Genomic DNA, 144,179 nt, shown 5'->3' on the forward strand with positions numbered 1-144,179 from the left:
TCAAGGATTACAGGAAAAACACCGGACTATTCCTAAAATGAATTCTTAAGCTTTTTGAATGCGGTCTACAATATATAAACGCATATGGTTCGATCCGCGAGCATTCAATTTTGGCTTTGCACTGCATTATTCTTGTTAAATTATTTATGCATTGCTTTGCTATATTATTGGTTACTGCCTAATAAACAGGTAATATTCTGAATATGTATTACCAATTACCGGGAAACTCCCTAAAACCGAGTAGAACCTATAAGGAAGTTTGTGAAATTAACATCGAGACCTGATTTTTCTAAACTGAAGCTCTAGATTCTTTGTGCCGCCCAAATTATTTTTGGGTCGATGTCAATGATCAAAATGGAATATGCTGAGTTCTACCTACATGATCTGACTTATCTAAATTCTATAGCAGCTTTAAAGCACGCGAGGATCTCGACTCTATGATCGCGCGCCAGTCAGTGCTGCTACCTATAGGATCTGAAGTGCTGACGTACTTTTTAGGAAATCTGCTTATTATCGATTGTTATTCAAGAAAAGATTCGTAAACATTGTGTTGGAGAACGAAACTGGGTACCCAAATACCCTTTAAAATGATTTTAAAGCTGCGCCTTTATTACACAGTTTTTCTCGTCTATGTGGCCGATATGTCCCGCGTGTAAAACTTGCCGATTATTTATTATACAGCTGACAGTTTGTTTTATTCATCCGAATTACGTAACTTACAGTTTTGCAGTTGACCCATTTTCTGCAGCTTGATGTTTCACTAAACGCAAATGCGAAACTTTGGCCAGATTCTAGTTCCTTAACCACTGCGCCCAGGGGAGGTATTTGTAGTTGTTTGTGTGTTTTGTGTAGAAAGAGCCTGCGAACATTGCGTAAATTAAAGTCTAAAGCGTAAGGAAACCCGAAATGGTCTCTCTTGAAAAACAATTTGTATAACCACGGTGACAAATTAGTGAACTATACCTAACGGGATGAGCTACGCTTCTCTACAGACATCTGTCGATAACACCGTCCGATTTTTTTGTTTTTACCTATTCAGGAGTTTTGTGGTATTTTATTGAAATGTTAAGCTGAAATATCCCAGTAATATATACATATTTATCTCCATACAGGGAATGGTTGTATATATATGATTGTTGCCTCATTTTTATTTACAAATACAAAAGTATGAAAAAATAGAATGATCTATCTTCCGTTTATTATGTAGTTTTGCCTTAAAATGCAAGTTATGTGACCTAAAACTGGAATTGAAACTTGGTTTCGGCTCCACATGTGAAGAGCAACATTTAACTTGATTTTGTATGTATACAAAATTTTAAATATCCTTATAAATATGTTTGCAACACGCAAAAAAAACTTTGCCGTAATACATGCACTCTTTAAAATGTAATCGCTATTTACATACATATTTGTGTAACGAACACTGCTCAACTTATAATTTTCTTATGCATGAACTCTGCAAAAAAAAAAAAAAAGCAATTAAATCAATTACGCATTGTATTTTTCCCGTGCATTTTAAATATACAGTTGCGTATTTGTTACAGGAAGTCAGAATTTAAAAATGCACTATAATAGATCTCCAAACGATTTCCACGATGACCGTCTCCCTTTTGATGCAAAAGGTGTTACCGTAGATCGCCTACTCGACGGGAATGCAGACTACAGCATCACGTCTAAGTTGAGGTAATGTATCAGTAATGGGTCTAATGAATTGTAGTATAGTGCTGCCCATGCTGTGACAATACTATACGCCAGGTGTGCGGCTATTTCTGACATCTGGCGTAAGGAAATATGTTTCGGCTGCTGTCTGACTTTTTTTTTTTTTTTTTTACAATGACGCTGCATGTTTAATGAAAGAGGGCGGACAGAAATATGTAATGAGCCGACTGAAGCCGCGGTTGGCGTACGGAGAGCAGTATTCAAGGCCGGCCACTGTTCAGGGTTGGCCTCTCTTGCGTGGTTACTCCCCTCGCCTTTGGGGCTGGTGTGCTTGTGTTTAGCTCTCAGAACAGTCAAATCGGATTCCTTAGGGAAGGGGGCACAAATCACTCCAGTTTTAACAAGGGGATCGAGACGGGATACGCGTCCACAAGGGTCCATCTCGTCTTCATTTCAGATTTCTCAATCAATTTGCTTTGAACAGAGGAAGTCGAGGCGGAAAAAGGGGAAGAAATAAGAAAATAACTTGTCTGAAGATGATGACACTTGATACCGCCCAGTCCGAATGATCGACTTGATTTTTGTTATTTCTTACATCGATATGAAAGGTTTTATTCTTCACCGCTTGTAATACAGAAGGGAAATCCGCAAAGTGAAGTGACACGTTGCTTGTTTTCGTTTGTCCGCAATATTTTTATTTTTTTTTTCTTCTGCTCCAAAGTGCTTTTGCGAAACCTGGATTCTTTCGGCGTGTTTTTCCTCCAGTCCGTTTTTCTTGCATGCATATGTGTGCTTTTTTAATTAAGCAAGGTCGAACAGGCGCATTTTCGCACATTCGCGATCGCAGCCCCGCGCTATAACCCACTTTACTTGTGATCCAGAGAAACGGGGCTGGTAGAATTAAAGGTATAGGGGATCTGGAAGAGTCCGTTTTCATGTTTGGGCTTCAGGATAGCATTCAAAGGAGTGGAAGTAGCATGAAAGAGGAGCCGGTCGTGTCCGGGATGAACGCGGTTCGGACATGGATGCAGGGGGCCGGGGTCCTGGATGCTAACACGGCCGCTCAGAGGTAAGAACCGACGGGCAGCATCCGTAAGTGCGCGCCAGTGACTCCCGCGCAACATTCAATCTGTTCAAGTTTAATTCCTTTTTATCGAGGTGATATTTCCCCCCCGGATGACACGGTGATTATCCAGAGAGTACTTCAGAGACCATGTGCTCTCATAATTCTCATAAGTATTCAGTCAAAGCGGCGTTTCGATGCTTAACGATGCGCGTCCTGTCTTCGGCGGAGCGCACGGGGTGACGGCTGCTTGTAGTCCGGACTGCTTAAAGGAGCGAACTGGACCAAATTATGGCTAAAACATAAGAGCCCCCAGACTATTTTTAGGAACAACAACTATAATAACAATGGTGTTATTATGAACTACTAATACTGGCATATGTTATTAGTGATATCATTGTAGCGCCATTAATAATAATATGAATTATTATAATAAGAAAACTAATGCTGAGCAATACATATTAAATGTTAGTTTTCAACAGAAAAATGTTTAAGTAAAATTTAGGAAAGTATCTGGACTTTACCCGCCGGGTAAAACTTAGGCTACTTGCCGTTGTAGTTATAAGCACGTTGTGTTTGGAATATAGCTTTGCTTACTTTCCCCCTTTTATGTTCCTTTCCTTACAAAGCTACTTTATAACAACTAAAGAAAAGAATAAAACCGGCTAAATTTGTTTAGGTGATTTATTATTATTATTATTATTATTATTATTATTATTATTATTATTGAGAAATTTAAACAGGCTATCACAATTTAACGATAAATTAAACAACCTCTTAGCAAAAGATTCGATATTTGTTGGCGAAGTAAATACTGTTTAACTAAACAGCATGATTATTTTAAATGTCCTGCTATTGTAACGCCTAAGCCTTTCCCCTGTCTCCCCGCAGCGGAGTGGGACTCGCCCGCGCTCACTTCGAGAAACAGCCGCCGTCCAACCTTCGGAAATCAAACTTTTTTCACTTCGTCTTGGCTCTATACGACAGACAAGGGCAGCCGGTGGAAATTGAACGGACATCTTTTGTCGGGTTCGTCGAGAAGGAAAAGGTGAGCTGGATCATTCAAAACGTTTAAATGTTTATTTGGTGAGGTATTTGGAACAGTCTTTCAAGATACACCCGTTTCTTTACTTTAAATAAGACCTTCTGCGATTGCATGAAACATTATCAAACATCTGGTAATATATGATGTCAATACATTTTCAATCTAAAGACCGCCTGTATTAAACCACCTGTTTTTGCGTTCGAACATTTTATTATTATTATCACATTTGAACATACGTATAGTGCTAATAGGAATCCCTTCGCTTATATAAGATTGCTTTATAAGTATTTTAAACAATTAAATTATCTTTGATTATTACAACCAATGTTTTACTTATTTAATACACCCCAGAATATAAACACAAGTAACAGCAGTATGAGCAGGAACTGTTTCTAACGCATCTTGTATGCCTAAAAAATCCTCGTGTTTCTGATTTCCATGTAACTATCTCGCAATGCTGAAATAATATTTCGTAGAACCAATATAGTTAAATATAATTTTAACCACGACTGAACATATGGCGTACTGGAATCTTAAATATTATTCCCCCAGTACCCTTATAATTTAATTATGACAATGACTATAGTCAGTGATGTTTAAATGACCGAGTTTGGTCGTCTTTACATTTTAGTTTAGCTTTATTTTATTTCGAATTCTTGGCTGGGTTTGTGTAAAATGCGAGCTGAAAATGCCTATCGCACAGTATTATAAATCATGCAGTGAAAGCATATGATGGTTGAACACCTGAAGAAAACTGACGTACCGAATCGTTGCTTTGACACTTTTAAAGTAACTAATTGACAACGTCACTTGATAATCACGGAGACGATAACCTACGCCCATTTCCCAGGAAAAAATTAACTACAACTCAAGGTCATTTTTGGGTGGGGAATCCCGCTTATATTATTACATATATTTCATGTACTGTATGATTAATTATTTTCCTGTTTAATCTAGATAATGCCGAATTGTTCTTAATGTATTTCTGTCGTCAACATTCTGGCCGTCCGCCCGTCTTTCTCCCTGTGACTTTCCAGCAAGTCAAAGCCCAGGCGAATCCTAGTGAGCAGATGACACAATTGTAACAACCATGTTTATCTGTGCAGGAGCTGAACGGGGAGAAGACGAATAACGGAATACATTACAGATTACAGCTTTTGTACAGCAATGGTAGGTGGTGTGTGGTTTATTTTGTGCGTGACTCCTTTCCTTATCGTTTCCAAAAGCTACGGTAAAACGGCCACGTCAAAATAGTCACGAATTTATGTTTGTAGTGTCTAAAAGCTCTAAACATTTAATATTCTAGGGGGCAACAGCAATTTTGGTTTAATTAATTATCGGTATTCCAGTGCTCAGTAACGGTTTTGTTAATATTTTCAGTGTTAGCTATTTTTCATTAATTATTCATAACTTTTCAGGAAAAACCTTCTTAACAGTAATATAGATTTTTCCTTTTCCCCTAATTTTCCTTATTGCGATTTATTATGAATTTTATGTTATTATATTTAGCGTGCTTATTTTGGTAAATAATTATTTAAAATGTGGCACTGGGTAACCGAACAAAATGCTTGGAAATTATTAAACAAAAACAAAACCAAGCGATAATATGAAACGCACGATTTTTTTTTGTTAATTCCGAGGTCAATGGAGCTGTTAATATATTCATAATCTAGTCATATTCAGAATTTCAAACATAGTATTATTTTAAAATCTTTTCGAAGGTCACCCCATATATCAATATATAAGTAGTCAATTGCCTGTGATGAGCTGTTTTACTGCTTTTTATTAAAACGATATTAACTTAATATAAAATGGCTTTAAGAAATATAAAAAAAATATTTTAAAGACGAATCAGATCCCATTTCTTGAGTAATCAGCTAGATGAGTCTTTTTGTAGAGCGCACGCCCTGCAACAAAGGACTGGTTTGAAAAAATATAACAATGTTTTTTTTATGAATGTGTTTTGAAATTATTTGTGTATAATAATAGCTGCCAAACGCAAACCCCGAGAATAGCGTAAATGCGCTTGACAACGCGATAAGTGAAAGTACTTACAAATCACAGAAAAACAACGTTAATATTAGTTAATTGTTATTTGTAACAAAAATAACCAGAAACAAACAATAATTACAATTGTGCTACCTTACATTAATATGAGCAGTTTTAAGTTATTGAAATTGTTTTGTTTTTATATTCTATATATAGAACTTGAAGAATTGAAGTAAAATATTATGTCATGCTATGTCTGATTAGAATGCATTTACACATGTGTCATATGAAAGGTATGTCATTTACAAATGTACCTGAATAACAAAGACGGCGTTGAGTGCCGCACCTTGTTGTCACCTGGGCCTGCTTTGTGTGCACACGCAGCTGCGTGAAGCGTGGCATTTTGTTTTGTCGCATGGTGCCAGGTTCCTGTTTTTAACACTACGAATCTCTTCCCTCCCCGAAAGGCATCCGCACGGAGCAGGACTTCTACGTCAGACTCATCGACTCCATGACCAAGCAGGTACGCTCCCTGCCCCTCCAGGTTCCCCCCCACCCACCCCCACCCACTGGGACCCCTCCCAGATAGAAAAGGGGTAAATAGTTTTGTAAAGATAGCGGCCATGTGCATGACTGGCGTGTGCGTGCGGATCTCTGGGTGCCGCTGAAGCTTTTGCCCCTGGGGTAGGTTGTCAGGCCTCTTCACTGCGGCGATGACACGTGGCAGTGGGTCCTGACCACCTTCCCCATAACACAGAACCGTCTTCTCCATCGAGAGTGTCGAGAGGGGCTGACCGGGACGGTGCCTGATGGCCACTTCCTGTTACTTCAACAGGGCCGTGCAGGAAGTCAGTTAGAACCTCATTTCATATTTCATAATAATCATAATAATAATAATAATAGTAATAGTAGTAATGTTGTCATTTCATTCAGTCAAAATTAGATTTAGTGAGCTAATATATATTTAGATATTTAGTGAGCCATTAACAAACATGATTTGTTCTTGAAAGTTCCAATCCAGGAAATGCATTTCTGGCATTGTGTAAAAGCATTTTATATATAAAATAAATTTGCTGTAAGCGGGGCGGTATAGAGGTGCAGTGTTGCTTCACACCCCCGGGATCAGGGTTCGAGGTTTGCATGCTCTCCTTGATTGTCGTGGGGTTTCCTCCAGGTATTCCGGTTTGCCCCCCACAGTCCAAAAACATGCTGAGGGTAATTAGAGCTACCAAACTACCCCTAGGTGTGCGTGTGTGTGACTGAATGGCGTGTGAGTTTGCCCTATGATGGGTTGGCACCCCATCCTGGATTGTTCCCTGCCTCGCACCCGTAGCCTCTGGCATAGGCTCCAGACCCCCTGTGACCATGAATAGGACAAATGGTCACAGAAAATGGATGGATAGAATTTACTGTAATATGTGATCTTGGGTGTCTGGACAATATCACACTTTTCGTGATGTCTTTTGTCGCACGATGCACTGAGCAGGCAGCATCACTAATTGCTGTTTATTTTGTATCGACTACTTCTGGTGTTATTGCCCCTGGGACTTTAGAAACTGGGCATTTTTGTGCCTTAAGCAGGTGCGTCGCAAAAATCACGGGCCAAGGAGAGATCAGCAGGGACCCTTATATTAAAAGCAGCCGGCTCATTGGCTAATGAAGATGTTAGCCTGTAATGTGGAGATGCTGCTTCGCTGACATTTCGCAATAAGGCGCCTGGGCTTTCGGACGATTAAGGGGCACTGAGCGACGTCAGCGTGCCGTCACGGATGCGTGACGCGTGACACGTCCCGTGTCCTCAGCGTGACTGCCGCACGCCTCTCGCAGCGTTATTGCCGGGAAAATATCAAAGAGCCTCTCATAGATTTTAACCAACAAACAGCCCATCTGACAGGCAGGAACACTGCATTCTGTAAGACACTTTTTTTTTTTTGCTAATGGCTGTGATGATAAACTGCTCTCTTCCAGTACTTGGGCTTCCGTCTACAGTGTGCAGGACTCTAAGAATTAGAGCATAAGTGGAAAATTACCTCACTTCAAATGAAAATCTGTTTCTTGCTAATTAAGCCTCCGACAACATCATTTCCTAAACGAAATCAGTCAAACCCTATTTAGGCCGGACTGTCAGATTGTCTTGCTTTAACTCTGTCGGTCCTGGGGGGCTGGGTTTTCCTTTTGGGCGTTGCTTCGGCAAGTCGTGAGTGGCGCGGATAGGCAGGAGGACGGGGGCCACACTCAGGGCCCCCGGAGATCTTGTTAATGCGGCAGTGAATCTGGAAGCAGGGAGTGAGACGCTTTGGTGTTGCGCTCCACGCTTTGGGGCTGAGGAATCAAATTTAGTAGGACGCAGGGAGGTCTGTGCCGTTTGGCGGAGGGGGGGGGGGGTGAGGATGCATTTTTGCAGACGCGAGGGGAGGTCTTCTCGCTGTGTCCTGCGTTGTGTCAAGCTGCAGCGTTGGGTCGACATTATCGGTCTGTTAGCTGGTAAAACTTCTGACGGCCTGTCAGGCGATCGGAGCACTTTCGTAATGTTTCTAGCGGCCACCAGCACGGACGGCAGCTCCCCGGTTCCGAGATTTCTGTGGGCAAAACGGCTGCTCAGATGCTCGTGTTTATGTTCGTGGTTTCCTGCAAACTTTCTATTAAATAGCAAAGAAGTACCGCAATTCTAACAGCAGCAAATTAGGTGATTATTATTATTAATATTAAGCTATTCTGTAAGCCTACCTTTAATGAGGGCTTGCTGAAAAATTAATGTAAGAATGATTGTAATAGTAGAAATAATAATAATAATAATAATGGTAGTACCTGTTATTATTCATGCTTTCTGAATAACTTATCGTCGTCGTCGTTGTTGGCCGTTCCCTTATTAAGACCTCCACGCAGAACGGTTTTGATTGACAGATCCGTGCACGGGGCGGGTACAGCGTCACCGTAGTAACAGGGCCCTGGGCGTAAAGAGCTGACAGCCGTAACCGGGATCGGTGACAGTGACGGCGACAGATCAGATGAGGCGGGCGAGTGAGAGCACGCAGCCGGGGCGGGGGGTGGTGGGGGAGGCTGGGGATCGCAGCGCAATCACAGCACCTTACAAAAGCGGTGACACGCGCGGAGACGGTGACGGGGAGCGGGCGGCGCGGTATTAATAGTAGCGTGTTTACGGGCTCGCCGAGCCGGAGGTCGCAGAAGCGAGGCTGCAGGTGACTGCGTGACTCAGGGCCCCTGTTTGGAAAAATAAAAAGTGCCTGAAAGACTCCAGTTTGGGTCTTTGGCCTGTGTGAATTGGGGGGGGGGGGGCTGTGTCACGTTCTAAGGAGGTTCCTTGGGGTTCCGGATCTAACTATCTAGGGACTGTTATCTAGGCAGCTTTTAATATTCTGGATTTATGGTGATTTGAATGTTTGTCACGTGTAAAGTATAAATGCACGTAAAGGTAGAAGCGCGCATATTGTGCCGATTTGCGTTTCTTAAGGTGTCATCGGTTGCCTTGAAAGGCGCCTTTGAATGAAATGTAATATAACTTTTGTTATAATTTCTGGGAATGGCCGGCCCCCCTCCCCACTGCGCAGATTTGGATCGCTCTTCCGGATGGACTCCTAAAGAACGGGAAGGACCAGTAGGGCTGCTCTCAAACCAAACCCCCTGCCGGTAAACAGAGGCGCCTTCCTAGGTCGCGCTCTCCGTGGCGTCAGGACTGTCGTATAATCATTTTCCCATCATTAATCGCGCGGCCGGATTCAAGAGCTTGTTTACTTAACATTCGCACGCCGGCTCCAGACAGAATGCGCGCGAACGGCTAAATCTCTTACGCTTGCAGTGGTCCGTTTATAAACGCTGGCGGCGGGAGAATGCGGAGCGATGGCAAAGCGTTTCCCTCAGACGCGTGACGCTTGACCCCTTAATGAGGCGAAACAGCGGCGTCGCCTGGCAACCTGGGCAGCCATTCCGATGCTCTCTCCTCCCGTAATGAGTGCCTTGTTTTCATTCCGTGTTCTGCTCCTTTACCGCACCATTATCCCCGTAGCTACATTTTCAGCCGTTTTTAAGTTTTGCATCCGACAGACCCGCTTAGATACAGTTGCCGTGCTAAAAGCGTTGTTTCTAAAGTGCTTTGGCCTCCAGTAGCTACAGATCTTTCAAAGCCAGCACCGAGAATTATGGGAGCTGCTGGGTTTGTCGCACAGCGGTTTTGTGGTTAACTAGCAGTCCGTAATACTGCCGTCTAGTTAATGTCTGTGTTTTAAGTGCCATGGGAGGTATCTCCTGAGCGTACATGTGGCTGCGCTGCTGACAGCCTTGAGAGGACTTCCGGAAGGTTCTCAGAGTCGTGATATGGTTTTTGTAGCTGTTGAAATCTGAACTTTATTCTGATGGATCCTTGAGTTCTTGGGTCTGATGTGTGTTTGAATCAATGCATCTTGGTGGATTTTCTCTTTGTATAAGTTAAGAGGTAATTAATTCGTTAATCTTTCTGCTGGAGGGGGGCTAGGGACATTTTGGATGGGATATTAGTCCATTGCAGGGCTCATACACACTACAGACAGTTTAGTGTGACCAGTTACCCTAACTGTACTGGATGTCTTTGAACTGTGGGAGGAAACTGGAAAGCAGAGAGAAATGGGATTGAAACCCAAACCATTGTGTGCTGAACCCCAAGAATGTATTTTCTAGCACGTTTTAAAAAATAATTTATGCATTCTGTCACTGACATGAAAATGGAGGGAGATCAGAGCAGGATAGAAAGGTGTCCCCGTCTACAGGCTTGTTCTGAAACCTCCTGAGGTCAGACCCTCCCGGGATAATGGGAGAGGTAGCCGCGGAAGCGATGTGGGCTCGGGCGCTCGGGGAAGCGATGTGGGCTCGGGCGCTCGGGGAAGCGATGTGGGCTCAGGGGCACTCGGGGAAGCGATGTGGGCTCGGGCGCTCGGGGAAGCGATGTGGGCTCGGGCGTGCTCGGGGAAGCGATGTGGGCTCGGGTGTGCTCGGGGAAGCGATGTGGGCTCGGGCGCTCGGGGAAGCGATGTGGGCTCGGGCGTTCGGGGAAGCGATGTGGGCTCGGGCGTGCTCGGGGAAGCGATGTGGGCTCGGGGAAGCGATGTGGGCTCGGGCGCTAGGGGAAGCGATGTGGGCTCGGGCGCTCGGGGAACGCTGCAGCTTGGCAGCGGTGGGCGATGAACAGGGGTGAAGTTTCTGGAAGGAGCGGGAGCTGAGGCCAGATGGTGCGGCAAGCTTCGCGTCTGGCAGCCCAACTGCTCCGGCGCACACACACACACACACACACACACACACACAGCTCACACTGTGTGTTGGGCTGGGTGTGCTGAAAATATGTCTGCAATGATGATGATGATGATGATGATGATATGAAAACACTTAAAAACATATGAAGTGCAGAGTCTCCCTGCCACATGAGTCATGCGTGTTTAAGCCGAGAGAGGAGGACGGGGCCACGCCCGCGTGTTTCACACCACACGCCTGGTGTCCTCACACCACACGCCTTTCTGGCTGCGTTCTCATGACGCCGCCTGCCGGTTATACAAAGTGCACACTGCCGTGGTCCCAAACAAACTGCCACTAATATAAATATTTAAATCTCTGGGGACCTGACCCTAATTTGTTTAATTCAAAGGAGGACCTCGTTGACAGGGTCACTGCCGTCAGACGAGGACCTCGGTGACTGTCACTACCGTTAGAGGAGGACCTCAGTGACAGGGTCACTGCCGTTAGAGGAGGACCTCAGTGACAGGGTCACTGCCGTTAGAGGAGGACCTCGCTGACAGCGGTCACTGCCCTTAGAGGAGGACCTCGGTGACAGTGTCACTGCCGTTAGAGGAGGACCTCGGTGACAGGGTCACTGCCGTTAGAGGAGGACCTCGGTGACTGTCACTGCCGTTAGAGGAGGACCTCCCTGACAGTGTCACTGCCGTTAGAGGAGGACCTCGGTGACAGGGTCACTGCCGTTAGAGGAGGACCTCGGTGACAGTGTCACTGCCGTTAGAGGAGGACCTCGGTGACAGGGTCACTGCCGTTAGAGGAGGACCTCGGTGACAGTGTCACTGCCGTTAGAGGAGGACCTCGGTGACAGGGTCACTGCCGTTAGAGGAGGACCTCGCTGACAGGGTCACTGCCGTTAGAGGAGGACCTCGGTGACAGTGTCACTGCCGTTAGAGGAGGACCTCCTTGACAGTGTCACTGCCGTTAGAGGAGGACCTCGGTGACAGTGTCACTGCCGTTAGAGGAGGACCTCGCTGACAGGGTCACTACCGTTAGAGGAGGACCTCGGTGACAGTGTCACTGCCGTTAGAGGAGGACCTCGGTAACAGTGTCACTGCCGTTAGAGGAGGACCTCGCTGACAGTGTCACTGCCGTTAGAGGAGGACCTCGGTGACAGGGTCACTGCCGTTCGAGGAGGACCTCGGTGACGGTCACTGCCGTTAGAGGAGGACCTCGCTGACAGTGTCACTGCCGTTAGAGGAGGACCTCGATGACAGGGTCACTGCCGTTAGAGGAGGACCTCGGTGACAGGGTCACTGCCGTTAGAGGAGGACCTCGGTGACTGTCACTGCCGTTAGAGGAGGACCTCGGTGACAGGGTCACTGCCGTTAGAGGAGGACCTCGATGACAGGGTCACTGCCGTTAGAGGAGGACCTCGATGACAGGGTCACTGCCGTTAGAGGAGGACCTCGGTGACAGGGTCACTGCCATTAGAGGAGGACCTCGGTGACTGTCACTGCCGTTTGAGGAGGACCTCGGTGACAGGGTCACTGCCGTTAGAGGACGACCTCGGTGACTGTCACTGCCATTAGAGGAGGACCTCGGTGACAGTGTCACTGCCGTTAGAGGAGGACCTCGGTGACAGGGTCACTGCCGTTAGAGGAGGACCTCCCTGACAGGGTCACTGCCGTTTGAGGAGGACCTCGGTGACGGTCACTGCCGTTAGAGGAGGACCTCGGTGACAGGGTCACTGCCGTTAGAGGAGGACCTCGGTGACAGGGTCACTGCCGTTAGAGGAGGACCTGGGTGAACATGTAACTGCATTTCTGCTGTTCATCTGACATGCGACGTCTCAGTGACTCTGAAGGCAGGTCCGCATGGTGACGCCACCCTCCGCTGGCAGCTGCTGCAGTGACTCAGTGTTCCTCTTGTCTGCCACACAGCTGGATCTCTGATGTAACCATTGGCAGCTAAGAATGACATATAGTTGTGTTTTTTTAATTATCTCTTTCCAGATGTAACAGACACCTCGTTAAGATCTCTCAAAGATTTTTACTAGAATATGTAGTCATGTATTTAAGCGTTAAATGGTGAAATTATTTGCTGTGATTCCTTTTCTTTAACCAATAAATTAAGGTTGTTCAGAAGCGTGTGCTGACTGAGTCTGACTGCACCCGTGTGAAGCCATATGCTGTCACTGCTGAGAGCCTCAGTAATTATCCTCTTGCTCGTTAAGTGTCACCCCTCGCACAGCGACGAACTCGAGCACACAGACCCTCGGTGCGTATTGGGCTCCGCAGGCAGATGGAGGTCTTAACTAATGGTTCCTTCTCTCCGCAGCCGATCATATATGAAGGCCAAGACAAGAATCCTGAAATGTGCCGGGTGTTACTTACGCACGAGATCATGTGCAGGTAAGACAAACTGCAATGTGCTGCCCCCACCGCCGTGATGAGCGACTGCGCAGCTCTGCATGACCCCATCTGTACACCCATTGCCCTGATGAATGGCTGCGCAGCTCTGCATCACTCCATCTGTACACGCTTTGCCCTGATTAGCGGCTGCGCAGCTCTGCGTCACTCCATCTGTACACGCATTGCCCTGATTAGCGGCTGTGCAGCTCTGCGTCACTCCATCTATACCCGCATTGCCCTGATTAGCGGCTGCGCAGCTCTGCGTCACTCCATCTGTACACGCATTGCCCTGATTAGCGGCTGCGCAGCTCTGCGCCACTCCATCTGTTCACGCGTTGCCCTGATTAGCGGCTGCGCAGCTCTGCGTCACTCCATCTGTACACGCATTGCCCTGATTAGCGGCTGCGCAGCTCTGTGTCACCCCATCCATACAGCCATCGCCCTGACATGCGGCTGCGCAGCTCTGTTCTGCCAGAATGCTCGCTCTTCATTTCGCCGTGTGCCTCTCCCATAATTCCCCGTGATAAACTAGAGCTTGGGACTCCGGGCGAGACGTGCCAGGCAAAAGCGGCATCTGTGGCCGTGTTTGTACTTCGTTCCTGTCCTCGTCTTCTGATCACTTCCCCCTCTGAGGTCCAGGCTTGCAGGCTCCCTGGATTCAAGACTTTTCCGGATGTTCTTAGGTTCTATATGTTTTTTTTTTTTTTTGCACTGGAATGTCTTGCCAGACCCGTATCCGTGGATACCGATTCCCTACATCCCTCCTCACCTGCACCATCAGCCCCCCCTTCCTCCTCAGTGTAAACCAGGTCAGATCTACAGCCTTCTGTGAAAAGACATAAGCCGCCCCCCCCCCCCCCCCGAAGATAAAAGCGACACTCGAGAAGATGAGTTGCCATCAAACCCTGCACTTTTAATTAAAACCCACAAGATAAAATTCTTCTGCTCAAATCTAGGTTGCAAGGATAGGTGCTTGTCTATTTTTAGGAGTACTTGGGAATCGTGTTCACAGTTTTTTTTTGTCTAAAAATACCTCACTTGTGCCCGGCTAATTAGGTTGAGCAGAAACTCATTACTCAATTTGAAATTTTGCGTTATTATTTGGGGAAACGAATGCTTGTTTCTTCGCATAACGGTGATGAAATATGCAAGAAATCCCACATGCACAAACAGACACATAAATGAACATGTGATGCCCGACAAATGTAAACACAGTCGAATGCGCGCTTCTGGATCCTGAATAAATAAATACTTTTCTCGTAGGGGAGAGTTTAAAACATATAATACTCGGCCTTAGAAATACTCGGAAAAGGGTATCCTTGAAAAAGAAAGTTCAAGCCATGACTCATGCAGAATGATAGAGGGGGATAGCCAAAGTCTTCTGCATCATAAGAAGTAAAGCTGTTTCTAGGATTTTTTTAAGGTGGGGAAAGTGTGCAAGGAGCCAATCTTGTCATAATATGCTGTGAGTGACAGGAGAGGGGACCAATCAGGTTTCAGGTGGGACTAATGTCCCTCTGGCCCCGCCCCTGCTCACGCTCCTGATAAGGACATGGACCCACGCCTGTGTCTGCATCTGAAAGTCCCAACATTTACCCATAATTCCCGTCACACTCACGCTCTCGTCTTCCAAGGTCGTCTTCCCTGCCTGAACTGTGTTGCTTGGGGGTCACTGGAGTCCATAGAGGAGAGCATGAGACGTGAAGGAAGGCCAATTTGTAAAAACACGAGACCCCTACACGCCCCCCCCCACCACGCATGGCTCATGTTCCGGTGTCAGAGATGTGCTGATCTCGCAGTGTGGGGTACAAACGCAATCTGAATCCTAAGCAGAAAATTAGTCTGTTCACAATTAATCAGTACTGCTAATTGCTGCGTGGTTCAATTTGCCATCTGGTGCCAAGCCAGTTTCCAGGCGATGAGTGAGAGAGTTTTGTCCTTTCTCTTCAAACCAGGGACAAATGGAAAAAAAAAAATTACTTCACTTTTCCTCCCTAAAATTAGCATCATAGCGCCAAGGTAACCTTTCACGATACGATTTGTAAAAACGCAAATGAGGTGATTTTAACCTTTTGGCTGTGTGTTTTGTGTCCGAATGTCGGCGACGGAAAGCGTGGGCGACGTGAGTGTAGATATTTCCCAATGTTTTTTTACTTCCGGAAAAAGGGTTCAGTTGCGGTCTGTGACAACACTTATGATGGTAGCTATAATCACTGAGATCCTGGTAATTACATGGAGCAATTTAGATTAAATTTCTTCAAAAGGTTTACAAGGAAGAAAACACAGAGATTAAAGATATGACTTCCTTGGATGCCCTCTGGGAGGAAATTGAAATTAACGAGAGGGAAAAAAAAAAAAACCCTCAACGAATTTGTTTTATGCCTGTACTTATTAGCATAACATTAGCATAATATTTATTGGGGGCGGGGCTTGGGAAGATCCTGATCCCCCCCATTGATGAGGCTGAATGGTTGAATATCCCTGCCTCAAGTGCTGCCCCCTGTGGGTGGTGCCCGGTCCAGCGGGCCCACACTGGGGACAGGGTAGAGGAATGCCATGTCACCCTCTCCTAAAATAGCAAAGGTGAACAGGTAGTGTAGGCTCTTCCTTCTCCTGCAGACCTTTGAGGAGGTGAAAGGAGCTTTTCTGTAGAGAGGCGCTTCCCAGTCCGGTCCTCGGGGGCCCACAGACAGTCCACGTTTTTGCTCCCTTCCAGCCTCAGGAGCAAAAATGTGGACTCTGGCAAGGAGACATGACAGTGTCCTCCAGACCTACATGTCCAGCTCATCTGATTAAAAAATCAGTGTTAAACTAAAGGTAGGAGAAGTCAGATCAAAGCAGCGGCTCCGACAACCGTACGTAGATCAGCACGAGTGTCACTCTGCGGGCGAGGCCTGCTGTGCCTGAGAGCGGAACGTCGTCGGTTCAAATCTCAGGGTCGGCGGAGCGAGTTCACCGTCGGCCCTTGAGCGAGGCCCTTAATGTCCGATCGCTCCAGGCTGACCCCCACCCTCTTCATTTGATGGCCCATCATCCTCAGCTCCTGCACCCCCCCCACCCCCGCCCGGTCCCTCTGCCAGGGATGGGCACCATTTACTCTGCTGTAATGGAACCCCCCCCTGCATCTGGACCCCGTTGAGAGGCAAGCTGCTAAGCATAGTGCCCCCGGTAGCTAATTGAGTCTTTGCTCTCGTGACCGATAGCTTGAGAGTGAAAGAGCGTGTAAAACGCGTAATGCTGCAGCGGAACGGTCTCTCACACTTCCTGTCTCCTCCCGCCCCCCCCCCCCCCCCCCCAACACAGCCGCTGCTGCGACAAGAAGAGCTGCGGGAATCGCAACGAGACCCCCTCTGACCCTGTCATCATCGACAGGTAGGGAACCTCCTATGAGATACGAAGGGAGGGGGGAGAGGGGTCTTGTCCTGCTGAGACACGTCCTGAGGTCATCTGACGGAGCATCGGTGAAGGGGTCTCCACGACGACAGTCACCCCGGGTGACCGCACGTTTCGGTCGCCGGGCGATTCTGCCGCCGCTTCCTGCGGCGGGGTAACTGGAGACCTGAGGGCGGTTGCTGCGGTGTTTGTTGTCATCCTCTGTCTTCCGGTCCCCTTGGGGAGGACAGTGAGGGGCCAAGGGAATGCTGGGGGGGGGGGGGGGGCAGCTGTGCGCCCTGCCACCTGAGCACATGGCCTGGGGGGGGGGGGGGGGGGGAGCGAAGGACCTTCACTCTCCTCCTTGGATTCTCAAGACAGCATGTGGGAGGGGTTGCGTTTGACACAGTACAGTTTGGCCGGCCTGCTTGTGTGTTTTTGTTGCCGCCCCCCCCCCCCAGTGGGTGAATGCCCCCAAACCCCCTAGCTGGCGGCGATTCCATAGGCAGAGAAACCCTCTCCCCCCCTAGGCTGCAAACCGCTTCCTTCCCCAGGGTCCTCCATATGTGTGACGGGGGCGGGGGTCATCCCTGACGGCCCCCCATGCGGCCTGCTTGAGGTGACTTCAGCGGGGGGGGGTGGGTGTTCAAACTGTGGTTTAAGCAGCTTTTGCGGGGTGCTTAGACAAGCTTTGGGGGGGGCGGGCGTTAAGCAACACCCCTCTTCTTTGGAGGGAGAGGGACTTCCGTCTGAACGCTGCATGTGCCGTCAGGGACAGCAGGCATCGCACAAAGCCCATCTGCAACAATAAGATAGATATCTCTGTGGGGAAGCAAATGTATCTGTTTATGCTGAAGTTATTGCTCAGCTTGATTTGTGGTTTCTCTCGCAGACCCGAGAGCTGCTATGTGGGGAGAAAACCCACAAAGATGGGGGCGAGATGCAAGAATTTCAGGGTCCTGTAAACTTCGACGGCGCATTGGTGGAGCGTCCGTCGAACGATCTTGAATAATTATAAACTTATTCTGGAGGCTCTGGTTTCGATTAAGTCAAAATGCATCACGTTTTTAAACAATGGCTTCAGTTTCGACATTCTTATTTCAGTTTTTAATTTGTAATCGTAAGAAGAATGTTGTCATAGAGTATAGTTTATAAACAGCACTCTGGAGTAGAATTGTATTCTGCCATGTGCATAGTGGTGTGTGTGTGTGTGTCGGTCATCTGTATATTGCATTGTGGGGTCAATCCATTATTTTGACATTGTGGGGACCATTTTTTGGGGAAATTCAATTTCATAAAAATCTGTGAATACAAACAAAAAAAGTAAAAATGCCAGAAGTCTTGTATTTTGTTTGGTTACTTATGGTTAAGGTTAGGGATGGGTAGGGTTAAGGTCGTCATTGCCCATAGAAAAGATGTGAATAGAAATGTGTGTGTGTGTGTGTGTCACTGGCAGGCTCTTCTAGATGCTTGCAGGCAACAGGGCTTTCTGCTTGGCAGAACCCGGACCCCCCCCGGATTATAAACCCAACACTGCAAAGTCAAAACACAGCAGAGAAACAGTGGAGGATACAGGCCAATCAGTTCCCTCCCTATCAGTAACGCTCGTTGATTTGTTGATGTTTTAGGGAGATTTTAAAGCAGTAATTAACCACGCTGACGGTAAGATCTCCTAATGAGTAACGAGGGCGACGGATTAATGAGGTTTCTCTGTGACACGCGCCTCTCTGTGATCTGTTAGCGCTCGTACCGCGTACCGCTACCTCGCAGCTAAAAACAACGAGAACCACAAACAGCGAGGAGAACAGCATTCAGGAAGCACTCCATCAGGGTGATGAATGTCGAGCAACGCCGGCAGGTGGCGGCCGGCCTTTTTCTGCGAGCGTTTCCCGTTCGCGGCTCGACTCAACCAGGAGGCTCGGTAAATCAGCGTCGGCTCCGCGGGGCTGGAAACAGGCCGCGTTTTAAGATGCGTGTCTGCGTATGTGCGTGCATGCGTGGGGCTGCGTGGGGCTGCGTGGGTGTGGCTGCGTGTGCATGTCTTTGGCACCTTTATGTACCCTGGCATCGACGGAGAGCTTGGTAGCCTAATTGTTCCCATTGCCATGATCTGTACTCATAAACACAGTTATGTACATTAGCCCTCTGACATTGAGTAGGAGTGGAGGAGCCTCTTTACCTCCTGTTTCACTGATTATAATCTCCTTTTGCCCCTCCCTCTGCCCCATCCCATTCCAAGCCCCGCCTCCCACTCCAAGCCCCGCCTCTCACTCCAAGCCCCGCCTCCCACAACTTAGGCCCGGAGGAGATGCTTCTGTTATTCCAGGACTTGTCTCATTTCCTCTCCCGCTTTGTTTGTTTTCTCGTTCAGAGAAGAATAAGGTACGACCAGGCGAGAGCCGAGCTTTGAACTGGCGGGCAGCTCCGTGAGCATGGAAGTCAGTCTGGGGTAGGCGAGGGACCCGCAGGTGTGGATAGTCAACTTTGTTGTGACTGACTCCCCCAGGAGGAGCTGTCAGAGAGGGGGGGCAGTGTCGCCTCAGCCCCAGAAACGCAGCCCAAAGGACATTTTAGCCTCAGTCAAAGGAACATGAGCCGAATGTGATATTAAGTGGATCGCGAGCCTCGCCCGACTTCAGCGATTTTTAAGAGTCCCTTCGACCCTGCAGCCTTTAATCTCAGAGACTTTGGCGCGAAGCTGTCGGTGTTCCCGCTCTGTAGAGCTGCGTAATCCACCTAGAAGTGCTCCGGACGCACAGTGCCGGGGTGATATAATTACAAGAGCGACAGAAGGGCCTCTGTTACTTAAGCAGCTCTCTGTCGGACAGTCTAAGGATGAGGATGGTATGTATATCGGGGCGTCTTTGTAGCGGTTTGAGAATGAGGCCGATCCGTCGTTATCCGCTTCCTCCGCCGGACCTCGGTGCTCCCCTCATCGAGTATGTAAGGGATAAGCGGGATCAGCCAGTTACTTTTCACAGGCTCCGCGGTTCTGTGGTGCTTCCCGGAACGGGCTGATACACCTATTATTGGATCAAGCTCAGTCAGGCTGGTGGTCTGTTGCATGGGGGGGCTCACCGAAGCCCGAAAGCGAGAAGGGAGCGTAGAGGAGGCAACGCCCTCAGCCTGTCTGGGTTAATATGGGGTTAACGATTTGGAGCCTCCCTGTCAACAATCCCATCATCCGCCTGGCTGCTCCGAAGGAGCAGCGCCTGAGCTCCATGTGTCCCTCCATGGGCTCTCCCTCTCCCTCCCTCTTTCGCTCTCTCCCTCTCTCTATCTCTCTCCCTCCCTCTTTCGCTCTCTCCCTCTCCCTCTCTCTATCCCTCTTCCTCTCTCCCTCTCTTTCCCTCTCTCTCTATCCCTCTTCCTCTCTGCCTCTTTCTCTCACTCCCTCTCTCCCTCTTTCGCTCTCTCTCACTCCCCCTCTCTCTCTTTCCCTCTCTCACTCCCTTTCCCTCTCTTTCCCTCTCTCACTCCCTCTCCCTCTCTCTCTCACACCCCTCTTCTCAAATTACCCTGTGCCATCCATTGACATCTGTCCTGCTTAAATTAATCCCCCCCCCTTTTTTTTATTTTCCACTTTCCCTCTCTTTCATTGGCACCTCATTCTGCCTGTATCCCCTTCCATGCCTCTGTTTTCTCAACCTGCCCTTCTGCGCCCCCCCCCCCCCTCCCAGCTCTGTCTGAAACCAAAGCCTCCTGCTCAGCTCAAAGCATCGATACATCTGCCAGTCATGGGGGCGGGAGTGGGGGCACGGGGGCCTGATGGATGTCCGAAGGTGGCCAGGGAAATGCATGGGGGGGGTTGGGTGTCAGAGAGGTGGGGGGGGGGGGTCTTTGCTCTAGCAGCAGATAGGAAGCTGGTCTGTGCCTCAGAAGTGTAGCTCAGCAGGTACTTCAGGTACTGAGGACCGACGGTCAGGCTTCAATGCTAATCGAGATGCTAATGCTATCATGCACATTTAAGGTGCTTATATTTCACGTGCCTGAAATGCTAGGGGTGGTGATGCTCACTTCCTTGGATAGCCGAGGTGTCCAGTGAGCATCTTTTCACCCAGAGCAAAGGACACTGGACTGCACTGTCTCCCAGACTGGCACCACAGAAAGCTGGCTTATCCAGGCGCCGTAAGCTAACGCATCGTTAGCCTAGGCTCTTCAGGATGACTCCAAGGCCTTGTTTTCTAAATTTAAGCACCTGAATTCAACAAATACATATTCTTTAAATTCTTGAACTAAATAGAAATCTTTTTTGTGTGTTTTTTTTTCTCCTTTGTCTTCCATCAGCGAGGTGAATCTTCCCCAAAAATATGGCTATCAAAGTGCATCAGTCTCGCCTGTCGAAAGCGAGGTTGTTTTTCGCAGTACAGAAAACTCGCCCCCCCCCCCCCTCGACGAGCCTCTTTCTCATGCCGCTTAACTAAATCGATACTTGTGGGCGGTCCGCCTCGTCTTCCTGGCTGGGGGGGGGGGATCACTATGGCGGAGTTTCCTGTAAGTTAGCTGGGGCGTTGCATGCGGCTGTGTGCGCTGTAGGAATGGAGGGCCAAGAGAGGGTGGGGGGGGGCTGCCTCTCCTCCAGCGGGGCCCCCAGGACATGATTTGGGAAGCGGTGGGTGTCATTAGGGGGGGGGGGTCGCGATCATGATGCCCCCGGTTCTCTCCAAAATGAAACGGACAGGCTGAAGTGAAACTGCACATGCAGAGAGTGTCACAGCTCGCTAAGCACATTTTGCATATTCTCAGTATCTTTTTTTAGCCAAAACTTTGTGCATTTTATGTATAAACCTACATTTTACTCGTCAGCCTTCGTATTTTCAAACTCTGCTGCTTTTGCGGTTAAATTTAAAGAAAGCCTCATTTGTCTAGGAAACAGGATGTTAGTAAAGGTTGAGCCTCCTGCGTTCCCGCTGTAACATTTTGAAAATTCGATATTATAATCCGCTTCATAACGCCGCGACATTCTTGCAGAGACTGTAAACCAGCGGTTATCCGTTTATGGGCAGCGGTTAGACCGCTGACTTTACCAGCAGAGAGGTCTTTCTGCTTTCGGTCCGCTGGCATGTAGATTTTAAGACTTTGTCACATGTGCTGTTAAATGTGGTGGATTAGTACTTTCTCTGGCATCCTTAACTGTCTTAAACACAGGCATGTTCGCACAGTTCCAACTAAACCTTGTTTATGTCTCTCGAACATGGTGCTTATAACCTGTCTGCTTTGGCCGGACTAGAGCGACGTCACGTCAGTCTGAGCACATTGACTGTCTGCTTTACCGTGATCGGCCGTCCGGTTAGAGTAACGATGGCAACTCCTGCCGGATCTCAGGGAAAGTATGAAGGTCGTTGTTGATCTGTTACATCGTTCCCCGCGGGTCCTAATTCCTCTCACGTGCCTCCCCATCCCACCTTGACACACACACACGTTTGTATCCATGTCTTTGTGGAGACTCTCCATTCATTTCTATGGGCAAATCTCTATTCCCAGCAACCCTAACCCCTACCCAGCCCTAACCTTCACCATAAGTAACCAAACAAAATACTAGACGTTATAGTTTTTTTAGTTTTTAGTTTTTTGATTGCAGCCACAGATTATTATAAAATTGAGTTTCCCCTCGTGGGCACCGAAAACATGGTCCCCACAATGTCAAATTGACAGGTTTTATCACATTGTGGGGACTTCGCGCGTGCACACTCACACACACTCACACACGCGCACACACACACACACTCACACACACACACCCTTACCCGCAGGCAGGCAGCTAAACACCTGGGGCTCCCTAATCTCATTAACGCCCCTCAGCGGTGCAGAAGCACTGAGTCAAAGCAGAGACACCCCATCATCCCGGCGATACATTAATTGGTTTAATTACTCGACATGGTCAGTCCCCCGCGGGCGTCTTTCCGGCGTCCGTCTCCTCCTCCCCTCCCTCTTTAAATCGCAGCCAGACCCTCGCAGCTTCAGAAGCCGAGGGAAGGACACAAGCCGAGTTAAGCGAGACGCGTCTTGGAATTAAGCCGTAAAAAGTATCGCGTGGATTTATTTAATTAGTTGGCACCCAGCGTTCGTGTCTGCCGATCCCCCTCCCCCCCTCAGTGTTCGTCCCCATTGTTATGTTTTGATTCCACTTCCTGTGGGGAAAGGTCAGCAGCGCCCAGTCCTTGCTCAGGAGGGGTGGGGGGGGGGAGTTATGGGGGGGGTGTTGGTGAATTATTCATGCCATTGACTTTGTGTCAGGTTTCCCAGTTGTGCCCTGGGATGTTTTATTCATTTATCTCATTTAGGGGCTCCGGCTGCACCTGTTCTACCATTAAGGAGCCGCTCATTTGCATTCCATGCTAATTCGCCACTCTGGCCCCCAAGCCGACCGCTTGCCGCTAATTTCGCTTTTCGCGGACGAGGGGGCCGGGGACCCGCCGGCGCCCCCTGGCTGAGGGCTGCGATTCTGCGCGGTCTAGCTGCCGGCTTGGGCTCCTGAATCGAACCCGACGGGGGAGAATTGGGGGGGGGTCTGTGTGCCACAGAGACTGAGGTCAACCACCCTCCTCCCCCCTCCCCCCCCACCTGACTGCGCTTCAGGGATTATCTCTCATTTCAAAAACGTGAAACACAACAAGAGATCAGCGTGTAATCAAAACGACCAGCAACGCCTGAAATACTCCATGTTGACTCAAGGCCTTATTAAACATAAATTGGGGTGAAATAAATCTTAAAGTGATGATTGTTAACAGCCAGTGGCTTCCAGCGTGATGCTGCCGGTCTGGTCCTTCACGTTACTGCAGAGTCTGCGGCTTGGAGGGACGGCCTGCATGCATTGCCCCCCCCCCCCCCCCCCCCTGGTCCATGCCAGCACCCTTGGGCCCATATAGTAGGCAGAAGTGTGCGTTTTTTTTCATCAGGATTGTCGTTAAAAAGGAAAACGCTTCTCAGTGGGAAACCGTCAACTCTGCGCAGAAGGGCCCGAACACCAAAATAATGTCGTTTTTATAGTCAAATGTAGTGTAACTACAGAAGCTGGCTGCCGTGCCGTTAAAAATGCCAAGTCCTCTTTTTCTCCTTACGATAATTATGTACGTACGTTATTTTATTCTGGGAGTTTCATTTAAGCTGTGGGAAAAATGTGATGAAATGAGTCATTTTTCCTTTCTGTGGGGGTGTCGAGAGCTGCCCCGGGCGGGGGGGGGGGGGCACGTTACGGCCTCTGAGGGGGGCGTGTACTCCCGGCTCCTGCCACTCAAGCAGCTTCCCTCTTCTCATTGGCTGAAGCTTGGCCACGGACAACAGCAGGATCTAACGGGTTTTCGTTCATGTGTCCTGGCTGCGACTTGGTCGTTCGGACCCGCGATCCGTGGCGTTCCTGATCTCACACCAGGCCGGGGGCGACTCTCGAATTATTTAAGGCAGGGAGCATAAGAGGAGCCAATCAGCATTCAGCTGGTTTACAAGCCAGGGGTGAATTGGGCCAGCGAGTACCTGTTGCTTCCCTGTTTAGATGGGGGAGGGGGGGGCAGAGAAAGTTGGGAGAAGGTTGTTCCAGGATCGCCGAAACGAAATCGAGAGGCATGGAGCATGGATGTCGTTTACGGGGAGGACGACGTGAAAAGAACCCGCAGTGGTGGAGAGACACAGAAACAGTCACCATAGCATTCAGCCGGGGGGGGGGGGGCGCTAGAAGGTCAGTGCTGCTCGGTCGTACGCGTCAGGGGAAAGACGCAGACGGTGCCGTGTGAATGACATGTACTTAATTATTTTTAACTCCAGTCTCTGTTTGTGTTCCCCGTAGTCAGGTGACTGGCCGGGAGGGTTGGGCACCGCAGAGAAACTGCCAAACCTGAAGTGGGATTCTGTGTCTGTTTTATGTGCATTTTAGGAAGTTAAGGAACCTTTTTTTGGTACGTTTAAAGAGCTCCGGGTTTATTTCGCTCGTTTATGAGGTAAGAAAATTGATACTTTATTGATTCAGATTAAATTCAGATTAAATTCAGATTAATTCAGATTAAAGTTCCGATTCTGGGGTCTTGAGGCTTAGGCTCTTCCCATCATCACATGACCTAAAAACAGAAGAAGAATGGGGTGGGGTGGGGGGGGGGGGTTCTTTCCCCTGCAAAGGCTCATGGGATTTGAAACGGCGAGTGCTGCGGTACCGTATCGTACACGGGGAGACACGGGCCCGCGGTCACACTGAGAGGACACGCTGGTGCTGAAGCAGGAGGCATCTGCGCGTGTGTGTGTGTGTGTGTATGTGTGTGTGTGTGTTTGGGGGTACAGGCTTGCAGAAGCCATACATCACTTCATTATTAATAGCATCGCCTAAATAAAAACGCAAAGCTTGTCACGTTTAATGGATGGCTGCGTGCTCGCCGTGCGTTCGCCAGCCCGAGGGGGGGGGCAGGAGGGGGGGGGGCAGCTGAGGTGCGTTCATGCCCCGCGGCATGAGCTGCGAACTCGACGCCTCCGAATCAGGGCCACGGTGCGCTGAAGGGTGCAACCTGCCCTCTTTTCGCCCAAAATGCGATGTCCCCCCCCCCCCATCCCCTCTGCGGGCTTCCCCCCCCCCCCTCTTACTGGTTTCTGGAACGTGCCAGTGACTGCGCTGGAAATGTCAGGAGTGATTCTTCGCCGGCATATATTATGTTTGGCTTTGGCGTGGAGTGCGGAGGTCACACATGTGCATTTGCTGCAGCGTGGCCGGGTGTCCTACATTGGGGGGGGGTCACCGCAGCCCCCTACAACCCCCCCCCCCCCCAAGTTCCATTTTTCTCAGCCCCAGTAAAATGTCCCCTGACTTCCTGGTGGATCATGCAGCCTGGAGTTTAACGCGGATGTTTTCCTCTCTGCCGCACTGCTCTGGGCGTGAGAACAACCTTTCCTGGATGATTCTGGCGGATAGATTAACCCCCCCCCCCACCCCCGGACCCAAGACTGCCATAACGAGCGCCTCGAATCTGCCTGTGACACAGCGCTTGTCTTTCTGCAGGAAGGACGACACGTTTCGGTTTAACTTTCTAGGAATGGGGAAGTTTAGCATTGTGAGCAGCTATGATCAGAAGGTCACTGGTTCAAGTCCCATGCTTGGTACAGTAGCTACATCTCTGTTGGGCACTTGAACAAATGTAACTTCACGTGATGACGTAAATATCCCGAGCTCGTAACCGGCACGCGGATTGAGGCTAGTTACGACGTCGTCGTGTTCAGTTGTCATCATGTCCCTAGAAAATGGGCCACCATCCCTGGGTCTACTGGTGTTCATCAGCCAGTGATGGATTATCTAAGGAAGTAAACCAGCATTTGTTTACCCGAGACTGGAGGGCACCAGGCCTTCCTCCTCCGTTATGTTTGGCTCTGCAAACAGAATTAACATCTAAAGCTCCGGTCCTGGAGAGCTACTATCCATGGTTCTCTATCCAAGCCAGTGAATTCAGCTTAGGGTCCTCGGGGGGGGGTTAGCATTCTCCTGAGGGCAAGGGGACAATCTGAAAAGTTTGTCCCCGGACGGTTGGGCTGTGAAGATGAAGGGGTCTTCCAGAAGGACCTCAGGCTTCATTTCCTGGGCTGTAGGCCCCTGGTTCATTGCTTAGCTGGGAGTTTTTTGGCCCTGAGCTACAGGAAGTTAGACCTTTCTACTCAGGCACGGTGGAGACGTCCTAAAATGGGAGGAAGTAGACAGGCAACCACTGATGCATATATCCCAGAACATTCCTCTTCACCCCCCGCCCCATTTCAGCCCGGGTGGTTGTTTGTTTACTCGTTTTTTGTCGGGGCAGGAAGTATTTATAGAGGTTTCTGCTGGGGGAGCGACAGAGGAAGGGTTTGCCTCAGCGTCGCTCCTCTCTCGATCGCACAATAAGCGACGAGGATGGCCGGCGATTGTGCATGTGGAAGGCGCCGCGGCTCGCGAAGGGCGGGCCGGCCAGGCAGCACAGGAGTGCGGTGGGGCGGCGGTGATGTAATCCATGTTGTGGTGTCGGGTGGGATGGGGAGCCACGGACTGCGGGGTGACTCACCGGGCAAGGGGACGATCTTCAGTCCGGAACATCATCCGTATGTCACTGAGCGGGATGCAGCAGTTCCACCAGCATCAAGGCGGCAGGATATGAGGCCTGGGCTGCTCTGGAATCATGGGATGCCCATGTGACAACTTCCTTTGAATGGATGAATCTTTATTTCTCATTTGTATGAGGACAGGTACACTGGAACGTGTTAGTTTCTGCACATGCCACCTTGCACGCATTTTTAACACACACGTACGGAGGTGAGGTCTGAGTGCAGAGTCAGTCGTTGATCAAGCCTCCATAGAGCATTTCGGTTGGGGTTGAGAGCCTTGCTGAAGGGGCCAACAGAGATGTGGCCGTTGTACAAGTGACTTTCCAATCAGAGGACATAACCAACCGAGCCAATTAATATATGCCTCTAACTCGAAGCTAGAGTATGAATTAAGATCTGAAGGTTGTGTGTCTTCCTCGCAAGGGCAACCGGGGGAGCTGTTAGGGGCAGAGGTTGGCCTTCTTGTGTTTGCCCCGGTTGGTTCTGTTGGGCCCTTCTGGTCCTGCATGGTTGTCCCCACCGGTCGATCCAGGGACGGTGGCTCGTGGTCCAGAGACATGATGAGAACGAAACACGACAACGCCGTAACTTTTCACCTTGCCTCATTCCGCATCCCGGTTACGAACTCGGGGATTTACGCGTGGCTACGCGAGGCTCCATTCGTTTAAAAAAAAAATAACACGGCACGTTGAGCGGTGATTTATACCGCGGCTTGGGAGCGATGACGTCCCGGCGCGTGCCGCGGAGCGACTGCTGGCAGAAATGTGCGGCCCGTGTCCTCCTCGCCGTTTGTTTGCATTAAGGACGGTTTGGAGATGGTTTCTGTGTGAAGCATCTCCTGGGGGAATTTTTGCACGGAGTGTGACGATAGCTTGACCCCCCACCACCACACACACACACACACACGCACAACGACGCTAGACTCGCGCCACCCCCTACCCAAACTGCTATTAGACAAAGAAAGAAGCTTCTGGCTGTTCTCCTTCCCCTATTTGGAGGATAACTGTGACACAGTTTAAACAAAAAAACCCATTGAGATATTTTATAGATCCATGCAGGAACCTATGCAAACACACATTGAAGATTCCGATTTAGATATCATAAGCTATTGTAAAAAGAGAGGGATTCCCGGTGATTTCCTTGGATTTCCGAGGCCTCACACCGTTTTCAATGCTATGTCGCTCTGGTTGCTTCAGCTGGAACGTTTGAAGTTTATCGTAATTTGGCCGCAGTTCTTTTTTCCCAATTATCAGAAATTGTTCTTGCCTTTTAATTGTATGCATTGTACTTATTACAATTCAGCTGTTACGGTGACCCAGTTTACTGCCCCGTATTCAGTCCATCCTCACGCTTTGGCGTGAGCCGTGGACGCCGTTATTACGCCGTTATTACGCCGTGCTGTGACCGTCTCCCGTCTCCACGCGGCACCGAGCTTGATCCAGACGCCAACAACTCCGGTTGTGTGGCCGAGCTCGACTCCTGATTCTCGATTCCTGTATGGCGGCGAGGGACCTAGATCGATAACAGAAAGCATGGCCGTCGAGAGGATCGCCACTTCGTCTCTCGATCGCCGCGGGATTAATGTACGACGGCCACCTGTTTTTCTTCTATTTCATTCCCCTCCCCCGCATCTACTAAGCGGCGGTCCCACCTTAGGTAACCCCCCCCCCCCGTGTATGAGGATAAGAGAGGTGCCGGGGGCGGGGGCGGGTGGGGAGGGGGGGGGCGGCAGGCTGCTGTTTTATAATTCAGTCAAATAAAGCACTCCTCCTGTCAGCTGTCAGGCCAGGAGCTTAGCAGAGGTCAGAGGTCGCGGCGCTGGCTTTCATGAGAGCGCTAATCGATTAGCCGTCAAGGCACCACCGGGCCGCTCAAGTGGGAAGAGCGATGGAGGGCCACCTGGGTCCCATTTCTGTAATTGCTCAACGGCACCAAGCGGCGAGGGAGGGAGGGAGGAATGGGGGCAAGCAGCCATAATGAAAACACGGGGAAATTATGAATATGGAGACGTGTGGTTTCGGCAGTTATTGGGTGGCGGTGCGAGGCGGCGAGGCAGCGAGGCTGCGAGGCAGCGGCTGGCCACTTAGCATCATGTGCGGTGCACCTACTTAGCTGGTAATAATCAAGGCCAACGGCCATGATTCCAGAATGAATGAGAGCTCTTCATCTCCGTGACTCCTCTCCCTCCCCCAGCCCGCCCCTTTTTGAATGATTTCAATCCCATCTTAATATAATGTGTATGTTGAACTGAAGCCGAGGCAGAATTATTCTGTATATGTCACCTTCCTGTAGATGCGCTGTCAGGGATCCGCGCCTGATACATGTTTTGCATTGATTCCGGCTTGGAATCGTTTAATCTCGTTTTAGTCGGCTGTGGGCCGCGCAAAGCACAATTTCCTGTGCTCTGCATTCGCTCAAAGAACGCAGCAATGGAACTGTTAGAATCAGAATGGAGTTCTAATGGAATTTTGAATTGTTATTCGGAATTCTAATGCACTTAAAGAATGAAACAATAAAACTGTTAGAATCAGAATGGAATTCTGGTCGGGTTCTAATTTTAATGGAATTCCGATGGAATTTTGTTTTTGAGGGAATCGCTATTTTAAATTCTAACGTGGTGTCAAGTTAAAGAATGAAACTACTCTTTGGAATTCTGCTGAAATTCTAATCCTAATGGAATTCGAATTCGGAAGGAGTTGGTTATTCTAAATTGTAATGCACAGAGTAACTTTGCTGGAGGACAAAACAGCGATTCTCCCCCCTGGCCGACAAAGCGGTAATTTGTAGCTGGAGGCGTGCGGCAGCGCTGTCAGTATGTGCGACCGTCCCTGGCAGCTGACGCGTACCGTGTTTACAGTGTTAATTTTATGTTGTTACAGTGTTAATTAGCTTATCTTCATCCCGCGATGTTGGCACTGCCAGTGGATCCTGCTGGCGCTGGTGAGCGCGGGTGGGGGAGCAGAAACTTATTGAAAGTGCATTAATGCAGAACCGGAGCTGCTCTGTTTATGGTTTGTTTGCTTTGTAGTCAGGACGAGGGGTCGAAGGTCACCGCCAGCTGGGCCCTGCGGATTCTGCAATGGAAAGAGGAGAGGGGAGGGACGCGAAAACGCCAGGCTTTCCTTCTCAAGCTTTGTCCTGAATTTTCGTCGGAAGTCCTGGTCCCTACTCGGGAACGTTCGGGCAGAGATCTCCAAAACGCCACTCGAGATTCAGCTCTCGCGCCGCAACAAATGCGATCGAAAGGCTGCCGATCTGCATTTCCTGCAGGAATGCAGAAGTAAACCCAACGGGAGTGCTTACCTTCGGTGAACTCGGGGTGTTGCGGTGAACTTTTATATTGCGCCAGAGTCCATAACAATGTCCTGTCCGCCATTTTTTTTTACACTGTACAGTGCCTTGCTGTTCATTACAGTATGTTCTAAAGGCCAGTGTGGGCAGGCAGCGCAGCTAAAAACAGACGAGCCGAACGGTGCGGTTAACATCGTAGATCATTCCAAAGGCTGCCAGTCGCTAGTGGCCAAGAATCTAGTGGCATCAATTTATGTGTTAATGGTTCAGGACTGGGAGTGTAAACTGCTGGGGTGTTATGGTGGGGGTGGGGGGGGGGAGTAGGGGGTGGGGGCTCGTGTACGTTATTCGTGTCCATCTGTCATTACAGCCGATGAAAGACAAGTGTGTTTCGGAGAAGCAGACATTGATCTGGAATGCCAGCCTTTCAGAGAGCTGCTGTAATGTGAGACCGGCTGGGGAGGGGGGGCGGGTGGGTGTGAGATGAGCCCCCGGGGGGAGTGTGTGTGTGTGTGTGTGAGAGAGAGAGAGAGAGAGAGCAGGGTGGCTGGGGAGGAGGTTAATGAGAGGAAGAGGCTGTTACAGCAACACGGTAAATCAGTCCGAGAGCACAGACTGGGAGCCCCCCACTCTGAAAAAGCCGCGAATCATTACTGATATCATCGGCCCCGATTCACTCGCTGGCGGCCAAGACAGAAACAGGGTGGATTAATCCCGCGCACAGCGCCGCTGCCGAGGTTTCCGAAACACCGCCGCGAGATTACAAATGCCTTCCCGCACCCCCGTCCACCCTGGCCGCATCCGTCACCCCCCCACCATGCAGGGATGTGATATATGACCCCGAGTGGCCGGGCGCTCCAGGGGTGGATAAATCCCGATGCCCGGGAGCGCTGAGTGGGATCTCTCTGTCTCCGGTCGGGTCGGGCGTGGAAGGAGTGTGTCGAAATTCAGGCCCACAGGCTGTGCCGTGTCCCTGTTTGCGAGTCGCCCCCCCCCCCCCCCCCCCGTTTGCCATTGATCCGCTGGACGTCTGACATAATTCAGAGGGGATTTGCAGTGCCCTCCTGCCGGGCGCAGTCCTGAGTTAGGAATGCGGAGGACGAGAAGATGAGATGATCATTTGTGAAGTGAGTGCCAGGTCGGTACAGTCACTGCCTTAATGAGGCTTTGGATGGATGGATGGATGGATGGATGTATGGATGGATGAACCCCCGGATACATGGATAGATAGATGGATAGGTGAGGGCTGGGGCTTGCTGGCAGTGATGGTGGTCTGCGGGGGCCGAATGAGGGGGGGGCCCCGGATATACTGGTGCTCTTAGGGGTGTCAGGCTACCTCAGACTTACGAGCCCATTAGCGGAGCATTTCCGTCAGGGGCGTCACGCAGCCAATCACGGAAGAGGCCCCGCCCATCCCATGCCACTTTACGAGGGTCATTATGGCTCATCGCCCCCGCCCTCTCTCTCGCCGCCGCGGCCCCGCCCCGCTCGTTCTCCCGAGACAAACGCGTGTGTGGGGGGGGGGGGGGGGGGGGCGGGCGTGGTCAATAAACTCAGCCGTGGAGAGTTTTTTACGGGACGCCGGGTTAGCACCGTAACGGCGGGGCGTTCCGTGTGCTTTTGCCATGAAATATCGCTTCTCGTAATTTATTCAGTCTTTTTAGCCGGGTCTTTATCCCCTTAATTAATGTACCGGAACAGGACGCTCAGCCTCGCAGGTGTCCTCAGTGTTCTGATCACATTCTTACCTTTAAGTATATTTGATTATAGAAGAAACAGCGAGAAACTAAGATATAACCCGAAGAGAGATTGATTTTATTGCCTTTGTATTTATTTATTTAGAGACGTGTCCCAAGTTACAAGCTTTAAGGTGTATTTGTCACAGATGCAAACCTACGCTGTGTCTCCACACAGAGAAGCACCTGTACGCCTGTTTCTAGGACTGTGCTCAAAAGGAAATGTGTAAGAGAAACTAAATAATATAAAAAAGATGAGAAAACATAAGATTAAGAAAATAAAAAATAGCCCAGAGTAGAAACTCCAGCGTAAAAGGGGAGCCATCTTGGGTCTGGAACCAGCAACCCTTCCGGTTATACAGTATGTAAACGTATCCCGCCACCCGGCCTCTCGCACTCAGGCAGGGCGGCTGATTTATCCGGAGCGACGTAATAAATTCATGGAATGTAATGAGGCCGCCTCACCACCATGATGCATACCCTTCCCCCCCGACACAGGGGGGGGGGGGTAACGGGCTTCAGGACTGCCCCCGATCCTCAGAAGACATTCTCACTCGGCATGGGAGAGGGACGCGCACCAGCACCAGAGTGAGCAACAGTCTGTTTTCGCACATCGCTGATTTGTTTGGACGTCCTGCCCGCGGATCTCGCTCTAAGTGCTCCGCTGGAAATGATGTAGTCAAATCATTGCCACCACAAACAGAAACAACCCCCCCCCCCCATGCGTTACACGCCCGGCCTGTAATTTAACAGTCTGACAGTACGGGGGCAACGGAGAATCCGTCGCATTTGGAAACAGCCGCGCAGTCTGGTTCGTCTCCTAAAAGCAGCGGCCGCGCTGCAATTACCGAGACGCTTGTTTGTGTACGCGATTAAAAATAACCCGGCGCTGATGTCGGCGGCGTGAAGAAGCTCTTCACTGGCCGGGGGCTTCAAAGGCGGGGGCCTATAAATAAACCCGCAGCAAAGCGGGCGTGCGAGGAAACGTTGGGAGGCAAGCTATCCGGCCGCTATCCGGATGGAGATGATATCGGGATCCTGACTGTACACTGGGCCATGTGCTTTAACTGGGGGCGGGGGGGGGGGGGCACTTCTGCGCCTGTGAGCAGAAGGTCATTGGTTCAAATCACATCCTCACCAGAGTAGCTATTTTCTCCGGGAGCCTGAGAGAGGTCTTTAAACTCCCCGAAATGCATCATGGATGCTGTACCTATTCTCAAATTTTATTAACGGCAAATAAAGCATAATTTCAAATAAGAATATGTTAGGGGGGGGGAGGGTCAGTCAGGGTCTCCTAAGTGTGGTGGGGGGGGGTATCGGGGGCCACAAAGGCCCCGTTTAGCGCACACATCCCACAAGCAGCCGCTTTGTGACATTTGCACATTTTGGCATTAATAAAAGCCACGTTTTTTCTTTTGCCGAAATTAAAGAATAAAAATGACAGGAACTGAGGGCTCTTTATTACTGCAGCCTGTGGAGGGTGTTTAATATTGTTTCCCGGAAAATCTCCGCGGTGGTTTTCTGCGGCGCACTGCAAACGGCGGCGGGGGGGCATTGCCGATACCAGCGTTTTCAGCACCCTGTCTTTTAAGAGCAAATACATTATGGAGAGATTTACTGCTTCCCTAGGTCCTCGCAGACAGGAAAGCAGGCTCTTCCCCCCCCCCCCCCCCCCCCCCGTTACTCCTTACAGGGTGATTTAGCCATTTAACACCACACTGCAGATCGGTATAATATTACCAGACCGCTCAACTATGTGTGAATCTGTATCGTTTCATTCCTCAGCTGCACGGTAGGCAGAGATTGGGGGGTGGGCGTTTGGTCACAAATGCTTGAAATCTGAACCCCGCCCCCCCCCAACCGACCTCCCCCTCACTTATCTGCAGTTGTGTTCGGTAGGGATCGGGGGGGGTCGGGTCAATTGTCCTGTGGCGAAATATCAAAAGTGCAGCGGGGGCCGGGGTGGGGGTTGAGGGGGGGGGGAAGGGGGGGGGGTGCAAAAAAGCAGTCCCAAGTGGCCCTGGGTGGGTAGAGGTGAGAGGCGGCCCCCCGAGGCTGTCACCCGCGACTCCCCGGCATTCTGATGACTTCCTGCTGGAGGAGAAGCAGTAGGCAGGCCGTAGGTGGTGAGCTTCCCACAGGAAGCCGGCGGCCGTCAGCCTGTGGGGGGGGGGGGGGCATTGCATTTCGCACCCCGCGTGCGTCTCAAATTCGGCCAGCTTTCACGCTGCGTTTTCCGTGCTGCTACAATTGTTACAATAAAAAGCTGTAAAGGAATATCTTATTTACAGAACGTTCCGAGCAGGACGGCAACGACGACTCCTGCTTCTGCTTCTGATCCTTTTCTTTTTCCTGCTTTGTTTTGATTGGCTCTGTCAGCCGTGGTGGCGCCCTCTTCAGGTCCGTGCTGAGCTGCGCACGGGACATTTTTATCTTTCATCTTATTGTCTAACAACCTATTGGCCGGCTAAGGCCACACCCCGAGTGAGACATTGCGACAAGCGTAGCAGGAAGCTATGAGAATTAGCATAATTTGGTTCAAACACTTTAGCTAAATATTTGTTAAGCCCTTAAGGGCAACAGTGTTATAAGAGTGCTGTATAAAAATCAGCAGAACTGAATAGAATATAATTGAATCAGACTGAAGCTGAACATACATAAATGCTTAATAAGTCACATTTTCATATTTAAAAGCATACGCCTCTTGACATGTCAGTCTTGCAAACAATTATGGAAAAATGCTAATTTGATTTCTTGCCGTTTGGGTAACTGCTGAGCGTAGGAACATTCCGGAAGGCGGGCCTCGCTAGCCGGACCCACATGTGACTCCTTTACCAGGTAGCGGGATCAAAGGAGCACTTCAATGAAACAACAACAGAAATGACATGAAAAACACCATAATTCACACGTCTCCGTGGCCGTGGGGCTGGCCGCGCGCGCCGCTGGGGGACATCTGGAGCGCCGCTTTCCGCAGGAACTCATCCATCACGCCAGTCGTCGAGGATGCAGCTTTCTGCCGCGGTTTGCCTGGATCTCCGCTCCCCAGTGGCACTTGCTGGGCCTCCAGCAGCTCCGCTCTTCCTGCTTTCTGTGGGGAGGGCAGCGACTCCACAAACACGGCACCGGGAGTCCCCCTGGGAAACTGGGGGAGAGGTGCATTGTGGGTAGCTAGATGGTACCAAGGGGAGAGGTGCATTGTGGGTAGCTAGATGGTACCAAGGGGAGAGGTGCATTGTGGGTAGCTAGATGGTATCCAAAGTGAAATACATTTGAGAAAATATGGTCAGTCATTCCCTGGAGCAACTGGGTGTTATGGGCATTGCCCAAGGATCCAGCATTGAAATCACTTCTGCCAACCCTGGGATTCAAACCAGCAACCTTCTGATCAGTGGTACAGCTTCCTAACCCACGAAGCCACACACCACGTCTAGCTGGCTGCGAGTCTCCGTTTGGGAGGCGTGAGTGACAGATCAGAGGCCGGGCTGGGGAAGCAGCCGAGGAACGTTGCTCTGGTACTTTTCTAGAAAGACGCGTAGGACTGCTGACAGACACGGAGAGGGTGAGAGGGGGAAAAAAAACAAAAAAACAACAGAAAGTGGATCGAATGCATAAAAAAACTGACTGCAGGAGCATTACTCATTTTTAAGAGAGAGAGAAGAGCAAAACACGCTTAGCGCTTAGCTTTCCCCGCGCGGGTCCCTGACGCCGCCGCCCCCCCAGAGCCCGGGTCGATGTGCCCAGCTGCGGACGCCTGGGTGTGGAGGCTCTCTTTGTTTCTTTATATAATTTGTCCCGGAAAAGGCCGACAATTGGCCTGCTGTAATGAAGGGTGTTATCCAGCTTGGGATGACAATACTAGGAAGGCATGTGCTGTGTACTGCTCTGGGGGGGGGGGGGGGGCGCAGGGGTGGGGGGGTTGCTGTTTCCCCCAAACCTGCAATTGGTCTTCAGTTCAAGGGGAGGGGGGACAGAGAGGTCTGTGAGCTAATTTGAGAGCGCACCAGCGCTGTGCTGTGACTCCCATGCTGTGACTCCCATGCTGTGACTCCCACGTCGTGACTCTGGCACTATGACCTGGCCTGCCGAGCTCGTCTCGGGGTGTGCATGCCGTCGACCTGCAGCGGAGTACTCGCAGGCACGCAGGGGTCCTGCAGGTTTTACTGCTCAACGTGCGGGAAAGGATTTGCGTGGGAGTGTCTCTCTCAAGCTTATTTGTCCTGTGGTGTGTTAAGTAGCGTGTTAAGTGGCCTCGTTCTACTAGATACAACAAGCATCACGGACCATGATTCCTCCAGATCATAACAGTGTAAGGTGTTCTCTGCATCCTATAAAGGGTCACTCAGCGGACTATAAACCCACAAGTTTCCCCACGCTCCTGTCATAAGTGTTTAAATCCTAAAAATGAAACCTAAAGAATTGGGTAAATTTCCTGGGATGACCCACATAAGGAGCAGCACAGATATGAAGGAGACAGCCGCTTGTGTGAGTTCCCCTGAACGTAAGGCAGGGGTGCGAATGGGAAAGACCCCCAGCCTGATAGGTTTTCCAGACTCGAACGAGGAAGATCGTAGAGAGAATTGTTGCTTTAAGAAACCTGGATCGCTGCAAGATTAATGAAAGAGTGGTGATTTGACCCCGGTCAACAGGACTAAATAAACACATATCAGTTTCGTACAATTATACAGTACGTGTCTGAAATTATTCACACTTGGTAGGAAAACATGGCCCTGGGTGGTTCTGGGTAGGCAGAGGGAGCAGCGTATCGCCGTCAGAGACGCTCGAGTCTGTGCAGCTATTATTTGGTTTTCTGACGGCCGAAGGAAAGCGGCGCAGTCGTGGAGGCCAGACGTGTCTCTCCCTGAATGGCCTTTCACTTCCTCTGACACTCTCCCCGCTTTTTTTGCCATGAATGTGAGCTTTCTGTGGGCCGGCCGTGGCTTAGGTGTTGATGTGAGTGTGGAGTCCTGGTCCAACTGAGCGGAGTGCAGTCAACCCCCCCCCCCCCCCCCCGTCCCCAGCTGAGCTCCTTCTCCTCCCGAACTCATGGGGGTGTTTCTCCGTGTAAATCGCCTGCCCCCTGGGCCCAGCTCTCCCAGACTCTGCAGTTAATAAGAGATTATTTTATGCTTTTTAAAGGAGGGGGGGGGGAGAAAATGTTACCACATGCCGGCTTTTTACGGTTAACTTTATGTCGAGAATTAGAAAAACATTTCCCAGCGGAATGCAGATTGGAACCCGATGCCGGTGCGGCCTGCTAGCATCCAGCCCCTGGCAGGTCCGTCCTCATAGGTCAATCCACGGGCTCCACTTTCCTCGCCCAACCGCACGACAGACCGGCGAGCGGCACGACCAATCACTGCACATCTGCCAGAAAGAAAAAAAAGCTGCAGGTGTTATGAAGCTGCAGGGCTCTGATTGGTGGACGTCTTCTGAAGGCGGGAGGACGAGGCCGTCGATTGGAGACTCGCCTGCAGGAGGACGCTACCGTCTTGTGAAGGAATATGCCGAACCTCAAGCCTTAATGGGAGTCCGTTGGAGGGGTGGGGGGTGTAGCAGAAAGGATGAGGGGACCCCGGCCTGTGTCTCTCGCTTTCTCCTCTCCGTCCGCAGTTCTTTCCCCACTAAAGCAGGGGAGGGTCATGAACTGAGAGGTAGTCCGGTTATTAATGCGAAACATAAGGGGCGGGCATAAACCCAAATAGCAGCTGGATCGGGGGCAATTCTCACTTAGGCTCTACACCTAAACCCCGTGGGGGGAAAGTGCTTTTTTATTGACTACCTGGAGTTAGAAATATCGTACCATTTTACAGCTTGTTAGGGTTTTACAGGGAAGGTGAGCGCTGTGTTTTTACTGGGTTAATTTGGCAAGAAGGTTTCCTTGCTGTATTAGCACAATTTTCCCTTCGTCCACATGTTTGCCTGGTGGTGGTGGGGGGGGGTTGTTGGATTTGTTGCGGGGGGGGGGGGGGGGGTGGGTCTTCCGCGCAGCGTGCTAAGTCAAAGGTTTTTCCGTTTCTTTCTGCTGAACCGGGGGACGCGGGTACGCAGCGCTGGAGTAGGCGAGGGGAGGAGGGACGAAAGATGGAAAGAACGAGGGAACGAAAGAGGGGCTCTGTCGGCTGTTTTTTTTTTTTTTTTTAAAAAGCAGAACAAACAGGGAACGATCATCTTGCTTATATTATGGGACAAAAAAAAAATCAAACCCCCAAAAGTTCAGCCTTTGAATGCACATGTGACCGTCTTGAAGACAAAACAACAATGGTTTTATTTACTGGGTTGTTTTACGCTGACTGGTATGAATAACTGGTCTTTCTGTGTGTCCCTCCTTGCCGGCCCCCCCGCGCCCCTCCCGCCCCCCCCCCCCCGCCTCTGCTAATGGCGCACAGCTAAATCGCAGATCCAAATTGTTTGTTTTGTTGGTTTCACAGACATAGTTTTCAGATGACAAACATGTCACGCTTTCGCCATCTGTGATCTTCCCTTCGGCCCCATTCTTTTTCTTAACAGAACATCAACTTTCTCAGCAACAAAGGCTTTTTTTTTCTTGGTTTGTTTTTCTTTTTGCTCCCTTCTTTTCCCATGGTTTGGATTTCTGTGTTGAACGCGTTCGACGTGGGAAGGCAGGGCAGGTCCGAGCGCCGGCCTCCTGCTTGCCAGGGACTTGTTGTTAGCGGTGCCTGATGCTAATTAGCTAGCGCGTTCCGTCAGTGTGCGGCACAGCGGTTGAGTGGGCGGGGCCGCGGCCGCACGCTGTCGGGGTTGCAGGTTCGACTGGAATGCGGCAAGTGTGACAGGTTTTGCCGTGTTTTGTGTGAGAGCCCTTGGGGACTGCACTGGATTCCTTCCACAGGCATTTGGGGTGGACTGTTGTATCTGAGTTGTGCTTACTGTGTGTATGTGTGTGTGTGTGTGTGTGTGTGTGTGTGTGTGTGTGCGTGTGTGTGTGCGTGTGTGTTCTCTGTGGTCGTCTGGCATCCTGTCCAGGGTGTGTCCTGCACTTTCTGGGAAAGGCCCACTGTAGCCCTGGGTTAGACAAGCATTAATGGCAGATTTTCCAAACAAATTTACGTTCTGCATGGATGGATGGTTGGTTGGATGGATGGATTCAGCTCTGAAGGATAAGACCCAAGCCCGAATTCCCAGAATCTTTAGCCCTAACAGCCTGGTCGAGATCCGGATCATGACCCGCCCTGTATGTCATGCTTGTTCTTCAGGAAATAGGGCGGGGGGGGGGGATTCATCATTGAGAGACGCTGCTGAGGGGTTGCCATGGCAACTGCCAGCCCCGCCCACTTCAGGGACCGAGACCTCCCTCACCCTGATTGCTGAGGCAACCCCAGATTACCTTATCAGTATTCACAGCAAAATAAAACATATAAAAGTCTCAAAGTCTCAAAAGTGGTAAGGGGGTGAGATGGTTTAAAAAGCGATTAGTGTGGACTGGGAACTAACTGATCCGGCATTTAGGGGGGGGGGGGGTGATGCGGGGACGATTTGTGACTATGTCACGGCTTGGAAAAAGAACAACTTCTAGCCGCCGTTTTTATTAGCACCCCGGTTTACAGCAAGCTCGTAACGGAGTGTGTGACGCTGCATTTTAATACACGATTACGAGCCCCCCCTTTTTTTAAGAGCGCGAGAGCAGCGTTATCGTGCCGCGCGATGCTCGCTCCCGGGTCGCATCCCGAGAAAGAGACGCTAAGGCGGGAGGGGGGTTGGCCCCATGTGGATAATACAGCGTGTATAATATAGCGTGCATACTGCGATTCACCGCAAAATGCAGCGTGAAGGCGTACAGTGGATTTTTTTGTGCTATATTTTGCCTATACGCCAGTTAAGGATAGAATGATGTCGGCAGTTCTGTATTACCCGGCTGGATTAGGCCGACAGATGGGAATGTGTCTTTCCGTGTGTCCGTGTTTACTTCCCGCTGTGAAGCCTGTTCCCTAAGGCTGCAGCACTTAATGGCACGCAGTCAATCACTCCAATTTGTGCAGCAGGCGTCGGTCTCGAAGGGGCGTGTACGTATGCGCGCAAATCGATGGAATAAAACCAGAATGCAGCCATATTAACTAACTGGCTTCCAGTGTCATCGCCTGGGCAAATCACAGTCGCTCTCTCTCGTCTCTTAATATGCGCAGGCCTGCACCGGCAAGCTTTTGTCGTGCATTCCCGCGGCGCCGCGGCTTAATTAGTTTAGCCCTGCGGCTGGCCGGGGGCCCCTCCCCAACCGATCGATAGCACTCCGGAGTGCTTGGGAGTGCTCACTTCGGAAACGGATAGAATGACTCGGGGAAGATGCTCTGACCTCGGTGACCTGAGAAATCTGTCATCTTCTTACTTTAATATCTCTTATTAGATAAAAGGGACAGGGAACAATTTTTTTACTCGATATCGCAGCCTTTGACAGTAACCACTATGATCTTATTGCATTTTGTCAAATGTGTAGCAGAGGGTGTTGATACCTTAAATAGGTCTTAATGCACTTACTACTTACCTTTAATTTTGCCGTGATTTTGTTCTCCGCTCATTACGTCTTTCGTTTTTCCCCTTTCTTTTTTCTTGTCTTGATTGCACGGCAGAAAAGCCCCCAGCAGATCCCGAAGGCAACCTGAAACGACATTTAATTTCGTGAATAAACATTTTTCTGCAATAAGGCTGGATTAGCTCTTGTGCGAGAACGCGGATACCGAGCAGATTTAATAGTGTATGCAGATTAATAGCATTTAATAGGGAAGCGTCACTTCGCATTTTTCTTCGCTGCTGTTAGTATATGAAATGTTTCGATTACTCATATTTTATTCCCACAACAGACTGGAAGAGTCATGTGTAGATTGGGCAGTGATTAGGAGTTTTACGCTTCCCAATGCTGCACAAGTCTTCGGATATATGTGATTTATTTATTTTTTTACTAATATATGGCAAGACTTTTCCATATATCGGCCATTTTACTTGTCTTCCGACAAACATAATCTTTTCTGTGCGTGTTCTGACACTTCTGTTGGCAGCTCCCAATTTTTTCACATTTCCTGAATCTTGGTTATCTTCTGTTTCCTGTTTCCTTCACAGTGACCGATAACCTAAATGAAGACTTTAATTTGAGCCCTGTACTTAAATTCAGAGATAAAAGATACTTTCTGGGTTGATCTCATATGTGGCAATATACTATAGGCGAAATCGACGTTGTTTTAGCAGTGCGACGTTGTACGAGTCCTAATTAGCGCACTGATCACTGTTTAGATGCACCGCCTGTGCAGGGTCCTCGAGGCAAACTTTATTCCGTTTGTTCTGATCCCACCCGCTGTCCACCATTGGCTCACATAAATGTGCCGCTGCGGGATTGGTCAGTATTACATAATTATGCAGTTACCAGCATGCTTTGCTCCGCACTTTAAATATTATAAATTAATAGGTTTCCGATAGCTGTGGGTGGGCTTGGGAAGGGGTGGGGGGTGTCTCGGTGTAATGGTAATGCACCAGCTTGCAGCTCTGTACGAAGGCAATGCTTCCCTTTAACCCAGGATGGCAATGAATGCCGCATGTGAGATAAAAACACAAAACATGCATGCAGAATGCGTGCAGAGTCTGCATGTTTTCTCTAGCTGCATTAGAGTGGCTTCTCTCTGGGGGAGTCTCTGGATTCCTTCAATGCTCGATTTCTGGGGGATCAGAGACACTTGCAGTCTTGCAGCCTCTGTGCCTGTGTGCGTGTCAGGCCCCGCATATCCACAGGCCTGAATGCTCAGTGACGATGCAAAGATGACGATGCATGGACTTTTCACTCCTAAAGACGATATTCTTCAAGTTAAGCAACAGCAATAAGTCAAACTCAAAGCTTATTGAATCTTGCTTATTATATTTCATGATCAAAATCAAATTTCAATCCACCCATTTTCTATACCTGCTTAATAATTTCCAAGTGTCATATTTATCTAGACTATCAAACCTTCCCAGAAGGGGGAAATAAACTATAATTTGCATATAGACTACAGAAATCTCCCTTTTCTATACCCGCCTTGTAAGAACTCTAAGGAGGTGTATGAATGGTGTACGCAAACATGGAGAACAGGAAGTGATGTCAGCAGTCTGTTGGGGGGGGGCTGAAAGATGGAAGGTCTATGCGGGGGCGTTTGTGCTGTGTGTTCCTGTGTACCTGCTGGGAGACAGTGGAGGGAGCTGGTTTCCATACCACGTGTCTCGTGATCGGTGACCAGGCTGCACAAGACATGGCGTAAAACATACATGGGACTAAAACCCAAAGCCTTTATTGCCCCTGAACATGTAAAATTGCCGTTAAGGTCACTGTTGGGGCTTTTTGGGTTGGTCCCACTCCAATTGACTTGGCTTTTTTTCCGAAACAGACAGGTCTGGTGACCGTCCCAGCGTGCGGTGACGCGGTCTGGAACAAACAGACCGGCGTTCAGGGCACAGAGGAAGTGAGGCGTGGGGGATGAAGAGGGTTGTTTACGTAAAACGAGCGCCAATAATCATTAGGTAGACACCGCGGAGTGTTTGTGAATGCGCGGCGGCCGTGTGGGAGGGTGGAAGGAAATCCCTGACATTGTTGAACAGGCGAATGCACACGGGCCACTTCAGGGCCCTCGAGGTCTGAGAACAATGCAGGAAACATCTCAGCAGCATTGAACGCGTGTGAGAAAACAGCCACTCCTCTCGGACAATGGCACACCCTCCGGGAATGCCGTGACTGAGCGCAGCGAGCCAATGAAGACCTGAATCTCCACTGCTTTTGAAAAAATAATTTAATTAAGAACCTTGGAAGCTGTAAAATGCTGGCTAATGAGACATGGAGTCCCATTAAAGGGTCTCTCAGACCTGGCACTTATTCCCCGATTCTGTCAGGGTCTTTTGAAGAGGGCTTAAGAGAGACTAAATAAGAGGGAAACTGATGCAGGAGGAGTTTCCTAGGAGAGGCTCGTCTCCCGGGAGACGATGGGCGGAGCTCTGTGAAGCTTCCATGGTTGCCGTGCAACAGCTCCCCGCCCCGGACAATGACATCAGTTACTTGGGCTTGTCCACCAGTTCAGCTTATTGACTCTCCCCCTCACACCTCCAGGGCAGCCTGAAGTAAAGGCCAGGAGTTCATGTGCGCATGCAGGCTTTGGCCTTAAACACCCCCCCACCCACCCACTCCCAGGGTCTGCCCCGTTCACCTTCCAAACATCTGCAGAGAGTCACATGGTTCCCCTTAAAGGGAATTAGCTGAAATTAAAGGGAATGGCTTTTTTTATTTTCCCTAATTAATAGAAATGAAATTCGTTGTAGACATTACAGCTTTCCCTCCCCATTTATTTTTTGTTTCTGTTTTTCTAACGATTAGTTTAACGATAACATGATTTTTTTTTTTATAGCCAACCGACAGATACGTCAGCTGGAGACATTGCCCTCAGCAGTGGGATCTGGACAATATTTCTTGGGTCTCTTTAAATTAAAAACACTGTGAGCCGCGACCCACGATGCACAGGGAGAGAGGGCGTCCATGGGGGCGGGCCTGCCGTACAATGCTGGCAGTGTTGGCATCGCGAGTCCGGTGACGGTCTGACAGGTCTCTATTGATTTTCCCGTCCCACCCCCCACCCCCCAGGAGCCCTCATCAGTCGCTAGCCTGCAGCCTCCTTGCAGCTGAGCGTCGAGGTCAGGGTGAGGCTAGGCTCTCTCAGGCCGCGAACACGTGACGGGGCGCTGACAGCAAATCAATCGCGTCATAAACATGAGGCATCAGACGGCCCCCCCTCTCTCGCTAGCCCCCCACTGCCAGACCCATCCCATGTGCAGCCAGCTGCCCCTTTCTCTGCCTCCCCTGTCCAGTCGACCATCTCGGACTCCTCTGCAGAGCTGACACGTGTCAGAACCGGCTGCCATTCATACTTTAGAGATCCACGCGCTGTAGGATTTCGCTCCTCTTCAAAACAGCCTGTTCACGGCTGGGGTGTCACTGCAGTGGGAGTTTACACGGCTCAGGGTGTAAGCAGTGCTTAATGTGTATGTGTCTGTCTGTATACATCCCCCGCTGTTTGACAGCTCACATTTCCCTCCCTTTCTCCCACTCCGACGGCTTGAAGTGGGAACACTGGTTTATATTCTCGTATACCAGCACGCTTGGACTGCACGTTTGGGGAAAGGTGCCACAACGACCGCAGCCCGGCCACAGCTCCCAGTATTGGGCTTCTGCAGGCTGTTTACCTTGTTACCAAGCAAACCAAGGCATCCCAACCTCAGCAACAGGACTGTGGGGAGCCTGAGGGCCTGCGGGGTTAAACGGAGAAGAGTGTATCAGGTGCTAGGTAAACAAGTTATTTGTAGGAGTTCCATAGGTTTAGACAGAATCGTTCTAAAATTCCAGAATGTACCAGTACCTGCAGTTAGAACCTGAAGATAGAACCTTCACATTAAATCCCCCCCAAAAAAGTTAACGATACCTTACGTTAAAACCTGAAAATAGCTGATAATTGCCGTAGTTCAGCAACGTAATGTTCGAGGCTATACGGTTAGCATATCATAGCAGGTCGAGGCTACCACTTCTGTGGTTTAACATAACCGAGTCAGATAACGAATGATGCCCTAATTGGTACGGCTCCTCAGATGTAATCACCAAGGTGACAGTATCCCAGGCACATCCATAGTGAACCTTAAAATCAGGATAAATATGCTGAAATCTCATTTTCAAAACGGGCACACTTCATAACGCAACCACGTGTGATTGGTGTAAAGGTGTGTTGTTTTCCAAGAGTGTCCCTGGTGGGGCGGGGGGGGGGGGGGACAGGAACATCTGAGGTTTGAGCGTATTTACCTGCTTTGGCCTCCACAATCCTCAGAGAACATCATTATCTACCGGGGGAACTTGAAACTGTTACGGTCCATGAGCTGGTTTTAGGCTGGATTTCAAAGATGGCCGTCCTCGAAGAGAACTACTGGGTATGTTTTCCGCCAGACGCTAAGCCGACCCCCACATCGCTCCCGTGTTTGTGCCATCAGAATGTTCCAGAATCCCTCTTGCCCTGGGGACGAGCGATCGCCTTTGCAGGTCCCGGGCATGACGGAGGGGGGAAAAAAAAACATTTTACCGTACAGCCGTTGATTGGCTTGAGGCCGTAATTAACGCAGGTGTTTTTAATTAGCTCCCAGGAAACACGTCTTGGAGGAGGGTCTCAACACATCCATGCGGCTGAGTGGTGCTAAGAGAGCGGTGAAAGCGAGGAAGGTCACGGGAAAAAACAAAACAGTTTCGCTTATAATACCCCGATGCTTTATTGCTTTTGAAATTTAGCTATTTTAATATGCATGCAGGATTCCCATGTGATCAGGTAGGGGAATAATTTTTGAAATTACTTGATTTAGTGAACAATCGCAATGTCAGGTAGAAGTCCGTCACAGCAGGAAAAACAGCAGAATTCAGGATCTACGGTGTTTCTCAATCCAGTCCTCGGGGACGCCAGACAACCCGCATTTTTGCTCCCTCCCAGCTCCCATCGCAGCTGAACCAGGTATTCGGCGTTCTTGATTGGCTGGAAGCTGGGAGGGATGAAAAATGTGGACTGGCTGGGGTCCCCCAGGGACTGGATTGAGAAACACTACAGTAATGGGCAGAATAAGTAAAAACAAAAGGGGGGGGGGGTGTAATTCTTTAATAAATGAAAGCTTTTCATGAAATCCAGGGCAGGAATTACGCTGATAAGATGACACGACAATAACAAGCAAAATGAGCAAGAATCTTATTGACAGTTTTTTGTGGGTTATATGCAATAACGTTGAAAGATTTAAATCTATCTTTGTGTTTCTTGATTTTAAAACTGTTAGGAGGCCAAGGTGAGTATAATCTATTTGGGGGAAATGGTTAAAAAAAAAAAATTAAATCAGTGCATCAATGACATAATTTAATTACACTTTACATTATCTGCACCTTCATAACGCATTCATAGAACATTCATAAGCAGCACGGAAGTGTAACATCCTAGCATACCTTAACAGCTATAATATACATTAATAATGTTAATAATGTATATTAAAGGCGTGTTAGGATGTTATGGTGTACTTCCATGCTGCTTATGAATGTTCTATGAATGCGTTATGAATGTTCTATGAATGCATTATGAAGGTGCAGTTAATGTAAAATGGCTCCCATAATTTTTGTATACCTAAAAAGATTAAGTGATGCCAATCACGCTACACGAAATAAACAAACACCGTATTTCATCGTAACATCTGGGAATGCTGCACTCTGCCAGATAGCCCTTCACTCTAAGCCGCTCCTCCCTCCTCACTGCCGGTCATTTCTCTCCGTTCCCCGGGATCGTCCGTCTCCTTTTCTTCGACTCCCCACTTCACTTTCTCCCTGCTGGCCCGAGACGATGCAGTCTGCCGCCAGCGGGCGTGACCTTCCGCCTCTGTGCCCGCACTCGCAGATTCGGCGTGCTCTCCCCCGTCACATCCATTATCGCCCGTCCGCCCGACCTGCCGCACCCACCCGGCCTCCCACATCGGACGCTGGCCCCCGCGTGCCCATCATTTGTATTTATGACCCTCCGTTTTGCGAGTTCAGGGTCCAATTGGCTGTTGGTGACAAGCATTAAGCAGGCAGCGTTAAACAAGATAACATAAAGCTGTCAGCGCCAGCCGCCACCGTGAGTGATGCATTACCTGCTGATGGAGGTCCTTCCTGTCACTCCGCTCGCAAAACGTGACATTAGCTGCCCTCGGAAAAAGCACCCTGTGATTTCGGGGGAACGTCAGATCTCAGGTCCGATTAGCACAGCGGGATACGTTAGCTGTCTCTGATACGGGACTTGATCATGTGACACCAGTGTGGATCACGTGACCCGGGAAAGCCACCCTCATTGGTCGCCACCACCACGTTCCGGCTTGGCTCGTGATTGTGCCGTTCAGATCTCCGCACATGTGGGACTTGCCTTTGATCGCCAGGCTGACATTTCATTCAGAGCGATCTTTGCCCTCTGTGCTGCTACTAGAACCTGGAGCATTTCAGGCTCCGTATCAGTATCCGTGTCTGAGCCGCAGGCTGCTACAGCGACAGCTCTCCCCGAGCTACAGTCAGCACGTGTCATGTTACGGCCTTTGCCACGAACCGCACACACTGCAAACTATTCCATTACACTACACACTGTAAGTTTTAAGTGTCAGTCACACCAGGAAGTGTGTAAAGCAATTAAGAGCCGATTTGAGTGTATATACACATTGCAGTACGATGATACAATACCTCTGGGGCGTCATTTTCGACAATGTGTAGACTAACTAAGACAATTTTCCAGTTAGGCTCGTGGTTTTTGGGAATTCTCAACCCACGTATTGCTTTTTCTTTATTCAGACTAGCTTGAATAGCTTATCCTCAAAAAATAAATATGTAGCTGCTGTTCTTCATCCTTGTTAGTATACAAAGATTATAAGGACTGGAAACGTTTTTAGTTAGAATTATTTGTAACAGTTAAGAGGACAAATAGTTTGTTTGCATTCTCAAGGAATATAATAGTTAACTTGTGCTGATAATCCTTTAAAGAGCGATATTGTTGCATGTGGTGCATAAAAAAGGATTAACATTGAAAACTGTAAATATGTGGGAGGTCTTTTGTTGTTTGTTGATTTTTGAGCCGGGTAAGCTTGCACCTGTCGTTTAATGAGGCTGACTGTGTGAGCTACCATCGTTAGCGATCATTGTCATCCTCAGATATGACACCTTCCTGTGTTAGTCAGTCATGTCTGTCCTTGATTGGCCCAGACTGATCAGCTCAGCCTATGGGTTTACGGCTTTATGTCATGTGACTTTACTTGTTGGGTGAAGCTAGTGTGCCTGCACTTACAAGTAATATTAAGGGCCTTGCTCAAGGGCCTTGCTCAAGGGCCCAACGGTGAAGTCACTTTGCTGGCCACGGGTTTCGAACCAACAACCTTACAATCTACAGGCACAATGGGGATAGAGATAGACGATCACGCAGTCATGTGACTCAGTGAAGGGAAACATTCATCGGGGCCACAGCCAGTCAGACAGCGCCTCAGAACCACAGCCCTCCAGATCCGGCAAAACAGCAATTTCGGCGGATCAGACGCTCCCGTCCGCTCGTCTGCCTGTCTCTCCCCAAATTCTTTATTTATTTATGAGAAATGAGTCTGGGTTTTGTTGGGGGGGGGGGGGAGTAGGTGGGAGGGATCTTGACGGCTGTAAAGCCTCACGCGCCAACGTCGCCTCTGCTCACGGGAAGTGTCAAACGCACGGCAACAGCGACACCCCCCCCCCCCCCCCCTCCGTCCCACCAATCCGTCAGGCAGGGTGGCGCCAAGCCCCTCTACCGCTTAGACACGGGTACCTGTCAGCACGCCCCGCCCGCGCCCGGTCGAGATGAAACGGGAGCATTTTCAGCTCCCCTTAAAGACGCCGTCTGCGGGCGACTCTATCAAGGGCCTGAACCGGGTCGCCTGTCACTTACCATCCGAGAGACGATAAACACCCCCCCCCCCCCACCCACACACACAATGTTTACTCAGTGGCTACGCCGCTTATTTTGGGGGTTCGGTGTCTGTCAGGCTGCTGGAGGTGTCAGACGCCCGTCGCGTGTGATGAGGCTCCAGGAGGAGCCGTTATATAACTTGCATTTTAGAGATCCGGGGGCCTCGGAGACGAGCGGCTGGCCGCGCGACCTCGACGTCACTGGCGGCAGGGGGCCGTATCGCTGAGGCTGGACATTATGCAGCTTCCCGGTCATGCCAGGCTGGGAGAGCCCCCCGCCCCCACCCGATCATCACCGGTAGGGTTGTGAGAGGGCTTCCGAGAAACAGTGCTCAATTAGCAGCTCGCGGCCCCCCCCCCCCCCCTTCCTGCCGTCCGTCGGCGGAAATGAATTTATAAGGAGCAGCTCGGCGAGAAGCGCACCCAACCCCCCCGTCCCCGTCCCCCATGCCACTCCTCTAATGATGTGGACTTAGCCCTAGCAAGCTGTTGCATGCAACAGTAATGATTAGGTCTCCCCTAATGAACCAACACGAGCGAAAAGGCCCCGGTGGCCGACAGGGGAAGCGCGACCCAGCAGTGGTATAATGAAGGCAATTGGCCTGTAATTTACTTACTTACTAGAGCATAAGAAACACATATGCAAGTGGACCCCGGCTGTAATGTGGCCGGTGTGGAGGGATGAGAGGCCGGACCGACCCGCTGGACGTGAGGGGCGGGGTCTGGGCAAACCCCCCCCACCCCCGTACCACCGACGCTCTCAGAATAAATGATTACCCTTCCTGTTCACACCCAGATTCCTGTTAACGAAAACGCTCGTGCGCGTTCGTTAATTTATTTATTTATTTTTGCCTTTCTTTAATTGATTTTTTGGGGGTACCCAGCGAGCATGTAATTACAATGCAGATAGCTGAATAATATTAAAAGCCGAGTTGTTTTTAATAGTTTGGTCGATTTGTTTACAGGTGACAATTAGCGTTAATACCATTGTGGAGTGATTGTTAGTTAAATACAGGTGTGCGACTCCGGGATGAGTTTTGGGCATTAATGGGCATTGCTGTTATTATGTATACTATTAAATAACCACACTTTTGTTTTTTGAATCAGCTTTATGTTTGAATTTTTATTGGGGGAGTGTTCAGTTATTGTCCTCATGTACGGAAGAGCCAATAGTTATTCTCCTTGAGCCACCATTGCCTCCTGATTGGCCAGCAAAATAATCGCATCACCTCAATAATCTTTTGCTTGTTTTCAATCAAATCCATTGGTCTACATGTCAAAATAGTGCATTTTTAGCTTAATATGAAACCAGTTTACACTTCATTATGACGTTTTGAGAGGTATAATTTGCTTAAGTTTGTTCTGTAAAGCGAAACCATTTTAACGTTACTGACCGGTGTTAAGTTAATCTAGCATGTTCTGATTTCTATCACCAAAATAAGAGGTTTTTCTAACATTTTGGGGATATTTATATATTGTGGTCCCCATGATATATACATGACGCCCCCCACACACACACATATACACACATGTGGGTACATTGTATCTTAAAATGTATTCTCATAACTTTTCAATGTTTAAAAGACAAATTAAAATTCATACATTTTATTGCGGCTTTATTTATGATCAATTATTCATTAGCGAGATGCTAATTGATCCGCCAGTGCTGAATATTCATTGCAACGCTAAAGCAAGGAAAGACAATGAGCTAAGGAACAACATCATGAATATTCATGGCTTAAAGGTGAGAGGAGAGCGATGGGGAAGCCGGCTGGGGGGGGGGGGGGAATGTGTTCATCCGCACAGGACCCATTACCGTCGTCATCATCCACAGGAGGAAGGACCGACATCTATACTACAGATACTCTTCCACACTGAGTCTTTGGAAATACGTGAAAGCGCATTGGCTTATCGAGCCGAAGACGCACCGGTTCCTTCTGTGGGAGCGGTGGAAATGATCTCCCTGGTTCCCTGGCCTAGTTATCAGCCCCACTTCTCCCTTGTCCTCCTTTGATAACGTGACGAGGGAGCTGCCTGCCATATTCCGGGGTCTCGGGTGTTGGACGTGTGTTGGGGGGTGGGGGGGGGGCACCGGTGTTTGCGACTGTCTCTGGACTCCTGACATTTTCCTTCCCCGGATAGTTCGGCCACGGATGCGGGAATGTCCAGCTGTCGATCGAGCCACTCTTTCAAGCGGAAGGTCGAGCAACGGGCACATCCGCCGTCTTGATCACCCACCCGGAATCCAGAATCTCATTCCGAACCGCTCCTGGTCTTATATTAGCTTCCTCTGGTGGCTTCCTCGTCTTCTTGGGGCAGGTGGGGCCATTTAAAATGAGGCAGTTGGAATAAACATGTGGGACAAGTTAAGCGTCGACAACGAATTGGCCAATCGACCTGCAGGCCGGCCCACTGAGTGGATGCTTATGCTTCAGATAAAGAGCAGCGTAAGGGCGACCCGACGGGTTGGTAATTAAGAAAACAGCCAATCGTGTTCATCTCCCCTTTGATCCCCGCATTGATTTTGTCCCTTGTTACCTCGGCTTGGGAGAGCTGACACTTACCACACAAGTGTTTTCTTCCTCTGTGGTTGCGTGAGTAAGAATAAGATTTCCTTTCACTGCACCGCAGCAAGGGGGGCGCGGGGGCGATGGCTGGGTCACGTTACCTCCCACCCTCACTGGCGGGTTCCCACCACGTCTTGGTTATCTGTCGGGTAGCACCAAACCCTTCCGGACCTGTAACGGGACCCTTGCATGAGGTGCCTTTTGAATGACCCCCCACCACCAAATGCAATGGCCCAGACCATGGAGGAGTGCTTGTTAGACGTCGTTCTAGTCAATGGCGGTTGGTTGACTTGACCCTGGCGGAGGCTTGGAGTCATCCAATCACGGTTAACTGGCACCTGTTTGTAGAAATAGGATCAGCTGATCTACACGTGCTGTCCTTCTCAACATGGCTACCCTCAAGCGCTAACAGCAACCTTCAGAATTCGGGACAAAGCTAACGACGTACACAATACAGTAAAGGAAGTTGCAGTAGCGCCATCTTGAGGGTCGGAGGTTAAAATGCAGCAGATGCAGCGGAGCAGCTGGCCTTCCTGCTCCTCACAAGTCACACTCTAGGGGGCGCACAGTGTACTGCCATGACTCTTGTCCGCTCGGTGTTGCCAGGTGCCTAGGCGACGCCGCCACGTGACCGACGCCCTGGTTTTTCCGCGTGTTGCTGGGCGCCTAGGCGATACCGCTGCAAGACAAGCGCCCTCGTTTTCCACGTACTCGGCACATGCGGTTTCCCCGGAGTTGACCTAATTGGACAGCGGGCCTGGCTTCTCTTGGCGGCCGAGCCATTAGTCCCCGGAAAAGTGTGCAGGCCACGGTAAGGGAGGGGGAAGGGGAGCCCGGCACGGACAGGCTGCCGCGGGGACAACTCCGGACACGCAGGCATGGGCAAAGCACGCTAAATCTAGGGACACCAGTGCTGTGACGTATCCTGCAGCCGGGGACAGGAGGTGGAAGGTTCAAGAGAGGCACACTCTCGCACCGGTGACACTCGAGAATAAACACGTTTACTGCCGCGCCGAATTGCTGTGCTATCGCTTCCTACAACCTCATTAGTGTCACTAATTAAAACTGCAGCTCTTGACTTTGATGCTGGTGGAGGCAAAAAAGGGAGAAGCTGTTGGCGGTCACACACAGACACACATACACACACAGACACACACACACACACAGACACACACACACACAGACAAGCGCACACGATGGCACAGGGAGAAAGGGAGCAAGGAACGGAGAGAAAAACGGAGGGGAAAAAAGAGAAAGAGGACAGAGGGAGGAGGGGTTGGCCATGATGGATTGCACCGCTCAGTAACGGCCCCAAATTAAACCCGTTTCTTGCAACTTTGATAAAATATTATTAAATACACTGCAGCTTCACGTACGGGAAATTAATCAGCTACCCCGTTTGTGTCTGTTAGAAATTAGAGTTCTGTTTTGATTGTGCTTTCGTAAAAAAGCTTCTTTTTTTTTTTGGTTTTGTATTGTTATGAGAGGGACTTTCATTTTGTTTTCGTTTTCTTTTCGTCTTGTTTCGTCTTGTTTCGTTTATGAAAAGTGGAATAATAGCCAGTGTAGAACGAAAGATTCCCGGGGGGGGGAGGCTGGGGTCGGATGAGAAGAGACCAGGGAGCAAGCGACACTGAGACGCATGTTCCGATTCTTTACTAATTAAAGCACCAACTTCTGAAATGCCATAATAGCTGTTAATTAGGGGCCGGCTTTTTTCAACACAATTTGCTAATTAGATCGTGCATCGGTGCAGCGTATCTAGCTAATTACTGCAGGGCTGGAGCGACAGACACTTGTGACTTGAGTGTAAATGACACCATTACGAGGTCCAGCGGCAGTAGAGACCTGCCAGAAACGCTTAATTACTCCTGGCCTTGATCGAGACAAGGGGGGGAAGCCTTTTGTTTCTTTGCCCTGCTAGCAACAGGAAGTCTGGCTGGAAAAAAGGAAATAAAACACAAAATCTGTGGTATTTGAAAATCCCGCACCTACACGAAGCATGCTATGGACATGGAGGTCGTCCGTGGGACCACATTTTGTTGTATCTCACGAACAGCGGGCACGGTCAGACACAAGCCACGCAGCGTGAACTCGCACGTCACCCACCTGGCCGTGCTATCGGCCCATTCTCCGGCGTCTGCTAGCCCCGGCTAAGGTAATGGAGTGATTCTGGAAGCGCTTCTCACCGCTGAATGATTTGCAGGTTTCGGGTTGGTGAGTGTCGCCTCCGCAGCCAGAGTCACTTCCTGCCCTTCAGGAACGAAACCGAGCATGGACAGCATTGTGTTTTGGGTCGGCAGCTATGGAGTCGTGTAACCCCTTCATTTTTTCCCAACAATGACCCCTCCCCCCCCACGGCCTCACACTGCTGGTAGTGTAGTCTCTGGTGTGGTGTAAAATGATAGTATCTGAATTTTGATATGACTTCATTTTTGGGGAACTGTGATTACAAGATGGCAGTTTGCCCAATGTTGCAGCATAAGGACCGCAGCTTATAGAGCCGATTGCTTCCAATGGCTCTCGTTTGTTTTGGAGCAGATCAGATCTTTGCCTCGTATGAGATAAAAATAAAAGCGAGTGGATGGATCTTCCTCAAGTTTCCCTCATTTCCCAGAAGTTCCTGTCGGCCTTAAAATGCGATGGTGACTCAGCAGCGCTCAGCTGTGCGGACGGACAGCACCTTCGGGACGGCTGTCGCTCCTTACCTGGCTCTCTCCGGCTGGCGCTGGGCCTTCATTAAGCGCTGGCAGGGTGTTACCGTGGACGCGGATGAACCGCTTCAGGCTGGCTGGAGGCGCACAGGATTCTCCAGCCCCGGAGAGGACAATGGAGGGAGGGCCGTAGGCCCGATGCGGAGAATTCCAGGGTAAACACATGTTGTGGAAACAGAGTAACACGCAGTACAGATGTGGGGGGACAACAACAAAGATTCAGGGCAGGTCCCTTATTTCCAGTAACCCCCGACACTCCCTTCTGCTGGATTTATGGCGCGCTCCGCTGTGAGAGACTCTGATTGGCCAGCATCCAGCATGTGATCACCGCTATTACTTTAATGAGCCTGGCTTCAGCTACGGGGTGTGGATGTTTCTGTTTGGCGTCGTGTTGGGGTTGGATTTGCTGCTGTTGAGAACATACCAGAGAAATGTTGTCACCTCTGAAACACCAGATGAAAACAAAATATTCAGAAGCAAGAGTTATGCTGTTAGATATCTGTTTACTATAGGTTAACCTTTCACGTTAAGGAGCATAATTTCCATTATTCTCGATGTTCGCTTCTTACAAGGATCTGGTTCTCCTTACATCTCCTCTACAATCGAAGTTCTGTATGGCTAATTCAGGATCTATTTCCGGAAAACAAACAATGGTCTCCGTCCTCCCCCCGTGCTCCTTTGCGTCCCCTTTCCGACCCTCCAATGTGACAGTGAAGGCCCTTTGTGTTAACCCAAAATATCAAAATGGGCTACAATCATATCCACGTGCTAGGCCGTGACGTGAACGCCCGGCGCAGACACGGCGTGACGAGACCCTGTAACAGGGGCGGCACGCTCAAGACATGAAGGCGTCCCTCTTTACATTTGTTAATGTTTTAATTAATCCATACAAATTTCCGGAGAGACGCAGGTTAAGGGATCCTCTTCGTTTGCGATTAATTAAAACGCACCGTGAGGTTTTATCTTCGAAATAAGGTGGCCCCTCTCTGTCCCCATCACCCCAAATTCATTAGCCACCACAATCAATAATTTAGGCTCTTTTTTTGCCGTGTTGGCTAGGGGATGAGGGGGGGGGGCTTCTCGGAGCGGGCGGTCCGGCGGTCTTGACGAGTGTCCCGTCACCCCCGTTAATCAAATTACTCATGAACCGAAATTGACAGTTTTCATTAATTATAAAGGATTATTCTAATTGCAATTCAAATTTATTCATTTACAACAGACGGCATTCAGTAATATTTCAGGAAATTTGCATATTAAATGGAGGGGGCCGTCCATTAAGTATGATAATTTATGCATATTTCCTTATTTTTAGCTTCTGGGCCATATGCAGCTTTGGCACTTTCGCAGGTGAGGCATCGAGGAAGTGGTCCGTTCATGGGAAAGCATGGTGGCGGGGCTGGGGGGGGGTGGGGGGCTTCTCCGCGTCCTCTCTGCTCCGGCCGCCCACATCCTCTGTCTTTTGACTCGGGGTTGGGGGGGGGGGGGGAGGGAGGGCACCCACAGGATGGCAGGCCGGTCGAGCAGCTGTGCTGGTTTTTTTTGGCTCTTTCATTCTCTGGGTGCGGGTGCCATGGGGGGCTGGGGGCTAGGAAATAAAACAGATATTACATTTCAAAGCAAACACGCGTACGCCATTTAAGGCTGTTCTGATTTGTTTTTCCTTTTTTCTCTCTCTCTCTCTCTTTTTTTTTGAGGCCATGATCAAGTCATTAGCTGACAGAGCTGTGAAATTGGCTCTTTGAAATGCCTGAAACTGCCTGGTGTAGATTCTCAAGGTCGTCTCTCGTAGATGAAGGGGTGGGGGGGGGGGAATTACGGCTCCCATTTACTGTTACCGATTCCCCCCCCTTCGCCCCCTTCTGGTGGTTTTTGCCACACTCTGTTTCCTCCTGTTCTGTTGTTATTTCCGCCCCACCCCCCCCCTCGTAATTTTTCTCTAAATGTGCATTCTTTTGCCCGCTGATTTGCTATTTTTAAAAGGGTACAGCATAGATCATCAGTTCTGGTGTATTTTTTCTTGCTTTGCTCTCCTCCTATGACGGGTTCAGCCCGGTCTGGGAAGGACCCCTTTCTGAGTGCAGTCAGAGCCCATGGTGATCGGGGTGCTTCTCTCGCTCGCCGCTCCATTTTAAGAGCTGCTAAACGCGGGCCTTGGTCCGGCATGACTAATGGTGGCCCCCGCCTCTCTCGTGGGGCCCACCGTCGGCCATCGACAGGCCCTATTTTTCAAGCACGCCAACGGGGGGGGGGGTGGCCAGGGGCACAGGCTGCCGGTTTCAGGCTGGTGGGGGTCGCACCCAGGCCTCTGTGCACGCCGGGGGCCTGTGGACACCAGCATCACCCCCCAGCTGCGCAGGTTCCAAGCCTGTCGTTACCCCCATCCTGCCCTCCCCCCGGGCAGATTAATGAGGTGCAATTCAGAGGCAGAGGCACTTAAATCAAGCTCCCCCCACCCCCAGCCAAAGCCATACACGTCCGTCAAAGGAAACAGTTGTTTTACACTCGCTTGCTAACGTCCCGTATCGCGCGGCACGTGTAACCTGTCACCCGACCGAGTCGCACACCGTCTCAGATAAATAGCACGTGAATAGTAGATAAATACGGTTCATCGACGAGAGAAAAACAGGAGTCAGGCTCAGGGGCAAGAGCAGGAAGCACAACTTCCTCATATGACCCAAGAATACTAGAATTTGTGATTAGAAGGTTGTTGGTTCCAATCCCAGTGATGACACAGCTGGACCCCTGGGCCAGGCCCTTACCCTCCCATTGCTCCAGGGACCGTCTGACCCTGCTGGGATGAAAGCAACTCCTAGATAAATGTAATGCAATGTGAAATACCTGAGGCTGTCAGTCATATGCTTCAGGGACGCCGTGGCGTGTCATGGTGTGGAAATCACAGGGGTGGCTGTAACCCAGTGGGACCTTGTCATGTCAATGCTATTGGCCATGGACCATGCAGGGGGTGGGTGACACTCTGAACCAATCGCAAGGCAGTTGTCTCATCACATGATCCAGTCACAGCGAACATGATACCAGCCAGGGCTCCTAAATAGCTCCCTCTATAGGAAAGTGTTTGTGTTTACAAGCGAAGGTGCGAACACAAGGCAGAGGCACGTGACGTCAGTGCTGTAATCGCTACGTGTCTTCGCGGTGAGCTTCCGGAACCTTCTCCGACGCGGCCCATGTTCAGCGCTGGTCGCTTTTCATTCCAGCCGCCCTTGGAAAGACGCGGTAGAATGCAACAGGAAGCCATTGTTGATTTGCAGTACTTTTTAAGCAGGGTGTGGCGCATATGCCAGGATATGCTCAGCCAGGCGTGAATGAACGATGGGGGGGTAAAGGGGGCGGGGCCTCCAGCAGAGAAGGGCAAACACATGATGTAAATATGATCACTGCAAGTGCGCCCCACCAGAAGAAGCGATAGAGAGTAAAGGCGGTGTTTAGGCAGTTCAGTGGCCAATCGGATAGCTTCTCTCATGAATATTAATTAGCTTTCGTGTACCACCCTGAACAAGCAGGTAGCACATGTCGATGGGAGCACATTCACCGGCCAATCAGGTAGCTTCTCTCATGAATATGAATAAGCTTTTGTGTACCACTCTGAAAAAAGAAGTAGCACATGTCGATGGGAGCACATTCACCGGCCAATCAGGTAGCTTCTCTCATGAATATGAATAAGCATTCCCAAACCTCACCATAAATCGGAAATTCGTGACCAGGGGTTCATATAACAAAGTGAGATTTGTTGGTTAGCGGGATTATTTTACCAGATTTAATGTACCCCAGTTTAAATTGACCTTCATTTACATTTAGCCCAGACTACCTTAAATCCTACAAGTTATCTGGCTAAGCCAGAAATCCTGCTTTGTGATGCAGTCTCCGGGATAAGAGAATATATATATTTTTTGCCCTTTGAATCATGGGTCCCCAGATGGATGATCGGGGGGGTTTAAACATGCAGAGTGGTCACATGACAGGAAGACGTGTCCTGGGCCAATGCCTCGGTTGCCCTTAGTGTCTTGTTTTAATGAAAAAAGAGGACGAGAGCAGCAGGTCTGGGGGTGTGGGGGGGGATGTCACTGAGCTCCATTTGTTCTGAGAAATATTTAACGACAGCTGAAACGTACAGGACACAGCTGCGATTAAGCGGGGAGTGAGTGCACGCCGCGATGAATTTTTCATTGCAATGAGATGTTGCGACTAAATAAAATATAGCACTTTAAATAGACATGAGGCGATACAGCAGAGTCACGGCCTGTTGTGGGGGGGTGGGGGGATGCACCATTCATGCTGCACATGCTCAGAGGGGTCATTATGGGGGGGCCGTTCCCATTGTTACAGCATCCTTAACTACAAACAGATGCAAGTAGTTGATTTTTTATTTTTTTTTTTTGGGGGGGGGGAGGGGGTCATAGCACATGAGCGTCCCTGCACTTGTAGCCATGGCTGTCCACACATAACCTGAACGTGGGGGTGCCATGTGGTTTGGCGAGTCTCTGTGTCAGTAATCAGAAGGTCGCTGGTTCGAATCCCAGGCTCAGCAGAGCTCTTTCACTGCTAAGCAAGGCCCTTTACCCAGAAGTGCTGCAAGGACTGGCTGACCCTCCTTTGTCAAATGTGCGTCACTTTGAATAAGAGTGTCTATTAAATAAATAAATGTAACAATCCAGGTGGATCCTGAGATAGTTGTTGTTTATCGCTCTGGAGTGCCCCCTGGTGTTGTCCACGCGTAACTTTCTGCCTGGCTCCCCTTCCTCCTGTGAACGAAAACACCTCTGCTGTCATATCCAGGATCCCCTGCCTATGACGCATCCCTTCATTTGTGTTGCTTTCGTTTTTGGGAAATCCTACCTGGGGGGGCGGGGGGGGGGGCTCTCACACCATTAGTACAGGACACAGATTTGAAAATCTCAGAGGGGCCACAGAGAGTCAGGCTCTGTCTTCATGTGCTGATAGAATCGAGTAAGAGGCTGATGGAGGAAGTTTTCTGTTTTATTTCTCGTAAGTTTCTTTCAGGGTGTTCAAATCCCAGCTTCATTATTATGGCTCGGCTGCGTCCGATTGGCCGGGATCGAGTCAGAATCCCTCTAGCTTCCCAGCCCCCCCACCTCCCTGTTCCCTGCAACATAAACAGGACAAGAGACCGTGTAGTAAGCCCACCCCCAGGACACGGGGCTCCGCCCACACATCCACCCGGGGCGGAGCAAGGGCTCTGATCTGCGATGCGGATTTTCCCATGTCACTTCGGTTCACCGTTAAAAGTTCCCACGCTTTTTCGTCCTCTTGCACGTGTTCTGTCTTTATTTTTATTTTTTTTTAGGAAGGCAGTGGGGTTGGAATCTCTCCCCTGGGGGGTGACACTGCCCCCCTTCCCACTTCACAGCTTCCCCTCACAGCGCCCCCTGTCTGTGCTGCGTTCCCACCCGTCTTGCCGTTTTGTTCCATTCCTCACATCTCCGACAATCGGCAACCCTCCCCACGCACCACCCACCTCCCCAGACATCAACGATCTGATGGAAACAGGCACTTTGCATTTGCCCGATAACGCCAGGGGGGGGGGGGGGGAGGGCGTGGGCTCAGCTGGGGGGGGGGGGGCAGTCGCACAGTTTATGATCCGAATTAGCACCTCAATGTGGCTCCTTTGTTCACGGCGCCATTTGCATCGCTGGGCCCATTCTTCAGCAAGATAAATATGACAGACGCTTGGAGATAAACAATAACAGGACCTGGGGGGTTGGGGGGGGATATCTTTGTTACCCACCATCTATATGCTGAAGAAAAGGCGGGCAAAGTTGGGGGGAACCGGGGTCCAGGCGCTGTTCCACCGACGTGCCTTTTCAATGTGGCCCGAAACTAATTAACTCTTTATGTTAATCCTCTTTGTTTTTATTGTATAATGCGGATGGTATGAGCTCTCCATTCACTGCAATTAAACACACATGATTTATACTTTAAACAAAGTCAGATCCCACAGTATAATTTTCCCCATTATTGCCAGCTGTATTTATTATTTTTTAATTACATACTTCTTGCGTTATTACTTCTGGTTTTAGCGTTATTAGCGAAACGGCGCGCGGTATGTGTCGATGTCGTTAGCGTTAAGGCCCGCCCCCTGAGCGTGTGATTGATGCCACTGCGGGCCCGATGTACAGTGTAAGGATGGAGGTCATAATGTGGGTCGCCTTGCTTTTTCTGGGTCAGGATTGTGGTGCTGTGGAGGCTCTCTCTCTCCCTCTTTCTCTCTCTCTCTCCCCCTCTTCCTCTCTCCCTCTCTTTGTTCCCCACTGTCCCGTAGGGAATATCTCAGCCTTGGAGTGTGTAGATGCAGGGGGTTGTGCTGAGTCCCAGCAGGCTTCCTAATGCCCCTGACTCACAGACTTGCACCCCCCACCCCCCCCCCCCCCCCCCCCACTCTCACCCCCATTGCACACGGAGAGGTCAGACTCCACAATGCATTTGTTCGCAATGTCCATCCGTAGACTTGACTGCAAAATGTCATTTTCACATTTATTTAGGAGACGCTTTTATCTGAAGCCAGTACGAGTGGGCAGCGTTGGCCAGTGCCGGCAGCAAATGGATGTAAAGGTCGTCGCTCAAGGGCAACATCACTCTACCGGCCATGGGATTTGAATCAACAACATTCCAATTATAAGTATGGGATCCGAACCCAAAAAGCGACACACTGCCCAGGTTGTGATCAATGTGGATAGATGGTTGCTCATGGATGACTGGCTGATCAGGATCTACTTATCTGTTGATGTTCTTCACCCAGTGATGGTTACCCCCACTAAGCGATATGCTCTTTCCCTATATGGCCCTCGACTACCTGGCTGGCTTCTGCATGTGATGGGTAGCCTGATAGCTCAGTTACGATGTGGGTCTACAGTCCCCGGGATAATCGTAGAGTAGCTGAGGTCTCCGTCGGCATAAACATTAAGTCTGCAGGTTGGGTTCGGGACGATTTAGTTCAGTTTTTAATATAGCGCCGTTGCCAACATAGTTGTCCCAAAGCAAAATGAAAATCTTACAAAGATAAGGACAGATTGCCCCCCCCTTTATGAGTGAAGCTTCCTGTTCTGGCCCTTTCTCAAGCTGACAGATGAACCCTCATGTTTGGCCGAGAGACCAGCACCTTGTCGTTCCGCCAAAGAAGCTTCCTGCTGCTGGAGATGTTCGATGTTCTTTCCCTCAGGCCTTCTGTGGGACCTGAGGCATCCCGCTGATGGGCTCCCCTTCTCCTCTCTCGCCCATGTGGCCCCAGTGCATGCTGGGAATTTTGTTGGCGGTTCTCACCGGTCGCCGCGTGGTTCTTGTGTTTGATATCGCGAGAGATCCTCAGCCACCCGGTGCCACAGTGCCACGTCAACGTAGCTACACAGAAACGAAAAAGGACACAGCCGTTATATAAATGCTGTCATCTTTTTAAACACTTCACATTCAAAATAAAATGGAAATATTATCCTTCTTGAAACGCACACATATGTTTCCCATTTTCACTGCAGGAATTGTGAACGTCCACCACATATTTACTTCAAAAAAATTAATTGTTTGAGTCATTTTCTCCATATGGAACATGCTTTATTTACATTTCTCGGCAACGCGGAACAGAACGCTAATATTCAAAGCCTGCTCCGGCATCCAGTAATTGTGATTCCATCCCGTTGCGCGACCGGTAATTACCCGAGGCGCAAACGAAAAGGTGCAGGTCATGCAGGAATAATGGCGTTGCCATAATCCGAAAGAATAATGGGCGGCTTTCTTCGCCGGCCACTCGCTAATCTCCGGGTGCTAATTAAGCGCCGGGTCCAGGAGGGGCGGCTTTGGTGGCCGTCCGTGTCGAATGAGCGTCGCTCACGGTGGTCATGCGGCGCAGCTGTGCAGCTGTGCGGCGGAATGCGAGAACGGCAGGGAAGCGTCAAACATCGCGGCTGGCGCGCGGCAAGGCCCGCTAATGGATGACTTTGAACACCTGCTCGGTATTTCAGGAGGCACAGTGGAGTAGCAGTTAGCACTGTAGCCTGACCTGTCCCGGGGGCCGCGGGTTTGATTCCTGTCCTCGGTACGCAGTTCCTTCTGCCCTGTGCTGCCTGAAATGGGCTCCAGTTCTCTCCACGACCCCAGCTATACGATGGATCGATCTATCCTCTATCATTATTCGGACAATTCAGACGCATCGTCGGCTGAGGACAGATAATGGTGCATGGTTTTAGGATTGTAAGGTGAGCTGAAGCCAAACAGAGATGTACTATATGATAGACAGTGAAGTTAAGCTCCGCAGGGCTCGCTGGTGTTGGTCTGTGAGTAACGTGCTGTAGCACTATATGTTCATGCTCTACGGTTTGTGTCGCGCTCCCGTTGTCAGCGCGTGTGTCTGTGGGATCTATTTCTCGACGGTGTCAGCAGATAAGTCCTGCTGGGCCACGGTTACAGCACCCCTGTGCCATGCTCCCCCCCCCCCCCACCAGAGCGAAATCTCAATCCTAAGGAGAACCAGCCTGACTTTACCTGAAAACGCACCCATTATCCGGCACCAACCTCCTTCCGTTACCGTTAACAGCTCAAACAGCCCAGACTCCTGGTACATTAGAAAAATACATGTAGTAAATCTGCATCCCCCCCCCCCCACCCTCCCACCCCAGCACACTATTCTTCCAGAGAATGAATCAACCAAGCTGTACTGACGAGAGAAGTGAAGTCAGTGAGAGACCTCCGTGATGCATTCAAACAACAACACTTAGGGCTAATGATTTCTCTGTCTCCCAGCCTCACTAGCCTGATCTAGGCCCTGCCACCCAAAAAAAAACTAAAAAATCAATCTCTCATTCATGAATTATTGACATGTTTGCCTTTAGCTTCTAAAATATAAAAGAGGGTAGGCAAACCGCTTCATCTCTCTCTCTCTCTCTCTCTCTCTCTTTATGTTCCCCCTTGGCTTGCTTTATTTTCTCCCCGGGTCTTTAAAAGGAAAGCCCTTCCAAGAATCACTTCCCAGAATCCTTCTGGGAAAAGGAGCTGGTTTGAGAATCGCACAGATGTGTGTGTGTGTGTGTGTCCTTTAATTCTGACATTGTGGGCACCATTTTTTTGGGATCGAAACTCGAATTGATAATAATCTGTGACTAATCAAAAAACGGAAAATGCTAACAGTTTTGTATTTTGTTTGGTCACTAATGGTTAAGGTTAGGGCTGGATGGGGCTAAAGTTGTCATTGTTGGGATATGAGTGTGTGTGTGTGTGTGTGTGTGGCGCTTTAACTAGTTAGTATTTCTACCAGAGGGACATCAGTCAGTGCAGCAAACGCAGTGTGCCTGCCTTAGGGTACCAGTGGTCTCCACGCATCGCTGTTCACACTGCAGAGATCAGACTGACCCCTTCCGCAGCCCCCCCCCCTTGATTCTGGCTTGACTCAGCACACGTCAACCGTCCTGGAGAAAGGAATTTAACATTTTTTACATGTTCTTGCGGCTCCATTGAGGTCACACGTGTTGAGGTCACCAGTTTCAGGCCCAGGAACAGTTAGTACCTTAATTGTTCCAGTGGAAACCAGCTGAACAAAATGTCTTTAAATCCATTTTGGATAAAAGTTAACTATATACTACTGTTACCGTATGATTACTACCAGTGCTAATGCTAATGCTAATCAGCGAAACTGGCATCCCATCCAAGGTTGCCCCTGCCCAGACCCCTGGGAATTCTGGGAAAGGTTCTAGGCACATTCTATCCTGGTACTAGATAAGTGGTTATGGATTAAGGATGATAATAATAATAACAATAATAAAGATAATAATAGTTATTATTACTTGTATATATTATTATTATTATAGCCTGATAGTTCAGAGTGTGTCAGTGTCTCTTCCATGACGAGATCTTGATCTGGCTATGCTGACCTAGGGGGCGCTGTTGCACTGTGGCCTCTGTCCAGGCCACACCCACTCGAACCCTCTCTCTCTCTCTCTCAGCTACCCTTCCAGAGCAGCTAAGCAGAGCTGCAGCTTGAGATCATACCTGAACTTGCTGTTTAGCAATAAAATTTAAATAGTACCACATCCATCCATTCCCCATAGTGACGTATCCAGTACGGGGTCGCGGTGAGCCTGGAGCCTGTCCCAGAATGCACCAGGCTACGAGGATGGGACGAATAATCATAATGTACTATTAATTTTATATGTATATAAAATATATATCTATGAGAACTAATAGATGGAGCTGTATTTTGAGGCTGTACCAGGTGCTGCTGTTTTGCAGAAGAATGAAAATACGTTCCATTTTATTAATTATAATGTGCCATTAATTTTGGAGGTGCATGTACTTGTGTAGCCATCATCCATCCATCCGTTTATTCACCACCGGTACAGAGTAGTTGGGGACTTCACGCAGAGCAGGGCATGAGGAAGGCTAACACCTTAGACAGATGCCAGTTGTGTGCATCCATTATGCTATTTGTTTTATAGTACGCACTGGTATGGCTGCCTCAGCGCCTGGCACTAGTAAAATACTGTGGAATAATCCGGAATAATGAGTACTGACAGAACTGGTGCTGAGACCTCCATAAAGTAACCACCCTCGTTAGTAATGGAGCTAAAATGCATATAAACTTTAATAAGTATGACGGTAATGTTCTTCGCTAGTTATATTGTAATGTTACCCACAAGTCCTTTCGCAAGGGGGGTTAGTTGAACACCGGCTTGATTCCTCTGAGTCCTGACGATTTGGGTTAACGCTGCTCGTGACATCAGACCATGGGTGGGTGTGAAGAGACAGATGTGACCAAGCTGAACGCCACCTGGACGGGAAGTGCGGCAGACCCTAACGAGTCGCGCCAGCGCCGGAACGAGAGGCCCCAAAGGCTCGTCTTCCCCCCCTCCTCAAAAAGGGCTGGGGAGTGGAGGATGCGGAGCGCGGACTAGGGACAGGCGGGAGGGGAACACTGTCGATTCCCTGAGCGAGTAGGAGATCTCCTGCCTTCTAGCTTCCCCGGTGCTGTCCAGGAACCGGCCCGTCTGAGACTCGGGCAGCAGACTCGGTAGGTCAGGCCTCTGTGCCTATGATCAGAAGGTCACCGGTTTGAATCCTGGTCTCAGTAGAAGAGTCCCATGGCCATCAGTCCCTTAAGCAAGGCCCTAAACCCCCTGAAATTCTTCATGGGTGCTTGATAAACGGCCTCACCTCTATATGTGTGTGTGTGTCTGTGTGTGTTTGTGTGCATGAATGTATGTCTCAAAGGAGAGCATGATGGAATATGTGAAATGAAGCATTCTAATGTACTTGTGCATATGGCAAATAAAGTTTCTTTTGAGGCAGGTATTCAATAGAATGACCAATCCAACATGCTATTTCTCCATCCTGTCACACTGGCCGCTTTATAATTAATAATGGCAGACCGAAGCAGTGCTTCCTGAACGTTGAATATCTCTGCCGTGCTTCACTAGGCTGTTCTCTAGTGCATAATTATCATGTTTACTTCCCCCAGCTCCAAGCGGCGAGCCTTTCCTGGGTTGCCCTACATTTGCAGCCACACCTGCCCCCAGTTCACATTCGATTACCCCAACCACCACCTGAGCCCCCGCCCACCCCTCCCAAGGCGACACTCTGCTTTCACTTCCTCCCCTCACTTGCCACAACCCCCAGGGTTGGCTCCTTGAAGACCGTTCAGCAGTTCAGGATCTGAACACACTGCATAAAGGCGCTAAAGCTTCTCTCCCGACATGAAAACACGGCATGCAGTGCGTACAAACACCCCATTGAGGGGCTCTCTGTGCGCCTGTGACATTTCGGGAGGCAAAAAAAGGTGTTTTATTATTGCCTGGTCTGTACACACCTCCTAACGATCACCAGTTTTTGATTAGATGCCGGTTAATGCATAATGCAGATGAACAAATAGACAGGGAGGGTTTGGTGACAGGCAGGCGGGCGATTGCGACGGGGTCCGCGGAGTACGAGCCTATGAAAGGGAAGGGGGGGGGGGGGGGCGCAAGATGAGAGATGGGGAGGGAGCGAGAGGGGGAGGGAAACATCAAGTGCAAATGTGAGGAATGGAAAGGAGTGACAGCGGGAGAGAGGTGGGAAAAAGTAAAGATCAGCAAGATAGCTTGAAAAGTTGCACGGAGGGAAAGAGGAGGATGCCGGGAATGAGGACGGGGGAGCGATAGCGGCCTGGCAAGCGAACCACCATACCCCCGCCGCCCCCCGCCCCCCCCCCCCTCGATTCATTCTGAGGTCTGCGTTAGCCTTCATAAAATATTAATGTTGGTTGTACTCAGTGCCATAATTGCCATCTCGGTGCCTGAATAATTTATGACCTGTACTGCTCACTCCGTCTCATTTACTGATGGCTCAGGTAACACCATATGTGTGGATGGCAAAGGCAATAATGGCACTGCTTTGCATTTAGTAGCAGAATTAGATTACCCCCCCCCCCACACACACACACACACACACACCCCAGCCACCAAAAAACCAGTCCTGCACTCCCGCTTCCGTCTCCATTGACACCGCCGCTCCACTCGTTAGAAAATGTTAATTTGCGAGCCCGTGGTCGATCCGCCCCGCTGCAACAGAGTGCTGAGGAGCAGCGGGAGGGGCGTCGGTGCCGGGGGGGGGGGGGGTGGGAGTGAATATGCGTAGGACTCGCCGCGGCGGAGAGACACGTGTTGGTAAACAGGAGAGCCTGTTGCCGTGTGTAAACATGCGTTTGCTAGACTGGACTGTCAGCAGCTCCACGCTTTCGGATCACGGGTAAATCCACTCGTGGTGCCGGGGGGGGGGACAGGACGGGACTACTTCTGTGATTTTTTTTCTTTTTTTAGTCGGAGTGGGCACCCTCGTGGCAACACACTTATCTGTATGATCCATAGGTTCCGGGTTCGAGTGCTGGGCTGTGTTACCCTTGAGCAAAGCCCTGCTCTCCAAGTAGGGAAAACTGTATAAATGGCTTTGGATAAAGGACTAAATCTCCCCTCTTTTGGCAGGTTAGGCAAGTCCATGTTATTAAAAGGATAAGGGCTTGATCCCTGGCTGCTCCCGCTCTCATTACATAAGAAACTGATAACCGCTGAATCCCAGCAGCGCCGAGAGCGGCGGAACAATTATAAATGATCCTCCATGCAGGGTCATCTTGGAGCCAGTGGGGGGCGCCGCTGTGACGGCTTGCAGTCATTTTTAATTGAATTTTCTTAGGCTTTGCTGGTCGCTATGGGTTTTACCACTCGGAATTCCAGTTTAAACCGCCTATTCCGAAATCCAGCTTTCCCGCTCCTAGTCCGAGATCCAGTTCTGCAGCTCCTAGTCTTCAGTAACCCTAATCCCTCCGATTTTTATCTGTTAACAACCTTCTCTAATTGTCAGGCCCTTAACGCTTCACGCTACCATAATCTGGCTTGTTCTGGAGCCGTCAGCTCCCTGTCGACTGTGACCTCCGGAGAAGCCTTTTGTAGTAAGTGCTGCAGCCGGCAGGCGGGGCCCTAACGGCAGGCGGCCCTAACGGCAGGCGGGGCCCTAACGGCAGGCGGGGCCCTAACGGCAGGCGGGGCGCTAACGGCAGGCGGGGCCCTAACGGCAGGCGGGGCCCTAACGGCAGGCGGCGCTAACGGCAGGCGGCGCGCTAACGGCAGGCGGGGCCCTAATGGCAGGCGGGGCCCTAACGGCAGGCGGGGCGCTAACGGCAGGCGGGGCCCTAACGGCAGGCGGCGCGCTAACGGCAGGCGGGGCGCTAACGGCAGGCGGGGCCCTAACGGCAGGCGGGGCGCTAACGGCAGGCGGGGCCCTAACGGCAGGCGGGGCCCTAACGGCAGGCGGGGCGCTAACGGCAGGCGGGGCCCTAACGGCAGGCGGGGCGCTAACGGCAGGCGGGGCCCTAACGGCAGGCGGGGCCCTAATGGCAGGCGGGGCCCTAACGGCAGGCGGGGCCCTAATGGCAGGCGGCGCGCTAATGCCGCAACATCCAGCGCAGTCATGGTTCCGCTGGGTGGAGAAGCGGCAGGATTTTAATAAGAGTACCGTCAAAATTTGTACAGGCTCGTTTGCGGACCCCTCCTGCTCTGGGAGGGGGGGATGTGGCGGCTCGGTTTTGGGGAGGATTTGGAAGCTGGCAACTGTGAGGGTTAGCCTGCGTTGCGGGGGGGGGGGGGCTTCGTGCTCTGCTGTGAGGAAGGGGATGGTAGGGGAAAGGAGGAGGGGAGAAGGGGCGTGGCTAAGGAGGGGGTGGGGCAAAGGAAGGAGGGTGGGGCAAAGGGAGCAGGGGAGAAGGGTGGGGAAAGAGGGAGAAGGGCAGGGCAAATGAAGGGTGGCACAAAGGAGTGGAGGGTAGGTTAAAGGAGATGGGAAAGGGGCAGGGGGAGGAGGAAAGGCAGGGTAAAGGAGGAGTGCAAAAGGAGGGATGATGGAGCCAAGGAAGAGGGAACTGGGAGTCAGATGGTGTGATGCAGAGGAAAGATGCACAGTGCTGTGAGCTGCCTGTGGTATCTGTCTGCGCCTTCAAGCGGTCAGTGTCACAGACCCCCCCAAAGCAAAGAGCCAGTCTCCTCCATTAGCTCTGGATGTATGGAGGTGTGGGTCCTTCACCGACGTGCGTGTTTGGGCCCGTGTTCCCAGAGCGCTCCAGGATCCACTGCGGGGGAGGGGGGGGGGGCTCTCCATGGCACTCCAGGGAGCTTTACATTCCGTTCTGAAACCAGAACGATCCGTGCCGCAGTTCCACTAAATCCGTCCCGGGTCAGGAGGTGACCCCGCATATCTCCGGCGAGGAGTAATTAAGAAGACTGCTGGCGCGAACCTAGGAAACGGCCGCTAATGAAGGAGGGCTTTCCCGCGACCAGGAGCCATCGCCACGGCAACCCCGACAGCCGCGTGTCGTCACGACGATGGGAAGAGCCCACGGCTTCCGGCAGTTGCTGAGGAGACGTGGCTTGGGGGGGGATGTATCCAGACTGGCGGTAATGAAAAGCCGCAGAGGGGGAAGACCGGCGATGGCTGGGCCGGGCCAAGTGATGGCGCTGTCACCATGAACCGCCTGCTATATTAAAACACGATATTTCTTTATCCCCGTGATTCTCACCAGCAATTCCGGCTCCAACGCCCTGTGCAGAACTCCTGCTATTTATCTCTCGGTCTATTTGTATATTCCTGTTTTTCTGTGAGCCCATGTCAGTCACTGTCACTCATCAGCAGCCGTGCAGGGCGGCGGGGTTCTGGGGGTGTTCTGTGAGCTTGACGGTTTTTTTCATGTTTTACACCAAATCTGACATTTAGGACACGGTGGCAGTTTACACTTGTTGATGCTCTACTCTGATTGGCTGCGGCTGGGGTAGAATGGAGGACGGACACGTACAGACACAGACAGACGCGGGCAAGTTAGGAGGCAATTACGGATTCCGGAAGTGGAGAAGATGGGCTGGCATCCAGCTAGCGCCCCCTGTTGGTAGAGCAGTGTTCCAACCTGATGGATGAACATAGAGACCATAGCTGTGTTCTGGTTATGCTAAAACTTCCCGAAAAAGTATATATATAAAAAAAAACCCAGTTTTTTTGGCAAACTTTTGGCAGCGATGGAAAGAACAGGATGCAGACGCGTATTAATCAGGAGCACAGAAGAAAACTGCCGTTCAAATCCCGCACATCCATGGGAATAACAGGAAGAAGTGCAGCGCTGACAGACATTACTGGGGGGCTTAATCCTAAATTGCTGGATGATGGGTGCGCTGGGAGACCCGGCTCTGGTCCTGCGTGGAGACGCTTCGCCGCGTTTGGCGTGTAATCGGCAGTGATAATACTGCAGACTGAGTGTAAGACAGACGGGATGGAGAGAGAGAGAGAGAGAGAGAGAGTGCCGTCTGTGTGAGAGTTTGTCATATATGTGTAAGACAGAGGAGGATGTGTGTGTGTCCACAACGTGATTAAAAAAAAAATTATGTTGTGGGGATTACCTTTTTGGTCCCCACAAGGGGAAATTCAATTATATAAAAATCATTAGCATTAACATTTTTCCCACAGAAGTGAATGAGCGGTCCCCATAAGGATAGGTATACCCGACGTGTGTGTGTGTGTGTGTGGGTGTGTGTGTGCGTGTGCTTGCAGTGGTGGTTTATTAGGCAAGGTGACATTCGGGTCACAGACTTGGGTGTCCGGTTGCCAGTTGCCAAACACTGAGCCTTTGACAGCAGGACCTCTGTCAGTCCCGGGATGATTGACGCGTCACAGCCCTCAGAGCAAAGTGCCACTTAGTCAGCAGGAGCATCTACAGTGACATTTAACTGCTATCAGGTGGCCTATGTGAACGGCCCTTCTGTCCGCGGCAGCGAGGCTCCGACCATGGCCAATGGGTGGTCTGGTTTATGGTGACCAGTTAGATTCCACACCGGAGAAGAAACGGTCTCCAAGGCTACTGCATCCCGTTACCACCGGTTACCGGATGTGATTGAACTGCGTATCCGTGGAAACTCACTCCTCACACTCGCTTCTCTTCTCTTTGCAGGTTCTTCCTGAAATTCTTCCTGAAATGCAACCAGAATTGTCTGAAGAACGCGGGGAACCCACGGGACATGCGCCGGTTCCAGGTACAGGCATCCCCCCGCCCCCCAAAGAAAAATCAGCATGCTGACAGAGGAGGGTTTGAGAGTCGGTTGCCTTTGTCAAGTCCTGCATTTTTTAAATAACATTTCCCCAAAACCTGCTGCTTTGCACACAGAAAGATGTGGGTCTGCATGACTTACAGTTAAAAGTCCAGAAGTGCTACTTACTTACACGCCATTGCTGATGCTGTGTGAGTCTCTCTTTCTTAGCTTTCCTCTCTGGTCCCATTTCCCTGGCTTCTCTTTCCTCTATCCTCCTTTTTCCATCATCTCTTTCCTCCAGTCTTTACTGCACACTTTTGACACAATGGTTGCATAAGTGAAAGGGTTCACTTTATAAGTTAACTCAGAGCAATAACTCCGCCCACCATACACTGGCTCCGCCCACCTTACACTGGCTCCGCCCACCGTACACTGGCTCCACCCACTACACAGTGGGTCTGCCTTTTTTACAGTAACCTTGCCTCTCGTGCAGTCTCTCTGCATACCTTATCCGGACAGTTTGCCTATTGCAAACTGATTCCACGTACAACATCATAACCCAACATCCTGACCTTCCATGTAGTTACTCCGCCCATTATCCTAAACTCCGCCCATCTTACTTTGACCCCGCCCACCAAACAGTGACCCTGCCTCCTGTGCGTTGACACATTCACAGCCAACACAGTTGCTTCCATTTGTGCTCGTCTCACGGGCTGACAGGGCTGAGCCCTGGCCGGTATCGCTGATCACCCTGCCACGCCGGCCTGTGCTTCTGCATCTCTCTCTCAGCCAGCAGGAATGCGCACAGGCCAGTTTAAATAAACCATCACTTCCTGTGAAGAAACGTGAAACCTGGACCCCGATCCACCCCTAGAGCGTGACCCCTTGGGCCTCGAGACCTCTGCACAAACACGGCCCCTCTGTCTCAAAGCTCATACCATAACTTACCCCATGGGAATCACAGCCGTCCTGCCTGGACTCACCCCTTCCTATCTTTTAACAGCCTCAAAACTACCGCACACCGCCTGCCGCTGAGCTTACGGGGCTCTTAAAGGGACCAACCCCCCCTCCTGGTAGCATGTCACCGAAACGCTCTGGATGTAGGCTGCTTGCCGGCGTCGTGCTAACCATGTAATGAGAGTGTCTGCAGACAGCCGGGCTTGTTAACCGCTCTCGGGAAACCCCCACGTCATCCCCCAGCCGTCTCCTCTCCGGTGGATCTTAATTGGGCTGTGCCAGACAGGAAGTGATATGTCCAAATAGTATTTTTCCGTTCTGAATTATCCCCCCGCACCTCGCCCCAGAGTCGCACTCTGCACCATCTCTCGGGCCGCTCTAGAGCGTTCTTCTTCTTTCTGACGGAACATCCCTGCGTGCCTTGTCCCCCGTCCAGGCCCGGGATGTGCAAACAGGAAGTTAGTGATTCAGCGTCAACAGCAACCCTGACTTAGATTTTTTTTTACAATTTTCGGATTCATTACTTTGACCTGTTTATCGTGGGGGGGGGACACTCATTTACAGGTCCACTAAGATCTTTATGATCCTTAGTAAATCTTTGTTTCTTCATTATTGGGGCTATAAAGTCTCTGACAGCTTCTCTATGGTTCAGAAACTCACTAAAGTGAAATTTTAATTTAAAACTTGCTAATAACAGTCAAAGTAAAAAAAAAAGCTTTTTTAGATATTTGATGATTTTGCCTGATATACTATAAAGGCTATTCTGGCATTCAAAATTATTTAACAGCTATTATGGAGTAGATGGTCTTAACAAACATCAGTGTGTGTCTGTGTGCTGCCCAGTCCTGTGTTAAGCTGATGTATGTGACACCCATCAGAAAGGAGTAATTTTATGGAAAAAAATGTTCTGGAATAGAGCCAGAGAGAGGGAGAGAAAACCAAGAGGAAATGGAGACTTGGAGGGTGTCTGTCCCGGGCAGAGCAGAGATGCCGTTTGCTAAATCGGGTTCAAGCACATCCTCTCTTAAGGGGAGGTGACCTCTTGAGGCTCTCTAACAATTTGGACAAGAGGCTCTCAAGTCAGGGCAGATTGGGGGGCGGAGGCCTGGGGGCGGGGGGGGGGGCGGGGGAGGGGGCTGTATCACTAATCCAAACACAATAGTACTCAAGGCACCAAGGATCCTTAATGGTGCTGAATTTAGTCACGTTAAACTGTGCATGTATGCATCTGTGTGAGAGTGTTACCATATATGTATTCATGTTAGACTGGGACGCAGTGTGTATCAGAAAATATTAACTGCACTGGAAAACGCAGTGGTGGTTTATTAGAGAAGGTGACATTCGGGTGACAGACTTGGGTGACTGGAAAATATTAACTGCACTGGAAAATGCAGTGGTGGTTTATTAGAGAAGGTGACATTCGGGTGACAGACTTGGGTTACTGGAAAATATTAATTGCAGCCATATTCACAGAGACCAACTCAGACACCACACATACCAGCTTAGAATGACCTAGAACCTTCTCAGACAGGCAAACACGCACACGCACCAGCTCGGGATGGTCTGGTACCCTCTCAAACGAGTAGAAACGCACAGAGACCTCACATGTAGGTTTGACCCTGCATTGACTACATCACCCGCACGCAGCCGGAAACCTCAGACCACGATGAGGGTGAGTTATGCTGCCCTGTCCCTCCTCTCATGGGCTGTCTTCCCCGCAGGTGGTGGTCTCCACGACGGTCAGCGTCGACGGTCACGTTCTCTCCGTGTCCGACAACATGTTCGTGCACAACAACTCCAAGCACGGCCGGCGAGCCCGCAGACTGGACGCCTCGGAGGGGACGCCGTCCTTCCTGGAGCACGGTACGCATCTGATCTCCTCCCCGGATCTGCGTGATCCTGTCCCGTCTGAGGAAAGCACGTTTAAAAACGAACGTGTGCCATTGAGCTCCACTACAAAGTGCAAATAACTAATTAGCTGGTTAGTCGCTTGACCTAAGTTTGCTCAGTTGGTAGAACATTACACTGCTGACGCGATTTAATATAAAACTCCACAGTGGATTTCCTTAATCTAATCTTATTCCTACATGTGTCCTTGTGTTCCTGAGTGACTCGCGATGTTAAAATAGACCTTTGGGTTGACCTCAATTGCAATGACACTAATGACCACAACAGAGAGTATCAGGACCTCCTGACCTCAGCTAGATAGTAACGTGCTCTTCTTCTGCTCCGGCTTGGTGGTGCTGTCCCATCTCTCTGTTCTTCGGGCACGTAAGCGGGCACCTAAAATCCTGCCTTTTTTTTAGAAAGAAACCTTGTTAATGAAAGCGGCCGATTTCCACGTCACACCCGGGTATGTCTGGAAGCTTCCGACGTGGGAGATTTTTGGAAGGTCTTCAATCGTCCCCCCCGCCAGGCACGTCCGGGGCTCAGTTGGAAGCCCCCGTTCCGTGAGGCTGCTCCAGCAAACAGGGGTGGGGGGTGGGGGGAGAGGTCTGCACAGTCTACTGCATTGACAAACAGAGGTGTTACGTGGGACCGCAGTGAGAGAGAGAGGGAGAGAGAGAGAGAGAGAGAGAGATGGCCGGGCTGGTCACCACCCTGAGATAATGCCCTCTTAATTGGCTGGGTGAGTTTGGGAAAACATAGCAGCTTCATTTGTCAACCCCCACCCTGACCGCCACCTCGGCCCCAGCCCCCGGGGAAGCCCCGGTGCCGGACGCTGTTAGCCCCCACGCTGCGCTGCTCCCTTACCAGCGGCTGGTCTGGGCCGGGACCACCGAACGGGCTCTGGCAGGCTGGCGGCCGGCTGGGCGGAGACGGTGCCCATGTCTGTCTGAGCTGGTGCCCTGGCCCTGAAAGGCACAGCCCCATGCCTCTCCGCCATCTGTTACAACAAAAGACTCCATCTAATTAATGCGCTGACCTGCCTCTCTGCCCAGCCTGGGCCTCGTGGTGGGCAGGGCGGAGATGGCGGCTGATGAAGCTGTCCCCTTTGTCAACGATCGACCGTATCCGGGCCCGGCCTGAATCTCTCAGCTCCACTGTTCTCCTGACCACACCTGTCCGCCCCCCTCGGCTAGGGGAAACCCCCCCCCCCTCCCCGACAAACCTGGATGTGTGTTGTCACAGCTCTTTGCCAGAAGGTTCCAGAACAAGCCTCCCCAGAAGTGCGCTGTGCTCTCGAGTAATCCCACCTTCGATTTGGAGTGTGGTCTACGTTCACAGCGTCTGCGTTTGGTATTTGCTGGGTGTAAATTACAATGTAGTTGTAAAGCAGCCGCTGACTGGTGTCGCCCAGTAGGGGGCGCTCGAGAGGGCGTGCCTTCCATTCCCCATTCGGTGGCCTCCTCTCCTCATAGGATATGAATGACAACAACTTATTTCCCCTGTGGCTCGGTGACTTTGAATTTTCCGTGGTTTTTGTGGCTCAGGCTGCCGTTCATCGCTTTCCTCGGCGGGTGACACTGGGGACATCCATGCCAGCGCTCTTAAAGAGACGCGCGCCGGCAATTCAGAAACTGATTTTCGGAGTTAAGCAAATCCAATTAGCTTCCCATTCTCGTATCTTGGGTGTATGAAATGACAGAAGTACATCGCATTTATTTTTCATTTTGATTTAAGAGTGTCTCAGGGGAAGTTGAGGTTCTGATTGTGTTTTAAAAGAGATTAACGGGGGAATGAAGTGTCTGCGTCTTTTCCGAGAGCAGGAAATCCGTAGCAGAAGCTCGGAAAATTTAATCTCACTGATTCTTCATGTGCTCATTTCCTGTGCCTTCAAATCCGACGATCGGGCACGTTAGTTGGGCACTTAGAGGGCCGATATGGGGGCGGCGTGCGGCTCAGTGGGTTAGGATGCTGTGCGTGTGACCGGAAGGTTGCTGGTTCAAATCCCAGGGTCAGCCTGGCGGTTTCAGTGCTGAACCCCTGAACAAGACCTTTAATCCACAGTTACTATGTGACCTAGCTACCTTAAAATGCTCATTGCTTTACATCATAGCATCTGCTAAGCAGATTTGCTGTGTTAACCTCGTAACAATGACAAACAGTTTGTCCGTCATGTTTTGGTTGGGCGCCCTGAATGAAGGAGTTAACGTTGCATGGCTGCTCAGTGCTCGATATTTCCCACTATATCCATGTCGCATTTTTATAAATCAAGGTTTGAATTTGATATTGTCAATTCAAATATAATATTGTGTGCTATCACTTGAGTTGAGAAGGAGATAAATAGCCTGGGAAATAAAGGATGATGTTTAAGAGCACCTGGTCACCCGCTTCTGATATTGACTGCTTGGTCGGCTCTTCTACCTACGACCTTCATCTGAACCACAAAGCAAACGTGGGGCCATCTCTGGGCCTGTCAAACTTCCCCTACTGCCCCGCCCCCTACCCAGATAGCCGAGGCCCATTCAGAAGGTAGGCAGCTTCCTGTTGGACAATATTCAACTCAGAAGGTAGGCCGCTTCTTATTTGGCAATATTCAACCCAGAAGGTAGGCCGCTTCTTATTGGACAATATTCAACTTAGAAGGCAGGCCGCTTCTTATTGGAGGAGATTCATCATGAGCCCGCTCCGGTTTGGAGGGACACCAGAGAGGGCGCTGGTGGGAGGGGGCGTCCCGAGGCGGCACAAGATGGATGGCGAGTGCTCCCCCTCCCCCGGGAAGGCGAAGGGTCCAGCGGGAGGGGCAGAACGGCATCCGCGCGCGCGGCAGCCCGGGGAACAGATGGCGTGGAGGGAGGCACCGAAGTTTAATCCCATCAGATGGATTCACGCTGCACCATCTGGGTAATCCATAGAGAAGCCGAGCCGCGCCAAGATTACCGACACAGATTGCTCCAGTTCATCTTGCTCATCCTGCCCCGTTTCTCCTGCTGGGAAATTGCGCCGTGCTTCGCCCCTGTGGCCCCCGCCGAAGGAGGAGATCAACAAAGGAGCATGCAGACACCAGGGAGAGACGTCCCTGGTTTGCAGTAACGGTGAATCAGATTCTCTTCGTTCCACACACAAGTGTGTGACAGACGTGTCGGATATTTGTGGAAGAAACAATATTAGAGCATATTTATTTGTGTTGTGGGGGGGCTGTCTTTCAGAAGCAAAAAAAAAAAAAAATTATGAGACACAGCATTCACAGGAAGTCCAGCTGCATCAAACATAGCCTTCACAGGGAGTCATCAGATACAACCTTCGTGGGGAATATAGTTTCATCAACCGTAGCCTTCATAGAATAATCGGCATAATCGGACATAGCCTTTATAGAGAGACCAGCTTCATCAGGCACAGCCTTCACAGGGAGACCAGCTTTATCAACCACAGCCTTCACAGGGAGTCCAGCTTCATCAGAAACAGCCTTCACAGAGAGACCAGCTTCATCAGACACAGCCTTTACAGAAAGACCAGCTTCATCAGATACAGCCTTCACTGGGAGATCATTCGTTGATGTAAAATGTTATAAATAATACATTAATTAATAAAATCTGTAAAATATGCAATAACTCCGCCTGCCAAGATGATATGAATGTGCCCCCGCTGGACCCTTCGCCCCCCCTTTGCAAAGGCTACCTTTTAATAAACATCTCTAGTAATGGAGCTGCCCCATTCCTGCTCTGGGGGTGTTCCTCAAACTGCAAAATGCCACTCCCCCCCCCCCCCATTCCTGGGCACCACATCCAGCAGAGTGAGTGAGCATGTACAACGCCCCCCCCCCAGTGCGCCCGCACGCCATCTGCTGCCAGAGGCACATCCGTGTGCCAGTTGCAGACACCCACCGAGCCAGCAACCCCCCCCCCGTCTCGCCCCCCTCACCCCTCCGGATAAGCTTTGACGCTGTAGCAGTCTGACCGCTTATAAATGATATTTCCCCTTTACTTTTCATCAAAACTTTAAGCTAATTGGAACTCAAATAATTACCCCCCACCCCCCCCTACCCGAGTGCCTTTGGAACCCAGCCATCAGAATCCGGGCCGAAAGTTCAGCGCCCAGAATGAAATTTAAACCAATTAACGCGTCAGATTAATGGCTGCTTGCCGTTATCTCCTGGTCTCCCTGGACGCCTGGCCTTTGATCGAGGACCTGCGGGGGGGGTCGACCGGCTTCTGAGAGAGTGGGGGCATGGCTGACATTTACACGCCGCCCGTAAAACAATCAGTGGCCGCTGACCCTATCCTTCGGGACTGACCGTGTTTAATAACGGCGTCCGTGCATGCGCATGTGTGCGTGTGTGTCTGATCAGTCCAATTAGCATCTCTGTGAAGTCAGCGGCGTCGGGACAAAGGGCTCAAACGGCACGGTGGTCTCTGCCAGGCCCTGGGACCACCTCAGCAACCATCGCCCCCCCAGCCTGACACCCGCGTTCCTTAATTGTCTGATCCACACTGTAGGATCCGGTGGTGATTCTCCGGCTGTAACTGGCGTCCCTAGCGACAGAACACGCTCTGACTTTCTCTACAGTCTGTCTAATAACCCATGTCGTGCTGTAAATGTTGCATGCGATTATTGAGCATACGAAGGCATCCTACTGACACCAAAGTTCCCTACCTGCCCCCCCCCCCCCCCCCACCCCATGCAAGTCTTAGGCCTGGGGATCAGATTTGTTCTGCCTCTGAATCTAAAATTTAGCTTTTATGATGTGTAAGACACCTTCTGGAAAGGGTGCCCTATCCGGCGGTATCGATGAGTAAGACTAGAGGAAGTATAACGGCATCTGAAATGCGAATGTCCCGCGAATATAACTGGGTCATGTTTCGCTTAAACTGGTATATGGGGCTGTTTCCAATTCTAACCCACATCTGTGGCCAGTCGAGGCCATGGTGTCGGTTTTACAGCTCGCCTGGAATTTTTCTTTGCTCTGCAGCGCGCAAATCACATCGGAGGCTCGCGTGTCGCGTGTCGACCACCGACGTCTGAGTAATAGACACCTGCAGACACAGGACGGTGACGTGCGTGAACGCAGTGCATGACAGAGCGCGGCGTCAAGAGAAAAATGATTCGATGGTGTTTTAGCGTATGACCGGTTTATTTGCAGGTTCCGTGGCGTTTATTGGCGCTGATGCATGTTGGGATGTGTGTGTCATCGCTGTCCAACGAAAGACACGTATCTCCAAAAAATTTCAGGAACGTGAAAAAAAACACATTTTCTCAGAAACTGGTTTACAAAATAACCCTAAAACAACGTGAGACACCCTTCGCACCACAAAGAGACCGATCTTTACACAGCTGTCAGTGAACAGTTTAATGTTTTAAATGGACTTACATGGATTGTTGGTCAAGCAAGGCAAATGTGTCAGTGTGAACAAGATGCAAAGTAACATCGCTTTATATCCTCAATTAACGATGATGTTAGCTAGCTAGCTGTCTAGCCTCAAGTTAAAATCGATAACTTCATAAAACATCTTTTCATTGGTCAATCCGATGTCAAACGCTATAAGTAGAGATAGGAGAATGGACGTATTCCATCGCAGGGCATTCGTACGGGCTGCACTCATACGAGGCTCCTCCCCTTCCCCCCCCCCCCCCCCCATCTCCCCATGCGCATGCACCCGGAAGCAGCTGCACCGTGCATCAAAGCCATCAGCCCCAGCGAGGGTTGGACAACAGGGGGCGCCACCGTCATCATCATCGGTGACAATTTCTTCGACGGCCTCCAGGTCATCTTTGGGACGATGCTGGTCTGGAGCGAGGTGAGCCATCTCCTTCCAAGCTTAAACGTCTGTAACATACAGAACTGGCATAGGAATTTAGATCGGAGAACAAAGCAGTCAGACTGACGTCGAAGCGGCCATTTTTAAACTGCTTAAAAGGAAACGTGTCAGAGGTGAGATGCTTATATAGTAAAAAAAATGGACGGGGATGCTCTCATACAGGTCATTTTCCACAGACCCTATCTGTTACTTCGTCTCGAAACTGGGTTAGCCTCCCTCCCGAAAATAATTCTATTTTTAAAAAGCCTTTTCCTTGATTGGTGAGAAGCACGGCCGGCGAAAGACCAGTGCAAAGCGTGAGAGAGGAGGAGGCATTAAGAAGACAGTGGCCCTTAGTGGCCCTTGGTGGCCCTTAGTGGCCCTTGGTGGCCCTTCATGGCCCTTAGCGGCTCTTAGCGGTTTCCACCATGCCCCTCACCTCTGATCATAACACCCTTCTGGAGCATAAGACAATCATCCTATTTAATATTAAATTTGCCTCCAGTCGGCTCAGTCCGAGAGACTTTATTGGCGTGACGTACAATTTACTGCGGCAGAGCACTCTATCAAGACGTTTAATACGTTTAATGCATCACTTTGACGTTGAGAGATTAATCGCATCCTGGGGGGGGGGGGGAGCTTGTCAGCCCCCTACCTCTTGGGCTAGATGTTCGAAAGTGGGCCAGCTGGGTACCTGTTTCCCATTATTCCTGCATTTGCTTGCAGGTCCGTGGGCCGCTGTGATCTGGGAGTGCAGTGTTCTGAAGCTTTAGACCAGTGTTTCCCCAACCTAGTCCTCAGGAACTCAGAGACTTCCGACCAGGAGCTGGGCTGGAAATGGGAAAGATGGGAAAAATGTGGACGGTCGGGAAGGGAGCTGGGAGGGAGCAAAAACATGGACCGACTTTGGGTCCCCGAGGACCGGATTGGGAAACGCTGCTTTGGACAGTCTGGGGTCTAACTGACCCCCTTGTCTCACATGAGCCGGGGCTTCAGGGTCATGGGGATCCCTTAGCATTCGGTGGTCTTGGAGGACATCTCCTCAGCTCCCATTCGCGCAGGTCTGCTGAAGACCTCGCCCCATTGGACAGCTGGCCTGGCCGGGAATGATCACAGGACACTGCTATCTGTCTGCTGCCAGCTTCTCACTATCTAAGCCCCCTTCTTCTTCACCCGTCGTCCAGGCTTCGAGTAAAGATCTAGCAGGAGTGTCTGACACGTATGAAATGCTGTTATGTCTGACGGCTGTAACACTGAGCAGCAGTCAGACTATAACATGCATCTGCTACGCATCTGGGAACGATTTAGTGCTGCAGACCCCTTCCCCTGCACCCCCACTCCCAAAATGTGTGGGCAGTTTGACCCCTGACCTCAACCCCCACCCCCACCCCCTACGCCGCCTCCACCCACCTAGCTCCAAACAGGGGGGGGCCACCCATCTGCAATGTCTCCAGCATCTCCTGATGGTTAGATGCAGCAGATGTTCTGGCTAACAAGCGAGAGTTCGACACGTGGGGGGGGGGATGCTTTTGACCCCCCAGTTCCTCACCAATCCATCTGTTGGAGGTGGTGAGGATCCCCCCCCCCCCCACCATCCACGATTTTCTTTTCTTAGAACATTAGGGGCAAATAAATTTACAGGATGGGGAGCAAATAAAGAGGGCAGAGTGTGTTTCCTCCCCCCTCTCTGTCGGCCAGGGGAGCTGGGGCCTAATGAGCTGATCCAATCGCAGCCAGCCCCCCCCCCTCTCTGCCAGCGAGGTATTTTAAAACAATCACGGGTGTGTGTTTATTTTCACAGTAAATTGGGTATTATACTGGCCCAGCTCGCAGCGCCCAGTGCTCAGGCCGCGGCTCCGTTAGCACGCGCTCAACGTCACGCGTCTCCTCCTCATGTTCCGCTTCACTTTATTAGCACAGTAATTAAGGTTAATATTTAAACTTAATTAGAAGTGTTTGCTTTTTTCTCTCCGGTACCAGAATTTTCTAATACCGCCGTAGCTTCACAGATTTGCTCGCCGCGGCCGGGTTTGGACTCTGGAGTATAGGAACCTCACCCCGCACTATGGGGGTAAATTTGTCCATGGATTACAGTGTTTGAGTGCTATTTGAGTCTATATTTTTGGGTATGTGGGGACACAGGGTTTGGGGGGGGGGGTTTTGCGCCCAGGCAGCAGAGTTTGACTGACACCCTAATTCAGTGACAACAATTAAAGGCTTGATTCACTTTACAAGGATCCTCGAGAGTGAGAGTCCAGGCTGGGAGCCTGTTCCTAATTGCCTGTCATTCCTGGCTGTGCAGGCGAATTGTAGGGGGTTGGGGTGGGGGGCAGGGGGGGGCGTCCCTGTGCCCACCCCCTCTGGAGAGGTCAGTCTCCCACCCCCCAGGTCCTCCAGCCAGTTTGACCCACCCAGTGGCTTCACACTCACACTCTGTCCGCATCATGTGACCAGTCACGTGACCTATTAGCAGTAAAAAGTTAGCGTGCGACTACTGCAATATTTCCAGCCGCTACCGTGGAAACCATGCATTTGGGGGGGGGGGGGGGTGGGGGAATTGCTGGCTCCTGGTTGGAGGGGGGGAGGTGGAGCATAAAGTCTGTAAACAAGGTGATGTAATGTGCATGACATCAGCACGCTGACCTGGGAACTGTGCTAATCCAGGACTGCATTGTACGTGCATTTCCTCAGGTGGGGTTGGAGTGAGATGGGGGGTGTGGGGGGGGGGGGCACTCTGGGGGTTCCCCTACACAATAAACCCTTCCATAGGGTCACATTCCGGCTCCGGTTTCTCTCTGACCGACGCTGTTTCCCCATCTCCTGTCCCCCAGCTCATCACCCCCCATGCCATCCGCGTACAGACCCCTCCCAGACACATCCCGGGCGTGGTGGAGGTCACCCTCTCCTACAAGTCCAAGCAGTTCTGCAAAGGCACCCCCGGCAGGTTCATCTACACAGGTGAGAAAGACGCCGTTTCAGCCGGCATTTACAGCCATTTTTCCCATAATGCCTTAGGAGTATACTTAAATTAAACGATGCATCCATCCATCTATCCACTATGAGGTCACAGTCAGCCTGGAGGCTAGGCACCCTGGCTGGGGTCCCAGTCCATCGCAGGGCTCACTGACGCACACGGCCACCGAACTGTGGGCAGTTGTGACTCACTGGCTAGCACTGTGGTCTCACACCTACAGGGTTACAATCGAACCCGCAACCCTGAGGGTTTGACACCGCAGTCCTACCCACTGAGTTACAGTGTCACAAGAAAAGGCCGGCGGATCCCTGGAAAGTCTACATTAGCGAGTCTTAAAAGACTCCCGCTGAACACGGACAGATTTCCCCCACAGAATCCATCCTTATTTAATCTCCGTGGGAGTTTAATCTCAGTCACTCTGCTCTCGTGAAGTTATAACACCCGGTATGAATCATAGATAACGGTCGTGTGCTCTTTATCTCTGCAGAAAGGTGGGTAGGGTCGGGGTGAGGGGGCGGGGGGGGGGGGGTGAGTACTCAATCGACCATCCGCTATGAGTGGGGTCGTACGAGTCGGAGTTTCCTCGAGACAGTTTGAATTAAGAGCCGTTAATGGTCGAAATGCATCGCATGTGACATGTGAGCAGGCCGGCGGCCATCTTTGGCGATAGCGCGCCGCGATAGCGCCTAATGTGCCTTCAGCCTAAATACTGGTTCACGACGAGGCCAGTCTTTACTTAATTACAGTAGATGGAGGGTTGTTACGCCTAATGCCTGTAAAATGGTCACAATTACACTAGGAAAACAGTCTGTGTTTTATTGGACTCCATCTTGAAGCCATTTAAACAACGTGCCCAGGCATCCAAGCACGAGCACATTCCCTGATCTAGCGCGTAACGACACACCACCCAAAAACAAAAAAAAAAAGTGGCCCCCGTCAGCCAATCAGAGCACCAGGCTCACGGCCGGGTTTAGACCCGGCCCGAAAATGACGGGAGAGGAATTGTGGGAGAAATTTGATGAGAGGATGTTGGCACCAGACAGAGGGGTGTGGTCACATTGTGATTTACAGGCAGATTCCAATAAAAGGCATTGCAGTTTGTTGTTGTTTTTTTTGCCTACTGTAAATTTCAGAAGGGGTGAAAGACAGAACAATGGAGGTAAATGCTTTTACGGGATATTTATTTGCTTCTGAGATGCGGCCATTTAGGGGCATGGTAACCAGTAAGAGTCAAACCAGCGTGAAACAGATCCTGCAGCATGTTAGTAGTCATTTAGCATTAGCGTCGATGCTAGTTAGGTAACATCATTTTCTTTTTCAACTCGGGAAATTATAAGGCCACAATGGCTCTGGAGTGACTCCAGAAAACACTTCCCGCGCGAATGCCGATCCCATCCTCCTGGCTTCAGATGGACCATAGCTGGTGGTAAACATTCGCCCTTTTCAGTCTCTGTGTCTCTGGGGATGTTTGTGAGGAATTGCATAACTGCCTTTTCAGAAGAGAATATTTCTAACCTTATCACTTGTTAACAAGCGTTCCTTGGCTTATATTTAGAATTTGAGACTATGTAACTCTTTGGAGCTGTTTTGCTATGCCGTCGATTAGCGCTCGTTTGGTTGCCGTTCTGTGTTTTCTTGGTCACATTTTGGGGGCAGGGTCTTGACATTATTTATTATTTTTCATCAGCGCTGGTCTCAGCTCAGCCTTTGGGTTGCTTGCTTGGAGGTGACCTCGCCTGCCTGCTAATCACTCCATGTCAGAAGGGTATAAACCCTCTTTTCTGTTGTCGTCTTTTTGTTTCCCAGAATCCAGAAAACTAAATCCTGCATTAGTTACATTCCCTTGAGAGGTCAGAGGTCATCAGTGAGAAAATGAAGACATATATGGGCCATATGAATCGAAGATGAATTAAGGAAGGGAAAATTGGGATTTGTTACATTCCCATTTGGGCCTGATTTAGATTTTGATCTAGAACCTTTGCCGTCTGTGCGTTCACGTAGCGGAAGTGTACTATTCTGAAAGCTCGGCCAAGCGTCCAGAAAAAAACAGGAAAAAGCAGCTCCGCGATCCTGCTTCCTGATTGACCCCCTCCCCCGAGGGTGACCCCCCCCCCCCCCCGAGCCCAACGGCCTGTCCGCACCCTGCATGTGCACTACGCCGGAGGTCTACCCCGGGCTGTGGCGCTCGCTGGCATTCGCTAGTTGCCAAAGGGCACCAATCTTAGCCGGATGGCAGCTGAGGCAGACGGCTATGGCATGGGGCGGGGGGGGGGTCAGCTGCTGCTAGGGAGCAGGAACACAATGGGAGCCTAATGAAATCAATGGGGGCGTCCCTGGCGTCGTCCCCGATCATGGGACTCCCGTCCGGCCGCCGGGAGTCACCTGAAAGTCGGCAGGGGGGAGGCTGATGCCCCCCTCCCCCGCTGGATCCGGTAATCTCACCAGAGGGGTGAGGAGATTAGAGGAGCACGTGGCGCCACCAGCGACGGAATTATGGCCTGTTTTATGCAGACGGTCCCCGACACCGCGTTTTGGGGGGGGGGGGGGGGGTTGCAGAAGTGGGGCATGATTTATGGTGCAGGGCGGCGAGGCTGCGGCGGCCCCCCTGAGACTCACGGTGGGGCCCCTGGGAAAAAGCCCCCTCCTCGGCTGCTGAACTGGCACAGCCTGACGTCCCTGGGGCCAGAGCCTGGGGGGGGGGGGCAGTTTGATGGATGGGGGCCCTACGCCCCATCTGGAGTCCGGAGAGATCTTGGCACATGGAGGCAGTGGGTTTCCAGCGCCGCACTCGACCCTCCGCCACACGGACTCTTACCGTAATTTGACACCCTGGTGACCCGGTTAGATCAAGCTTAATCATCGGGACCAATTAAGCCAGGCACCTACAGGGCATGCCGTGTGGCGTGGTCGGACCACAGGGGGGCGCCATCTCTCCCGCCTTCGTGCCACGTCTGTTTGGGTCTCCCTACCATCATTCCGCACATCCCCCCCCCCCCCCCCCCCAGTACTTCAACGCGCCGCCGGGAGAGATCGGAGGTGCTGATAAATGGCCGTAGGATTTCAGCGGATCCTGGAACCCCCCCCCCCCCGGAGGCGCGGATATTAAAAGACCCCTGCCTGATGATCACATTATATTCTTGTTTTCCCCCCTCTGGCAGGTTACGGCCTGAAATGCCACCTGCGACACAACGGGGCTGCGCGTGGGAACCAATAAAAGAGAAAGGAAGACAGGAAAGGGGGGGAAAAAACGAAAGTCGGACATATATCACAGTTTAATCTTCTGTCCTCATCTGCAAAGTGTGGGAGGGAGAGATTTCTCAGGTGAAAAGAGGCTGTTTTGTGTCACGGATGGTCACATGACGTGAGCTCGATGCTGTTTTATACAGCATTCTGCTACCGGAGACCATAGATGTAAATATCAGTTTGAAATTAACTGTCAGGCACCCAGTCTAGGGGGAGTGCAGGATTCCAGAACAAATCTGTTCAAATTCTAAATAAAAATATGCTGCTTTTATCTGTGGTGGGGAGTTCAGGTCCAGAGAGTAAAAATCCAGGACAAGATTTTCTTTCAACCAACCTGCTGAGTATAAAGAGTCTCAGTCACAGAGTAACTCAACTGGACGGTTGAAACAAAATCTTGGTCTGGATTTTAACTCTCTGGATCTGAACTATCAACCTCCGGCTTTTATCTCCATCCATCCAGCCAGCACATTCAGCACAGGGTCAGGGTAAAATCTGTCTGCTGATCAAGAAAAATGGGTCAAAATGGTCAATAACCACGTGTAATTGGTCAGCATCTCATCAGAACTCATCCACTTACAATTTCAGTGAGAGTTGAACCTCTGTTACTGTTATATGTGCTGGTGCCCTGCGATGGATCCGTGCTCTGTCCTGGGTTATTCCCTGAGTTATGCCCATAGCTTCTGGGATAGGCTCTGGACCCCCGCAACCCTGCATGGGACAAGCGGGTATGGAAAATGGGTGAATGGATGTGGTCCTTAAATGTTTCTTACTTAACGTTTCTTTTTTTAAAAAAAAAAAAAAGTAAAGAAACATCTTTTTTTTTGCCCTGTAAACATTCTCTTGCATCAGTGTCCTTACCGGCAGTTTCCCGGATTAAGAAACACCGTCTATTTACTATAATGGCCTAGGATTTTCCAACATAAATGGCGTCAATGGGTTTATTGGAAAAAGTGGTAAGGAGCGTAACGTTCTGTGGTATCGATCCGCGGAATGGCATCGGCTGAGGAAAAAAAATAACCAAAGTGAAGTAAGCAGGAGCGTGAGGCAGTAATTCGGGCTTATTGAAAGGCATGGCTCGTCGAGCATCGATTGCTATCAGAAGCGCACGAGACCCCACCCTGGAAAAAGGGATCGGTAGGAGAAACAGTTTACTATGCGATGCGCGTACGCGGAGATGCTAAGCGCGCTCCCGGATGATGAGACCCGGATCAGCGCCGGGTGTCGGAGCCGCAATGGGCGTCTCCGGGTCCCCTGCACCCCCGTGAAGCAGCCGGCAGCCGAACGGCTTCTTCCTCTTACCCATTTGTTACTGCTGACTTTGGGGCTGAAAAGCATCCCCACTCACCCCCCACCCCCCATCCTCCCCCTCCCCCGCACTCCTGCATCTCCTCCAGGTCATTATTGTGAAATATGACGAGCCCTAGATCTGACTTCATGAAATTTCAATGAGCATTGATCCGTGTGATTGCAAGGAATCCTTCAAGTAGTGCCTGACGCCAGCCATTAAAATCCAGCTCATTTGTGTGTTTAAATCGCTAGTAGGAAGGTTTTTTTCTATTATTATTACTATTCTATTAGTGTGTGCGTGTACGTGAGTATAATAAAACTGTATCCTCTGGGATTTTAGAGATATCTATATCGCAGTATTTAGGATAGCTGATGAGGTAATTAGAACGGGTCATTTCTCCGAAAATATTTATGAAACGAGGGTAACTTGACGTCTACATGTTCCCTTTCTTGTGGAAAGTACCAGTTGGAGATATATCGTGATTTTTCCTTTATTTTCAGGCTACATTTTGCGTGGTGCATTTCATTGTCAAAAAAGCGTTATTTTTGATGCAAGCCGGAAAACCATACAGTAACAAGAATTCACCAAACCACAGCACAGGGGGAAAAAAGCCCAGTGTTTTATGCAGCTGTAATTATGTCACAAGAAGTTTTGTCAAAAACTCAAGTCAAAATAAGGCACAGCGGGATAAACTGCACGGTTCTTATTTTTTCTGAAAACATCATCGCTTGGCCGGGGGTTGGGGATTTCGAGTGACATTTTGCACTATAATTTACCAGTTTGGAATGAATGAGAAAATGACAGTGAAACGGTTAAAAGCACGTTTCTGATCTGCCTCAAATGCCGCTGTTGTGGCTTTGCGCGGCGCTATATTTAGGGCGAGCCAAGGTGACGCTGTGGAGACAAACTGAAGCAATTTCACTTCCCCTTTTTTCAGATGCTTGGGAACGATTTTTGACGAGTTTATTCGGCTCTCACGCGTGCGTATAAAAGGATTTTTTTTAATTCAAAGAAATTTCGATTCAAAGAATTGCTATGTTGTGGGACGCAATTGTCCATAAACGTGAACTGTGCCAGTTATGACGGTATTACTGTGTGAGTTCGCGAAGCTTCCCCGTCGGTCTCGTTTGGCTGATTGTTGATGCACTGTAACTCTACTGCCTTCCTTCCTGCCCGGTGCATAAATCAGCACAGGCTTGACTGCCTCCTTTGCTTTGTGTCATTTAACATGTAACTTAAAAAACTAAACGTTCCCAGCGTCGACGCCGCACTTAAGCGCAAAAAACCGACGTCCACTGATGAAATTTCACGAGACAGACTTATTTTTCATTTTTTTACTGTCCTTATTAGGTTATTTATTTATTATCGCCTGAAATCAGAGTTCTCCTCCAGCCGCACATGCAGAGGATGTATGCCTAACAACTGGGAATGTGAAGCGGGACAAATTACTCATACTGATGCATTTTAACCACAAGCATTAAAGTAAATTAATATTGATATATAACGATTACGAAATGCATGAAAAAGTTGTTCCGTGATATAAAAGGCTGAACATTTGTTTGAATATAATTTCCGGGAGGTATTTGGTTTTCACAGCATGTTAGTGTTCTTGCCTTAATTTCGATCTTTACTGTTCTGAGATCAGTCAGCACAGAACAGAGGAGAAATTGCCCCAGGCTCAGACAGCCTTTAGTAAGTATATATTATCTGCTTGGCTAGTGAGTAGATTGTACTGAATGTGGAATCGATAACAATGGACGGGTTAACAGTTCCTGACATACAAAACTGCAACACGCTGTTTATACAGGGGGAGTGGGTCCATCTATCTCCATATCATCACATTAATGGGCCTTTTACAAGTGCCCCGCCCTACCCTGCCCCCCCCCCCAACATGCACGCACAACATGCACGCCTGCCCATGATTACAGGAAGACCATTTGAATATGATGTATTGGCAGGCTCTTGGGGTTGGGGGGGAGGGGGGTCACCTCAGTGACGTTGTGCTTCTAGGGGGGCCGTCTTTACTTTGTATGTTTATACGTGTTTCATCACGCAGCCTTGGAAGCGGCCGAAGCCGTGACAGGATGAGCACGGGGGTTTCTGGGACTCGAGGTGCTTAGAGGTCTATATTCAGGCCAGTATATTTAAATATTTTCATTTTGGGGACAGTCTGCTAAATTATATATGTCCCAGGGGGCGTATTGCTATTCAGTTTAAGTCTTAATGCTGTAAGACTCCGTGGTCAGTAATATTTAGCTGGACTTCTCAGGCTCAGGGCTGTTAAATCGCCCTCCTGCTTCCCCTGCCAGCTTCGTGACCTATTGAGCTCTGATCCGGAGCAGGACCGGACCATTAGGGACCGTTCAGCACACGGCGGATGCTGAAGAAACGCGTAGGCCAGACTGAGACAGGAAGTGTGTGGCGTTTTCTGTAAGGGGAGGAGCTTCCCTGAAGACAGAGGAGAGGTAGCCAATGGCCAGCCTCCCCGGGAGGCTGTGTCCCCGCCCCCTGGCATCACGGCTGCCGGTGCCACAGAGTAGTGTGCCGACTGTCCCAGCAGGAGTTACCAGTCCATGTCTCTCATTTACCTGCTGGTTTTATCCAAAACAACTACAGTACAGAGAAGGGTTATAATTTATGCTGTCTGGGATTTGACCCCACGACCTTTGTGTTGTTAGGGCAGCACTCAATTTGTTGAGCTACCTGAGCACAGTTTCCCCTTCCCTCCCTCTAGTTTCCTCATTTTTTTTGACTCCCTCGACGGTGTTTAATGGCCGCATGACCCACGGGGTGATGAATGGACATTCAGGCCCCTCAACGGCCTCCCCAGCCAGACACGGGTCAACGGATCGGAGCCCGATTTCCGCAGGAAATGTACAGGCTGCTTGCCACCCCCCCCCCCCCCACACCCCAGGGCCAACAGAAGGAGATCGGAGTGAAAGGAAAAACATAACGGCTCACAGATTAACGCTGCATACCTGTGTCCATTTTAAAATATGCCTGTTTGGCACCGGCCAAATTTATGTTCTGAATAAAGTAAGACAGACAAACATAATGGTAGCTTCTATTGAGATAGACACACATAATGTCAGTTTATATGTTCAGGAAGTACATGCCTTAATTAATTAAACTTTAATATATCCCCTTTTTTCATTGTGGAAGTACCATTAGTAAGTAATTATGAGTAATCTGTTTTGGACAAGCATGAAAGATGAAACACAGTTACAAAGCATGTCTGTAATGTAGCGAAACAGTGAGGCTTGGCTCATTTTTAATAAAAGAGAAACAAGACATGGATAGATAGAAACTTCATTAATCCCGGTGGAAATCGCATATACTGAAGGAAATCTGGGAAAACACAGAGGGCTTTAATGCAGACGGAAAGGGAGAGATTGGGAACGTCGTCGATCCCATCGATCATTTACATTCTGATGGTTCTGACTCATTCTCTGTGTAGAATTCCAACTGATTCCCAGCTTGACCCTTTCATCCCCAGCGGCTCTCAGAGATACTGATTCAGGATATAGTGGGACTGTTGAGGTTAAGTACTTTGCTCAAGGTTACTACGAGAACTCGACCCAGGGTACCGAGTAGTCTGTCTCCGCTTAGACATCTCACCATTACATCCTGCACTTTATCCGCAGCGGGATTTATTTAAACGCTCCCAGCAGAGCTTGGAGCAAATTCCACTAATAGGGGGGACACCGATTCGTTCCTGAGGTGCCGCCGAGAATCGTTTGATTAACGGTAACTGAAACAAAAGAAAGACGGAGTAGGATTTGGGAGAACAGAAGACGCCAGCGACCTCTCGGTACAGGGCGATCTCTCGGTACAGGGCGACCTCTCGGTACAGGGCGAGCGTGTGACCCTTTGAGTTCACAGCTGGGCAGGTGTGGTATCAGTGCTGTTAAGTTAGGATGGTGTGTCCGTGATCAGAAGGTCGGCGGCTCAAATCCTAGAGTGGTTTTACCATTGGTCCCTTGAGCCCTTAACCCAGTTGTTCCAGGAACTGGCTGACCCTCCATTCTCAAGAAATGTAGATCACTTGGGATGACAGTATCTGCTAGATAACCATGCAGGCCACGCCTGTGGAAATGGGCCCTGGGGCAGTTAAACAGGATGGATGCTCCGCATTGTCACTGTCTCTGTGTTGGGGTGCAGCAGTAGACCCGTCGCTCGTCTCGCCGATTTGGCGCTCTCTCCTGGCCTGGTTTCTCCTTCCTCCCCCGTGTGGGACGTTCTCCGCCTGCCAAACTCCTCATTTCTGTTCCTGCCAGCCCGTTAATGATCCTCCGTCATGTCGCGCAAATAACACGAGCACCTTTGACGCTCACGTTTGCGTAGCTAAACCTAGTTGACGTGACAACGGGGAAGAATTGGCTCTCTGTCTTTATAGATTCCCGTAGCTCCTCCTTCCTCCGCACCTCCTGGGTTGAGGGTTCAAATTTTGCTCTCAAGTCTTTGTGTGCATGGAGAATCAATGTTTGAAATGCAGTTAAAGTGTACCGGAGTCTCCAAATTGCCTAAATTTGGAAATTTGCGGAATCCCATCCGAGAAGTCCCTTGCCCAGGTCACCCTGATATAGTCAGCAGGGGCTATGTTACAGAATCTTCCTAAGGTACGACCTTACAGATCCTAGCTTAACTGTTTGGTAACCATGGTAACTAGGGTTAGAACCTGATTTAGGGAAAAAAAAAACATTGGGCAAACAGTGCCTATGTCAATATTTCGATCCTGACGTAAGGCAGGAAACGTGTATTACACAAGCTTCCTAACTTCTGAAAATCTTAAATAAACTCTCCTAACTTTAGGATAACCGTTAAGCTGTGCTCACTTTCACTTTATCACTAAACTTATTTTATTCATGTGGCCTCTGTCTTTACCCAACCAACAAAATGTCAACAGGCGGAACCTATTCATTGAGAGGCCAATGGCAGACTAACGGTGCGTTGCGGTTTGATAACAAAACGCTCGTTAGTAGATACATGCTTCAACAGACTATCGTCCTGCAGTTAGCTGAGCAACTACGATTGTCTTTTGAGCGGCCGACCTGGCGCATTGGGGCCCTCCCGGTTGTGGTGCAACTGACAAATCCGCTTCAGGTGTTTGCTGAAGAAGATGTTCACAGTGAAGCGGATGTAAAACATGTCGGCCTGCTATGTCACGTAATTTAACGGAAATGGCGACGGTAATTAGTCATTTGGCTGCTCATTATATACAGTTTCTAAGAGGAGAAGAACCATAATCAATGAAACTTTCTATCACAACTATTAGATGCTTGGTGTAACTGGACTACTTTGTTATTAAAAATATATATATTATTATAATAGAAATTAAAAAGTCACGTCGGTTGCTAGGTAACAGATTCAAAAGTTGATGACCAAAGCTGGGTTGAGTATTTAGGATTTCATAACCTGAGATAAGAGGATTCCTAAAGTTAGTTAGGATTTGCTTCTGTAATACCAAATTGGGAGAATTCCTATCTTATATTTGGATATTTACAGGGAGCCTGCCCTGCATATGGAGTCATGGAAGTTTGAAAGTTTAGGTTTTGTTGGTAGTCTGACATTTACTACAGCACCAGATGCTGTCTGGGGCCATGCAGATCTTAGTAAGGATGTGTTTCCAACATTAGTTCAAGAAATAGATGTACAAAACAAAATTAACGCATATAGTTTAATGAATGCAATAAATTTGCCTTTTAGATTAAGGTTATTCTTGTGGCATCAGTCAAAGAGTTTCAAAGAACTGATACTTTGTGCTCTGTGATGCATTTGTGGGAACATTAAAAACATTAAAAAGCTCTCAGAAGTTGTTTTTAAAGATGATGAAGAGCTTTTGTTGCATCAGAACTTCTCTGGAGTTGAACATGAGTACCTTAATATTAAGGGCTTTCATGGCACTTTCTGAGAGTTTGTTTAAAGCTATGCACTTGCAGAAGTGGTTTCCCTTGTGACGTCCCCGTCACGGAGGTGACAGCTGTCAGCACAGACGCATAAACACGGCTCTGTCCTCTGGGGTGAAGGACGACCACTTGCGTTTCCTTTTTGACAAGATAACGCATTTACCCCAGTAATTGCAGCGCCGCATTTAAAAGGAAATGCCCCATTTTCAGCTCTCAGATTATCGTGCTGCTTTTCTGATCGGCACAAATGACTTCATTGAATGAGTGCGGTCGGCTTTCGGGGGAATGCAATGCGGTCATTAGCCTGTTTTTTAGGCTGCTGGAGCGTCAGGTTCGCCGGTTTCTCAGAGCAAAACACTCTTCAGTCCATCACTGATCTGTTATTCAAAACTAGGTGGAAAGTTCAGGTCCAGAAAGGACAAATCCAGACCAAGATTTTGTTGCAGCCAACCGGTTGAGTCCTCTGTGAATCTGTATGCTCAACTGGTTGGTTGCAACAAAAATTTGGTCTGGATTTATACTTTCTGGACCTGTACTTTTCACCTCTGGGGTGTGGATCATGTGGTTAGGCCGCTGTGCTTGTTACTCAAAGGTCGTTAGCTTGAATCCCATCCTTAGCAGGATAGTCACATCTTTGTTTGGCCCTTGAGCGAGGCCCTTAACCATCCAACATGTTCTAAAGCAGGGATGGGCAATCGTACCCGCAAAGGGCCGGTGTGTATGCAGGTTTTTTGGATAACCTTTAGCTCACCTGTTCAAACCCAGGTGTGAGGACTCTTCAGTCAATCAGTCCTCTAATTAGTAATCTAATTTGGGAGCTGTAGCGAAAACCTGCACACACAGCGGCCCTTTCTGTATAGCATGCCTACCTCTGTTCTAGAACCTTCTATTAAATGGTCTGAGCCTGTGCTTCGACCCCAGGCCTCATTTGTCTGTGTGTGTCTCAAAGGAGTGAAGGTGGCATATGTGAAAAGAAGCATTCCAATGTACCTGTGCAAGCAGAGCTTCACTTTATTGCCCACCTCACGTCTTTGTTTCTTTGTGTACCGTGAAGCCCGCTTAGCGCCCTTGCTAATGGCGATACGCTATAGCATTGTTTCACCATCGTGCTAACGTTGGTTCACTGTCATGCTAATACTGCTTCTACATCATGCTAATATTGCTTTGCCTGTCACGCTAATGTCACCGCCAAATTATGCTAACGTTGCTTCGGTATCACCCTAACTTTGCTTCAGCATCGCACTAACGTTGTTTCGGTGTCACCCTAACGTTGTTTCGGTATCACCCTAACTTTGCTTCGGCATCACGCTAACGTTTCTTCGGTATCATGCTAATGTCGTTTCGGTATCATGTTAATATCACTTCCACGCCATGCTAGCGTCAGTTTCGCTTTAAAGTACACTGTTGCTTCTCTGCCACCCAGCACTGAACGAGCCCACCATCGACTACGGCTTCCAGAGGCTGCAGAAGGTCATCCCACGACACCCCGGAGACCCAGAGCGCTTGCCAAAGGTCTGTATTTTTCTTTGAGCTCCCGCAAGTTTTAAAGCAAAGTCACCCCAAGTCCGAGCCGCTCCCCCCTATCTCCCTGGGCTCCGGCACAGTGCCATTAAATCAGAATAAGTCTTTGGTCCATCCTGACAAGACTACATAGAAACAGGGACTCAGAGAGATGAAAAGAAGAATAGCATTATTTTCTTTGGCTGTTGACTTTTATTTTTATTCATAAGCTAAATATAATACATATATGCACCAATCTCCCTGTCTTGGCTCTAGATTCAGAGCTTGTGTTGGGTACGTGTTTGTGTGGTCGTTATATACTTCTGTAAATGTCTAATAATGCTATATATATATATATATATACACACACACACACACACACATATATACTTTTATAGCCACCTTAAACGAACTTCCACAGATTTGGGGATTTCATATAGTGTTCAAAGCGGTACAGAACACAAACCGATAGCGAACACTAGGAATTCTGCTGACATTGTACAGTTGCAGCAAATACAGCGTGTACTCCTGTTTCATTTGAGTACTGCATAGTCCACGCGTTTCGGACAGCGGCAATTTTTCACCTTAGGCTACGAGCCATATTCTGTCATCAGTAATGAGAGCATCAGCGGGGTCTTTGTGTAGGAAAGTTGTATCTCGGAGTCCTCTGTCTACGTCGCGAGCCACGACCCTTCAGGAAGTGTGCGATATGAGCAACGGAGACGTCAAGCCAATGGAGACTGACAACGGACACCCAGACGCCGCACCTGCTGTTTATCTAGTTCGGTGAGGGGGCGGGTCGTTCCAACACGGTCCAGCGGGCTTCCCCGTGCCACCACAAGCGAGCCATTACTGGGAAATCTATCGTAACGATTGATAGCTGCCGGATAGGCCTGATATTGTTGGTGCGGGTGGTACCAGTTTTACCGAAAATGTCCACATTGCCAGAGGTGTCAGTAAAAACCCGCAAAATCCCCTGGGTCCTCCAGAAGAAACGAGTGACTTATTTTGTCAGTTGTTGACAGGTGTTGTTGACATGTACAGTAAAATCGACAGAAGAGACCCAGACCGCTGGCTGGGTGGAAAAGAGCCATGTCATAACTTAGTCATTTCAGACTTTACAAGACTGGTACTGACTGCCTAACCCCAGCCCTGCCCCCACTGCTGAAAATCCGTAGAGCTCAGCTGGCTTAGCTAGGTTACATTCCGCGCGCAGTTCAACACGCATCCTCATGGGGCGCTATCTTTGTTAAGTTCTAGATGAAGAACTTTGGAATAACTTAAGCTATGATTCCACGGAAAGGAAGTGATGTCAGAGGGAGAAGTCACATGGGCGGGGAGAACATTTTTCCAGGAATGGATAAGCCACATGGTGCGAAATACTCCCGGTTCTGACCGCGGTCCCGCTCGCCATCGGATCTCAGCGTGAGTGTCTGGCTCCGCTCAGCCTGCTGTCAGGGTCACACCCTGACTATGCCCTGCACCTCCTCCAGCCCGAGAACACCAGATCCGTCTCTTCCTCCACCCCCCCCTTCTCTGCCCTCCGCCGCTCTGTCAGGACCGCCGCCCCCCCCCTCGCTTGTACACTTTAGCCTCCGTGCCCGTACACAGGAGGAGCCGCTTGCTCTAATCTCGCCGTCGATGCTGGACCCAGACACCCGCGCCGTGAACCCCGCACTGCCAAATTTTACCACGTGGAAGGAGCAGGTTACGGCAAAGGGCAGGTGTGTGGAAATGGATAGGAGTCTTCTCTCCGCCGCCGATGAAAGCCATAGCGATGGGTGATGGTGACCGATGCCCCATGCAAGTGGAAGATAGTCACGATGTCCCAAACCCTGAATTGTGGCGTCTTTGTGCGGTCGTGTGTGTGTGTGACAGACCTCGTGGAGATGGGAATCCAACAAAGAGACAAAGCAAAGACACGACAGTTTCCAGCTCGCTCCTTCCTAAAGCCAAGCATCTTAAGTTGAGGGTTCGATTCAAAAGTTAAAATGACCTTTTCCCGACGTTTTCCTCTTTATTTGCTTTTTTTTTTGTCGAAACCACAAACACGGGAATATTCTTTTAAAAGAACTGGTCGTCTCTTAACCTCAGTTTATTCGAATTAATGATAAAATCTGAGATTTATGTGTGTACTAAATTTAACAAGCAGTTAGATAATATTAATATTGATATTGCCAGAATGTTTTGTTCTCTAGTCACTGGCTTGGGCGTTGATAAATCGGTCTCTCCTTTTGTGGGGGCCATTGGGAGGGGGTTGACTTGGTTAACAGCCCCCTCGGCCCCGCCCCGTTGCCCCGCCCCCCCCGTCTCCCCTCCTCCCAGTAGAATTCCGGCGCTGAGCGTGGCCTGGTGATCCATCATTGTGATGTCATCCGTCCCAGGCTGCCTCCTCACAGGTCAGCTCAATCAGAGCCTCCGCCGGCTGGACTTTGTTACCGCGGTGACGGTGTCACAGGAAGGAGGGAGATGCGGGAATGGATGGAGACAAAGAGGCATTCAGTAAAACAAAATAAATCAGCTCTTTTCACTTTTAAAGAATTGCTGCAGGTTTATAAGTCTTTTCTTTGGCCTGTTTTTTTTTTACCCAGAAATCCTTGTTTTTTTGCTTTGTTACTGTTGGCTGTTCACTCATATCATCCTCTAAACAGCATAGTACTCTTGGCCTTTAATTAAATTATGTATGAAGTGCTGTAGTTTTTTATTGATATCTTTTTCAGATGAAACAAATCAGTCTATTATGATTTTTTTTGTCTTTGCTAGCTTCTGATTTCAGGCCTGATTTCTTCTTCCTTGGTATTTTTTCAGTCTCTGGAAAAAAAAAACAGATGGGTATTTCTGCTAGGGGTAACGGATACTCGATGATAAAATTAGCTCATTTGGTGCATTTTTTTCCCCCCGGATCCCCTAAGCAGCATAAAAGCCTGTGTCCTTCCTCTGTCTCCGTCTGGACCGTGACGTGTCTGAACGCGGCCACCAGCACGTGGCAGGAGTGAGAGACGGGCCCCGAACAGACGGCATATTAATCCATGTGAGGGGATTATTTGATAGCGCGACCGTCATTGTTCAGTGAACATTCGCGCTACGGCTCTGCGGCTGAGCTCTTTGGCCGGGTTTTCCAAAGGACAATCTGTGGCCCCTTTTTGTTTCCCAATCCTAACCCCCCCCCCACCCCCCAATTTCATTTTCTTTATTTATTTATATATTTTTTGCACCTGATTCCCTGTCTGGGCTGCCGGAGCCCCGCCGTGAGTTACGATATCTGGGAACAAAGGCAGCTCGAGGCACCAAACTGAGAGATTTGGCTCCGAGCGCTGAGCGTGGATTTCGGTGCAAAAAACTAGGATGTCCATTCATAAAATAAGAAGCATGGGAATCCAGCCAAACAACCAAAGGCTCTGTCGCACGTCGGCGGTCCTCTGAACGAATTCGTTCTAACTGATAAAAGGTCGACCAATAGGTAGAGGTCTCAGGGGGTCAGAGAAACTTAAAGGATGTTGTTGGGCTGCGGGTGTTTTTTGGGGGAAAAACGTTGCAGGTGAAAGTCCCACAGTTGTTTCTGTCTAGTTGGGAGGCCGCACGTGTGCACTGCACACGCGCTCGTTTGGAAAGCGTGCCCCCCTTGAGTCCCTCACGTCTGCCCCTCGACAAGCCTCCGGCAAACTTTAAAGTGATTAATCGTTTTCTGAGAGGCCGATTAAGGCAGAAAGCGAGCTAAAGACCCGGAGATCGATCTCTGAGTATGCCGCGCATACGGCCGCGTTCCTGGGTGATACCGGGAGTTGTGGACAGAACGCCTGCTACTGTCCGTGAAATACAGCGTCCGGTGAAATATCGAGGAGATTGTTTTGCGGCTGTTCTGTTTGTTTGGACCAATATTTCGACCAATCAGATACAAGACTCAAAAACAGTTTGTCTGATTGCCCAATCAGGCCTTGAGGGACTGGGTTGTGTCAGCTTCCCCCTATAACTCAGTGTCACATTTAGCCAGGCATGCTTAGCTGCCTCCCAGCCGTACCCTACCTGCTGGTGGATGGAGCGAGGTATCGAGTCACCTGAATCCGTGTTAACGGAACACAAGGCTGCCGGGCAAGGCTGCCCCTCTCAAGGACTCGCCAAGGTGTGCTAAAAACAGACTGGAAGCTTCCACCGGATTGCCGCCGGTACCTGGGTATCCAAGCTTCTATTGTTACCAAAACATGGATCCTGTTTGCTGTACATCTTGAGCAAGGTTCAGAAACCGCAGCCAGCGCCTTTGCGTACCTAGGCGACCCTATACGCGTAACATGGCTGCCAAATGGCATGTCGAGCTCGTGGGCGACCAAGCCGCTAATTTTTAGCGCGATCCGCCTGGCCATATTGTTCATCTCTAGAGGGGCAGGCGTAGCGACACAGCTGAGTGAGACAGGTGTATTCACAGAGGAGCGACGGCCTGCAGACCGCGGGCCCATCTGTCGCGGGTCTTGCCCTCCGCTGTGAGCGCCTCACTGTGGCCGATCCCGGCAGGGCACCCCTCCCTCCCACACCCCGGTGACGTTGTGCTCTGTGAACCTTTCTCCGTGTAGCGGGAGGGAGGGTTCAAAAAAGTGTGACATCATTCTTTCAGCCTCCCTTGGGCCACACAGTGCAAACCAACAGGAGCCTCAAACCACACTGAGAGCATTACAGTCAGGCCCGTAGCTAGAAATTCAAGACTCCCTGACAAAATGTCACCTTAGGCCCCCACTGCCCAATAAAATTCATAATTTTGCATATTCAAAAACAGATGGGTATTTCTTCTAGGGGTAAATACTCGATGATAAAATTAGCTCACTTGGTGCACGTTGTTTTTTTTTTTTTTGCCCCGGATCCTCGAAGTGGCAGCGTCCTTCCTCAGTCTCCGTCTGGACCGTGACGCGTCTGAACACGGCCACCAGCACGTGGCAGGAGCAGGAGACGGGCCCCGAACAGACGGCGTATTAATCCACAACAAGAGAATCAATCAAGTTTAAAAAAAAAGAGCAGTACGATTTTATTGTAAGTCTATATTGAAGCATAGTGCGACCTCGTTTTGTTAAACATGATTGATTCTCTTATTGTGGTCCAGCACTCTGACATTTATAGTACTAGGAGTGAAGCCCGTTCCATGTTCAAGGGCCCCCGTAAAGTGTTGGGGCCCTAAAATCTACAGGGTTTCCTTGCCCCTGCAGCAGCCCTGCTTACTGCTGGATATGGGCCTCGCTGTCAGATCGGCGAATTCTTCTACATGGTGTGATGTAAATGTATACAGGGCACTGAAGACGTGTTACTGAGCGGGAAGACAGGGCAGAGGTCACGGCGAGGGGGTGTAGCACAAGGTGTTTAAATGGCGTGCGGGCGGGGCAGGGCGGGGGGGGGGGGGCGGCGACGGCGGTGTTTAACAGCACCGGGCCAGGCCCCCGGCAGAGGAAGCACTGCCGCTCCTAATGAAATCAAAGTCTGCAGTAAATGGAGTGGAGGGTCAGGGGGTGAGTGCGGGAAGGATGACATCACCATCTCTGCCTTTCCCGTCAGGATAATGACTCTCACCTCGGCCACATTATGTCTCTGACAGAGCATTAGGAGATGATGAAATTGCAGATGAACAAGTGTACGGGGTGGGGAAGTGTAATTGTGCACTGCTTTGTCCTGGGCCCACCCAGAGAAGCGTGACAGTATCCTCTCTGCTTTTGTGAAGTTTATACATTCTCGTGGTATCACTTGTCTAATACCACCAAGTCCTCGCAGTGTTTTGCGTTGAATGATTCAGCTTTTCTGATTCAGACTATGTTAATTCTGACTTGCATTTCAATCGCTTAGCAGATGCTTGTCCCCAAAAGTGATGTACGATTCCTGGATTAGGGGTTAAGGGCCCTGCTCAAGGGCCCAATAGTGAAATCACTCTGCTGAGCCTGGGATTTGACCCAGTGACCTTTTGATCACAGGCACAGCACCCTAACCCACTACTGGTCACTCACTGGCAGCCCGGCCCAGGAGCCCCAGTCGTCTCCCTGTCAGCCATATGCTTACAATGTAATGTCTGCCGCACTTTGAAACGTCTCTTTGGACGGAAGCATCTGGTAGATAAATGAATGTAAACACGAGCCACGGCAGGTCGTCCTAAGGAGGCCTGCGTGGAAAATTTGGAATATAGAGAATAATCTACCAGATACAAGGGAAGTACGACATTGAGGAGGGAAATGATCACTTGATGATGTGAAAAAAAAAAATGCACAAAGCATACATTTGCTGGCTGATGCATCTGGTTAGCAGGAAATAAGGGAAATTGTGAGGACAGAGATTAGAAAGAGGTAAACGTGTGGAGTTGGTGCCAGTTAATTAATGACGCTGGTGATCAGCGCATGAGCTGGTCTGGATCACGTTTCTTTCCTGTTTACCGATTGGCCCCTCTGGTTTACGGTAACCGTTCCTGCACTGAGGAAATGGGTTCCAGTTACAGACGTTGGGGGCACTGGACAATGTTAATGTCGTTATTTGTTTATTGGGGGGGGGGGGGACTTTCAGACTCACTTTCCTGATCACATTTGCCCTCTCAGCAGACCCCCTGTCGCCAAGGAGACGCGGAAGAGGTGCGAGTAAACATAAACGGGGTAGGGAGAATTTGGGGGGGGGGGGGATGCGGCGGGTGGCGTCCTGTCCAGAGAGGAGCGTCGTGGTCTGGACACGGCGCCGGCGTGTGCTTCCAGCATCCTCCTGATGAGGCCGGCCTTACTAAATGGATGTGTACAGACCCAACCATTCCGGGAACAGAGAAAGCCGTATCCTGAATTGACATTTACCAAAGCTTGAGCCCCCGCCCCACCTAAATGGTACAGATAACAGAAGGTTAACAACATTGCTACATGAATTTAGCACCTTGGACAGCATGCTTGTGACCGTCTCGCTTTGCCAGCCACGTTGCGGTTGCGTGTGCATTGGCTGGCGGTCGAGGGGCCGCGTGTTCGCAGCCAAGAGCGGCTCGCGGATGGCGCGGGTCGCAGCAGGACGGCCGGAGCGATCTTCTGCCTGCCCGTCAGGCCGTGACCTCAATCAGTGGTCGGGGCGCATTAACTCTTAATGACACGCGTCACAGGCGCTATATGCGTTTGGATGAATAAATATGGGGGGAAAAATGATTGTGAAAAGAGGAATTCACCAAATCAGATTACACATCTAATGCTGAACAATGTTTTTCATCATTTTGTTATTTGGAAAGAGAGATCTTTACTTTGGAAATACGTACGATTAAGCGCCCGTTCATATTACCGATCCCATAATGTTTTTCATTATTTTGCTACTTGGAAAGAGAGACTTTTACTTTGGAAATACGTACAATTAAGCGCCCGCTCATATTACCGATCCCATAAGGTTTTTTTTCCCCTTCACATCACTATTGATTTCTGCATAGCGGAGGGTCAGGTGACCCTCGGAGGGATGCACATGCAGCCGGGCGGGGCGGCGTAGCCCCGCGCACAGCAGCTCGCGGCCCCGCGCATGCATAAACACGCTAAGTGGCTCGGCGTGGTGCAGCCTGCTGCATTATTCACTATTACACTGTCAGACCTCCCCCCCCCCCCCATCCAGCCTGGCACCCCCCAGTTGTTCTGCAGTATGTTTCCCAAAAGCATATTTTCTAATAACTTGCCTAGCTGGGACCATGCAACTGAACGGTTCCACCTACGGAAGTAACTAACCAGGGCATTTGGGAAACGCACCCCTGGACGGTTCTTTAGACAGTCGCGCTGATCTGAAGAGGGATACATCATGCTGCAGCGTATATAAACAATACTATCTCTATATATACGCCTGAGCATGTCTGCATCAACCTAAAAAACTCCTGAAAAGTATATCTGTAATAAAAAAAGAGCATAGCAAAGGCTGTAATGATTCTGGAGTTCTGTGGGAGTTATTTTTTATATAAATAAAGTGTGTTGCTGTTTCTCGGAAGCAGTTTCGTTTTATTTTTCATTGTTATTATTAGTATTGGTTTGTATTTTCACTGCACGAGACTGCAAGGTATTGGGGAAAGTCTCATTTTTATCAGCGAACTGCTATTCTCTCTGGCCTCTGTTTACCGTTTAATTAAATTATTTGTGAATCGCCTTGTTTTGCTGTTGGTTGTATTATGCTGTGGAAATTGAAATGAAAGACTGGGGAGAGACAGCCAAGCTCCTGCTTAAATGTGTTGATGAAATAATCGTGATGAACAATGTAATAAGGCCTGTCTGTCTTTCCTAAAAGAGTGAGGCTTGTGTTGAAGGGACCATCCTTTCATCCATCCATCCATCCATTTTCTGCTTATCTTAGTCAAGGTCCTCGGGAAATAGAGGCATTTGTTCTGAATATTATAATTATCGTCATATGTTGGGAAGACTTTCTTGGTACCTGTATTTTTTCAGTTCTTCCTATATTTAAAAAATTTTTTCTATATAAAACAAAACTATATAACTTTAATTCTGAAATGCAGTAGTTCTGTATATGTGGTTCTATCAGTCTATCAGTGAAGGGCATTGCGTGCTTCGTGGGGAATAAATGTGGATTTTTGTGCGTCTCCCTCTGCCCCCGTGTGCAGGAGGTGATCCTGAAGCGAGCCGCTGACCTGGTGGAAGCTCTCTATGGGATGCCGCACAACAATCAGGTGAGAAGGGCACTGCAGTGCCCGTGCTCAGGCGTGGCTTTTCATATCTGTGCACAGGGTTCGAGTCCCGCCTGTTCTTTGTGCGTGTGCTGATCGCATGTCCTCCCCATATAATGCAGGTTTCCTCGCGGTAATCTGCCCCCCCCCCTCCCCCCACAGGCCAATGAGAGGCAGGATAAGCAATTGAAAGAAAAATAAAAAGTAGTAAAATTTTCACTGACGCTTTTCTGTGCACAGAAGACTGTATGAATGACGACGTGTTGATAAGCCGCTGCAGGCCGTCGCTGCTCCATACCAGTTGACTTTTATTATCAATGAGCTCATCGTTAGTAACCATGGCGCCTGTCGCCACAGGAGATAATCCTGAAGCGGGCAGCTGACATCGCCGAGGCGCTCTACAACGTCCCGCGGAACCACAATCAGCTGCCAGGCCTCAACAACCCCTCGGTGCACGCCGGCATGATGGGGGTCAACTCCTTCCCCAGTCAGCTCGCCGTCAACGTGTCGGAATCCTCGCAAGCCGCCAGCCAGGGTAAGCCCCCGCCCTCCCCCCCCACCACCACCACCACTCCACTGCTCCACTGTGTGATCATCCACTGCATTTGAGGAGGATTTCGCAGTACTCTACATGTGCGTGCTGTTTATATTCATTTATTTGTAAACACCCTTATCAGGCGTAGTTATACACTCAGAAAAAAGGGTAAAAATCTGTACCTTTGTCACTGGGGCTGTACCCTCAAGGGTCTGCCAATTGTACCCTTAGCCTGTAGGTAATTATACATTTTAAGGTACAGAAATGGACTCTGAGGAACATTTCTGTACTATTGATGGTACATTAATGCTCTTTGTACCTTTGTGATGTTCCTCAGAGTTAATTTCTGTACCTTAAGAGGTACAATTACAAGGGTACAGTCCCAATGACAAGCAAAGGTACAAATTTTTACCCTTTTTTTCTGAGTGTACATATAATTGCATCAATAAGAGTGCAAAAAAGATAACTGGATGATATGAGAGCCAGAAATAACCAGAAATTAGAGAATGAAAGAACACTTCGCCTTTTCAGGATCTTATCTGTACGACTGATATTAACCACAGTAATCAAACCATGATTAAAGATGGCGCCTACACGTGCAGGAGTGAATCACCATATAGCCGCTCCAGTCTACTGTTTCATTTCCATTTCTACCCGATCACCTTCACATCCCAAAATAATGCTGAGCTCACACCCTGCATCAGCTGCCAGCAGAGGCACCCTTTTAAGGAAACACAGCAACAGGAAGTGATGTCATCGACCGTGTAGCTCGCCGACTCCTCTGCACACAGCCATAAAGATGACACGGCTCCCCAGTTCCCCGCAGTTTGTCGCCCTGACTATGTCATCCTTCCTTCTGTTTATTTTAGGCTTTTTAGGCCTCTGTTGCAACCTGACCTCTAACACCGCAGATGACTAACAATCACACGTCCTTTTTTTTATCTGCTTATTAATAGATTTGCCAATAGGCTTGATATACTTATGATACCCGAGCAGAGGTAGATAGTTCAGGTCCAAAAAGTAAAAATGCAGACCAAGATTTGGTTTCAACCAATCAGTTGAGTATGAAGAGTCATAGTCACAAAGTACTCAACTGGTTGGCTGAAACAAAACCTTGGTCTGGATTTGTACTTTCTGAACCACTGTACACAAGTACGGGAATGAAATATGAGCCATTTTCCACTATAGACCTTCAAGCTTAGGAGGAAGTGCAATAATGCAGGCTGTTAAGGGGCTTTAAGAGCGGCAACGTGCCCATTAAGAGGCTCTGCTCTGCCGCCATGTGCTGCACTGGTCTGCGCATGCGGAACGCTCCAGAAACCCAGGTCTGCATCTTCTGCGCAAGATCCCCTTCACGCTGCACGTGCGGCCCTGCAGAATCTGTACTGGGCCGCAATGCTAGAACGGAATAAATTAAAATACATAAAAATATATATATATATATATACGTATAAATATGTATATATATATTTTATGAAGACGCTTATGATGTTTTTATTTGAGCACATGCGCTGCACACCTTCCTCGTGCTTAAAGGAGAGATAGTATTGTTTACTTCCCTGGAAGACACTTGTGAAGTTCCCCTCATGAATAATCCAGCAGGTATTCCTGCTTCCGCGCTACAGTAATGGCCCCTTTCCCCTTTGAATCGCAGAGGAAGCGTTTCTATTTGTCCAAGTGAAGTTCTTTGTGCTCCGGCACAATCCAGGAGGTGGCGTGGCGGTCAAAGCATCCGGTGGAATGAGAATGGTGAAATATTGATGACACGGGCCTGGGTCCTCAAATCCACATTCACAGCCAAGGGTTGAGCTTTCCTTGCGTACCGTTTTTTTTTTTTTTCTCGCTGAAAGAGACTGGAATCTGCAAGCAGTGCTGTTGCTGCAATGCAGGAACCAGTAAAAGTAGATGTCAGCACTTTGCAAGGCTGGGAAAGTGCTCCAGTTTCCCCAGGAAGGCTGTCAGATCCGAGAAGACCCGTTTTTTTCCATTTACATACTTTAGCGTCGCGATTTAGCATTAGCATAGGTGTTAGCATTTTAGCATTAGCGCGTGTGGTTTCCCGGCTTCTGCTCCTGCCCCTGTTACCTGCTAATCGGCTTTAGCGTTGTGCTATATTGTTTAGCATTACCTTCTGCTCGCCTGCTCCAGTTCTGCCCCTGTTACCTGCTAATCGGCTTTAGCGTCGCGCTATATTGTTTAGCATTACCTTCTGCTCACCTGCTCCTGTTCAACCCCCCGGTTATCTGCTAACGTGCTTTAACGTCATGCTATATCGTTCGGCATTAACCTCTGCTGACCCGCTCCTGTTCCGCCCCCGGCTGCAGGTTTCAGCCGGAACACGAGCAGCGTCTCGCCGCACGGCTACGTGCCCAGCTCCACGCCCCAGCAGAGCACCTACAGCTCCGTCACCACCAGTATGAACGGCTACGGCGGTGCCGGCATGTCCAACCTGGGCGGCTCGCCCAACTTCCTCAACGGCTCAGCGGCCAACTCTCCTTACGCCAGTGAGTTTCGGGTTTGTGTACCGTACCCAGTTACCCTGCCTCCCCGATCGCTGACTTTGCTTTTATTCCATAACCAGACCATCATAGGACCCCCCCCCCCATCAAAATGCATTATAATAGACTTTGATGCATGCCCACCAGGGCCTAGATTGGCATTATTTTTACTGAACAGATATGCATATTTCCTCATGTGCTTTTTTAATTTTCTCGCAAAACCCGATGCAGATCGTCGGAATAGCCATATTGGAATAATCCTTATTCCACAAGTTTTTCAGGTGTTCTGGAACATTCCTGAAGCACAGAAACGTGTCTGCAGTTCCTTGTAATCACTACACTTCTACTAATATTAGAGTGACGGGGAAGGGCTTAGAGAAAGAGAGAGAGCGGCGAGAGATTTCTCCAAGAACCATGGGTTTGGGTTTGTGTAATTATTACGGGAAGACTAGGGGTGAGAATGTCGCCAGGCTGAATGGTCACTGGCAGGAAATCTGAAAACAAACCACAGCAGTTACAGACAAACGATTTACACCACACTTCCGCATCGACCCTCGTTTGGACAGAAAAACGTAACGTGCATTACTTGCCAAGTCCTGTCACTTTAAGAGCTTCAAAGTATTTTGTGCCCCTGGACCGAAACAGGATAAATATTACTACAAACACTTGTCTATAACGCATGACAACTCGCATCACACTAACCTTGTATTCTTGCCTTTAAATTGAAGGCTGCTAATTAAATCAATAGAGTAATTGGCGGAGTAGCAATTCAATTTCTGCACTTTGATTTCACGGTGTTAACAAGTGCTCTAAGGAGCCTGTCGAGTCTGGGCACGCATCTCCAATCAATAGGGGACACGGCTCTTAGTTCTAGTTTTCATTAATTGATTAGTTCCTGCACCATAATGGATTATGGCATTATTACGAGGTTTAACTTGGACGGCCCCGGAATGTATAAATGTAAAACGATAAGGACAATAAAAAGAGCAAGAAATTGCATGGCAGCTAGAAGGTGACGACAGCAATAGATAAAATCAGTCAAGGAGAAAATGCTCTTAGCATATTAATAATTAGGGAATTCAGCTTTCCCTTTCCTTTGGGGACAGAACTGTGTGTATAAATGTAACATTTATATAGCGCCTTTCAAGACACCCATAGTGCTTTACAGAACTAGTAGGGAGCCACTTCAGCCCCCACCACTGTGCAGCCCCCACCTGGTTGATGCGACGGCAGCCATTCTGCACCAGTACGCTCACCACATAGTAGCTACGGTGGTGAAGGGGCAGGAGAGAATTCACCAGTTAGATACTGGGGATGATTAGGGGGCCAGATTTAATAGGGCCACAGGGGGCAATTTTAGCCACGATGTCTATATCGTAAAAAAAAACGATATAACCAACCAAAGAAAGTACAGCCAGTCACCTGTCAATGGTGGTGGTGTTGGTGGTCTAGCAGTTAGGACGCTTTCCTCTGGACCAGGAGATCATGGGTTTGAGTCCTACCTCTGGCGCTACCATCATTGGGTCCCTAAGCAAGACCTTTAACCCCAAATTGCTGCAGGGGAACAAGATAAGAGCGTCCTGCTGTAAATGTCAATGCTTACCCAAGAACTGTCCAAGGGATGTGAAAATCTACAATAACATTCAGATTTTCAAAACTGAATTTAATTAGATCATCCTTTATCAGTGTGCTGGCCTGCCAGTGGTGCCCAGTGGCGCCCTGCACTTCTCTGGTGAGCCTGTAGGGGGCGCCCGTGTGTCAGCCGGCAGTAACGGCGCCGTGCCCCTCTCGCCCTGTGCCCCCGCAGTCGTGCCCTCGAGCCCCACCATGGCCTCTTCCACCAGCCTGCCCTCCAACTGCAGCAGCTCCTCGGGAATCTTCTCCTTCTCGCCCGCCAACATGGTGTCTGCCGTCAAGCAGAAGAGCGCATTCGCACCCGTGGTGCGGCCCCAGGCCTCGCCGCCCCCCACCTGCACCAGCGCCAACGGCAACGGACTGCCAGGTGAGTGACTGGTGTGCCGCTCGCCGCACGGACAGCCACCGCTTTCCCTTCCCCGCCCCGCGGCGACGCCCTCTGCTCTCCGGCCGGCCTGCGATTAACACCTCCTTCTCTCTCTCCTTCCTCCTCCCGCGACCCTCCACCCCAGATCAGGCTTTTGTGGACTCTAGCAAGTACTCCACTACCAACCCGCTACAGAGCCTGGCCTTTTCCTGAAGTATGTTACACACACCTCCGCATCCCAGCATCTGTGCGCACGTCCATCCATCCGTCCATCCATCCATCCCTCCCTTTGTCCTTCATCCATCCATCCTTGTGAACTCGTATCTAGAGCTGTGGCCTTCACTTCTAGGGCTGCTCGATTATGGCAAAAGGAAATTATAAAAAAGCATAATAGCGATTATTTGCGCTAGATATTGAGATTGCGATTATTTATCTCGATTACTCATTGACTTTGAAAATATCGTGCTTTCATTGACTTTCATTGACTTTTTATTAATGGATTTCCTTGAACTCTAAATATAATTAAACTGAGAAAGAAATAAAATGGTCTGGATTGGAGTGACCTGGGTTTACAACACATGACAAAACGGGAGCATCAGCGCAAAACAAAATGCGGCACAATAACCCATTTTATCTTATTTCGTTTTGATAATCGTTGGAAGCCAAAATCACAATTGAAATTTAAATTCGATGAATCGATCACACAGCCCAAGTGCTTTCATCGTTACATTGTGCCGTTTCTTAAATTCTACATCTTACTTTAACGCTATAAAATGAAAGGCTACACATGTGCATATTGACAGCTTATCTCTCTTTTGGTCATTTTCCTCTTTTCAGTCAGTTTTTCCTCCAGTTTCCTGCCTCCAAGGGGTAAATCCAACGGCCTATAGAGTGTTAGTTAGCTGTTCCCAGCTCTCAGTAGTGATTCTGTTCCTTCTCATCTCTCTGTTTATTGTCACTCTTCATTATCTTTGAGTGTAATTTTTTCCAGCATATTTTTTGTTTCCAAATAATGATATGGGACTGTGTGTTTTGATTAATGAACTTTTTGCATTTTGTTGAATCGTGTCAGTAGGCCACAATGGAAAGCCTGTGTAGCACCTAGCAGAGGAGATCTTTTGGCTGCTGGGTTGATGTTGTTCTTTATCTTATCACCCAGACCCTTTTTAAATGGACGGGACTAGATTATTGGTTGAGGTGGCAAATCAATAAGAAATCAATAGGCTTATTGACAAATTCCTGCAATGACCGGCAGTATTCTGTATTATGGGTTTTGGGGGGGGGGGGGCTGCCTGTTGAGAGCTGTTTTGTTTCTGGTTGTTGTCCCTGGACTTTTCTTTTTTGGTTTTGCATCACTTTTGACTTCTGGCTTGATAGTCAAACATGAACTATGGTGGTTAAGTAAACGCTGGACATGCTTAGTGTGGGACAGCCAGGTAAACGCAGGACACGTTTAGGTGTGGGACGGCCGGGTAAACGCAGGACACGTTTAGGTGTGGGACGGCCGGGTAAACGCAGGACACGTTTGGATGTGGGACAGCCAGGTAAACGCAGGACACGTTTAGGTGTGGGACGGCCGGGTAAACGCAGGACACGTTTGGATGTGGGACGGCCGGGTAAACGCAGGACACGTTTGGATGTGGGACAGCCAGGTAAACGCAGGACACGTTTGGGCGTGGGACGGGCGGGTAAACACAGGACATGCTTGGCGTGGGACGGGCGGGTAAACGCAGGACACGCTTGGCATGGGACAGGCGGGTAAACACAGGACAGGCTTGGCGTGGGACGGGCGGGTAAACGCAGGACACGCTTGGCGTGGGACGGGCGGGTAAACGCAGGACACGCTTGGCGTGGGACGGGCGGGTAAACGCAGGACACGCTTGGCGTGGGACGGGCGGGTAAACGCAGGACACGCTTGGCGTGGGACGGGCGGGTAAACGCAGGACACGCTTGGCGTGTGACGGGCGGGTAAACGCAGGACACGCTTGGCGTGGGACAGGCGGGTAAACGCAGGACACGCTTGGCGTGTGACAGGCGGGTAAACGCAGGACACGCTTGGCGTGTGACGGGCGGGTAAACGCAGGACACGCTTGGCGTGGCCCGGGCGGGTAAACGCAGGACACGCTTGGCGTGGGACGGGCGGGTAAACACAGGACACGCTTGGCGTGGGACGGGCGGGTAAACACAGGACATGCTTGGCGTGGGACAGCTATGCCAGGAATCAGTTCTCTGCAGGCTCAGAAGCATGGTGGCAGAGAGATTTGAGCAAACAAACGCTCCATGTTCTCGGGGCTACTGGAAACGTTTACAAATGTTCACAAACACAGTGGCTAAAGCTCAAGGGCATTTTCCCCCCATTTGACATTCATACCACAGAACTTTCCCAGTTACATGACAGGGGAAGGATGCAGGCAGCGGGAGAAAAGCTTTAAGTGTCACTAACGTGCAAAGAGTTTCAACACTAGCGAGACAGTGTGCAAGAGTAACAGCGGAGCAGCATACTGAACGAGTTACTGAGCTTGCATGCTCTGAGAATAACGTTTGACTCAGTAAGAACAACAAAACAAGCTCATTAATTTGACCCTTATAGTCAATTACTGTGATAAAGGGCAACCCTCCCTGGAAACTGTTTTTTTCCCCCATCATATCAGAGCCAAGTGAGAACTGGGTCCAAGGCAGGAGAAGTCATTAAAATGAAGCTTCTGTGCAGTTTGTGCCTCTCGTGATTTTTTATTTTTTTTTGGATCCTACATAGTGATTTGTCTACTTTAAAGAAGTCAGCTGGTATATTTGGTCTGTTTTTGCCTGAGGAGAAAACCATGGATTCTGAGGTGGAACCTGGCGTAATGCGTACCAGCCCGCTTCAGAGAGCTTAGTGAATTCGCGTGAGCGGACAGGATGGCTACCCAAATATCAGGCGGAAATAGTTAACTGGGTGTAATGTATCCCGAGTATCGCCGAGACTTTTTTTGGTCAAGAAAACAGATTGATATCTTAGAAGAACCCATGCAGAGCAAAGAAACAGAAAACGGATATAAATTTCTGTCTATTTTGATGTCGGCCCCAAAAGTCAAGAGAATGTTCTCTGATTTGTTCATTTCAGTCTGTAAACTCTTTCTGACAGTGAAAATCACTACTCAGAGGGTTGCAGTTATTAGGACAGGAACATGGATTCAGTCGATCAAGCAATGATTAATACACTGTCTTTTTTGTTTGTCCTTGAACAGCACTTCCAGGAATGATCATCCCTCAGATGTAGAAGATTTGCAAGAGAGCAAGAAACACGTGACAACTTGGGCAGGAGTTATGAAACTCTGAAATGAGACTAAATGCAACCCTTGAAGAAATTAACCTTTAACTCAGGCCTTTTTAAGAGGATTTACATTTGAACAAAAAGAAAAATAAGGACAGTTACAACTGCTTTTTAAATTTGTAAATGCAGACTCTTTGTTTGTTGGTTTGTTTGTTTTTTGAGAATGGAAGGTGATGCCACAAATTATTCTGACGACCCCAGCCTGCCACAAAAAAAAAAAGAACTGTTTATCCGCAAACTGCTTTCTGTCATTTAGTTCTCTTTTTGTTTATATGTTCGGAATTTTACCAAAATTGTACTATACACAAGGGAACCCGCCTGCAGAGACTAACTTAGGATTTCAGTTTAAGAGGCTTGTGAAAAAGAAGATGTAACGTCAGGTGGGGGGGCCGTTAAGGGCAGCTGGCCGGTGGTTGAACTACTGGGTGTGCAGCGGAGCGTGTCCGGAGCGCAGCTCCTGCTCATAAAGGCAGCGCCTAGTCTTCGTGGGCTTATTTAAGCTATGAAGCAGAGTGCAGTTTCCCGAAGACCCTAAATGAGATTTGACGTTACACCAGTGGAGACATACAAGACATTTTGGGGGGGAGGGGGTGGGGGAAACAATAAAAACATACTTATATGTAAGCGCACCGGAATATTTACTAAGCTTACACGTACCTAAACCACGTTGAATCAACACAAAGTTTTGCCTTCTCTCTATAACAATGATATTACCTACTATAGAAATAAAAACTTGTCTAATAGCCCGTGATCCTGAACTTGATAAGCAGTTGGAAGATGAACGGATGGATGTTATTAATAATTTAGTACTAGTAATTTTCAGCTTCACTTTATTTTTATACTGTAGCGTCACGTAAATTTACGCATTTGCAGTTTTGCGAAAGATCACGGTACCGGACACTTGGAAATGTTTGCGATGCTACAGTTTTGAGTACCTGCGCCTGCTGGGATTTTTATTAATGATATTTTTAATAAGAGAACGGACAGTGTACGTTTTTTACGGAGGTGGATGTCTTGGCCCGTGATCCGCGTGAGTCTGTATCGATTTCGCTTTATATCGATTGCGCAAATGTCACGGTCCCCCCAGCCCTTCGTGCGCCTGCAAATAACATTTTTTTGGTGTGCACACTTTTGTAGATTAAAGGACAATGGCATTTTTCCAGGATTTGTTCCATTTTTACCTTTTACTAGAGGGTGAATTGCTACTTTGGGGAACTGTACATAAGACCCAAGACTAAGATTTGTACATCCGAAAATGGCACAAAAATTATTTTAATAATCAATACAGATAATGTAAATGTCTGGAACAATATATCTCGGTTGCATTTCGCTTTAAGTACCAGTAATCTAATATACATATTTAGATATGCCTATTCTTCAATTCTATACTAATTAATTAATTGATTCCTGGAGGAATTTATTAATTAATATTTGGAGGCTGTGCGTGTGTCTATTTTTAAACAATGTTCTCTGAAGGCATTAAGAGTACTCTGAAGCTATCCTTGGATCCCGGGCGTATCTCCGGATCCTGGTCGGTATCAGCCCGATCCGGTGAGAGCCCGGTGCTCTGATAAGGAGTCCGTCACGCGCGAACCGAGCCCCCGGACCTTGGGTTTCAAGCACAGGGACGTATTTCGGCGTTCAGTCTATTCCAGCACAATCACTACCTGGGACCTGGCTCTCTGTGGCTGGGGCACGATCTGCTTTTTGTACTTTTTCATTATATGTTTTTTTTTCTCCAGCACATTCCCAGGGTGAGTATAATTACCCGGCTCCCCACATACTGACCTTGTGAAGTCTTTAGCTGAGGAGAAACCGTGCTGACAGGACACGTTAAAAAAGAGAGAGGGGAAAAAATCTGCCAAGACTGATATTGGGCAAGGAAGCTGCAATCCAAGCGTGTTTGTTCACATTTCGTGAGCCGTGCCGGAGTCTTGTCCAGTGCTGCAAGTTGTTAGCCTAGATTTCTAATGAACACAAGGCGGTCCCAATTACCTAGAGCCCCGTCCCCAGGGTCCCCTCAGTTCCCATGTCTAACCGATCTCCCTGTGCGTATCGACGCCGTGGGAAGTGGAAATGAAACCTCTCGAATTAATTCTGAAATAAGAGAACAAAATGTAATAGGTTTTAGCACAGAAAGAAAGGAAAATACAGAAGCCTTCATTGTTAACCTTTTTGCTGCTAGTAGCACCAGAAAATCAGTAAATTATACGTGTAGTCGATATTGTTCTCATTTCCCTGTCGACGTATAAATGATTTTTTGCCAATAATACTTCTGTCGGTTTGTTTTGTGTTTGGTGTAGTTTTTTTCACGAACGAGACTGTGATATACCTACAGTTGGCCTTTGTTTGGACGCCAGGCATCTGTTCTTGTAATGCTAATGGGGGCAACAAATTTTGGCCGCGGGGGTATCGTTTTTTTTTTTTCCAGCAGGCGCTGCTGAAATAGCCCCCCTCCTCCTCCTCCCCCCGCGCTATTCGGATGTTCAGAGACCCAGCAAAAACGCCACATCACTTTTAACGTTTCTGTTATTGTATCTGTTGTACATAATAATGAATGTTACCTGACGTGATATGTTTTGCCAATGTCATTGTTTGAAATTGTATTTATGCATTAAAATGTCCTAGGGCAGCTTACGTTATATACTGTCACTGATGCTATGTCATGCGATTCGCCAACTTAAGGCTGCGAATGAAAGGCAAAAAAGGAAGGGGATCCCTGTAAATTACCCATAATCCTAGTGTGTGTATCTCTGGAATTTATGCATTCATTCTGTTCCATAATTTTAATTTCACTGTGTATGATTGCAATGTAAAAAAGTGCCGAACGATTTGCTTTCATCTTCTACCATTATTCATATTGTTTAAATGTTATTTTAAATGTATAATTTGTATTTTTTTTCTATTGTACAAGCCATACTTGCTTTTTATTTCCATCCCGGAAAAAGTACTTGTCTATTTTTGTATTAATTGTATGATAAGAAATGTTTGTTTTCGTTTGTTTTAAATTCTAAAACTTGTTTCAAAATGTACAGTATGACAAAAGTATTGTACCCTCATAATATTTAGTTATGTTAATTTTTTAAATATATAAATATATAAAGATATATCTCCTGTTTTACTTTTTGAGGATTACAGCTACTGTTCCTCATTTATATTTTGCTTTGGTTCTTCTGCTTTGTGAGTTAATTCACCCCCCCCCCCCCCCCCTTCCCCCCAATAACTTTTGTTTTTTTTTATTTCGTATTCCTTTTTCTTTCTCTCTTTGTCTATTTAATTATTTATAGCCTACTTGGTTTTTCCCGTAACGTCTCAGTAAAATCTTAAGCAGCTGTTCAGGAGTTGTAACCTTGTGCGTTCCCCGTGCCCACGCGACTTAATCACGGCGCATTCGCAGAGAAACGCGATGAGAAACGATGCTAAGGTATGTGAGGGACATTCACCTCTCTCGTCGTACCCCGGGCTGAGTGATGTCTTCCCAGTAATCACCGCTGGAGGTTTCTCCGCTTTTATGTTTTGGCCTTGGGTGTCAGGTGGGGATGAGGGCCTGGAACAGGACACCGCGTGGAGATTACTGCACTGGGGCGATTAATATTTAATGCACATTGCAGCTGGGTGCTCTGGAACAGGGGAAAGATGTATTATGCTGTTGAGTTCTTTGTTTTGCCCACATGTCTGTTATCACTTTTAGTTTGGGGGATGGAATAGGGAGAAGATTAACAGCCATAATCTGCAAAATTATATTTTTGTTTGGTTTTTTTTGTATAAAAGCAGTGTGCGTTCAAAACTATTTGAGCTTTATTGCAGGCACTTTGTAAAAACAAATAGTAATTATTAATAAAAAGTAAACAGTCATGATCTGAATGTGTTCTGGGCAAAATGCTATGGAATAACGCGGCAATTTGCATGCATACAGTTCAGTTAATATCATCATACCGATGCTATCATATTGGTGAATTAAGACGGGTGGTTTTGCTCCGATAGCTTATTGGTCGTTTTGTTTGTCCTGTCCTTCCTACCAAACGAATCGCCTTCCTTGGGAAATTGAGTCACTTCATCCATTGTCTGTGACGTAATTCGGCTACCTGTTTTTAAGGTTTACGGTTTTATTGAGCTTCAGTTAAGAAGGGGTCATGGGGGGGGGGGGGGGGGCTGGACTCTAATCTTTTCATTTGTATCTTTCTTTACTAAAAAGATTCATATTACTGTTCCGTGTCATAGACGGACTCGGTTTTACTATAGTTATGCCCTGAAAAGATTTAAATTTTGTTCTGAAAAAAATCTGGTTCTCTTTTTTCTGTTAAATCTTTTTCTTGGTTTGATAAACACTGATTAGTCATATCATTTGGCAAGCAGCAGAATAAGTAAATAACTATTGTACATACAGTATATATATGATTTGTAATTAAATTTGACCTGTAAAGATGTTTTCAACTTTCACATTATTTAATTAAAGCTATTTCTTGTCTGTGATTGTTTTAATGTTCCTCTGACCTTTCCTTTATTTCTAATATAGCTATTACGTAAAACTGTAGGTGCCTTTCCGAGCACGATTTCCTCTTCATACTCGCGGCAGTAATGGCCCAGATTCTGTAGTCGGAGGCCGGAGGATCTTCTCCATTTTTTTTCCGTCCTCCGCTTCAGTTTCAGCACCATCCATTCAGCAGATTATCCTTTCCGTTAGCGGACTGAGCTCAGCCACTTCCTGACAGTGTTTGCATCAATTTTTAGAATCTTTAAACAGAGATAACCACAATTATGGCACAGGAAATCACAGAGGGTCTGAGGGATAAACACTCACAATGCTGGTACTGACCGCAGGGGAAGACAACTCAGGTTCCACCTAGTTTCTAAGCGTTGCCTTGTCAGTGCGCAGGAAAGATGAGACCGCGCTCTGCTTTCGCTTGCGTGACTCACAATGTGGGACTGTTTCATTGCCCTTGGAATGTACCATTTTACCCGGTGGCGTGGGGATGTCATCATGTGTTGCTGGTGAGCTATACTTGGATATTCATTTCGAGGGAGAAGGAGAAATGTTTTCCTAAATTTGGTACACTTTTCCTCTCCCTATCAAAAGTTTCTGCTTTCAGAAATATTACACATCACAGGAGGCGTCAGGGGCCAAATGATTTGCTTACCCTACTAATTGCAACTTTTTCTGCAATATGTGAAGGTACTTAAGCTCACGTGACTAATCACTTGTAACACTAGATGCAATGATAGCTGTATGATCATTGCACAAAACATGGCTTTCACGCAAAGGAGGATGTTGGGTGAATAAAATTATTTCTATCCTAAATTATTAGTGAGGCCTCCCTGCCACATATTGTCACATTGCTTGTACGTTTGTTCGCCATTATGTGTTCGCCACAATGAAATTTTTTTCAAGAAATTGGTTTAAATGTTAAATCACATACCAAAAAGAAGCAAGTAAAAAACTGCGTTTTTACTGCGTTGCTACCAGAAGGGAGTGATTTGATTGGTTAATAAAATGAGCGTCAGAGTTTCTGCAGATGCTCTGGGCTGAGAAATACTGAGCAAAAACACATATGTGGTCTTTGCGCTGTTAAAATCACAGACACTTTGCTTCTATATGCTTATATTACCAGGACCTATGAGTTGGTTGGCTGAGCCTCACATAGTCTGCAACTGACACCGAGCAAAAAAACAGATATAAGGTCTTATTAATGCTGAAAATGTAACGAGATACGACTGTAGTGCTTAGACAGTACATACAGCCATGGGGGGTTGTTTCCCACAGACTCAAGAGGGACAGACGGCCTTCAGATCTGTGTCGAAGTCATGGGTGAAGTTAGAAATTCTGCCCCCCCCCCCCCCCCCTGGCAACATGTCACCTTAGGCCTCCTTTCAGTAGATTTTGTCAACCGGGCCCTCGACATTAGATTTTTGGGGCCCCTATAAAATTCTGCCCCCCCTGGCAATATGTCACCTTAGGCCCCTTTTCGGTAGATTTTGTCGACCGGGCCCTCGATATTAGATTTCTGGGGCCCCTATGAAATTCTGGGTCCCCTGGCAATATGTCACCTTAGGCCCCTTTTTGGTAGATTTTGTCGACCGGGCCCTCGACATTAGATTTCTGGGGCCCCTATGAAATTCTGTCCCCCCTGACAACATGTCTCCTTAGGCCCCCTTTCGGTAAATTTTGTCAACTGGGCCCTCGACATTAGATTTTTGGGGCCCCTATGAAGTGCTGGGCCCCCTGAATCTGCCTGGGTATCCATGCCCCCCCAACACCCCTGGAAGCAACCTTTAATATAGACTCTGCGTCGTGACCTGTCTTCCCCGCACGCCCTGGTACCCAGTATTGTCCACCAGCGAGTGTCTGGCAAACGGAACCCAAACCGGAATCCTCTCCAGGGTCCTTCCAGCATGCCCCCCCCCCCCCCCCCCCCAAGTCATGGCAGGTGTGTGAGTAGGGGCACCAGAAGCATCACCAGGGGGACGATAAGGCTTAAGATATCCATTAGCTAATGGACTGCTGACAGAGGCAGAGTCCTGATCACACCCCTAGTATACTTAACCCCACCCTAGTGCTTTCAGAGTTAAAGATGCTCCAGTTGCCTGTAAACCCTCCCCCTCCCCCACCCCCAACCACGATCACTCCTCACTCTGCCCCTGACAGGTCCCAGGGAAGCCCCACTGTCCAGGTGACGGCCAGATGACAGGGGCGATGAAAGGATTCAGCAGTCGTCTGGCCTGGGCTCGTGGGAACGGAAGTGAGTCCGTGCGTATGGGGTGGTTACCGAGGATTAATAGATATGGCAGCAGTTAGGTGTTAATAAAAAAATAACCAACATGCTTTAATGGCAGATTTGGTGACCACCCCCCCCCCGCCACGGCAAAGGACGTTGAAGATCTTGAAATAGTATCCCAGCCAAAGAGCTAGTGCATCGATCGCCTGACTCCCCCTCTCTGCTTTGGTTATGTGCTGGTTTTGGTTTTGCAGCACTGCTTTGCACATCTGAGCTATTTGCACCATCTCTAATACACTGCACATACTGCCATACTGCCATGTACTGTGTGCACTGTTTACACTGTACATACTGCCATACTGCCATGTACTGTGTGCACTGTTTACACTGTACATACTGCCATATACTGTGTGCACTGTTTACACTGCACATACTGCCATATACTGTGTGCACTGTTTACACTGCACATACTGCCATATACTGTGTGCACTGTTTACACTGTACATACTGCCATACTGCCATGTACTGTGTGCACTGTTTACACTGTACATACTGCCATGTACTGTGTGCACTGTTTACACTGTACATACTGCCATACTGCCATGCACTGTGTGCACTGTTTACACTGCACATACTGCCATACTGCCATATACTGTGTGCACTGTTTACACTGCACATACTGCCATGTACTGTGTGCACTGTTTACACTGCACATACTGCCATATACTGTGTGCACTGTTTACACTGCACATACTGCCATGTACTGTGTGCACTGTTTACACTGCACATACTGCCATACTGCCATGTACTGTGTGCACTGTTTACACTGTACATACTGCCATACTGCCATGTACTGTGTGCACTGTTTACACTGTACATACTGCCATATACTGTGTGCACTGTTTACACTGTACATACTGCCATACTGCCATATACTGTGTGCACTGTTTACACTGTACATACTGTCATATACTATGTATACTGTTTACACTGTACATACTGCCATGTACTGTGTGTACTGTTTACACTGTACATACTGCCATATTCTGTGTGTACTGTTTACACTGTACATACTGCCATATACTATGTATACTGTTTACACTGTACATACTGCCATATACTGTGTGCACTGTTTACACTGCACATACTGCCATACTGCCATGTACTGTGTGCACTGTTTACACTCTACATACTGCCATATTCTGTGTGTACTGTTTACACTGTACATACTGCCATATACTGTGTGCACTGTTTACACTGCACATACTGCCATACTGCCATGTACTGTGTGTACTGTTTACACTCTACATACTGCCATATACTGTGTGTACTGTTTACACTCTACATACTGCCATATTCTGTGTGTACTGTTTACACTGTACATACTGCCATATACTGTGTGTACTGTTTACACTCTACATACTGCCATATTCTGTGTGTACTGTTTACACTGTACATACTGCCATATACTGTGTGTACTGTTTACACGCTACATACTGCCATATTCTGTGTGTACTGTTTACACTGTACATACTGCCATATACTGTGTGTACTGTTTACACTCTACATACTGCCATATTCTGTGTGTACTGTTTACACTGTACATACTGCCATACTGCCATGTACTGTGTGCACTGTTTACACTGTACATACTGCCATATACTGTGTGCACTGTTTACACTGTACATACTGCCATATACTGTGTGCACTGTTTACACTGCACATACTGCCATACTGCCATACTGCCATGTACTGTGTGTACTGTTTACACTGTACATACTGCCATATACTGTGTGCACTGTTTACACTGCACATACTGCCATACTGCCATGTACTGTGTGTACTGTTTACACTGTACATACTGCCATATACTGTGTGCACTGTTTACACTGCACATACTGCCATACTGCCATGTACTGTGTGTACTGTTTACACTGTACATACTGCCATATACTATGTATACTGTTTACACTGTACATACTGCCATATACTGTGTGCACTGTTTACACTGCACATACTGCCATACTGCCATGTACTGTGTGCACTGTTTACACTCTACATACTGCCATATTCTGTGTGTACTGTTTACACTGTACATACTGCCATATACTGTGTGCACTGTTTACACTGCACATACTGCCATACTGCCATGTACTGTGTGTACTGTTTACACTCTACATACTGCCATATACTGTGTGTACTGTTTACACTCTACATACTGCCATATTCTGTGTGTACTGTTTACACTGTACATACTGCCATATACTGTGTGTACTGTTTACACTCTACATACTGCCATATTCTGTGTGTACTGTTTACACTGTACATACTGCCATATACTGTGTGTACTGTTTACACGCTACATACTGCCATATTCTGTGTGTACTGTTTACACTGTACATACTGCCATATACTGTGTGTACTGTTTACACTCTACATACTGCCATATTCTGTGTGTACTGTTTACACTGTACATACTGCCATACTGCCATGTACTGTGTGCACTGTTTACACTGTACATACTGCCATATACTGTGTGCACTGTTTACACTGTACATACTGCCATATACTGTGTGCACTGTTTACACTGCACATACTGCCATACTGCCATGTACTGTGTGTACTGTTTACACTGTACATACTGCCATATACTGTGTGCACTGTTTACACTGCACATACTGCCATACTGCCATGTACTGTGTGTACTGTTTACACTGTACATACTGCCATATACTGTGTGCACTGTTTACACTGCACATACTGCCATACTGCCATGTACTGTGTGTACTGTTTACACTGTACATACTGCCATATACTGTGTGTACTGTTTACACTCTACATACTGTCATATTCTGTGTGCACTGTTTACACTGTACATACTGCCATATACTGTGTGTACTGTTTACACGCTACATACTGCCATATTCTGTGTGCACTGTTTACACTGTACATACTGCCATATACTCTGTGTACTGTTTACACGCTACATAATGCCATATTCTGTGTGCACTGTTTACACTGTACATACTGCCATATACTCTGTGTACTGTTTACACTCTACATACTGCCATATACGGTGGTTATTTAATTAATTAAGTAATTAATTACTTAATTACTATTTTGTAAAATTGTTTTGGTTCTGGTGCTGCTACTTTACTACTTTTTTGATGTAGTACTTTATTGTTCTATTTCATTTAACTTATTGTGTTTTATATCGTCGTGTAAGAAAGTTGCAAGCTTTATCTAACCATCAATGTTACGTGTGCAATGACAATAAAGATATTCATCACCATCATCACCATGTCTTTAGAACTGCAGAAGTTTCAGGAGGAGTCCACACACAAAGACACACACACACACACAGTCACAAGGGCAACCACAGGAATAATGCAACAGTCCTGCTTCTCCCTCATTGTTTGCTCCGCACCCAGGAAAGGATGTGGCTTGTGCCAAGGGCAGTGCACCAGGTAAGACGGAGCAATTATTCAGAGCTCAGGAAGGAGTCTGACGCCTCAGAGACTGTTCCAGAGGCCGAGGCCCAAATATACACGGGGCTAAAATTTCTCTCGGAGAGTTACAGGCATGGTGAGCAGGCTGGGATCTTCCCGATGCCGGCTTGGCGCTCAGCTAAAGAGACCGCCGACTTTTTTTGCCCCCGACACTCATTATAAAATATGCATCTGTTGGAAAGTGGCTGCCGTCTTTTATTTCATTTCGGGCTCACCCGCTTTCTCGCTGCGTTGCGTTAAATTCAGGGCTGCCTCACCGATAAAGGATCCCATCCGACCGCATCCAGGATGCAACAGGCATCCACTGAGCTAGAAGAGACATTCCGGGGAGATTAAAAAAAAATAAAAAGCGATCGGACCAGCCCTGTGACAAACCCTGCGCTCACTGCAGGCGACAACCTTCCAGGTAAATCCCCGAGATCTGAAATGTTAAATGCAGGGACCCCCCCCCACCCCACAAAAAAAAAAAAACAAATATGAGAATGCTATTCTGTCTTCCTCGGAAAGGTATACACAGAAAGGAATCCTTGAAACCGAGAGTCTAGGTTCCCCGTGGAGATCTCAAAAGCATTGGGGGGGTGGATTGAGGGGGGGGGGGCTTCAAGGCAACAACAAAGAGTCGGAAACAAAGGCCAAGTGCAAGGGTGGGGGGGGGGGGGGGACAAGAGATAGGGAAGTGAGAGGGAGCCTTTGCAGATGGCACAGAAAATAGAGAGACTGACACAGAAGATCAGAGGGAGCTGGTGGGGGCTCTATGCGGTGGGGGTGGTACCAAGGGGGGGGGAGGGGGGATGAGGGCCAGGGGACCCAGAGAGCGCAGGTGGAGGGTGGCTGTCAGGGGAGAGCTGCTCGTCAAAAATAAAACGGGGGGTGTGGCCACTTCGGCAGGTGGGTGTGTCTCAGCCTCGGGCAGGTTGGCGTTATCACTACTTGAATTATGCTTATTTTTTTGTTTATTTCTTTATTTTACTTTTTCCTTCCTCCCAACAGATTCCAAATAACACCAGAAAGTGGAGGCTGCTTCTACCGCTCGGTCTGCAACTTCAGCAAAAGCCAGGATCTGCCAGGTAGCAAAAAAAAAAACCAAAAAAAAACCAAACCCTCCTAAGGCTGTTTACGCGTAAAGATTCCGGAATGAGGAATATGAAGTTATTGTCATTCACTCTGGCAAGTCGGCGCTCTTAGAATCGTACAGAATGTTATCAGATTGTTATTAAACTGTTATCTGGTGTATCATTGAGTGATAATTACCCGAGATTGTTCCCTGCTATTAAAGTAAGGAGTACCAATCTCTAGTCGGTGACATTTGGAATGAAGTCTTTTTGAGTTCCTTTACTTAAGTTTGTTTTTACAAATGTATTATTTAGATGGAGTGGGGCTGCACAGGATTCTGCTCTGCATTCTGCAGCTTCAGAGTCGCCCGTGTAATCAGTGAGTCTGTCTGATTTCTGCCAGGTGTCCACACTACAAACCCCCAGAGCGCGGGCGTACATCAAACAGCAGGCATACGGCAAAAGGGCCGCTCTGCTTTCATCAGCTATCAAAATCCACCTCAGTGGTTCGTTGTTTTATTTGATTGCTGATTTGCTTAATATGGTCTGTATGTTTTTCCCAGTAACTCCAGTGTGTCGGAAACAAATTGGCACTGCAAAAGAATTTGACTGATTTTCCATTGGGAGATGCAGGTTCAGATCCTGAATAGAAGCACTGCTGTTTGACCATTGAGAAGATCTGGCAAATTGTTGGAAATACGGTGATGTGGTGGATAGACTTTACTCTGGCTGAGTTGCCCTAAAAGAGTCCAACGAACAATAAACAGGCAATTTGAGCCCTGAGAGATTGATGTTTACGGCACAGAGATCACAAAATCACGAATCCACCATTCTAATCTCCCTTTGGCCTGGAGTTTATATTTGTATCCGCCGCTCAACACCAGGCCTAAATGCCCAAGCCACTGCACAAGACTGGCATAGCAGAGAGGAGACGCTCACCCATAATGCACCTGTTGGTACGACCTCATCTCAGGAATGACATGAAATCAGACTGTAGGCCGCACCAAGTGTGTCCACCATCCCAGGGGATGATACTGTCACCCCTGCTTTCCAAATAATTGACATAATTACAATCCCATGATGTCATGCCAAGCCTTTTAAATATTTGACGAAGCACCTTGTGCAGACCGGAGTTGGACTTTAAAATGTGTGTAAAATGTGCATTAGGGGTCTTCAGTCCCCACATTAACCATAATAAATCTTCTTCTTTCTCCCTCATCTTTGTGGTTAATCTCTCTCTCTCGCTCTCTCTCTCGCTCTCTCTCTCTCTCTCCCTCTCTCTCCCACTCCCTCTCTCTCCAGACCAGGGCCTATACACTTCAAAGCTGACAGCATCTTGCCCTTCACAGGCAGAGAAAACATACTTTTTCTTAGTGCTGTCATGTTTTTTAGATGCAAGACATTGTACAGTGACTTTTTTTTATTGTGTTTCACTGTGTTCCATATAAACCAGTCTCTGCTCACCACACCTTGGTATCTCGATTCCTAACGACATCCTTAGAGTGTACACCGATATTTATTATAATTGCGGGGCTAATTTTACTGAGAGTGACGCTATCGGAAGGGCAGGCAGTTTTAAAAGGTGGTTATAATCAGTAGGGGGCGCTGTGGCTCATAAGGTTAGGCCTCTGTGCCTGTGAATGGTTGGTGAAGGTTCCTGGTTCAAATCTCGTTTCACCATTGGGCCCTTGAGTAAGGACATCAGCCACACGAAAAGCCTCTGGGATGCTGGATTAATGGGTGAAGCAGCATTCAGACTAATCGCCTTTGTGTGTTTCAAATGAAAGCATGAGGGGAAATAAATTCCTATGTGTTTTAAGCCACCCGTCTGTTTTCTGAAACTACTTGTCCAATTCAGGGTCACGGGGTCTGGATACTATCCCGGATGTTACGGGCACAAGGCAGGGAACAACCCAGAATGGGACGCCAACCCATCACAGGGCACACTCACACACCACTTACTCACACACGCACACCTATGAGTAATTTGGTAACTCGAATCAGCCTTGGCATGTTTTTGGACTGTGGGGGGGGGAAACCAGAGTACCTGGAGGAAACCCCACGACGACACGGGGAGAACATGCAAACTCGACAATCATGGAACCATGACAGAGACTCCAACCTTGGTCATAGAGATGTGAGGCAACAGTGCTAACCACTGCACCACCGTGCCACCCCAAGTTCTTTTACAAATAGCATATAAAGTACCTTTTCCATTTCAAGATATTCTCTGCTATGCTACCATTGTGAATGATCTTGACTTTCCCATCCTCGCTTTTCCTGCTCCGTTGACTGCACACGGTAAAAGCAGGACAGTTAAAAGCAGAGAGGTGACGTCCGGACACTTGGGACAGCAAAGTCCCAAGGCTTTGTCTGGTTTCTCAAGCCATCTTTCTAGAAAATCTGGCCTCCTCCCCCATCCTCACTCCGGGAGATTTCAGCGAGTTCTCCCGTACTCTGCCTCGCAACTCAGCCGTGTGTTTCAAAGTTCGCCGATTGGCAGCAGAGAAGTTCGTTTTGTGCCAGGTATTAACAAATACAGTTTCACAATGAAACAAAGATGGGGGATATTGTGACATTTGGCAGAAGGGTGCTTTGGTCCTCCATCAATTCATTGTGTATAATCTAGGAGGTGGATTAATGTGATAGTCAGGGATACATACTGTGCTCCAATGAAATTTGAAGTGATATTATGAAAGCAGGACAGCAGCGAGATGTTTGTAACAGGATATGTTGTTTTACACTCTTCAGAGTAGAATCACATAATTTTACACTCCTCAGAGTAGAATCACATTGTTTTACACTCCTCAGAGTTGAATCAAAAACAATCCCCCAGAAACGACCATCACTGTTCACCGCCCTCGTACACTCTGAAGGCTCCTAATACAGGCAGCTGCCGACTAACATCAAGCCGACTTACGTAAGTCTTAACTTACACAAAAAATACATAAAGTTTAGGGAAGCGCTAATTCAAAAAGGCAATGTTTGTCTGTGAGTAAAGTCAAAGTCACACTTCATCTTTTCATTTATTTACGTTTCATTTATGTTCTTTGGTATGTATTACTAGTAAATTTTTGTTTTTCTTTTTTTGTTATTAGGTGTCTTGAATGGTATGCAAATGTAAACCTGACTTATGTTTGATTTACATATGAGTTTGTGGAACGGATTACTTACACCACTGGAGAACTGCCTGTACTGTAACGCAAAAACCAAAAGCTTTGTTTGACGATTTGAAGATTAATTTTATAAATATGTGATTGCAGCAGTCCGTCACCCATAGGTAACCTAATCATACCATATCACTGAAATTGAAATTTAATTGGTAACTTTGTAACAGAAAAGGAAGATGAAAGACTCCCGAATAAATCTTTCTGTTTAGCAGTGACACGGCTCATTTCCTCTTGTTGCGTGCGTGAGTGACGTTAAATTCCTCCCTGCTGCGTTTTACAGATTGACGATCACTCACTCTGTCCCGTGAAAATAGCTATGTTGTTTTCAGGACATGAAATTAAAGGGAGGTGAAGCTTTTCTGGATTTACATTAAGCTTGAAACATCTTAGCACATCTACGGGTCCTGCAGTCAAGCTGACAGACAACTGTTGGGCCCATACCAGCAGAGCTTTGGTGATCGCTAGGAGTTAATGAGCAAACCATCATCTCCAGCAACATCTGGTTCTGGACACAGAGGAAACGTGTAACCAGGGACTCCCCTCCTCCTTGACCTACCTCGATCCTACTCGTAAACTGTGCCGCTCCGAGGCCCCCCGAAGGTCATCGCCCCCTGCTGGACAAAGCCACAGGGCCCCACAGCTTACAGACTCAGTCACACTGGCCAATGCCTGGGAAAGGTCACGCAGAACATCACTATCTCCATGCTCAGGATATAATTCTCATAGTAGGAGCAGAACCGAGCCATGGACCTGGATTCCTGTAAATGGTCAATCGCGAAACTTTTATATACTCAGTTATATTACCCTGGTTACTCATTATAAAGAATAATACCTTATTTTTGGTCTCTTTCTATATATAACATCTGGAAAAAATAAGCTTAGCCCTGGTTTTTATGCCTGCTTGTACTATACACACGTCCAATGCTCCATAAAGACGAAAACGTCCCGTTCCAGGCCTGATTTAGGTTCCTCTCCTTTGTCTGTCCCTTGCCTCGCTCTGGCTCAGTCTCCCATCCCAGTCCGCCAGGCCCAGATCATTCCCCGCTGAGCACAGAGGTTTGTGAAAGCCTTCTGTTTACAAGCCCTGTTGCCCGCTCAAATCAGCTACAGATTTCCATTAATTTCGGCTTGTTGCCGCCGTAACTCGGCCAATATCGCGGTGTGTGACCACGGTGCGGCCCGGTCCATTTGGAAGCGCGGTCCTCTAGGCCGGAGTTCACCCTCCGCACTGATGGGGGCAGCGTGCAATAACTCTCCCTAACTCATTGTCCCCGCTCTCGCACCTCAACAGCCTCCCTCTCCACCCCCAGATCTCGCAGGGAAATTCATTACCGCTAATCTGACACGTTCACGCCCCCCTGTATCAGACACTTAGGGGAATCGATCGGGGCTCAAATTGAACACCCACACCCGCCCACCATGGCCGCCCGCGTGGGGATGACTACTCGCTCCCACCAGCCAGGTAAGTCGTGCCTGAGGGAAGCTTCCGGCACAACCAATCTAGGCGAGGGTCCCACTCATCCGTGAACCGCTTGAAGGGGGATGTGGGGGGGGGGGGGGGGAAAGAGAAATCAAGGTGGGGGGGGGCACTGTTTGTCATTGTGTTTAGCAGGGACTGTGTCGTGCCGGCGAAATGTCCGTTAATTAGAGATGGAGGGGGGGGGGGTGCGGTTCGCTCCGTCCAGCGAATACACCGATGCCCCCGAGAGCAGGTCCATCATCCTGTTTAGACAAAAATATGCGTACTGATTAATCGTCCATCCCAGAGTCTGTACACAAATCAACCAGGGACCGTGGAACTGGGGGGGGGGGGGGGTTCCCACGCCGAGGTAACTTTTGGAGCTTCATTAAGAATGCGGTGCTTAACAATCACCAAAAAAAATCATCCGCAAATACTTTAATGCGAGCCTGAATTATATCCTTGTTTATTTATAGCCAAAAATGTGATTTTTTTAGGCACGGAAAATGATATTGATTACCTGCTGAGTGCTGCAATTCATCTACCAATTATTTATTGATCCCATGTGGAGGAATTCTCTTCCTGCCTACCACATCTTGCTCTCTGTGACATACAGGTGAGAGCGAACTTGGCAGCGAAGGGCGGCCACCTGCAGCCACACCCAGGGAGCTGGGGGTTAAGGGCCTTACTCAAGTCATCCAAGGCTGGGCTCGAACCAGCAACCTTCCGATCGCAGGCACAGAGACACACGCTGCCCCCTAGATGTTATGTCAGGTAGAGACAGAAGGTTCTATCTCAGTTTTTCAAAAGCAAACACGCAACTGCACATGACCGTATGCCCTTCTCCATTCCTCCCCCAATTTTCAATGTCCATGGAATCAGCAACACAAACCAGGACCCAGGAAGGAGCTACGGAAGCCTGGATGATCAAACTTTCTCTCCCCATATATTCGTACGGCTCTGTGAACGTTTGGCGCCTGATAACCCTCTTTCGGATTGTGGCCAGATCACGCCGAAATGTGACTCACGCCTGTAAAGCAATTTGATGCCAATTAAATCTAATGGAGTCGACGCAGATGATTCCAGTTCCAGGATCCAGAGAGAGGAGGAACGGAGGAACCGGGCCGCGGAGCAGGGTGGCCAGGGCCGGGTGGGCTGCAGTCTGGATCTAATTTGACGGCTGACCCCTCTGCCCCCTCCCCATCCGCTCTGTGGGAAACCAGAGACAGGCATGAAAAAGCTGCGGGAGGTGTGGATGTGACAGGCTTCCTGCATGGCATCGCCCAGCTGCCCGCACTGGCCTCGCTATCACGCTCCAAAGGCCGGAGAACGGTGACCCGGCCTCCAGATCCCCAGCCGGCATCCGGGGAAGCGCATCTGTAGGTCAGAGTTTATGGAACCAAAAGTTACCGCCACCAGAATTTTCCTGCCACTTTACTGTTGCTTTGACTAGACTAAAGAGCGTCAGGCTAGCAGAAGTAGCTAGAAAGGAAGGGCCTCCTTGTTTTCCATACTGAGCCTTTGTGTCACATGACGTTTTCTGTCACATGACATTTTGTAACTGTGCTGATTGGCTTGTCTTTGTTGACCCCAGTTGAATGGGCGCAATGTCCCCTAGTGCCACCGTCCTATATAACAGCCACATTAGGGCGGAAATTCTCTTTGTCCTGTGTACAAGGCGGTGATCTAATCAAGTGGACTTGCCGTATATCACTTACCCAGAATGCTCCACCCTTCAGGATGCTCGATCTCTTCGGTTTTGTGTGATTTATTTTTTTCGTTTCGCTTGTGCCGCTCGCCAGCGCAGCTGTTCTCCGGCGAACGCAGGGTGGGGGAGGCCACTTGCCTTGAGTCTGCTCCAGGGATGACATCGACGCTGGAGTCACGGCCACCGTCAGAGAGCTCTTCCAGCTTCAGAAAACTTCACGCCCACATCGAGATCTCAGAAGGAAAGCCAGCCCCCCCCCCCCCCACCCCTTGCCTCCCCTGCTCTCCGCCTCGTTAAGTTCTGATGTTGTCACACGGCCGGGGAACTTTGGCGGGGCGAGATGTTCAAATTTGTCAAGACCGTGGGGACAAAGTGTTTTTTTCCTTGTCTTTCGGCTATTTGGCCCAGGTTCTAAAATACATCCTTATTGTATCACACCTCCACCCCCCAACAAAAGAGGGAGACTCTGCCTATTTCTTTTTCCCGAATCGCTCATTTTCACAGAAGTAAATAAGCCAAGTGATCTGCCTGCATGTTCTTTTAACGTCCTGGAAAGCAGAGCAAACAGGCTGATTTGATTTTTTATAATTAACCAGAGTGCAATAATTCACTTCTTCCACACCCCCACAGCTATCGTGGCCTCCAACTTCCATTTTGTATGTTTTCGGGAAATTATTGAAAGGAAGTGAGATTCACGAGGATGGCGCATATTTTAAATTTATGTAACTTGGACACCTCCAGCGTTCCGAAATGATTACTCGGCATAGAGAGGGAAAAAAAAAAGCAGGAAAATAAAATCTCATCTGGTAGTTATTATGCATGATTGTCTAGTCCTCAGCATTTACACAACATGACAGCCTGTATGCATTTGCACCATATTTCAAAGTTATGGTTTATAAACATCTGGTGAGCCTCTCTAGTGCATTCTTGAGAAATCGTATCCTTCTCCATACATTGCCTTTTGTTTATTTTGGGCTGGGGGAGTTGAGAAATGGGGGGGGGGCTGGCTGTTATTTTATGATTGAATAGACAGGACCGGGACAGTAATGAAGCGAGCGAAAAAAGCAGAGACCCCGCAGCTGTTTCAGAGGATTGATTTATTGGTCGGTCCACGGTCCTGTTACGAATAACATGCTTTGACTACGGACCAGGTCGTCACAAGGGGTTCGGAGCATCTCAGAGGTCGCCGAGGCAACCACACCCATGATGACGTTGAAGGTTATAGTCAGGCAGCCATTGTCTATTGTCCCCAGTGGGTACCAGCAGGACTAGACGCCGTATGTCACCCAAAGTGATGCCGGTCGGCTTACGTTGCTTGAAGTTGGTCCTACGGCACGGTACATAGGCTACACCACAAGGCTCTCTCGTAAACATTACTAGATGAAACATGAACTCTTGGCACATCTTGGTAAATCATAAAACTTGTCATTTTTTCATAACAGAGGACACCAACTAATCCCTTGTGCAATTTCCGCCGATCAAAAGAATGGCCTAATTTTTGGCTACAGCCCAGAGTAACTGAAGATGTTAGTGGAGCGGCTTTGTAACACCCCAGGTGATTCAGCTTTCCCTGGTGCCAAACTGATTTATTTCGGCAAAAACTGATCAGGTGTGGCCTTGGGAAGGGAAAACCAGTACTAGAGGAACAGTGAACATTCATCTCAAAGTATAACAAACCATCAGTTTTCCCGTTCATGGGTTCAACAGCAAAGAGCCAAAATCTGAAGATACCAGTGATCTTAACGACAAATGCTTAAGGAAATCTGGTCAAATCTGTGCCTTGAGTTTCCAAGAAGTTTTTACACATAATGTTGTTTAAAATGCATTTATGTTTTTCCTTCGTAATAGTTGGCTTTCCAGTTTATGTTTAGTCTAAGTTTTATGTGTTAAAATCATGATCGTGTTAGGAATTTAGTAGCTATTAACAAATAAAGGCAATTAACAACTAAAAGTGTGCCCTATAAAGAGTGATGAGTGTTAGCATCGTCCTTCATAATGGACTGCCAAGAGCGTGAAATCTCAAACAGATTTCCATTTTTTACCATACCCATGGGAAAGTCCCAAAAGGTGAATGTACTGTTGTGATACTTTGCCCAGAAGTATGAATCACATTAAACCAACTAGTGGTAAACCAACTAACCACGAAAAATACCCCCCAAAAATATATTTTCAGCTGTACCATCAGAAAGACCCTCTGTAACATTTTCACAACCCATTCTGAATTCTGCGGCTTCCTTCAAACTCCAGTTTTCACGCAAGCAGCCGGCTTGAGTACAATACAATGGCAACAGTCTCTCTGTTAGACTCCTCGGCAGGCCCGCTACTGAGATAGAGAGAGAGATGCTGGATGCTTGTTCGGTGCTCTTCATTGCTAATAGTGTTGTTATTTTGTATTTTAGCATGGCTAGGTGGCTCGCCAGAATTCCATCTGCGTTAAACTGAAAGTGCCTGATTAGCAACCTGCTTTGTGCGTTAACCAGGGGAACTTAAATGCAAAGCTTTACCTATGCTAAAGCCCAGGCGCCTCAGAGCTATCATGGAAAAGAGTAAGGGAATCTCTGTAAACTTAAACAGCCTAGGGGCCTCTGACCATGTTAATGTGTGGTTTTAGCTAAATATCACCGGTAACCGGAGAAGCATTTGGCGTTAGCTAAATAACACTGATAACCCGAAGAAGTATTTGGTGTTAGCTGAATAACACTGATTACCGGAGAAGCGCTTTTGGCGTTAGCTAAAAAACACTGATAACTGCAGAAGCGTTTGGCATTAGCTAAATAACACCAATTACTGGAGAAGCGTTTGGCGTTAGCTAAATAACACCGATAACCAGAGAAGCGTTTGGCGTTAGTTAAATAACACCGATAACCAGAGAAGCGTTTGGCGTTAGTTAAATAACACCGATAACCGGAGAAGACTTTAGATGATTTCTCACATATGCCGCATGGAACGCATCCTGAATCTAGAGAGTTGGGGTATCGGCAAAGTTGACAGGTATCTGTTTTAGGCAGCTACCTTGGATACATCACTGAGAAAATATATCACACGAAAGGAGGAATCATCCACTCCATTAATTTGTGTGATGCACAATTCATACGGAAAAACCGTATTAGCATTTTACGACAAAACCATGCTTTTATTTAACATTCCAGCCATTGGAATTAGCCAAACTCGACCCGACAGCAGATGAAGGCATCTTGTTGTAGAAGAATAACAGGAAGCGACGATGGAGATAGTCTGGGGACGCTTGTGTCACCAAGGCATGCCGGGCGGTTCCTGTCACACCCAGGCCGCAGTAATTAAATAATCATCTCTGTCCGATAGAGGCGGACCAAAGAGAGCGCGGAATGTGCCGGATATCAGATGTTGATTCGGTCCAGCTGGCTACTGCACTGTTTAACCAGCCTGGGCCCGGAACTTGGCCCAATCTGCCAAAAAAGGGGGGGGGGGGGCTATCCTAACCTCACAAATGCTCGGTCGCTTTGATAGCAGCTGATTTTCACAGCCTGACATGGACACGGCCCATTTTCGGGGACATTTGGAGGGAAAAATAAACCTCGGCTAATGGCCGTAGCTCGACGCTAACACTTGCACATATTTCTCCCCGCAATGACACTCCGCAGCCATAGCTGGGTAACACAAAGCATGCGGCGGGGGCTCCGCTAATCGCCCCAAAAAACATATCCAGTTCCATAAAACAAATATTTTGGGTCATTTCTAGAACAGAGCAAAGCCAAAGAGCCTAGGAAAATCTTTGCCATTTAAAGCAGCATCCCATTGCTTTTGGAATAAATTTCGGGCTCCCTTTGTCAAAATGATTTCCTAGTCAGGAACGGGCTGTTTGTTCTGGCTCTGCTGCCCAGTTTGTCTTGTATTTCGGCCAGAGGAACTAAGATGTGCAGGTTTCCTGACGGTATATTCTCCGGACCCGTTTTCCGAATTTAGAAAGGAGCCTAAATGAGGACTTCATGATTTGCTTCAGCCCCCCCCACCCCCACCCTCTGCCCCCCAGGACTGCCTCTACCTTTCTAGGGGCCCTAGGCAAAGCTTTACTTGGGAGTCCCCCCCCCACCAAGGAAACTGAATCATTGGATGCCTTTGGATGCCCTGAACATCCGGTGTTTGGGTTCTGCTGCGAAAGGCTGCAGCGCGTGACACACAGCAATGGTGCGTGAATCCCTCTCAGCAATGCCCAAAATGCGACAAGGCTTCACCTGTCCATGGATTGTGGAACACATCTGAATGGAGGGGGTATAATGAGGGGGAGGAGCATGATGGGTGGGGTGGAGCAGGATGGGGACAAAATGAAGGGGCGGAGCATGATGGGCATACTGAGGGGAGGGGCATAATAGGGGCGGAGCATGATGGGCATACTGAGGGGAGGGGCATAATAGGGGCGGAGCATGATGGGCATACTGAGGGGAGGGGCATAATGGGGGTGGAGCATGATGGGGACGGGACATGATGGGGGCGGGGCATGATGGGGTGAGGGGAGGGGCATAAAGTTATGTCATCTTGGCTGTTTTCTCTTGAAATACCTCCTTTTGTTTAAAAATAACACAAATATAATACAGGCTTTTATTGATAAAGTTGTATCTGTTTAAATGATTTACCAGTGATTTTTTCGTGATACGCCCCACCCAGTGGCCCCGGCTCCACGTTCCATGGCCCTGACATGCAAACAGTTACTGCAACGAAGCAGCTAACTTTAAATCAAACAGCGACGTTTTACGTTAAGAAAAAAAGAACGTAGGTTTGACTCCCTATAAAGGAAACCAGCGGATGGTAAGTTATATGTTCCCCTCAAGATGTCTGAGGATCGCCGTACATTTTTTCTCAGACATTCAATACTTCCTGTTATCGGAACGCCAAAAAATCGTATCGTCCCAAAATCTCGCTTCTCCTGAGCCGCAGAGAAAGAGATACATGCGTAAAACATTTCCCTTTTCACGCTCTTGACCTCTGGGTGATATTTCGGGTGGGGGGGACGTTGAAACATACAGTCCCAGACGCCCATCCGCCACGCAGGCTGCAGGCAGCTTCTCGAAAACATAAAGTTTGCTGGCGCTTAGCTTTTCGACACTGTAACTTAATTGCTAGCTGAGTGAGTAGCTTGTCGCTAGAACCTACGAGCTAATTGCATGCGTCCAAGTGAAGGCTTGACAGTCTAAAGAAAATCGCCCGGTCCTGTTTTTCTGCCAGGTAAATCTGTTATTTTTTTGTCCCTTATCATTGCCTCCAGCTGCTTCAGAGTGGATTTTAATCTGTTTGTCTAAGGGAGGACCCCTCGACCTGGCTGGGCTGTTCCCAGAAGTTCAGAATGTGATTCTTTCAGTCATCTAGTTTCACGAGTAACTCTGTTTTTTCCATAGAGTTTCTATTTTAACTCAGTTTGAACCCTGGATGTAAAAGCACTGGCTTTTCTCTTTGAAAACATTTTTCCTTATGTGACCCGACTTGACCTGACAGATTCTTCGTAATAAAATAATCATTAAACCGCAAGTGTGCGCCATAATCCAAATGTTTTAAGAAATTTAGCTCAATAAAATATGTAATTTAGAACAAATATGCACAGAAACGTGCAATATGCACAAGCGAGCAGAATCACTCATACTGTAGATGATTTTTTTACTGTACATAACACGAAATAAAAATTCCTCAGCCCAGAACGAAAGAACAAATTAAATATGCATTTGAAGCAAATGGAAACGCTGCTCTCTATATTTACAGTGTCTGTTTTTCTTGCTTCTGGGGTGAGGAGGGGGGAGTTAAGTGGCACGTCGTCCTCACGCTCCACGTTTGCAGGGACCCCGCTGGGCCGCGGTTCAGCAGCCATCTTGGTATTTCCCTTTGGCTCGGTACTTTTCCGTCTGCACTGAATCGCCGGTTTATAGTGCAGCTCCGACGACTCCTGGCTAGCTATAATAATAATAATAATAATAATAATAATAATAATTTAAAAAATTATAATAATAATAATGATGAAACAGCCAGCTGATGCACTCTTATTGGATTTTCTAGTATTTTAAGCAGTTTAAACCCTTCCATAAAGTCACGGATATTTATTGCCAAACCATGTTAGCTCTAGGAGGACCTTTAATCGCTGTTGCACCTTGTAACCATTCTCGATTGAAAGGAGGCGATTGTCCTCATTGGCCATTTTCGTCAGCTATAATGCAAGCAGCCAATCATGGGGTGACAACTGCATAAGTGTTGGTATAAGTACGAGATCAAGAGGTTCACCTACTGTTTGGGGCTAATGCGCGAGATCCGAGAGATTCTGAGCCTGCAGTGATTGTTCTCGCCATTAGTGATGGTTTCATCACCTCAGAAACAGCCGCCCTCCTGAGATTTCCATGCACTGGAGTGTCCAGAGATGTGTGATGAACCAAGAACATCCAGGCGATAGTATTTCTGTGTCTGAAAACTCCTCATTAATGAGGGAGGTCAGAGGAGAATGGCAGGACTCGTTAAAGCTCACAGCGAGGCCGCAAGTGCAAAAATAACAGTTCGGCAGTGTGCAGAACGGTTCCTCTGAATGCACAGCTAATCCACCGTTTAAGTGGTTTTGGAGATTAAAGAGGGTCCTAGCAAATGTACTTAAGCAAATGTCTACTGAGTGAATCTCATAGTACAGAAGGGGTCTATGACGAATGCTATCTGATTGAACACCAAGCAAAATGTATGGGGAGCAGATGTTTATGAAAATGTTGAGATGCTGGCAGATAGGCAGAGGAAATTTCTGTTTCTTATGCGCAATATTTATTTTTACAAGTAGATATGGTATACTTTCTACATATAAGTAAATGCATTTTTTTCATGTAGCTTGATGTAAGTGAATAATTGATGAAAAATTGCCCAAGTGAATTTATTTGCTTAAATGGTCACTGGTTTTGTGTACATTGTTGGTGTTCTGCCACTTGTTACTGAGCATGCGAGAGAATCAATCAATCCTACATGCAAAACTCAGATTTCATCTCTTAGCATATTGTAGCATCTTAGTGTTCCCTACGCTGGTACCCCTGTCTGTTCAGACATGCTTATGCCTCCTTAAAGACATCAAATAAAACAACAAACAGGAAATATAAGCAGGCAGATATTCATTGATATAACCTTTTTTTCACTTTTTCTCAATGCAAAATCCCATAGAAAAGCACCTAGCAGTCCCAAACTGGAAATAATCACATTTTACTCTGGAGTCATGTGGAAGCAATTCTGTGTAATCTGCGGTAATTGTAACCATATTAACTAAGACACTGTGGTTTTAATCTTCTGTAACTTCTTCCTTGAGTGTCTGTATCACTTCTGCTCAGTATATTAGAGCATGAGGTTACAATCACGTTTATTTAAAATGTGCACCTCACTCTGTACATGTAGAGTTCACTGCGTGTGACTCAAATTTGAGTAAACACTTCTAAAGGGCTGAGTCTGAGTGTTAACTGATACTCCATTGCTAATTTAATCAAGACACTTGCCCCTAAACGGTCATGTTTTTCGACTTCGGGGGTCGGTCGTGACTCGGATCATTAACCTTATCTGTGCATATTTAATAACATATTATTAACATGTACATCATGCCTATGTGTCACAATGTTTAGTTGTCATTAAACAGTATTATGGAGTCATTGTAATTTGGGACACATACTCAGAATCACTTTCAGCTTCCTCCACCTTCCGTGGGGGGTGCGTTTACTTTCAGTCGCAGGCAGCAGCAGACAGAATAACTGCGCTGTCACCCTAACGTGGCGATTAAGTGTCCTTTCACAAGCTTGACCTGTTAATGGTTGCTAAACCGCTTCAAACCGGATCTGACTGACACAGCTGAGGTATATATGTATTTAACTTACATGCACGGCTTGAGAACAACTGAGTCCAACTGCACTGGTAATTTGATTGATATAAACGGTGTGTTTTATGCTGAAATCTTCCTGCCAAAATTATTACCGTGTGCATCAACCACCATGGCCTGTTGTTAAGGTCAACAATCAGTTCACAGCATTCAGCAGGATGGCTAACTGATATATGCACAAATATACATTATCCAGCTGATTGCATTCATACATTTTAAAACTTGTAGAATTATAACCGAAAGTCAATATTAGTTTTATTGTGTTGCGTATTTAATTTCCTTGCATGTGAAATAAGTGCCCATTCCGTTAAATATTATTACAAATGCTGACAATAATCTGTTTAATGATTCTTTAACAGGACTTGTTTAAGTCGCATAATTATTTGCAACAGCTTTTAACTTTCTGACTGTTTGAAGAATGTTTTGACGATCTTTCTTACGCATTGAGAAGAACAATTTCTCAGGGGTATTTTGTCCATCAGATAGCTGAGTTTTTAGAAGATCTTCTTTTGTACAGTAAAATAACACAAATCAAATTGTTTGACCTGGAAACTGACATGTTCTTTATTGACTATTTTCTTTATTTTGAAATGAATAAATATCTGCCCTGTGTTTAAGTATAATCAAGAAAACATGTTATAATTCTGTTTCCTAGTCATGCAGAAATTGTACTCAAAGTGCGATTTTACTTAAGTTCTGACGCATAATACACTTATTACTGTTTTCCGGTCCGGTAGAGTTAAATGTCTTTAAACAGCATGACCTCACAGTACTTGAAACTATGTTTTTTTTTTGCGTCTTGAAATTGACCAAATAGCAGAAATGTAGTCAATTTGACACAATTGTACCAGAACCCTTCTCACGCTTGCTTTCAGCGAGACTGCAGATTATACCACCCACTCATATCAGTCATAGCAAATTAGTAAATAGCAAATAGGGTTGAATGCAGTTGCGTCACAATGCTGTCCATTTATTTCTCAATGGGAAAAAGATATTTTCACACGTACATAATACCTACTGTTGCCAAAATGTCCCCAAAACCTGAAACTACTTTACTTTTGGGGACATTTTTAGGTCCCCATTTGGATGACCTCAATTTTATAGAAAATCTGTGAATGCAATCACAAAACTAAAAATGCCAAAGTCTTGTATTTTGTTTGGTTAAGTTAGGGCTGGGTGGGGGTGATTGGGATTAGGGCCCCCATTTACATAGGTACGCCAACGCGTGTGTGTGTGTGTGTGTGTGTGTCAGCGGTTATACCTTACCTTATGGGGACACAATGTGATAAATACTCGTTTTTTATCCCTTATGGGGGCCAGTTTCCTCAATTTAATAAAAATCTGTGACTGGTTACTTATGGTTATGGCTAGGGCTGGGTAGGGGTTAAGGTTGTCATAGTTAGCATTAGCATTTTTCCCATAGAAATGAATGAGCGGTCCCCAGAAAGATATGTTTACCCGACGTGTGTGTGTGTGTGCATGCGTATGTGTGTTTTAAATTAGCAGGCAGTTTAGATAAATATTGATTCTGCTTGCCATCGTGCCAAAATTTCTGATGGCCCAGATCAGTTCATATCAAGCACTCGTATTATTTTGGACTTCTTTACACAAACGTCACTTGATGAAGTATCTCCTTGTTCTCCGATCGTAACGCTGAGATAATAAATGAAAGGTAGTAAATTATTAACAGCGAAAGAGTTTTTTTTTTTGTTTTTTTTACTGCAAATACTGGGCTGTGTTTCATAGGCCTGCGATTGTTGGACTGAACTCGTCCAGCTGCAAATTACATTTGACGGAGAGGAATGCACTGCAGGACTGGTGATTTGGTTGAGTTTGATGGTTCAGTAAGAGGTGTGAGAGGATGCCAGATTCTATTGGTTGAGCTTTTCCTACGCAACCATGTGGATAGAGATCAGAATTTAAGGACAGTGTGTTTTTGTGTGGACAGTGCTGACGTCTGCGGGATTTCGACGTTTCATGAATCAGCCGGGGATCCGAAATGGTAAAACTGAAAAGATGGGAAGCTCCTAGTGCGCAGGAGCTCTGCAACAACAGGAAATAGGGCGAGGTCATTGGTGAATTGTGAATTCAAGAAAAACGAGTTGACCTTTGTGCACTTCAGTGGAACACATGAATGTGTGAGTTTTAACACGGGGAAGGTGGCAGTCATAAGAGGGACTATAGCTCACACAGAGGGGCCAACCCTGTCATTAGCCAATGATGTGTTCTGAGTCGGTGACTGACAGGAGAGAGGTACTCTCAGGGGCCAATCAGCTTTCAGCTGGGGTCAGTCACCCCTGTGGACCTGCCCCTGTATATATATCCCTGTTTTTCTTGGAATCGCCGGCACTCTGGGGGGTTTAATGTAATGGAACAGATGCATGACATGGCAGGAGAGGCCAAGGAGGGCCGCTAAGACCCCCTGGGTAGCTACACCGCCGTTCACCAAAAGCTACGTCAGACTTCCTGAGATGGGTGTTTATGGCTGGAAGCCAGATAGTGTGGCAGTGAGGGGGGGGGAGTGGGGTGATAATATTACACCTCAAAACTGGAGAAAGTGACGGGATCCGACGAAACATATAAAGTTTCGTTTACGGACTCGGCAAAATTCTTGCTGCCGCGTCTTAATCGTCACATCAATAGCTTCCAGTCCCTCATCCTTCCCCTCCCTAGTTGGGTGGGGGGGATGGGTGCAGAAATAAAACAAACTATTTGGATAAAAGCCATGACCTATCAAGTCATGTCTACCGTGGTGTGAAAGGCGTCGGGAACTCTGGGAATGCGGAGGAAATGACCCAGCCCCGGGGTCCCGCCTGGTCCCCTTCTCGGGCACATTTGCGTTTCTCATGCCGATGGTTTATTTATTTCTTCATGCAGCCATGACAGTACAGCCTTCCATTTCCCAAAAGCCTCGGTAAACATGCGAACTCGAGGATTTGAATCGAAACATTTATTTTTGTAGCAGTTGCCTCGAAGTGCCTGCGGTCGTGTGCCCACATGTGTGCTTTTTTTTTGTTCCGAAGTGTAAATGTTTACACAAGAGGAGAAATTTCAAAATTTCGCCTGTATTTTAGCAAATGTCAGCCCCAGTTTAAAACTGATTGTGCCATAAAGGGAAAAAAAACAGCATCTGGTTTTGCTTTGTGGATTCTGGAGGGATATCTTGAGAAATTCAAATGTTTCGGTCCTAATTACCCACCCTTGTCATATATATATGTCATATACCAACCTTATAACCAAAAATACACGATTACACGTATAAATATATCCATACACTCACACTTCACATGCATTTACACACATGCACACAACCCGAAGGCTTCTTATTTTTGGCAAAAGGCGCATAAAACAAGTCTGTAAAAATTAAGTTGTAGTTTTTCTTCACGTGAAAACCACACTTTTTTGACATGGTTTTATATCTGGATTTTTGATTAGGGAACATTTCGAGTCTTTAAGTAATTGGTTATACTGTTAATTAAATGCCAGCTTTGCTGTAATATAACGGAGCGTACATGTGATGTCATTAAGGTCCATTTGCAGAGACGTCGGCCATCGATGGCTGTAGGCTGTGATAAACACCCTTTAGCACTCCTGCTGAACACTGTGGTCAAGTTCTGGAGAACAATAAAACAGTGACTCCCAGCCCCTACGTCGTGATGAAAAGGTGGGACGCATTTGGAAAAAGCATTATATTTAAGTCACTTTCTGGCTGGCTATATACAGGGGTGGGGTTACAGAGTCATTGGCCCCAGCTGAAAGCTGATAAGCCGCCTCCCCTGTCACTCACTGATTCAAAACACCTCATTGGCTAATGATAAGGTTGGCTTGCTCTGTATGAATTATGGCCCCTCTTATGCCCTCTACCGTCAAAAAAAAAAAAAAAATCAAATAATTGCCCAAGGAAAATTAGTAAACTTGTCCATTTTCGTTTTTTTTCCCCCCGTTCCTTTGCAACAGGTGATCCAGTCAGGAAGGCTGATGATGCAACCGTTTATGCTTTTCGTGTTAATCAGAAGTGTCTGTGAGGCTGAGAAAGATGCATTTGATTTTAACCCAACATGAACGCCTTCCAAAGGCAGAGAGAACATTAGGCTCCTTCGCTCACAACCGTGCTGGTCTCACGCTCATCTCCTACGTTGGGTTTTGAATAATAAACCAAATAATGAAACAGAATCTTGGGTGTTGGGGGTGAGTTCCCAGTTGTCGGTATTAATTTGGATCTCATTTAATGACTGCTGGAATCAAATGTGCAGAGCAGGAGTTGGGGGGGGGGGCGCGGGGGGGAGAACAGAGGCAAGGCGACAAACAAACAGGCAAAAGGGGGGAAAAGGAGGGGAAGAAAAAGGAGAAAACGGGTACATTAGAGCACATCCGTCTGGAAATAGATGCTTTTTCGTTTCATCCTTCGGCGAGATGAGGTGTAGCTAATTAAAGTCAGACGCTCGCCCACGAGCCGGGAGAGCCTTCGTGACAATGCAGGGTAAGAGCGATGCAAATTCGGGGGTTATGGCTGTCAGTTCCTGACAGCTTTAAATAGCCTTTTAGTTAGGTGCACATAGCTGTCATGAAAAACATCCCGAATGCGCCGGCAGACAGCTGAAAGAGCAAAGCACATCATTATTAGTGAGCCGTGCCTGCCCCCCCCAACCCCACAGCCCTTTTTGGCCCCCTCTAAGTTGGGACATGTGGCGCTATCTCCATTCTCCGCCAGGGAGGACCTGAAGCAGGACACCTCAACAGGACGGATCTCGCCTCGCTGTGCGATTTTTCCGAACGCAGTGGCGAGTTTGTGGACGTGACGTTGATTTGGCAGGTGCGTGGGGGTTCGTGTGGCCTGTAGCCTGTAGCCTGTAGCTCCACGATGGATCTGAAATACCGTTCAGCGGGGTTTGAGGCCTGGCAGGATGCGGCGTTTGTGATCGGAAGGTCACCGGTTCAAATCCCAGCACCAGCTGAGTGATATTACTGTAAGACCCCTGAGCGAGGCCCTTAACCCCAGTTCCTCCAGGGACTGTCTGACCATACCTTCTCAAAAAACGTATGTCACTTTCAATAGACGCGTCTGCTGAATAGACTAAGGATGTGTCGAAGGTTTTCTAAATATTCAGCTACATGTTGCGTAAATGCATTTTGTTTAACTCAAACATATAATTATGATGCTTAATTTAAGATTTTATTGTTGAGTTCTTGTTTCCGCCAATGAATTATATAACTAAGCTAACAGGACATTCTTCTAGCGTAATCCCAGTGTTTCTAGAACCTTCCAGGAGGACGGTTGCATTCTTACTCTTGATGAGCTAATTGCTGCCTGAGACCCTTTTGTATTGGCCTGTCCATATTTGGGGCTTTGAAATACGCATGTTTCTTCTTTTGTGCTTATTTTCACGTGGTTTATTTATAACTTCTGTGTGTGTCATGGGGCGGCCTAGAGGCCTGAGTCTCATTCCTACTGCGTGCGAGTCCGGGATCTTCCCACAGTCCAAAAACATGCGGTTCAGGTGAACTGGCACCCCTCAATTGCCCACTGAGCGCGTACGCGCGCCCTGTGATGGACGCTGAATAGATGGATATATGTGTCATTTGGCGCACTCTAATTACCGTCGTGTTTACGTTCCTGATTGTGGCACTCGAGACGCACGTCAAATTGGACAGCCACCCACTTCCTGTTGTTCCCGAACGTCATGCGAGGGGTCTGTTGGGGACATTTTGGGGGGGGGGGGGGGGGGGTCAGAGTTTCAAAGTCAGCTCTGTAGACGGGCCCCTCCGCTGGCGGCTTGTTTTCACAGCGCGGGGCTGGGAGGAGACGCGGCGTTCAGTGGGATCGCGTTGCCTCCCGCGAGGCCTTGCTGAAAGCCGGGCACACAGCTCCGCGTTGGCGCTGGGCGGGTCGCCGCGCCGCCGAAACAAGGACGGGATTCAGCTCCGTCTTTCCCTGTGCGCCTGGTAATGCTGGCAGAGTTTAGCTTTGCTCTGTGTAGCTTAAATCCCGAATGTTTTTATCTTAATCTATAGTCCATTTTTTTTTTGTATTTTGTGCATTTACATTTATTTACGTCTTGATGTTGAGTGATGAATTTTTAAATTTGATATATATAAGATATTAGGAATGTATATCAGGAGGTTGATCTATGCGTGATGACAGTGGTTAGCACCTCCATCTTTGGGGGTTTGGATCCTGCTCTCATTGGGGGAGAGAGGTCACATGTTCTCTTTGTATGGGGCTGGTTTCTTCCTGCAGCCTAAAATCACTAAATATCCATGCTGTATGTACTTTTGCCCTTCGATAGACTGGCATTGCATCCAGCGTGTCCCTCCACCTTGTGCCCTGTGACGGACTGGCATCCCCTCCAGGCTGTACCCCTGCCTTGTGCCCTGTGACGGACTGGCATCCCCTCCAGGCTGTACCCCTGCCTTGTGCCCTATGATGGACTGGCATCCCCTCCAGGCTGTACCCCTGCCTTGTGCCCTATGATGGACTGGCATCCCCTCCAGGCTGTACCCCTGCCTAGTGCCCTATGATGGACTGGCATCCCCTCCAGGCTGCACCCCTGCCTAGTGCCCTGTGATGGACTGGCATCCCCTCCAGGCTGTACCCCTGCCTTGTGCCCTATGATGGACTGGCATCCCCTCCAGGCTGCACCCCTGCCTAGTGCCCTGTGATGGACTGGCATCCCCTCCAGGCTGTACCCCTGCCTTGTGCCCTGTGACAGACTGGCATCCCTTCCAGGCTGTACCCCTGCCTTGTGCCCTGTGATGGACTGGCATCCCCTCCAGGCTGCACCCCTGCCTTGTGCCCTGTGACAGATTGGCATCCCTTCCAGGCTGCACCCCTGCCTTGTGCCCTGTGACAGACTGGCATCCCCTCCAGGCTGTACCCCTGCCTTGTGCCCTGTGACAGACTGGGATGGGTTTTAGGCCCCCTGCCCTGTCTAGGATATGAGCTTGGAAGATGGACCATAATAGTTTTTGTCTGTCCACTATATTACAGTTAGGTGAAATCTCTGAGTTGTAAAAGTTATGAAGACGTGGGACGGTGATTATGAGTAAGTATTCTGTGCTTCCCCAACGCCCTGGCTAAAATCGTCCCTTATGGCCCTTTCAAATCTGCCCTCCTAATCATCCCCTGTATCTAACTGGTCAATTCATTCCTGCCCCTTCACCACCTTAGCTACTGTGTGGTGAGCGTACTGGTGCAGAATGGCTGCGGTCGCATCATCCAGATGGGGGCTACACAGTGGTGGGGGTTGAAGTGCTATTGGTTCTGTAAAGAGCTTTGAGTGTCTTGAAAAGCGCTATTTGAACGTCACATTCATTTATTCATTCAGCTTCTGTGGTCGAACGACTCCTAATGATGAACGCTGGGTTTGAGCAAACTGAGCTGACCTCACAAAGCATGAAATAAACTGCAGATTTTTCAAAAATAAAACTATTCAGTAGATGTTTATCGGCTCAATAATGGAATCAACAACATCCTCAACAGGGTACAACGGCAGGCAGAAAGAAACCTGAGACGGTCAGGACAACCTAGAAACCTTTACCGACTTTTTCAAACAGCTCATTTGCAAACCTTGGATCCTGTTGCAACCCTTTCAAAATTGGGCAACGCAAAGACCAGGATATCATAATAATTATTTGAGGTTCTGCTCATTTTTCTTTCAGTCAAGTTTGTCAGTTTGCAGCATAAAAGTACATTGTTTAAAAGCTGATATGAAAGCTTTCTAAATTTCTCCTTTTACAATGAAAGAATGGTATAGAGTCTGCTCTCTATGTTAGCGGCCCTGGTTTTAAATGACAAAATGACTTGGAGGAAAAAAATAATAACCCACCATCTGCAGCTGCATTTGTAACTAAAAAAAAACGTGTCATTCATCACGGGTGCGAGCCGGCCGTAACCTGGAAGCTTAAGAACTTTGTTTTTACAGGAAACGCTCGCTGGGAAGCTGTAAAATGTGCTCTTGGGCTTGTCATCGCATTGTATTTCAGGTCGGTGTGCAGACAAAGGCGAGGTGTTCCCAAGAGCTGTACCAGAGCGTTTAAGACTGAAAATACAAACGACACTCCTGGAG

General features: G+C 48.6%; 1 protein-coding gene across 3 annotated transcripts; it reads left to right on the forward strand.

The window, feature by feature from the left end:
• The first annotated feature begins 1,896 nt into the window (after positions 1 to 1,896).
• LOC111850541 (transcription factor COE1-A-like) lies at positions 1,897 to 115,129 on the forward strand. Of its 3 annotated transcripts, none has more exons than XM_023824535.2 (17): positions 1,897 to 2,728; positions 3,614 to 3,770; positions 4,874 to 4,937; positions 6,224 to 6,279; positions 13,311 to 13,384; positions 16,688 to 16,756; positions 70,051 to 70,132; positions 72,808 to 72,949; positions 78,632 to 78,765; positions 81,597 to 81,723; positions 93,600 to 93,688; positions 102,246 to 102,311; positions 102,666 to 102,843; positions 105,168 to 105,347; positions 107,149 to 107,343; positions 107,489 to 107,557; positions 110,571 to 115,129. In XM_023824535.2, exons 1-16 carry the CDS (start codon positions 2,595 to 2,597, stop codon positions 107,554 to 107,556), a joined length of 1,815 nt encoding a protein of 604 aa, XP_023680303.1. In that variant the 5' UTR covers positions 1,897 to 2,594; the 3' UTR covers position 107,557; positions 110,571 to 115,129. The 3 variants fall into 3 exon arrangements, with proteins under 3 accessions (XP_023680303.1, XP_072562501.1, XP_023680319.1); XM_072706400.1 differs by having other exon boundaries at positions 78,635 to 78,765; XM_023824551.2 differs by lacking the exon at positions 107,489 to 107,557.
• The last annotated feature ends 29,050 nt before the right edge of the window (positions 115,130 to 144,179 follow it).

The sequence above is a fragment of the Paramormyrops kingsleyae genome, chromosome 24, assembly GCF_048594095.1.
Source record: "Paramormyrops kingsleyae isolate MSU_618 chromosome 24, PKINGS_0.4, whole genome shotgun sequence".
Lineage (NCBI taxonomy): Eukaryota > Metazoa > Chordata > Actinopteri > Osteoglossiformes > Mormyridae > Paramormyrops > Paramormyrops kingsleyae.

Excerpts from the sequence above, each read along its gene's own strand:
- LOC111850541 (XM_023824535.2), top strand. The coding sequence starts at position 2,595 with ATGTTTGGGCTTCAGGATAGCATTCAAAGGAGTGGAAGTAGCATGAAA. Across the intron at positions 13,385-16,687 it reads ACGCACGAGATCATGTGCAG|CCGCTGCTGCGACAAGAAGA; the intron begins GTAAGACAAACT and ends CCCCCAACACAG. Across the intron at positions 16,757-70,050 it reads GACCCTGTCATCATCGACAG|GTTCTTCCTGAAATTCTTCC; the intron begins GTAGGGAACCTC and ends TTCTCTTTGCAG.